The sequence below is a fragment of the Hemiscyllium ocellatum genome, chromosome 1, assembly GCF_020745735.1.
Source record: "Hemiscyllium ocellatum isolate sHemOce1 chromosome 1, sHemOce1.pat.X.cur, whole genome shotgun sequence".
NCBI lineage: Eukaryota > Metazoa > Chordata > Chondrichthyes > Orectolobiformes > Hemiscylliidae > Hemiscyllium > Hemiscyllium ocellatum.
Window position 1 is genome coordinate 59,718,903 of NC_083401.1, and position 144,179 is coordinate 59,863,081.

The 144,179-nt window shown below is 42.2% G+C and overlaps 3 protein-coding genes across 3 annotated transcripts; 1 reads left to right on the top strand and 2 right to left on the bottom strand.

The window, feature by feature from the left end:
* Positions 1–7,189: 7,189 nt before the first annotated feature.
* Positions 7,190–40,902, bottom strand: LOC132818601 (uncharacterized). Its single transcript, XM_060829638.1, has 3 exons — positions 40,145–40,902; positions 21,908–22,001; positions 7,190–7,350 (listed from the first exon to the last, which is right to left on the bottom strand). Exons 1-3 carry the CDS (start codon positions 40,843–40,845, stop codon positions 7,204–7,206), a joined length of 942 nt encoding a protein of 313 aa, XP_060685621.1. The 5' UTR covers positions 40,846–40,902; the 3' UTR covers positions 7,190–7,203.
* A 272-nt stretch (positions 40,903–41,174) lies between these two features.
* LOC132823298 (kinesin-like protein KIF24) lies at positions 41,175–112,601 on the bottom strand. Its single transcript, XM_060837401.1, has 11 exons — positions 112,033–112,601; positions 101,844–102,033; positions 82,085–82,182; positions 70,597–70,812; positions 69,058–69,145; positions 59,624–59,745; positions 58,940–59,045; positions 57,034–57,105; positions 54,806–54,915; positions 41,334–42,682; positions 41,175–41,236 (listed from the first exon to the last, which is right to left on the bottom strand). The coding sequence occupies exons 1-11, from the start codon at positions 112,599–112,601 to the stop codon at positions 41,175–41,177; spliced, it is 2,982 nt and encodes a 993-aa protein (XP_060693384.1).
* A 21,624-nt stretch (positions 112,602–134,225) lies between these two features.
* On the top strand, positions 134,226–137,687 carry nudt2 (nudix (nucleoside diphosphate linked moiety X)-type motif 2). Its single transcript, XM_060829639.1, has 2 exons — positions 134,226–134,413; positions 137,102–137,687. The coding sequence occupies exons 1-2, from the start codon at positions 134,284–134,286 to the stop codon at positions 137,413–137,415; spliced, it is 444 nt and encodes a 147-aa protein (XP_060685622.1). The 5' UTR covers positions 134,226–134,283; the 3' UTR covers positions 137,416–137,687.
* Positions 137,688–144,179: the final 6,492 nt, after the last annotated feature.

Genomic DNA, 144,179 nt, shown 5'->3' on the forward strand with positions numbered 1-144,179 from the left:
TTGTTCTAATAGCTCTAGCTTTGTGTTGGTAGCAACATGAAGTGAGGTACTTTATTTGCGATCTGAGGCAATAAGGCTTCTGTAGATTACAAATTTCATAAAATATCATAATTTAATCATGCATTTCTTGAGCTGACCAAATTTAAGTGGGTTAGAAATGTTTGTTAAGCTGAGGATGTTGCCAAAGGGACCCTATAATTGGCATTACTTGAATAAAATATTGAAACAGTAAGTAAGAGTAGGCCATTCAGCCCTTTAAGTCTTCTCTGCCATTCAATATGATTGTCTAACTTCATACGCTTTTCCTCTTTTCTCCACTTTGATTCCTTTACCCCTAAGAACTATATCTATCACCTCTTGAAAACATTCTATTCCTGTGGCAGAATTCCATATGCTCACCACACTTTGGGTGAAGAATGTTTTTCTCATCTGAATCCTAAATGGCTGACCCCATATCCTATGACTCTGAGTGCTGTAGTCCCCTGTCATTGGGAGCATCCATTCTCTGCTTACCACATCTGGTCTTGTTATAGAAATCTATAAAATTCAAACGGTCCTCTTCATTCATCTAAATTCCAGTGAACGCAGACTTAAATGATTCAGTCTGTCTTCACACTTCAGTCCTGCCATCCCAGTCTAGTAAATCTTTGTTTTACTCGTTCTGTTTCCAGAACATCCTTCCTCAGGCAAAGAGGCCGAAAGTTTACCACTTATAGCAACACATCCCTGCTCCTGTACAAATCATCTTGCCATGAAGGCCAACGTATTATTTGCCTTTCTCAGCACCACCATGCTTATTCATCTACAATAACATCCAGGCTTGCTTTCCTCTCTTTTTCCTTATCTCGTGCCTGTCAGACAATACATTTGCCTTTCTGTTTATATTACCAAAGTGGATAAACTCAATTTATCCACATTACATTTCATCTGCCATATATTTACCCACTCACTAAACCTGTCCAAATCACAGTGAAGCATCTCTGCATCCTCTTCTTAGCTTACCTCCCACTAAGCTTTGTGTCATGTGCAAACCTGGAGATGTTGTATTTAAATTCCTTCATCCAAGTATATATATTGAGAGAAGCTGCGGTTCAAACATTGATCCCTGCAGTACACCATTTGTTACTGCCTGCCACTTGGGAAAAAGATCTGTTTATGCTTTTTGTTTCCTATCAGTCAACCTCTATCCAGATAAGTATACTACTCTAAATCCCATGTGCTTTAATTTTATATTCCATTTCTTCAAGTAAGACAGTATAAAAATTCTTCTGAAAATCCAAGTAAACTACATCTGCCTCATCAAACCTACAAGTTACATCCTTGAAAACTTCAAGCAGATTTGTCAGGCCTGATTACTTTTGTAAATCCATGGAATCTCTGTCTGGTCCTGTCACTGTTTTCCAGGTACCCTACTATTATAATGGACTGTTGCATTCTCCCCACTACTGATATCAGGTTAATCATTCTATAATTTCTCTCAACTTCTTTTTAAAAAAAAGTTTAATTAGCTACCCTCCAATGTTAGAAGATGACGACCAATGCATCCATTATTTCTAGGGCCACTTCTTTAAGTACCCTGGGATGTAATTATTGGGCTCTGGGGATTTAATCAGCCTCTAATCTCGTCAGTTTCCCCAACATCATTTCTCTACTAATACTGATTTCCTTCAGTTCCTCCCTATCGTTGAACCCTAATTTTAACCAACATTTTTAGGATGTTATTGTGCCCTCCTTTTTTGTATTTAATTGGTTTGCCATCTTATTGTTTCCCCGTTATAAAATGCCCTCTTTCTGATTGTGTCATGAAGAAAAGTGTCAGAAACAATGAGTTTGCATATTCCCCACAAGCTTACCCTGTTTTCCCCCTCTTAAATCAATTCCTTTGACCTTCTTTGTGGACATCTAAATTGCTCCCAGTCCTCAGCTCTGCTGCTCTTCTTAACCAATTTGTATGCCTTTTTCTTGGATCTAATTTCCCTTGCTGGCTGTGGTTGGGTCACCTTTTCCATTTCCTGTTTGTGTCTGACTGGAATTAAAGGAACAATTACTGCAGTTCCTCCATGCACTGTTGATATTTGCCATTGCCTAATCACCTTCATCCCTTTAAATAAAATTCTCCAACTTATCATAGCAGGTTCATGCCTCATACCATTGTAGTCCCTTATTTACTTTCAGGAACATGGTCTCAGCATCAAGTACATTACTCTCCATCTTAATAAAGAATTCTATCATATTATGGTCGCTTTTCCCAAGGGCTCTCGCACAGCTAGATTGCCAATTATTTCCTTTTTCATACACAAATCCTAGTCTAGGATGGTCTGATGTCTCGTTGGCTCCTCAAATTATTGATCCAGAAAACTACCTTGTATACATCCAGAAATTTCTCTGTGGTATTGTTGTTGATTTGCCTAATCTATATACATATTAAAGTTGCCTATAATAACAGCTATACCTTTGTTACTTTCAACTCAATTTCTTGTTTAATGTCTTCCCCAATATTGCCACTACTGGTGGGCGATATGTAAAATCCCATTACCATTTTCTGTTCCTTGTTTCCAAGCTGTACCAATGGAGATTCCACTTCACTGAAACCAAACTCCTTCCTCACTATTGCGTTAATTTCATCTTTAACCAGCAATGCTACCTCACATAATTTTTTTTTGTCTGTCCTTCCTAATAACTTAATACCCCTGGTTATTCAGTTCCCATCCCTAGTCACATGCTACCACATTGCCACAACTCCATATCATATCAATTTATATCTATTTGTGCAATTAATTCATCCACTCTATTGTCAGCATTGAAACACAAGGCCTTAACAATTGTCTTTTTAACATTTTTAGTCCCTATTTTCATTATTTTACACTTGTTTTATTCTTGCCCTTGAATTCTCAATCACTTTTCTTATTCCCATTGTCTTACGTTTTTGCCCTTGTACCCTACTCATTTATCTCCCTGTATAGGTTCCCATAGCCCCCTGCCATTTTAATTTAAACCCTCCCCTGGTATGTGAGTTCCAGATGAAACTTCCAGCTTGTAACAGTCTAACCTCCATAGAACCAGTCTAAATTTCCCACTAACCTGAAATGTTTCTCCTCCAGCCCTGCACCCCGCCCCCCCCCCCACCCCCATTTACAAGCACCAGTATAGCATTTGCCAGATCAGTACAAATCATTCCAGCCGTACCACTTTGCTAAATGTAGCAATTTATAAACCTATTATCAGGAACTAGCAATTCAACTCTTTGACCCTCCTCACATTGTTAGTTTATGGTTGATCAATACCTCACATCATTCACTCATCATAGCACCATATCTCCACCTTGAAAACTTCAATTGAGGGAAATAATGCAAGTATTCATGTGGGATTAAAGAGGGAAACGTCTCAGCCCCAGTTTCCATCTTGTCACCCATCTTCCCCTATTCCCTAAGCTGTCTCTCCCACCAATGCCCAACATTTTCAAGTCTCCTTATTGCCTCAGAGGTCTTATCCAGAACACACACTGGCAGAAAAATCGCCCTATTCCTGAGATTGAGCCACACATGTTCATTTCAGAATGTCAATTTCTTTCCCGCCAAGTTTGTTGGTTAGAGATCCTTATTATACAAAAGCCAATTTGAGGTGTGGTGCAGTACAAAAACACTGCCTGATCAAATTTCTAGTCAACTATAGCATAACTTTATTCACTTTGTAATCCAGCTCCCTTGAGATACAGATCACCATTCTATTAATTAATTTAATTGGCTTTTGTACCTGTTGACTAAACTTAAATCTTGTATGGATTTAAGACTCCCAAATCATTTTTATTCCTTTACAATACCTGGTTTTTATGCCACTTCAGAAAATACTTATCTTTCATGTCCAAAAACAGTGCACTCTAGTTTTTATTTAGTAATGTTATGACGGTGGGAGCCCTTTACAATTTTTCTTGTGGCTGTGCAGCTTAGAGGAACATTATCAGCTGTGGTTTCAGCTGGTAGTACCAAGTCACCAGGTTCGAGGTTCAAGTCTTCCTTCAGGACTCGAGTAGAAAAATCAAACTAGTATTTGAGAGAGTACTACAACATCTGACGTCTATTAGGTGAGGTGCTAAACTAAGACCCCACTTGTCTGCTTGGATGGATGTAAAAGATTCCATGCCACTATTTGGAAGGGCAGTGAAAATCTAGAGTCGTGGCCAAAACCTAACTGAATTTGCATCACACAAACAGGTATTTATCACATTTCTGTCTCAGAGTGTTTTGATGAGCAGAAAACAGAGGTTGCATTTCCTATATTACAACAGTGAGTGCACTTAGGGGGAAAAAGAAAACTATGTAGGCTCTTAATTGCTTTTGAAATGCCCAGTGGTCATGGAAAATACTGTATAAACCAAGTCTTTTTGTGAACAATTTCACATTTGGCCACATTGTTCTACCCATTCACTTAACCAGTTTATCTTCCTTTTCAAATTCGTACTGTCCCTCCTAATCAGTTCAAGCTGAACTTGTTATTCAACATTTGAAATTTTGTAATTTATAATAATTTGTTTGATTTATTGCTGTAAAAAAACTTCTATCAAGATTCAATAATTTCACATTTATTTGATTTTGATCAGGCTACTGTTAATGGAAGCAGCAATATTGGCTTAGTTAACTTATGAGACATTGTTTTTGTTTTGGGAGTCACAGCTCTGTTAGTAGAGTATTAAAATAAACTTTAGTTATGACTGCTTTTTGAAAAATCAATACGAAAGAATGACAGTTTGATACTTGTGCTTCAGTGTTTCTGATAGAATTTCTTTTTCCAAAAATGGTAATTTTTCTGGTGTAATTGAGGAACTGTGTTGACCATCTGAGGGAGCTAGCTATCAATACAAAGCACTGAAATTATGCAAGGTAGTTCAGTTTCCTTCCTGCCAAATTTAATAATTCACCCAAGTTGAAATACCTTTTGAGGTTATTTGTATTCTTTAAACATACTCTTAAAAACAAAAATACCAATGCAAATGTTTTTCTAACTTTTGGAAGTGGTACTGAATTTTCACATTATTTATCTGCAGACAATGTTTAAATAAGGCAAACTTATTAAGTGAGTTAGCTTTTCTCTACAGTCTTTATTTGAAATACAATTGATTAAATAATTTAGATTTCAACATTAATATGAGAATGTCCAATAAGTTTTCAAACTGAAAAATATTACGTATGAAAAATCAAACTTTATAGTTTCAAATACTTGCAATAAAAATATTGTGAAATAAATGGTACTTACTTCAAATACTTCATACATCCAGTGTATGCCCATTTGTAATCTGTAATAAAGTATTCAATTCTTGAAATATCAAGAACTGGTTTAATCCATTATTACCTTTAATCTATTCTTATTTTTAGGAATAACTACCTATGAACATGAGTTGAAAATCTTGCCTGAAAGCCAGAGCCTGCAGGAAATACTAAATATCAAAAACTGTTTTCTATTATTAACAGAATCAAGTATACACAATTTTTCTTTTGTTGAGATCACTAAAAAATTTTTTGGTTTTCCCACCGTTTACATTTATTAAATATTTTCATTTCCTCCTTTGGACTCCACTTGTAAAATTTTTGGTTACATAGGAATCATCACCGTAACACTGCATCAGTTTTATTAATGAATGTATGTTAAAATGAAAATTACATGGATGAAATTGAGAAAATTGCAATAACTTCCCCCATGTGACTCAGCAGCATTATCTGGTGTATAGCTGAGTCACACAAACTGCATATGTTTGTTGAGGGACAACAAGATCAAGTTTTGATTAATTTAGCCCACCAACCCAATGACACTTATCGCAAAGGCTTTTTTGTGTCTACTAGATTTCTCCAATTCGTGGAATCACAGCTGCCCAACGTTCAATAGTTTTCAAGCCATTGAAAAATCCACATAAGTTGTCGTTTTCCTGATATACCGGGTATGCTCTGTTTAGTGACATGTACTTCGCAGAACTATGCCTATAGAATCATAGCCACAGGTCAGCAAAAGCCAAGTATAGAGACAGTAACATTTTGAAAAGTATCACAATTGATTTTTTTTTATTCTATACAACAAAGCACTGGTAAGCTTACTGCTGTAGTATAGTTAGGTCCAGTGTGTCTTTGGGGTACATCCTTGCGGTGTTCCTGGAGTCAAATTGGAAGGATCAGAAGTTGCTGTTACAGATTAACCATCTCCAGGTCAGATAATCAGAATATTGTTCATAGTTGAATTCTCTAAACTAATGGATATTTACATAAGTTGCTGTGTCTGGTATACAACTGATTTGGTACCAGCTTTCACAAGATAATTAAAAGAATAGGGAGGCCATCTTAAATATCAAGTTCTGCTACATCAGCATCCAATTACTTATGCAATGATTTTTGAATTTTTCCTATTCTAGTTTGAAGTTGATTCCATATATTTGGCCAAGGAAAAAGTCCCAAAATTAATTCTACACCAATGTTATATTAGTTGAAGATTGTATTTTTAATGGAGTTTCCATATTCACTTTTTCACACGGTCAACTGTCTTGTAAATTTAATATCATGTTTAAGACATTATTCTTTCAAGACTGACAAGCCAAATTTCATTCAACTTATTACTTAATTCTCTAACAAAGAAGTAGTCTTATAGCTCTTCACAATTTTTCAATGGATCCCTCGAGTCTCTGACCAGAAATACATATTATACAAAACAGTAATCTGACTCGAATACTAAATATTTTAATTGTGTTACCTTATGACTTGTGTAACAACCATTTGGCTACATAGTTAAACATCCATCATTCAGTGAAATCGGGGGTAAACTGGCTTTTGAGGCAGAATGCTCAGCTTTTGTTCCAATATGTCTATTCTGTTGGCTTTGTTTATTACCATTTTAAGTTATTTGGATTTTTGAGTGTTGTGTTTACCACGCCTTTTGTGTCCAAAGCGATGCTGTTTCTCTTATTCATCCACCAATAAGGATTGATACTAGTTGGTCAAGTCATGTGTGAACAATAGGAACATTTTCAGAAATTGCAGGCCAGTAAAGCTGAGGCATAGAGAATGGGAGAGGAAAGCAAAGTTGTAAGATTGGAACCCAAAATTGAGAAGATATATAATTTATTTTGTAACACTCATTCAAACATGAACAATCAATTTAAAATTGTGACAGCAGATCAAAAGTAAGCATTGATTCTCAGATTTTGCTCCATAACTTACACTAAAGCTAAGATACAGATGACTTGGTGTTTGAGTTGTTACAAACTGTGCTAGTATGAATTAGGTACTTTTGGATTTGTCCTTGCATGCGCTCAATGCATTTGTTTTTTTGCATCAGGATCTCTTCCAGTTGTGTCATATAATCTTTGAAATCCTGCCAAGAAATTCAAATGATTTGGTCAGGCAATTTGAAATGTTCAAAGTACTTATATGTGCAGTACTTACCTCAATAAGGACTGTCGTGAGGTGAGATGTAGTTTTGACAATCCGAATTTCCCACAGATAATACTTAAGAGTTTTGTGGAGCTCATATGATAATATTGATTGTCCCCATGTAAAAGGATGGATCATTGCTATTTAGCAACTCATTGCCAGTTATCCAAAGATTTTCTTTCTTGCAGAATTTGGTATATCAGACAATTATTCTGTTTACCATAGTTGAGATCATTCACTTATTATTCATTTTCAGTATTTTTATTTGTCCATTAAACACAGTATCTTGGATTGTATCCCATAACAAAACATAATGTATCACACTGGAAACAATGATATTCACTGGAACTTAAAAATATAAAGGCTTTAAGCGAATAAAAATGATCATTGAGATCAGAAATTCCTTGATAGGTTGCAAATCTTTGGAATTTTCTACCACAGAATGTGAAAATTTTGAATATATTCAAGGCTGAGTTAAGAGATTTTTGATCTCTTAGGAAATCAAATATGTGGGAGTCTGCAGAAAGTGAAGTTGAAGCTCAAGAACTGTAATCACTGAAAGCTGGAACCAGTGCTTCAAAGTCTTGTTTTCTTATGAACAAAGAAGCAGAAGTAGGCCATTCAGTACTTTAAGCCTGCTCAGCCATTTCATAAAATCACGGCTGATTTGTTGAGTTCCAAATAACACATTACCATCTATTCCTGATAAGCTTAGATTCTTGATAGGCATGGGAATCAATCTGCTTTCTCCTTTAGTGAATGACTCTGCCTTCTGAGGCAGGCAGTTCCAAAGTTGCGCAACCAACTTTTTGGTTTGGTGGTGGTGAGGGTTGAGGGAAAGTGAGGGAGGAGACAAAAAGTTCCATCATCTCTGTCCAAAAGAGCAGCCCCTCATTTTGGTATTGTGTTCCCTCGTCTGCACTTATCCACAAAGTAAACATTTTCCATCTTCACCATGTCAATACCATGCAGGATCTTAAACTTGAGTCAAATCATTCTTTGTTCTTCTCAGCTTCCATGAACAGGCCTGGACTGTCCAATCTTTCCTTATAAAACCAAACCATTCATGCCCCCAGGTATCAATCTTGTAAAACTCCTGCCTCCAACACTTTTCATACTTTCATAAGGAGACGCATAGTATGAGATGTGGTCTCACAATGTCCTGTATAACTTAAGCATATGTTCACATCCTTTCATATGGAAGGACAGCATTCCATTAGCCGCCTTAATCATTTGCTGTAACTGCATACTAACATTTTGTGAATCATGCACTAGAAAACATAGAACCCTCTCTTTCAATTCTCAGTTGTTCCAATTTAAAATAATACTGTTTTTATTTTCTTCCTGCCAAATTGAGCAACTTCACATTGTGACATTTCCTCTAGCTGCCAGCTCTTTACCCACTCATCCTACTGTGGTCTGCATCCTTATTATTTCATCCTCACAACATATTTTACTACCTATCTTTGTTACCATGTTACAATTCAGCTGTCATGTCTTCAATCCTCTCACCATTTGAGGTCTAAGTAAAGACCTCTGCAGGATGCCATTTGTCACATCCTGCCAATCTGAGAAATACCCATTTATGCATATTGTTTTCTGCCAGCTAGCCTTCTATCTATAGAGATAGAAAATTGGATCCAGAGTAGGCCATTTGAGTATGCTCCACCATTCAATGTGATCATGGCTGACTATCCAGCTCAATACCCTCCACCCTATTTCTCCCAAACTCTTAAGAACGATACCCATCTCCTGCTTGAAAAAATTCAATGTTTTGGCCTCGACTCCTGTGTCAGAATTCCACAGACTTACCACTCTGAAGAAATTTCTTTTCATTTCAGTCCGAAATGGCCTATCCCATATCCTGAAACTGTGATCCCTGGTTCTGGACTCTTCAGTCATCTACCCTGCCTAGTCCTGTTAGAATTTTACAGGTTTCTATAAGGTCTCCTTCATGGTCAAAGTTTCTGAGAAGATTTGTAGCTCGAATGTTCGTTGTGGTTCTGTTTGCCGAGCTAGGAATTTGTGTTGCAGACGTTTGTCCCCTGTCTCGGTGACATCCTCAGTGCTTGGAGCCTCCTGTGAAGCGCTTCTGTGATCTTTCCTCCAGCATTTGAAGTGGTTTGAATCTGCCGCTTCCAGTTGTCAGTTCCAGCTGTCCGCTGCAGTGGTCAGTATATTGGGTCCAGGTCAATGTGCTGGACAAGCCAAACAGAGAACAGCCAGGGAATTCCTAGAGGCATGGCACTCGTCCACAGATTCAATCAATAAGCACATCGACCTGGACCCAATATACCGATCACTGCAGCAGACAGCTGGAACTGACAACCGGAAGCGGCAGATTCAAACCACTACAAATGCCGGAGGAAAGCTCACAGAAGCGCTTCACAGGAGGCTCCCAAGCACTGAGGATGTCACCTAGACAGGGGACGAAACGTCTACAACACAAATTCTCCTTCATGATTCTAAACTCCAGTGAATACAGTCCTAATCAATCCAGTCTCTTTATATACGTTTATCCTGCCATCCAAGGAATCATTCTAGTAAACATTCATCCTGAGAAGCATGGATAGAGTGAATGCAGTCAGCCTTTTTCCCAGGGTTGAGGATGTGAGAGCATCAGTTTAAGATTAGATGGGAAAGAATAGAAAGGTACCTGAGAGGCAACTTGTTTTACACAAAGCGTGGTATGCATATGGAATGAGCTGCCAGTGAGCATGGCTAGGGCAGGTACATTAATAATATTTTAAAAGGCATTTGGACAAATCCATTGATAAGAAAGGATATGGGCCAAGTGCAGGGAAATGGGGTTAGCACGGAAGGACATTTTGGTCAGCATGGACCAGTTTGGGCCAAAGGGCTGTCGTTATGCTGACTCACTCTCTCACTATGCTCCGCACAATTTCAAGTATGGAACAAATTCAACAAAACAACATTATTCTTGCAATGCCTCTGCCACTCCATTGCCTTGATTTGCTCCTACTTCCCATGGATTTTCCAACTGAATGTCTCTTTCTCAAATTATACTCTCACTCCTCTTACATCTTCACCTCTACTTCCAAAATGGAAGCAGGAGTCAGCCATACAGCCTGTCAAGATTGCTCCTACTCAATGGCTGTATTATTACATCAACTCTACTATTCTGCTGTTCCCATATACACAATCCTTCAGTGGTCAGAGATTTATCCATCTCTCAGTCTTGAATGTACTCAATGACTCAATTAAGATACTAATTTACACAATAACAAAAGTCCCTCCTTGATTGTCATCACATCAACAAACATTCAGTTCCTTCTCGCCTAATAAAGACCATTACACATAGGAGCAAGTGAGGATTGCAGATGCTGGAGATCAGACCCGAAAAGTGTGGCGCTGGACAAGCACCGCAAGTCAAGCAGCATCCAAGGAGCAGGAGAGTCAACATTTCAGGCATAAGCCCTTCATCAGTCCTTCCTAATGAAAAGCTTATGCCCGAAACGTTGACTGTCCTCCTTAGATGCTGCCTTACCTGCTTTGCTTTTCTATCATTACACTTTTTGACATAAGACACAAGACAGAATTAAGCCATTCGTCCCATCAAATCTGCTCTACCATTTGATTGTGCCTGATTGGGGGCTGAGAAACCTAGCTCCTGTTTTCTTCTGTAACTGTTGATCCTCATACCAAATAAGAATCTATCTTTGTTTAAAGATACTCAATGACAAATGTTCCACAGATTAACTACACTCTGGCTGAAGAAGTTCCTTCTCATTCTGGTTCTAACTGATCAGCCTTCATTCTGAGGCTATGCCTTCAGGTCCTAATCTCTCCTACTAGTGGAAGCATCTTCTCCACCTCCATTCTATTCTGTAAGTTTCAACCAGATTTTCGTCTCATCCTTCTAAATTCCATCCAGTACAGACCAAGAGTCCTCAACCACTCCTCATGACAAGTCCTTCATTCTCAGGATCATTCTTGTAAACCTCGTCTGGACCCCTTCCAAGGCCAGCTCATCCTTCCTTAGATGTGGGGCCCAAATTGCTCATAGTATTCCAAATGTTCCCTGATCAAAGCCTTGTACAACCTAAGTAGAACATTCCTGCTCTTGTATTCTCGCCCTTTTGAAATGAATGCAAACATTGTATTTGTCTTCCTAACTGCCAATTGAACCAGCATGTTTACCTTAAAAGAATCCTGAACTAGGACTCCCTTATCCATCTCTGCTTCAGATCTTTGAAACCCTTCCCCTTGTAGAAAATAGTCTAGGCCTCTATTCCTCCTACCAAAGTTCATAATCGAATTTTTTCCCACATTGTATTCATTGTATTCCATTTGCCACTTCTTTGCCCACTATCCTAAACTGTCCAAGTCTTCTACATACTCCCTGCTTCCTCAACACTACTTGTACCTCCACCTATCTTTAAGTCAGCTTCAAAAATGCTCTTTCTTCCTTCATCCTAATCATTAATGTATAATGTGAATAATTGTGGTCCTAACACAGACCCTTGTGGGATTCCACTAGTCACTGGCTGCCATCTTGAAAATACTCCTTTATCCCTTTCTTCTGCCAGTCAGCCAATCCATGACAGTATCTTGCCCCTAACATGATGGCCTCTTAATTAGCAGCTTTCTGCACATTGTCAAATATCTTCTAGAAATCCAAATAGAGCACTTCAACTGGCCCAGTAGAAGCGGTTTGTACTATCTACAAGATGCACTGCTGAAATTCATCAAGTGTCCTGAGATAGCACCTTCCAAACCCATAGCACTTCCAACTAGAAGGACCAGGGGAGCAGATACGTGGGAATACTATCATCTGCAAGTTTCCCCCCCAAGTCACTCACCATCCTAACTTGGAAATATAGAGCACTGTCCCTTCACCGTTGCTGAGTGAAACTTCTAAAACTTCTCTCAAAGATACTGTGGGTTGACCTGCAACAAGGCGGTAGATCACCACTACCTTAGCCACAGCAACTGAGTATGAGCAAAAAATGCATGCCCACTTTCTACAAATTAATTTTAAAAAGTGGAATGCAGTGAAATACTTCCTAGAAATCTTAGTACAGTATATCAATGGGTTCTCCTATATCCACAGCATATATAATGTCTCTACAACACTGCTACCATGTTTCAGGAGTTGTGTATGCCAAGTAATAAGGTAGTGTATCAAAATTGGGACTGGCAGCATATGTGGAGAATGACACAGATTTAACTGTATGTCTAATATGATTCTACTTTTGAAAAGGTTTCTCTGTCCACAAATGCTGCCAGATCTGCTGAGAGTCTCTAGCTTCTGGAGCCATCTGTTTTTATTTCAGATCTCCAGTAGCCACAGTATTTTACTTTTTTTCCCCTCAATACTGAATTGTTTATTGTCCCTGATTAAGTAAGGTATAATGTCATTTTGCTATACTTTCACATGCGTTTCTTCAGGAAGCAGAATACAATATTACAATCTGAAATTTTAGGTCATTTACTTTTAAATTTAACTATTTTTGTTCCCAAACATTTCTTTCGTAACTTTATTAGGCATATACATGCAAAAAATATTCCTGATGAAGGACTTTTGCCCGAAACGTCGATTTTCCTGCTCCTCGGATACTGCCTGAACTGCTGTGCTTTTCCAGCACCACTTTAATCTTTTACCTATATACATGCAAACAATGACCCACAACACCTATCCTAGTTTGGAATGGACATGCTCATTATCATTTCTGATGTTGAGAGCTAAGTTATGGTTACAAACAGCACAATATCTTGAAGGTAAAGAAAACTCAATGCAACAATTCTCCAATTTATCAGGTACCTTGTAGTATTTTAGTTTTATTTGGGTGAGGGGGCGTGGGTAGTACATGGATGAGGATTATGAGTAAGGTGTTAGATGAGTGATAGAGAAGAAAGGGGTGAGATCCCAAATACGTCTGTGAATGAGGGCAAGGTTCTGGGGCTTCATTTCAATAGTTACCAAGGAACTAGAGCAGGTTTTTAATCCTCTAATTTTTCCTGGGTAATGACAAAGCTTTCCCAGAAATCACCACCTTTGAGAGATAATTTTGGAGGGTTCCAGATGAAAAGAAATTGCTAATTGGAAATTTCAATTTCCTTGATAATTCCCTCTGAGTCAGCTGCATCAGAAATTTACCTGACCTGGTGCACAACTCCATCGTACACTGTACAAACGACAATCCAGCTCGTGAAATTTATAATCCACTATATAATAAATATCTACCTTTTGCGTTGAGGTATTGGGGGAGCGGTGGTTGGCGGGGTGCACAATTAACTTGATTATTGGTTTGTGATGCAGTGACACCAAGAACGGGTTCAATTCCCACACCAGAGAATACCGTGAAGGTGCCAATCTCAATTTCTCCCCTCACCTGATGTAGTAACTCTCAGATTAAACCACTGCCAGCCATCTCTCTCCAGACAGCGCTCCTATTATCAAGTAGGATGATGGTGACTATACCTTTATATTATCTTGGTGCTATTTCTGTGACTTTGTAAGCAAATATAATGTCTGAACTTCTGTGACTAGAAGTGACTCTGCTAATAAGCCTGCTGCAGAATCCAGGTAGGCTGCAGCTATAGACAGACAGTATGTAATTGACCCAGCAGCTGCAGACAATACAATATATACTCGAATTTGGAATTGAATAGAATCAATCTGAATGCCACCCCCAGGACAATCAAAACCCTGATTTGTTTGCCAGACATAGGGGTGCCTCATACCTTATTTGGAGAGGGCTACCTGACCTATGTGCACCTAATACCTCCAGGAATGGATTCCCTATGACCACCTTGCCACCAACAGGTCAATGCCTGGTTGGGTCCAATGATCGGGATGATCGATCCCTGAACAATCTATTAGACCCTCACAAAAGGGCTGGAACAATTACGAAGTATAAGAATTGCTGCAACATGCTCCTCAGGAGCAATAACTCGAAATCAACCACTGTGGAGAGAAGATACCTCTGGGACCATTGAAAGAAGACAACCAGATGATCATCGCCACCTGGATCAAGTCCAAGGTCTACTGTGGTAGTATATGATCATCCAGAGTTATGTTAAAAGCACAAGACAGTTGATTAGATTTATCGTGTAAGTTGTTAGTTTATAATGTCTTTTGTTATAGTATGAATTGTTAAGTAAATATTATTATTATTATTAATAAGAGTCGACTCTCAGTTTCTTTGTGGGCAGCATGGTGGCACAGTGGTTAGCACTGCTGCCTCACAGCGCCAGAGACCCGGATTCGATTCCCGCCTCTAGGCGACTGACTGTGTGGAGTTCGCACATTCTCCCCGTGTCTGCGTGGGTTTCCTCCGGGTGCTCCAGTTTCCTCCCACAGTCCAAAGATGTGCAGGTCAGGTGAATTGGCCATGCTAAATTGCCTGTAGTGTTAGGTGTAGGGGTATGGGTGGGTTGCGCTTCGGCGGGTCGGTGCGGCTGAATCTAATCTAATGTTTTGTTGTAAATGTTTTGGCCTCTCTCCCATTTGCAAAAGGCACTGGATAAGTAAACGTGAAGGTAAAGTCTTCATAGTCCCAGAGAACCCTACGACTGCTCTAAGATAGCGATGACTGATGGGTGGCTTCAATATCAGGTGAGAGGAAAGGCTAAGAGGGCAGGATCTCCATGGAATGGCATAGTGGCTCAGTGATTATCATTGCTGCATAACAGCTCCAGGGACCCAGGTTCAATTCCAGCCTTGGGCGACTATCTGTGTTGAGTTTGCATATTTCCCTCGTGTCTGCGTCTCCGTTTCCTCCCACAGTCCAAAGATGTGTAGGCTACGTGAATTGGTCATAGGAATGCAGGGTTATGGGGATGAGTTTAGGTGGGATGCACTTCGGAGGGTCGGTGTGGACTCAACAGGCCAAATGACATTCTTCCACAGTGTAAGGTTTCCAGGATTCTATGAACCTTAGCCAATGTGGGAATTGAACTCATAGTTTTGGCATCACTCTACATTGCAAAAACTAATTTGGTGAAAAATGTTCCCTGCAGGCAGCTCACTTATCGAGCAGAAGGTAACATGGTTGCATTACTCATTTGATTGGCTGAACTGATCGTCTCACTCAATTTTTCCTTCAAATCCTCCCACTTCCTTCAGGCCTAAGGGATAGCCATGGGCACAGCCATGGGCCCCAGCTGCCACTTCGTCAGGTACGTGGAACAGTCCATCTTCCACAGTTACACCGGCACCATTTCCGCCTTTTCTTCCGCTACATCGATAACTGAATTGGCGCCATCTCGGCCTCCCATGAGGAGGTTGAACAGTTCATCAACTTCACGAACACCTTCCACGCTGACCTCACCCGGACCATCTCGGACACCTCCCTCCCCTTCCTCCAGCGACTGACTCAACATGGACATCTACTTCAAACCACTGACTCCCACAGCTACCTGGACTACACCTTCTCCCAACCCCCCACCCCTGTAAAAACAATATCCCTTACTCCCAATTCTTCCGCTACATCTGTTTCCAGGAGGACCAATTCCACTCCAGAACATCCCAGATGGCCTCCTACTTCAAGGACTGTAATTTACCATCCCACGTGGTTAACAATACACTCCAGCACATATCTTCCACTTCTCATACCTCCGCCTTTGAACCCCAACCCTTCAACTGCAACAAGGACAGAATACCCCAGCTCTCCAACCTCTAGATAAAATAAGGCAAAAATGAGGACTGCATTTGCTGGACCGCATTTGCTGGAAACTACAGCCTAAAATTAGAGTGGTGTTGGAAAAGCACAGCAGGTCAGGCAGCATCCGAGGAGCAGGAAAATCCTGCTCCTCGGATGCTGCCTGACCTGCTGTGCTTTTGCAGCACCACTCTAATCCAGATAAAATAAATCATTCTCTGCCACCTACAGTCAGACCCCAACACCAAAGATCTATTTCCCTCCCCACTCCTTTCAGCATTCCGCAGAAAGCATTCCCTTCGCGACTCCCTCTTTAGGTCCACGCCCCCCCCACCAACCCACCCTCCACTCCCGACACCTTCCCTTGCTACCGCAAGAGGTATAAAACTAGTGCCCACACCTCCCCCCTCACCTCCATCCAAGGCCCAAAAGGATCCTTCCATATCCTGCAGAGAATTTTCTGCACCTCCAAACACCTCATCTACTGTGTCCAATGCTCTTGAAATGGTCTGCTCTATATTTGGGAGATAGGATGCCAACTAATGGAATGTTTCAGAGAACATCTCTAAGACACATGCACTAAACAACCCCACCACCCTATGGCCCATCACTTCAACACCCCCTCCCACTCCACTAAGGACATGTGAGTCCTGGGCCTCCTTCACCTCCAAATCCTAGCCACCCAATGACGAGAGGAAGAATACCTCATCTTCTGCCTTGGGACTCTCCAATCACACAGAATCATTGTCGAATTCACCAGTTTCCTCATCTCCCCTCTCCCTACCTTATCCCAGATCCAACCCTCCAACTTAGGACCGCTGTTTTGAACGGTCCTACCTGTCCATCTTCCTTCCCACTTATCCCCTCCACACTGACCATTCACTATCATCCCCCCCATCTTCATCCACCTATCACATTCTGAGTTACCTTCCACCCAGACCCACCCCACCTCCCACTTATCTCTCAACCCCCTTGGGCTCACCCCTACATTCCTGATGAAGAGCTTATGGGTGAAACGTCAACTCTCCTCCTCCTCGGATACTGCCTAACCAGCAGTGCTTTTCAAGCGCCACACATTTTGACTAATTTTAATGGCTTGTTGCACCATCCTCTGAGGAAAGGAAGAGAGTGCAAGGATTGAGAGGAAGTTTTAGTTGAGGATTTTTCAAGTATCTAAGGAAGCGGCACGGTTGCACAGTGGTTAGCACTACTGCCTCACAGCGCCAGAGACCTGGGTTCAATTCCCACCTCAACTCCACTTCTGTGTGGAGTTTGCACATTCTCCTCGTGTCTGCGTAGGTTTCCTCCAGGTGCTCCGGTTTCCTCCCACAGTCCAAAAATGTGCAGGTTGGGTGAATTAGCCATGCTAAAGTGCCAGTAGTGTCAGGTGAAGGTAAATATGTAGGGGAATGGGTCTGGATGGGTTGTTCTTCGGAGGATCGGTGTGGACTTGTTGGGCCGAAGGGCCTGTTTCAACACTATAAGTAATCTAATCTAAGAAGCACGGTCACTTAAAGTGGAGCCTTTTTGGTCTTACAAGCACGAATAATTTGCAGTATAATTACACAACATACAGCAGGACACGCCCTTCGGCCCTCTATGTTGCGCCTACCTGTGGAACCAATCTGAAGCCTATCTATCCTACACTATTTCATTTTAATCCATATGTTTATCCAATGACCATTTAAATGCCCTTAAAGTTGGCAAGTCTACAACTGTTGCAGGTAGGGCATTTCACGCTCCTTCCTACTCTGAGTAAAGAAACTACCTGACATCTGTCCTATATCCGTCACTCCTCAATTTAAAGCTATGTCCCCTCGTGCTAGCCATCACCACCCAAGAAAAGAGGCTCTCACTGTCCACCCCATCTAACCCTATGATTATCTTACATGTCTCAATTAAGTCACCTCTCAACTTTCTTCTCTCTAATGAAAATAGCCTCCAGTCCCTCAACCTTTCCTCACAAGACCTTCCCTCCATATCAAGCAACATCCTAGTAAATCGTCTCTGAACTCTTTCCAAAACTTCCACATCCTTCCTATAATGCGGTGACCAGAAAGTACGCAATACTCCAAGTGTGGCCGCACCAGAGTTTTGTACAGCTGCAACATGACCTCGTGGCTCCAGAACTTAGTCTCTCTACCGATAAAAGCTAACATGCTGTATGCTTTCCTAAAAACCCAATCAACGGGGTGGCACAGTGGTTAGCACTGCTGCCTCAGAGCGCCAGAGATCCGGGTTCAATTCCCGCCTCAGGCAACTGTCTGTGTGAATTTTGCACATTCTCCTCGTGTCTGCGTGGGTGTCCTCCAGGTGCTCTGGTTACCTCCCATAGTCCAAAGATGTGCAGGTTAGGTGAATTGGCCATACTAAATTGCCCGTAGTGTTAGGTGAAGGGGTAAATGTAGGGGAATGGGTCTCGGTGGGTTACTCTTTGGAGGGACGATGTGGGCCAAAGGGCCTGTTTCTACACTATAAGTAATCTAATTAACCTGGGTGGCAACTTTGAGGAATCTATGTACACGAACACAAATCATCTCTCTGCTCACCTACACTGCCAAGGATCGTACCATTAGCCCAGTACTCTTTATTTCTGTTGCTCCTTCCAAAGTGAATCACCTCACTTTTCTGCATTAAACTCCATTTGCCACCTCTCAGCCCAGCTCTGTGACCTGTAACATCCTTTGGCACTGTCCACGACTCCACCAACCTTAGTGTCATCCGCAAATTTACTAACTCGTCCTTCGACAACCTCATCCAGGTCATTTATAAAAATGACAAACAGCAGTGAAGTCAAAACAGACCCTTGCGGTACACCACTAGTAAGTGAACTACAAGATGACATTTCCCATCAACCACCAGCCTCTGTCTTTTAGCTAGCCAATTTTTGATCTAAAACCATTAAATCACCCTCAATTCATGCCTCCGTATGTTGTGCTACAGCTTACTGTGAGGAACCTTATCAAATGCCTTACTGAAATTCATATACACCACTTCACCACTTTACCCTCATCCACCTGCTTGGTCACCTTCTCAAAGATCTCAAGAAGGTTTGTGAGGCATGACCTACCCTTCACAAAACCGCGATTATAAATCCTATCTCTTATAACCTTTTCCAACACTTTATCAACAACCAAAGTAAGGTCTATAATTACCAGGATTGTCCCTACTCCCCTTCTTGAACAAGGGTAGAACATTTGCTATCCTCCAGTCTTCTGACACTATTCCTGTAGACAATGATGACACAAAAATCAAAGCCAGTATCTTCAATCTCCTCTCTGGCTTCACAGAGAATTCTAAGATAAATCACATTTGGCACAGGGGACTTAACTATTTTCACATTTCCCAGAATTGCTAACACCCTCTTCTTGTGAACCTCAATCCTGTCTAGTCTAGTCAACTGTGTCTCAGTATTCGCAACAACATTGTTTTTTCCCAGTATGAATACCGACAAAAAAAAATTCATTTAGCACTTCTCCTATCTCCTCAGACTCCACGCACAACTTCCCACTACTATCCTTGATTGGCCCGAATCTTACTCCAGTCATTCTTTTATTCCTGATATACCTATAGAAAGCTTTCCTTGATTCTATCTGCCAATGACTTCTCATGTTCCCTCCTGGCTCTTCCTAGTTCTCTCTTTAGCTCTTTTCTGGCTAGCTTGATAACTCTCAAGTGCCCTAACTGAGCCTTCACGTCTCATTCTAACATAAGCCACCTTCTTCCTCTTGACAAAAGAACTTGCTTAGTAAACCATGGCTCCCTCACTAGACCACTTCCTCCCTGCCTGACAGATGCATACTTATCAAGGACATGCAGTAGCTGTTCCTTTAAAAGCTCCACATTTCAATGGTGCCCAACCCCTGCAGTTTTCCTTACCCCATTCTATGCATCCTAAGTCTTGCCTAATTGCATCATAATTGCACTTTCCCCCGCTATAACTCTTGCACTGCGGTATATACCTTTCCATCGCTAAAGTAAACATAACCATATTGTGGTCATTATCACCAAAGTGCTCAACTACCTCCAAATCTAAAACCAGGCCAAGTTCATTACCCGGTACCAAATCCAATGTGGCTTCACCTCTTGTTGGCCTATCTACATACTGTGTCAGGAAACCCTCCTGCACACACTGGACAAAAGCTGACCCATCTAGGGGTGGCACGGTGGCTCAGTGGTTAGCACTCACATCACTATTCTCAAACTCCTGGACACTAAAACTACAATTTAGGTTCTCATCCCCCTGCTGAATTAGTTTAAACCCTACCGAAGAGCATTAGTGAATCTCCCTCCCAGGATATTGGTACCCCTCTGGTTCAGATGTAGACCATCCTGTTAGTAGAGGTCCCATCTACCCCAGAATGAGCCCAATTATCCAGGTATCCTAAATCCTCCCTCCTGCACCATCCCTGTAGCCACGTGTTCAACTCCTCTGTCTCCCTCTTCCTTGCCTTGCTAGCACGTTGCATGGCAACAAACCAAAGATAATAACTCTGTTTGTTCGAGCTCCAAGATTCCACTCTAGCTCCATGAATTTCTGCCTGAAATTCCCATCCCTTTTCCAACCTATGTCAGTGCCTGTGTGGAACTCGACTTGGGGCTGCTCCCCCTCCCCCTCAAGGATCCCGAAAATGTGATCCGAGACATCACGAACCCTGGCACCTAGGAGGCAATATGCCAACCTTGAATCTCTCTCATTCCCACTGAACCTCCTATCTGTCCCCCTAACTATGCCACCCCCGATGACTAATGCTCTGCTACTCTCCTCTTCCCTTGTGAGCAACAGGGATAGACTCTGTGCCAGAGACCTGTACCCCATGGCTTAGCCCTGATAAGTCATCCCCTGCCCCCCACCAAACAATATCCAAAATGGTATACTTGTAATTGAGGGGAATGGCCACAGGTGACCTCTGCACTGTCTGCCGGTTCCTCCTCTGTCCCCTGGCTGTAACCCATCTGCCATTTTCTTGTACCTGAGGTATGACTGCCTCCCTGTAACTCCCTCAATAACCTCCTCCACCTCCTGAATGATTCAAAAGTTCATCAGTTCCAGTTCCATAACATGGTTTTTGAGGAGCTGGAGTTGGATGCATTTCCTGCAGATGAAGTCAGCAGGGACACGAGTGGTGATCCTTCCTTCCACGTTCTGCAGGAGGAACATTCAACTGCCCTAACTGCCATTCCCACTACTCTAAATTCCCAAAGAGACTATTGAAAGATAAAAAATTTTTTAAAATCTAGTTACCTTACCAATCTGGTGCACAGAACCTTTTTTGTTGGTAAGAGGTGGAGAACGGATGGGAGACACTACCTAAATAGTGTTTTGGGTAATGCAACCGCTCAAATATATTACTTCACTTACTCAGTCATCCTGAGCACTTCTGCCCAGCGTGCGCTCTGCTTATTCACAACCGAAGTTTTTAAAGCAATGATTTACCTTCTCATCAGCTCCTTGCTGCGCCCGATAAATTGATTGCAACAAACTTACATCTGCTTTCTCTGCAGATAAACATCTCATTATTTAATGAGTGTTAAAAATAGTACCTTTCTACTTCTAACGTTTATCTTTACACCTGGATGGCAATCCTTCAGGCAGAGACAAAGGCATTGAGAGATACACCATGTTTATGGGGAACAGGATGGTAGGAATTTGAAAGTCACCCTACACGTCTGTTTCAGAATGACCACTTGAAAAGCTCACTTCATCACCAGCTGAGATTTTTAAACATGCGATCAAAACCCTAACTTTAGTGGTTTAAAATTGTTGCTCACAGTATGTGATTGCAGATTTTTTTCTCTTATTGAATGTTTCAGTTATCTATAAATATTCTTTCACTTTGTCCAAGTTTGGGATTGTAAATATTGCCTTACCAGCATACTTAGTTTGTTCAGCAGACATTCTTCCTTTTCAAAAAGACCCAGCATGTCTTCTAGATGTTCACAATGGGCTTGGACAATAAGTTTCCTGGCAAAGAACAAAGCAGTTTGAAAGTAATGCTTCTTGAAGTTAAATCAATACATAGAGAGTTTAATTGGAATCTACTGCATACATAGACAAAAAACACATACTAATAAATGGCAAAAGAAACATTAAAACCAAGAACAAAATGGACCAAAGCCTCTCCCCAGTGAACAAAATGATAACACGTTGCAGATTCACAAAAATATCAATTTTTTATTACTTCAATTAGATTTACACAGACTTTAAAACAATGCCAGGAACCTTTTTGAAACCTCGAATACTGTCATTTCTACTGTGTGCATATACATTTCATCTTCAAATTAGCACTGCAGAAAACAGTTATTTGGACCTATATTTGTTTTTTGCATCTTTGAATAGTAGGGCATCTGATATCATTATGCTTCCTTCAGTTATTATCAACAATTTTTCTTGCTCAGAGACCTGTAGGCTGCTGACTATACACTAACTGCATGTACAGAGGGAAAAAAGAATCATCTTCATGAGTTTCTGCATCCTTATTTGCCTGGAACAAAAAAATTGTGGATACATAACAGAGGAGATATAGTTTGTGTTTCCCAACTAAAAGTGAAGAAAATCTCAACAGTGAAACAGAACATATGAATGTTTTGAGATTCTGGCCATAATGGATCAGTTAATTAAATGGCTCTTTGGAGGGTCAGAAATTAGATTATCCTATTTGCACAGTTCTTCACCACATTTTGGATTTTACTTGGAGAAGGGGTTTGAGCTTCATTGGTCATTTCAGGGAAAGAGATGTAATTGGTGGGATGGTGTTATGTATTCTATTAAAGAAAGGCAACATAAACAGAACAACATTAGAAAATGTCAAATGAACTTCAGAATACAGAAATGTAAAGTTACGTACTTTGATTAGGAAAACAAATATCACCCAGAGAATGACAGAATGTTTACAGGTCAGAATGTCGTAATTTAGCCCATTGTCTCCATGTTTGCTGTCTGCAGGTGCAACTTACCAAGACCCACTTCTGTGCCTATTCCCTAACAGCCCTGCAAATTTTGTCTCTTCAGATAACAGTTCACTTTTGAATGCTTCAATTAAACCTGGGAACACTGCAGTGTCAGATAGCAAAGTCCAGATCCTAATTTCCATGATGTTGTAGCTGTGATGGGAGTCTTGGCTTATGGAAGGGAAAGACTGGATTTTAAATATTCCTGGATAAAAGTTGTTCAGGAAAGATAGAAAAGGAAGGAAAGGAGGGGTAGCAAGGAGGTGGGGTTGTAATATTGGTTGAGGAGGGCATTGCACTGCTGGATAAAGAGGACATCTCAGATAGGGTTCAAGGTCAGAGTCAGTTTGGCTCGGACTAAGAAAGAGAAAGGGCACAATTTCATTGCTTGGTGTAGTTGAGACCAACTAGTGGAAAAGAAGTAGAGGAACAAATCTGCAGGGAAATTAAATGTGGAGTAGTTTTAACTGGGGACTTCAATTACATTAATATAAACTGGGATACTTTCAGCTTAAGGGGCAGCAAGGAGCAAGTGTTCAAGCATTCCTGGATTGTGTTGAGAATTTCCAACAGCAGTATGTGTCCAGTCCAACAGAAAGACATGGTTTGACTTGGTCCTTGGAAATAAGTAGGCCAAGTGTCAATGAGGAACAATTTACGAGACAATGATCATTGTATCATAAGATTCAGTATGTGCTGAAGATGACAAAACAAACTAGAGTAATAAATAATCAATTGGAAGAGTGCTTACTTCACGTGGCAAGAACAGGACTAGGCAGGATTGACTAGAACAACAGTTTTGCAGGACAAAACAGTAAGTGAATAATGGACTACCTTCAAAGAGCAGGTGGTTGAAGTACAATCGTGAAGGTACATTCCCTCAAATTGGAAAGATTGGACAAACAAATCCAGTGTTCCCTGTATGATAAAGGGTGGTAGGAATTAATATTAAAAAGAAAAAAAAAGTGCTGATGACAGGTGAAAGACAGAAAATACAACTTAGAATCAGAGAAGAATACTGAAGATTTAGAGGCAAGGTGAAAAAAACAAGAGAAGCAAAGAGGAATTATAAGAAAACACTATCAGCTAACAAAAGGGAATCCCAAAATCTTCTCGGCATATAAATAATGAGTGAGTGGTCAGAGGAGGAGTAGGGCCAGTTAGAAACCAAAAAGGGAATTTTATACATTGCTGCAGGGAGCATGGCAGAGGCAATAAATATATAAGAGAAAGTGAGGACTGCAGATTCCTGAAGAAGGGCTCATGTCCGAAACGTCGACTCTCCTGCTCCTTGGATGCTGCCTGACCTGCTGTGCTTTTCCAGCAACACATTTTCAACAATAAATATATAGTTTGCATCTGTCTTTACAAAAGGATATTGCTTAGGACAAGGTGACAGAGGAGGAAAGACCATCACCAAAAGAGTTTAAAATCAATAAGGAACAAGTCTTTGATAGACTATTGTTAAAGTTGACAAGGTACCGGAACAAGATGAGATGCATCCAAGGATTTTGAAGGAAGTGAGGCACTGGTCATAATCTTTCATTCTTGTCAGTAACTTGGGAAGGTACAAGACCACTGGAGAACTGCACTCATAACAGCTTACTGAAGAAAGGTTGTAAGGATAAATCCAGCAATTATAGAACAATCAGTTTAACTTCAGTGGTAGGGAACTCCCTACAAACAATTATTCAGAAAGGAATTAGTACTCCACGAGACAATAAAAAATAGGAGCATACATCGTCCATGCAGGCCACTGAATCTGCTCTGTCAGTCAGTTAGATCATGACTAATCTGAGAATCCTCAACCCCATTATCCCGCCTTTTCCCTAAAACCCTTAGACCCTTACAAATTAAAGTTTCCTATCACAGCCTTGAATATACCTAACAATCAAACCCAGTTTTGCAAGAAAAATCTAGATTCACCAACCTCAGAAATTTCTCTTCATCTGTCTTGTCCAAGACTTTCACACAGGGAAAGTAATTTTTCTGCATCAAGTTCCCTAAAAATCTTGTATGTTTCAATAAAGTTTCCTCTGAATCCCGGACAGTACATGTTTAACTTACTCAACCTCTCCTTTTAAAACCTCCAAATAAGGTATCAGCCCAGTGATTCCTTCTCTACACTGCAATGCAAGTATATCTTTCTTTAGATAAGTGTCCTGAAACTATTCACAGTATTCCAGCTGTGATGTGACTAGCACCTTGTCCCTACCTTTATGTTCCATTCCCTTTTAAATAAAGTCCTTCCCTCTTAGTTCTTGAACTTAAAAATGAGCTTTTTGTGATTAATGAATGGGGACTCCTAAATCCCTGTTCTGTAGCTTTCTGCAGTCTTTCTCAATTTGAATAATATTCAGATCCTCCATTCTTCAAGTCATCAATACCTATAAAATTCTACAAGACTAAACAGGGTAAATGTAAGAAGAATGTTCCTGATGAGTGGGGAGTTCAGAACCAAGGGTCAAGGCTCCAACAAAGGCCATTAAGAACTGAGTTGAGGAGAAATTTCTTCATCGAAGAGTGGTGAGCCTGTGGAATTCTCTTATACAGAAAGCAGGTGAGGCCAAAGCATTGAATGTTTTCAAGGAGATAGATATATTTCTTAGGGCTGAAGTAACCAAATGGCATGGGTCAAAAGCAGAAACAGAATATCACATTTACAACGAGATGATCAGACATGATCACACCAAATGATGGAGCTTACTCAAAGAACGGAATGGCTTATTCCTATTCTATTTTGTATTTATATATTTATTTATATTGCATTATCTGTGCTCCTTTAATATCCTAGATTGCACTCCTTCAAGTCCAGGGACTTATCCATCTTCAGCCATATTAGTTTCTCTAGCACACTTTTTCTTGTGATAAATGTGGTATTTATTTCCTTTCCTGTTGCCAGGGTTGGAGGATTTGAGCTATCGGGGCTATTTTCCCTGGAGTGTCAGAGGCTGAGTGGGGAACTTAGAGGTTATAAAATCATGAGAAGCATGGATAGGGTAAAATAGACAAGTTCTTTTCCTCAGGGTAGGGGGTTCAAAACTACAAGGCATTGGTTTAAGGTGAGAGGGGAAAGATTTAGAACGGACCTAAGAGGCAACCTTTTCATGTAGTGTGTGTGTGTGTGTGTGTGTGTGTGTGTGTGTGTGTGTGTGTGTGTGTGTGTGTGTGTGTGTGTGTGTGTAATGAACTACCAGAGGAAGCGGAGGCTGGTACAATTACATCATTTAAAAGGCACCTAGATGGGTATATGAATAGGAAGGGTTGAGAGGGATATGGGCCAAATGCTGGCAAATGGGACTGAATTAATTTAGGATATCTGGTCGGCATGGATGAGTTGAACTAAAGTGTGTGTTTCTGTGCTGTACATCTCTATGATTCCTCTTTTTGTTCTTTGATTATTTTGTAATTTGGGAATGTTATCAACATCTTCTCATGGGAAGACTAACACACTATTTATTTAACTCTGCTGTCATTTCCTGGCTCCCCATGATTATTTCCCCAGTCTCATTCTCGAAAGGGACCAATGTTAATCGTGGCCTTGTTCTCTTCCTTTTTATATATTTAAAAAAGCTCTTGCAGTCTTTCTTGATATTACTGCAATTTTACCCTCCGTTTATTTCTCCTTTATTATTCTTTTTTGGTTGCCTTTCGTTAATTTTTAAAACTTTCTCAATCCTCTGCCTTAACATTAACATTGCCACATAGTATCAAATTGAAAGACAAGACATCCAATCATTATTTCCCTGGTTAACCACAGTTGACTTATTCACTTCCTAGAATCCTTCTCCTTCACTGCAATATATCTTTGCAGTGAGCCATGACTATTTTCTTAAAATGCCTGCTATTGTTCGACCGTCTTTGCTGCTAAACTTCTTTCCCAGTTCACTGCAATACTTCCTAATTTATTCTCTATTCTACCATACAGCTATATGTTAAGGGGCCTACAGACTACTAGTGTCCTCCTTCACTTTTTCAAATGGATTCTACATCTTCTGATCCAAGCTTATTTTTTGCTATCATATTAATTCCATTCTGTACCAACGAAGCTACCCAACCACTCTTTCTTTCTTATCTACTTTTTCAAAAGGTGGAGGAGCCAGTGTTGGACTGGGGTGAACAAAGTTAAAAATTACACAATACCAGGTTATAGTCTAACAGGTTTATTTGGAAGCACTAGCTTTTGGAGCACTAGGTATCTCTGGAGCAGGAGCAAAAGACAATTTATAGCAAAACGTTACAGTGTCATGCAACTGAAATGATATATTGAACAAACCTAGATTGCGGTTAAGTTTTTCATCTTTTAGAATGGATTGCAGGTTTCAGTTCATTAATATTTACATACCAGAACTTCTTTTAAGTCACATTCTCGAGATAACTTAAGGTTTCTAGGATTACATACTAATGAACTAAAACCTGCAATCCCTTCTAAAAGATGAAAGACTTAACAGCAATCTAGGTTTGTTCAACACAGAGGAACCTTGATTATGTGAAGGACATATTTATATAATGGGGTGGGGAGTATTTTGTTCAGTTAATTGAATTCCAGGTAATCGAATGCTGCATAACATACTTTAGCCAAGCATTGGGACCTTGCAATCTTGCTTAATAATCCAATATTCAAAAAATTTGAATGCCGGATTTTTGAGGTTCCACTGTACGTCATTTCAGTTGCAGGACACTAACCTTTTCTCATAAATTCTGTGTCTTATGGTCCTGCTCCACAGCTACCTGATGAAGAAGCAATGCTTAAAAAGCTAGTGCTTCCAAATAAACCTGTTGGACTATAATCTGGTGTTGTGAGATTGTTAACTTTCAAAAAGTCACATAGCCCTGAATATTTAGTTCCATCTTTGATTTCCTTGTAATCATGTCTCTGTAAGTTTATCCAAAAAAAAGGTTCTGTGCACCAGATTGGTAAGGAAACTTTTTTTAAGTTATTTAATTTTCAATAGTCTCTTTGGGGATTTAGAATAGTGGAAATGGCAGTTAGGGCAGTTGAATGTTCCTCCTGCAGAAGGTGGGAGGTAAGGATCACCTCAAATGTCCCTGCTGACTTCACCTGCAGGAAATGCACCCAATTCCAGCTCCTCGAAAACCGTGTTAGGGGACTGGAGCTGGAGTTGATGAACTTCGGATCATTCAGGAGGCAGAGGGGGTTATTGAGGGGAATTACAGGGAAGCAGTCACATCTCAGGTACAAGAAAAAGGCAGATGGGTTATAGCCAATGGACGGAAAGGGAATCGACAGACAGTGCAGGGATCCCCTGTGGTTGTTCCCTCAATTATAAGTATACAATTTTCGATATTGTTGGGGGAGGGAGGTGACTTACCAGGGCTAAGCCATTGGGTACAGGTCTCTGGCACAGAGTCTGTCCCTGTTGCTCAGAAGAGAAGGGGAGAGAGGAACAGAGCATTAGTCATTAGGGACTCCATACTGGGGGGGACAGTTAGGAGGTTCACGGTTGGTGTATTGCTTCCCAAATGCCAGGATTTGTGATGTCTCAGATCACGTATGCGGGATCCTTGAAGGGGAGGGGGAGCAGCCCCAAGTCGTGGTCCACACAGGCACTAATGACATAGGTCAGAAAAGAGATGGGGATTTAAGGCAGAGTGGAATCTTGGAGCTAGAACAAACAGAGTTGTTATCTCTGGTTTGTTACCCATGCCATGTGCTAGCGAGATGAGGAAGAAGGAGACAGAGGAGTTGAACAAGTGGCTACAGGGATGGTGCAGGAGGGAGGGTTTTGGATTCCTGGATATTGGGGCTCATTCTGGGGTAGGTAGGACCTCTACAAACAGGATGGTCTACACCTGAACCAGAGGGATACCAATATCCTGGGGTGGAGGGATTTGCTATTGCTCTTCAGGAGGGTTTCAACTAATTCAGCAGGGGAATGGGAACCTAAATTGTAGCTCCATTGCCCAGGAGTTTGAGAGTAGTGAGGTCTGAAATATGGTTTCAAGGTTGCAAGGGTGCACCGGCAAATAGGAAGGTGGTTTGAACGCCAGGAGCATCTGGAATAAGGTGGGTGAACTTGCAGCATGGGTTGGGACCTGGGACTTCGATGTTATGGCCATTTTGGAAACCTGGATAGAGCAGGGACAGGAACGGTTGTTGCAGGTTCTGAGATTTGGATATTTCAGTGAGAACAGAGAAGATGGTAAAAGAGAGGGAGGTGTGGTATTGTAAGACAAGGATAATATTACAGTGGCAGAAAGGACATTTGAGGACTCATCTATTGAGGTTAGAAAGAAAGGAGAGGTCACTTTATTGAGTTTTCTGTCGGCCTCCAAATAGTTCCAGAGATGTAGAGGAAAGGATTGCAAAGATGATTCTGGATAGGAGCGAGTGTAACAGGGTAGTTGTTATGGAAGACTTTCCAATCATTGTCTGGAATACTATAGTTTGAGTACTTTAGATGGGTCAGTTTTTGTCCAATGTGTGCAGGAGGATTTCTTGACACAGTATGTAGATAGGCCAAAAACAGGTGAAGCCACATTGGATTTGATATCGGGTAATAAATCCGGCCAGGTGTGAGATTTGGAGGTAGGTGAACACTTTGGTGATAGTGACCACAATTTGGTTATGTTTACTTTAGCGATGGAAAGGGATATGTATATACTGCAGTGCAAGAGTTCTAACTGGGGAAAATGCAATAATGATGCGATTAGGCAAGATTTAGGATGCATAAGATAGAGTATGGAAACTGCAGAGAATGGACATAATTGAAATCTGGAGCTTTTGAAGGAATAGCTACTGCATGTCCTTGATAAGTATGCATCTTATAAGTATGAGGGAGCCGTGGTTTATTAAGCAAATTGAATCTTTTGTCAAGAGGAACAAGGCAACTTATGTTAGAATGAGACATGAAGGCTAAGTAGGGCGCTTGAGAGTTAGAAGCTAGCCAGGAAAGACCTAAAGAGAGAACAAAGAAGAGCCAGGAGGGGACATGAGAAGTCACTGGCAGAAAGAATCAAGGAAAACCCTAAAGCTTTCTATAGGTATATCAGGATAAAAGGAATGATTAAGACCAATCAAGGACAGTAGTGGGAAGTTGTGTGGGCAGTCCGAGGCAACAGGAGATAGACTAGACAGGATTGAGGTTCACAAGGAGAGGGCGTTAGTAATTCTGGGAAGTGTGAAAATAGTTAAGTCCCCTGGGCCAAATGGGATTTATCCTAGGATCCTCTGCGAAGCTAGGGAGGAGATTGAAGAGCTTTCAGCTTTGGCCTTTGTGTCATAATTGTCTGCAGGAATAGTGTCAGAAGACTGGAGGATAGCAAATGTTGTCCCCTTGTTCAAGAAGGGAGTAGGGACAATCCATGTAATTATACACCAGTGAGCCCTACTTCAATTGTGGGCAAAGTGTTGAAAAAGGTTATAAGAGATAGGATTTATAATCATCTAGAAAGGAATAAGTTGATTAGGCAAAGTCAACACGGTTTTGTGAAGGGTAGGTCATGCCTCACAAACCTTATTGAGTTCTTTGAGAAGGTGACCAAACACGTGGATGATGGTAAAGCAGTTGATATGGTGTGTATGGATCTCAGTAAAGCGTTTGATGAGGTCACCCACGGTAGGCTACTGCACAAAATATGGATTGAGGGTGATTTAATGGTTTGGATCAGAAATTGGCAAGCTGAAAGAAAACAGAGGGTGGTGGTGGATGGGAAATTTTCATCCTGAAGTTGAGTTACTAGTGGTGTACTGCAAGGATCTACTTTGAGTTCACTGCTGTTTGTCATTTTCACAAATTACCTGGATGAGGGTGTAGAGGGTGGGTTAGTAAATTTGCGGATGACACTAAGGTTGGTGGAGTCGCGGACAGTGCCGAAGGATGTTACAGGTTACTGAGGGATGTAGCTAAGTTGGCAGAGCAGGACTGAGAAGTGGCAAATGGAGTTTAATGCAGAAAAGTGTGAGGTGATTCAATTTGGAAGGAACAACAGGAATAAAGAGTACTGGGCTAATGGAAAGATTCTTGGCAGTGTAGATGAGCAGAGAGATCTGTGTTCATGTAAATAGATCCCTCAAAGTTGCCACCCAGGTTGATTGGTAGTTGGGAAGGCATACAGCGTGTTAGTTTTTATTGGTAGAGGGATTGAGTTCCAGAGCCATGAGTTCATGTTGCAGCTGTACAAAACTCTGGTGTGGCTATACGTGGAGTACTGTGTACAGTTCTAGTCACCGCATTATAGGAAGGATGTAGAAGCTTTGGAAAGGGTTCAGAGACAATTTACTAGGATGTTGCTTGGTATGGAGGGAAGGTCTTACGAGGAAGGTCTGAGGGACTGGAGGCTTTTGTCATTAGAGAGAATGTTGAAAGGTGACTTAATTGAGACATGCAAGATAATCATAGGGTTAGACAGGGTGGACGGTGAGAGCCTTTTTCCTCAGATGGTGATGGCTAGCATGAAGTACATAGCTTTAAATTGAGGAGTGATAAGATATAGGACAGATGTCAGGTAGTTTCTTTACTCAGAGTAGCAGGGGCGTGCAACACTCTGCCTGCAACAGTGGTATACTCGCCAACTTTAAGGGCATTTAAATGGTCATTGGATAAACATATGGATGAAAATGAAATCGTGTAGGAAAGATGGACTTCAGGTTGCTTCCACAGGCAGGCGCAACATTGAGAGCTGAAGGGCATGTACTGTGCTGTAATGTTCTATCAGATTGTACTGATTAACCTGTATTTGTGTTGTTAATTTATTGAGTTGGTTCTAAATACTTGGTGCATTAACCAAAATTTACAAAAATCTCAAATTTAAAATTTACAATGTGTAGTATCAACTGCATTTGTGGAAGGAAGTTTAAAAGCTTGTGTGTAGAAGTGCTTCCTAATGTCTCTACTGAATGATCTGGCCCTAATTTTCAGTCTATTCACCCCCTGTAGTTCTAGAAGCTCCAATCAATGTAAACAGTTTATCTTTATCTTTCTGACTTTTCATGCTGATTTCTTGAATACTTCAGTCAGATCAGCACTTAATCTTTTGAATTCTAGAGAAAATAGGCTGAGTCTGTACAAGCTCTCCTCATAACTTCAACCCTAAGTTCAGGTATTATTCTTGTTAACTTGCATTGTACTCCCTCCAAGGCCAACATAGCCTTCCTAACATGTGGTGTCCAGATCTGCTCACAATACTCCAAGTGGGGTCTAAGCAGAGTTTTATATAGCAGCAGTATAACTTCTGCATCCTTGTAATCCAGTCCTCTAGATTTATTGGCCAGCAACCCATTAGCCTTCTAGAATATTTTTTGCAAATATTTGTAGCACCTGAACCCCCAAGATTCTTTGGACATTCACTGTATTTAACTTCATTCCATGTGGAAAATATCCTGATCTATCCTTTTGTGCTCCAAACAGATAACCTCACGGTTGCTTCTATTGAGATCCATCTGTCATAATTTGTCCCATTCACCTAGTCTATCTATATTTTACCTTCCCCAGCAACTGCAGATGGTGTAATACCTGCCCATTCACTTCTTCCCTCCTCAGTGTCCAAGGGCCCAAACACACCTTCCAGGTAAATCAGCACTTAACCTGCACTTCACTCATTCAATCTAGTCTACTGCATTTACTGGTCACAATGTGGTCTCCTCTACATTGAGGAAATAAAGCATATCCTGGGCGACTGCTTCGCAGAACACCTAGGTTCTGTTCATAAAAGAGACCCTGAGCTTCCAGTTACCTACCATTTCAACACACCACCAGGTTCGGTGGCCAATATTTCCGCCCCAGGCCTACTGCAGTGCTCCAATGCAGCTCAGCACAAGCTGGGAGAACAGTACCTCATTTTGTACTTGGGAACTCCATTGCCTTCTGGACTCAATATCTAACTTAACATTGTTAGGGTTTGAGGCACTTTCTCCTATGTCCTTACCCCAGTTCCCACACACCACATGGTCTCCTATTACACACCATCCATTCTTTGCCAATAATAAGATATTCATTCTCTTTTCCATGCCTTTGTCTGTCCAACTGTTCTTCTCTCTTTGGGCTCTATTTCCACATCATTTACTCCTTATTCCTCCTGATCTTCTGCATAAAAAACAAATTTTTGCAAGCTACTATCAGTTCTGAGGAAAGGTCACTGAACCCAAAACATTAACACTAATTTCTCTCTACAGATGCTGCCAGACCTTGCCAGCAATTTATGTTTTTGCTGCTATCGATATTTTACTTTTATTCTATCATTTACACCACCGACATGCTACCTAACTTTGTGCTATCGGCAAATTTGGATATAATGACTTTCTATTCCAATTTCCAAGTTGTTAATAATGAATGTGAATGATTGAGTCCCTAACACACTTGTGAGACACCAATAGTCACACCCTGACAATTTAGTACCTACTGTCCCCTGCCATTCAACCAATTTCCCAGCCACGTCGGTAATATGTCCTCAGTTTGTTGGACCTATCGCATTTCCAATGCCCCTCCCCCAAGTCCCTCCTCCCTACCTTTTATCTTAGTCTGCTGGACACACTTTCCTCATTCCTGAAGAAGGGCTCATGCCCAAAACGTCAATTCTCCTGCTCTTTGGATGCTGCCTGACCTACTGCGCTTTTCCAGCAACACATTTTCAGCTTGTTGGACACATACCTTAGTTAGCAGTTTCTTACACGAGACTTTATCAAATGGCTTCTGAAAATCCATATAAATAGCATCCATAGACATTCCCTATTCCACTAGCTTAGTCACCTCTTCAAAAAATTCAGTAAGGTTTCTCGTGTATGACCTACTTGTCATTAATCCATGCTGACTCTTCTTGATCGATTGAAATTTTTAAAGGTGTTCAGTTACTCTATTCTTGATTATAGACTCCAACAATTTCCCCACCATAGATATTAGGCTACCTAGTTTGTCATTCCCTGATTTTCCTCATTCGCCATCCTTAAAACGTGGACTGACATGTAATTTTCTAATCCAGAGCAACAACTTGTATCTAAGGAACTCAAAGTTTATAGTTAGGGCAGTGACAAAGTGCTCCCCTACTTCCTTTAACACTCTCTCATAGAAACCATCGGGTCCTGGAGACTTGTCACTCTTTAGTTCAGTTCATTCCCTTATTATTGTTTTACTTAGATTAATTTTATTTAGTTCCTGTCCACAGTCCACTATTAATTTCCGTGGGATTTCCAGAAAACTTTTCTCCCTTTCTGCTGTAAGCACTGAGGCAAAATATATCAATGTGACCTTTGTTTCTCCTCAGTCATTGATAATATCCCCAACATTACAACTGACCACACAATCGCCTTTTATATTGCTATACAATTTCTTATTATTGACTTTGATACCCCTTTCATTTATTGTCTTTTATAATTCCTTCTAATAGCTTGAATTGCTTTGCTGGGCTTTGTACCTTTCCAATTCAGTGGCATTAGTGCTTTTGTTTTGCATTTTTGTCAACCTTTTCTTTTAGTTTTTTTGTTGTCCCCATCTCTTTAGTTATCTGTGGCTTTTTTTCCCCCTGTGAAGCATTTCCCTCTCAGGGTATAAACTGGTTGTAAATTGCATTAAATATTTCTTTGAACATCCTCCACTGTTCTTCAGTTGATTTACCCATGAGCAGATTTTTTCCAGTTTACCGTGGACAGTCTCTGTCTCATTTCATCCTTCCTTTGCGACATACTTGCCTCATTTCTGTATTAATACAACCCAGCACTTCAAAGTTGCTACCAAGAGATCTATAAAAAAACACTTATTAAACTTCTGGATCCTTGACTTTTCTTCAGTTCTACCCATAACATCCCCACTGGATGGTTTCCCCTTGTTATAACCTCCCTCACCGTTGAAGTGATTTGATCTTTAATCAGTAAGGCTACTCCACTGCTGCTGCACCATTTTTCCTCTCTGTCTGTAAATCTTATATTCTGGCATATTTAGGTCCAAATCCTAACCATCCTACAGCCATATCTCATTATTGGCTACTATAATCACAATCTTCAATTTGAATTTGTGCTTGCGCCTCATTTAATTTATTCCTTACACTCCTACTTGTCCCTCCTCACTGATGCTTTATTCACCCGTTTATTGGTTTAATCACTATACTTATACTTTTGCCATTGCTTGCTGTATCTGAAGTAGGATTCCTAACTGTTTCTTACTTCAAGCGCTCACTCCTGTGACATACTTACTGTATTAACTTATTTCAAGCCCTCACTCCTGTGGCCGGTAAGTACATTGGAAATCACCTTTTAACTCAAGTTTACTTTGAAGGGATTTGTTTTCAACAGTGCTTTGTTTTTAACATGCATAGTTGAACTGGTTCACTGGTGCTGAACAAAAAAGGTACAAATGACAACTTATATGTGATTGATGTTACAATCTCCTACCTGGAAAGATCCACTAACATAGAATGTGAGGGAAACTCTCTGGAAGGGTCACCCTAGTCCTGCTTCAAGGTTCCAGTTGGGTTTCAAGTAAATGACAAAACTACATAATGAAGCGTAGTCTGCTCAGGCACTGATCCCAACTCAGACCCAAATGGAACTGGTGTTCTCAGCATGTGCTTAATGGTCATTGCCAAAACCTCTTTTCAATGTCTTCTCCTTCCACATGTTTTTCAGGTTGAAGACCTCATGAAGCTGCAATAACTGTCCGCATATCTATGTCAGGCTTTCTTCTCTTACTGTGTTCAGTGATTACATCCAAATTGCTCCTGCAGCTCAAAATAATGCATCCAGAAACCAAGCCTTTGCAAAATCAGGTCAAAAAATCCTCATCTGCAACTTTTTGAGAGGCCCTTTGAATAGTCTCAGAGCACTGCTCATCTCATTTCACATTGTTTATTATTTCAGATGTGGTTAATAAAGTTGACCATACGCCTACTTTAACTAAATTTCATATTTGTGCCTTTCATCAACGAGTCAGAGATGTACAGCATGGAAACAGACCCTTTGGTCCAATGCGTCCATGCCGACCAGATATCCCAACCCAATCTAGTCCCACCTGCCAGCACCCGGCCCATATCCCTCCAAACCCTTCCTATTCATAAACCCATCCAAATGCCTGTTAAATGTTGCAACTGTACCAGCCTCCACCAAATCCTCTGGCAGCTCATTCCATACATGTACCACCCTCTGTGGGAAAAGGTTGCCCCTTAAGTCTCATTTATATCTTTCCCCTCTCACCTTAAACCTATGCCCTCTGGTTCTGGACTCCCCGGCCCCAGGTAAAATACTTTGCCTATTTATCTTATCCATGTCCCTCATAATTTTGTAAACCTCTATAAGGTCACCCCTTAGCCTCCGATGCTCCAGGGAAAAAAAGCCCCACCTGTTCAGCCTCCCCCTGTAGCTCAAATCCTCCAACCCTGGCAACATCCTTGTAAATCTTTTCTGAACCCTTTCAAGTTTCACAACATCTTTCTGATAGAACAGGGACCAAAATTGCACACAATATTTCAACAGTGGCCTAACCAATGTCCTGTAAGCCGCAACATGACCTCCCAACTCCTGTACTCAGTACTCTGACCAATGAAGGAAAACATACCAAACGCCTTCTTCACTATCCTATCTACCTGCGACTCCACTTTCAAGGAGCTATGAACCTGCACTCCAAGGTCTCTTTGTTCAGCAACACTCCCTAGGACCTTACCATTAAGTGTATCAGTCCTGCTAAGATTTGCTTTCCCAAAATGCAGCACCTCGCATTTATCTGAATTAAACTCCATCTGCCACTTCTCAGCCCATTGGCCCATCTGGTCAAGATCCTGTTGTAATCTGAGGTAACCCTCTTTGCTGTCCACTACACCTCCAATTTTGGTGTCATCTGCAAACTTACTAACTGTACCTCTTATGCTCACATCCAAATCATTTACGTAAATGACAAAAAGTAGAGGGCCCAGCACCGATCCTTGTGGCACTCCACTGGTCACAGGCCTCCAGTCTGAAAAACAACCCTCCACCATCACCCTCTGTCTTCCACTTTGAGCCAGTTCTGTATCCAAATGGCTAGTTCTCCCTGTATTCCACGAGATCTAACCTTGCTTATCAGTCTCCCATGGGGAACCTTGTCGAACGTCTTACTGAAATCCATATAGATCACATCTACTGCTCTGCACTTCATCAAAAAACTCAATCAAGTTTGTGAGACATGATTTCCCACACACAAAGCCATGTTGACTATCCTGAATCAGTCCTTGCCTTTCCAAATTCATGTACATCCTTTCCCTCAGGATTCCCTCAAACAACTTGCCCACCACCGAGGTCAGGCTCACTGGTCTATAGTTCCCTAACTTGTCCTTACCACCTTTCTTAAACAGTGGCACCACGTTTGCCAACCTACAGTCTTCCGGCACCTCACCTGTGACTATCGATGATACAAATATCTCAGCAAGAGGCCCAGCAATCACTTCTCTAGCTTCCCACAGAGTTCTCGGGTACACCTGATCAGGTCCTGGGTATTTATCCACCTTTAACCGTTTCAAGACAGCCAGCACTTCCTCCTCTGTAATCTGGATATTTTGCAAGATGTCACCATCTATTTCCCCACAGTCTATACCTTCCATATCCTTTTCCACAGTAAATACTGATGTAAAATATTCATTTAGTATCTCCCCCATTTTCTGTGGCTCCACACAAAGATCGCCTTGCTGATCTTTGAGGGGCCCTATTCTCTCCCAAGTTACCCTTTTGTCCTTAATATATTTGCAAAACCCCTTTGGATTCTCCTTAATTCTATTTGCCAAAGCTATCTCATGTCCCCATTTTGCCCTTCTGATTTCCCTCTTAAGTATACTCGTACTTTCTTTATACTCTTCTAAGGATTCACTCGATCTATCCTGTCTGCACCTGACATATGCTTCCTTCTTTTTCTTAACCAAACCCTCAATTTCTTTAGTGATCCAGCATTCCCTATAGTTACCAGCCTTCCCTTTCACCCTGACAGGAATATACTTTATCTGGATTCTTGTTATCTCATTTCTGAAGGCTTCCCATTTTCCAGCCGTCCCTTTACCTGCCAACATCCCTCCAATCAGCTTTTGAAAGTTCTTGCCTAATATCGTCAAAATTGGCCTTTCTCCAATTTAGAACTTCAACTTTTAGATCTGGTCTATCCTTTTTCCATCACTATTTAAAAACGAATAGAATTATGGTCACTGGCCCCAAAGTGCTCCCCCACTGACACCTCAGTCACCTGCCTTGCCTTATTTCCTAAGAGTAGGTCAAGTTTTGCACCTTCTCTAGTAGGTACATCTACATACTGAATCAGAAAATTGTCTTGTACACACTTAAGAAATTCCTCTCCATCTAAACCTTTAACACTACGGCAGTCCCTGTCTACGTTTGGAAAGTTAAAATCCCCTACCATAACCAACCTATCATTCTTACAGGTAGCTGAGATCTCCTTACAAGTTTGTTTCTCAATTTCCCTCTGACTATTGGGGTGGTCTATAATACAATCCCAATATGATCATCATTCCTTTCTTATTTCTCAGTTCCACCCAAATAACTTCCCTAGATGTATTTCAGGGAATATCCTCCCTTAGCACAGCTGTAATGCTATCCCTTATCAAAAATGCCACTCCCCCTCCTCTTTTGCCCCCCTTTCTATCCTTCCTGTAGCATTTGTATCCTGGAACATTCAGCTGTCAGTCCTGCCCATCCCTGAGCCATGTTTCCGTAATTGCTATGATATCCCAGTCCCATGTTCCTAACCATGCCCTGAGTTCATCTGTCTTTCTTGTTAGGCCCCTTGCATTGAAATAAATGCAGTTTAATTTCTAGTCCTACCTTGTCCCTGCCTGCCCTGACTGTTTGACTCCCTTCTGTTCTCAGCCGTCTCAGATCGATCTCTTTCCTCACCATCTCCCTGGGTTCCCCCCCCAACTCCCCCCACCCCATGTTCCCCTGAGAATCCATCATCCCCTACATTTTCCAAAACAGCATACCTGTTTGAAATGGGTATATCCACAAAAGATTCCTGCTTTAGCTGCCTACCTCTCTTACCCTTCCTGGAGTTAACCCATCTATATGACTGTATCTGAGACTTTCCCCCCTTTCTATAACTGCCATCCATCACATACTGTAGCTGTTGCAAATTCCTCATCGCTTCTATTTGTCTCTCCAACCGATCCATTTGCATCCAACAGCATTTATGGCAGATATAATCTGCAGTAACCCTTAAACTCTCTTTAAACTCCCACATCTGACAAGAAGTACGTATCACTGCAAAGGCCATTTTTGCTCTTTCACAATCTACAGACCCAGAAAATAACACCGTCTTATTCCTCTACAAACACTGCCCCTGGTTAAATTAATACTTATGGCTTATATTTTAAGTTTAATCAAGAGACTTATCTCCAAAAACTTATAATCAAGAAAGAATCCACTGTACCCATTATTGCAGCCTTTCTATTGGACAGACTTAAAACAACAATTAATTTATCTGATTCTGTGCTGTGAACTTCGCCCAACAGTTCCTCCAAGATTAGTTGTGAATTTCTCTCTCTCTCTCTCTCTCCCCTTCACTGTCTTCACCATGTGCTTTCTTTGTCTTCCCTTCTTCCTTTTAAACTGCTGTTCAGCTGATTTAAATCACGATAGCCTCCATTCAAGGTCTCCAAGCATGCACAGATGCATAATCCACAAAGCAAGTGGTCAGCTTTACATCACACACATGGAAACCTGTAGTCAGACTCCTCAATATTAATAGAACCAGCATTATGCTATTCATTTTTTTACCCAAGAAGGATTAATAAAATTTTCATAGAATCCCTACAGTGTGGAAGCAGGCCATTCAGCCCATTGAATCCACACCGACCATCCAAACAGCATCCCAAATTGTCCTTGTAACCCAGCATTTCCCATGGCCAAACCACTAATCTACACATCTTTAGACTGTGGGAGGAAACTGGAGCACTGGAGGAAACCAACACATACAGTGAGACTGTGCAAACTCTACACAGACAGTCACCCATGGAATGAAGGGCAGCAGTGCTAACCACTGAACTATTGTGCCGCCTCATTTTGCTGAGATTAGTTATCTGTGTGTATGCCACCAGTAACAAGATTTATAATATTGCTTTAGCTAAAAGTTATCAAGATTTATATTAACTATTTGCAACTAATATTACAGGCTAAGTTATGATATTTAAGTAAGAAAGAAATCTGATTTAAAGAAGTTTAAATAGTTTAATACTTACTGCACTTTTTCCACTGCCTGCAGGTGTTGAGAATTTAAATCTGTACATTGGTTATCATCTGCATAGCCAGTTGCTCCATTATTGATTATATCTTGGTTGATAGACTCTTGGAAAGTAGGAACAGAATTGTGCTCTACTGAAATATTGCTGGACTGAACAGAGGTACTCTGAAGTAATTTTTCTTTTAATGTATCTGTCAAGTCCTTATGATTCGACTTCCCCTGAAATTGAAATTCAGGGAAATTGAGGGTCTCTCCAGTGTTGCTTTCAGTTTCCAAATCTTTTGCTTGTTGCTGTGATCCTTTCAGATCAAGACTTTTAATCTGTTCTGTTGTTTCATTATTGGGACTTGGGTTTGAAATGATATCTGGAAGAGTCATTTGGTTGAGAAACAAACCTGTAGTGTTCTGCACACCAGCATCTGAAAAACACTGATATGCCATAGTTTCATCCACAGCAGAGGAAGATATGCCACAATTCAAGTGTAAAATGGAAGAACTAATTTCACTCCCTTCAGTATCAGCAGAGAATTCACTTAACTTAAAGCATTTAACCCCTTGTTTGTCGCAATTACATTCACTTGTGCGGTTAGTGCCACTGGAAAGCAGATTATCACATGCTGAGGCATCAACTGATGCTTCTTGATTTTGAGGCTTTTGACAGTCTTTCCTGTTGTTCATTGACAAAGTTGGTGAATGCATTGTTGAAATTTTGAGGTCTTTACAATAAGGATCATTAATATTTGAACACTGGTCATTTTTACCTTGAACAGACATTAGCACTTCAATTTCATTATTCGAAATAATATTTTGATTGCAACAAATTTGTTTCTTGTGAAAGATAGGATCTGGTGGAGATTTATTACTCTTATCAAGATGGTCATGTGATTCAGCCATCCATTTTCCAAAAGAACTGGATGGTGGTGATGAAACTTCAGCATTGTTACATGGATGCACCAGTGAAACATCCATCTCAGCAGAAAGCTGATTACATGATATTATCAATTCTTCATCAAGAGGAATTGTAGCCTTTAATGCTGGCTTCTCTGTAGAATGTTGACAATCTGAAACAAACAATAAATCTTCTGAAATGCTGTCAGTGGACAAAATTATATTGTTTGTATTACACGTCTGCACATCTTTTGTTCCCCTTTTTAATGGAGATTGCAATGTCAAATGGGAATCAATACCTCTACTCGACTGAAATGAAGTGATATCTCTAGCTTTGATAGCTTTTAAATCAAGAGACAAATTACTATTCATTTGTGCATGTTGTGAAGTAGCAGCTCTGCCATCTTGTTGACAATTTGAAAGATGTTGATTTTTATTCTGTGGAGTATTTTTGGAGTCAGTTGATAAACGACTTAAGTGCTCTTGACCAATACTGTTTTGTGAATATGCTGTTTGTTTGGAGTTAGCTCCTGATGAATGGGCATTTGTGCCATCTTCACTTGTATTCCACAGTGATGCAATTTTATTGTTGTCTTCTGCCCTGAGACTCATATGTTGATTCTGAGAAAACAAAAATTCTTGAACTTTATTTCTTCCACTTAGTTCTCCTTTTGATACTTCACAGAAGGTCGGTTGATTACTACGATCAGTCTGATTTTCTCTATCATTCAGCCATTGATAATCATAAGAAGAATCACAATTACTACTATATTCATTTTGATCATCTGACCTTTGGACCGCACACTGCAGTGACGAAATATATTTAATTTCCTCATCATCCATTCTAATTTTAGGTTGATAGAATTGCCTGAGAAGTTCCTTTAACGGTTGATAATCAAGCTTCTTTTGTGTCAATGGTGATTGTTGAAGTTGGAGTTGTTGATGATAAAGATGCAAATGTCTTTCCCGTTCCTTTTGCAGAAGGTGCATATTGACAGTTGACTCTGGAGTCTTGTGAGACACATGTTCAAAATTCTCAGAACTATTTCTTTTATTGGACGAACAGTTATTTATTACCTGTTCAGTACAGTGAAATCTAGTTTTTGAAATGATTTCTTTCTGAATGGGATAAACAGCTTGAACTTTCACATTTTTAGTTACACTAGATTGGTTTTCTGAAATTAAATCTTTCCTTTGTCCATGTTGAATTATCTTGGATGTTCCAGGTTTGGGGTTAGTCAGAAAACGCTCTTTAGTCCTACAGCTCTTATCGGTTGAACCCTTATCCTTTGAACATTTGTTGATACTTAATGAACCTTTCTTAAGGATTTCCTTATTGGGTGTAATGTGACTTAGCCACATGTCTTTTGAGGGGGTCTGCAAAAGCGCATTTTTATTTGCTATTTTTGATGTGGAACTCAGAACATTAGGTGAATGAAAAACTGATGATGTTGATTTTGGCTGTATTGTATTTTTAGTCTCACAAGAAGACTGTTCAATTTTCGATTTCACATTTTTCTGTATTGATTTTTTTCTCCATGTTGTACAAGGTGTTTCCTTAATACGTTTCGGAGATGGGCTTCTAGCTCCTTGACATCTATTATGTATTGTGCTGGATGTTTTGGTTCCTCTCTTTAGTTCTTTTACCCTGGAAATATTAATAGTCAGGTTAGCTAAAAACATAGAATTTAATTTTTATAAAATTAAATTAAAACATTTTCCATGAAACTTCAATTTATTTTTCTCATTTAGGATGTTGTATTTATTTTCTAAAAGGCAAGCTTTTCTTCCTAACTGAGGTACACCAAGAATTCTGCATAAACATCCCTGCTGACAACTATGCAAGAAGGTAATGTGCAGATCAAGCTCAAGTAGCTCCCTTTAAGATATCACAGACTAGATTTTGTGGGGCAAATGAGCACCTCACCCACTGATTACAGAACCAGCAGTGAACCCAAGTCAGTTATGTTCGGAGGTCCAATTAAAACCAGTGTCCCTTAGGAGTTGGGCTTCACCCATGATTAAGGTCCCTTGATGGAGATATTGTTTTTTTTCTCCCAGAGGTATTAAGGCTGTGGAAATCTTTTCCTTAGAGGACAATGGAGAATGGTTCATTGAATATTTCTGAGGCAGAGTTAGACAGTTTTTTGATTGACAATGAAGTCAAAAGATATGAGGGTAGTCAGGAAAACAGAGCTAAGGCTACAATCAAATCAGCCATGGTCTCGTCAAATTATAGAGCAGAGGCCTACTTCTGCTCCTGACTTGTACATTAATTATTGAGCGAACTGACACCTTGGTCCACCAGCCATGAGTCTCATACCATTCATAGCTACCCTGCATCTTAATCAAGGGAAATTCTCCTGCCGCTAGGACACTGCAACACAGCCTCCCATGATTAAATGGCATGATTGCCATGGTTCTCAGCATGATGGATTGGAGTAAATCCAGCCCCACAGGTGTGACAGTGCAAAAATAAAAATTAAACTGTCCTCTGCGTAGAAATGTTCATGCACAACAAAAAAAAATTAAAGATGTCATTGCTAAACATGGTTAGCTGAGAACTTAACAAACTTGCAATCCAAATGGCCATGTTTCCTTCTGTTGGTACCCAATGCACAACTAGTTAGAATATTTCGGCAGGTGGTTAGTTTTGATTTTGTAGAATCTCCTTGGGTTGGAAGGTCATAAACATAATCCGATTACTCAAAGAGAGAAAGAGGAAACAAGGGCCTTTATGGCAGTCAGCATAAAATTAGTAGTTGGGAAAATGGCATTTATTTTTAGGGAAATGGTAACACCTTATCATACGAACATGCAATTATGGAGTTAGGAGTAGAAGGAGGCCATTCAGTCCTTGCAGCTAGCTCTGCATTCAATGAGATCATAGCTGATCGGTTGGTCCAAATTCCACATTCCCATCTATCTCAATAGGCAGACTTCCAAAGTTGCCAAATCCTCAGAAAAAAATTCCCCTCATCTTTGGACTGAAAGGATTACCTAAATTTTAATATCGTGTCCTCTCATTCTGGAATCATTCACAAGGGCAAACATCCCTTTTACATTCAATGGTCAAGGCCATTCAATATCTTATACACTTTAGTCAAGTCGCCACTCATTCTTCGAAACTCCAGTGGAAACAAGAATAGCTTACCCAACCTATTTTACAGAACAACTCATTCATCCCAGAAATTGTATCAAATACATTTACATCCTTTCTCAAATAAGATGATAAAAACTTCACACAATATGTAATGTGTCAAGGTTTGCGGATAACACTAATATGAGTTGTAGAGCAAAGGGTGCAGAGGACTGTGAGTCTTAGATCGTTTAAGTGAGTGGGCAAAGGTCTGGCAGATGGAGTACCATGTTAAAAATTTGGAGTCATCTATTTTGATAGCAATAACAGTAAAAAGGACTATTACTTGAATGGTAAAATGTTGCAGCATGCTGCTATGCAGAGGGACATGTGTGTCCACGCGCATGAATCACAGAAAGTCGGTCTGCATGTACACAAGTAATTAGGAAGGCAACTGGAATTTTGTCCGTCACTGCCAAAGGGATTGACTTTATGTTGCAGCTGTACAAGGTGCTGGTGAGGCCACACCTGGAGTACTATATGCAGTTTTAGTCTCCTTACTCGAGAAAGGATGTACTGGCACTAAACTAGGTTGATTCCAGAGTTGAGGGGGTTGGCTTATGAGGAGAGACCGAGTACACTGGGATTATATTCATTAGAATTTAGAAGAATGAGGAGGAATTGTATAGAAAATATAAAATTATTAAGGGGATAGAAGTAGAGAGGATGTTTCCACTTGCAGGTGCAACAAGGCAAGAGGGCATAGCCTCAAAATTTGGGTGAGCAGATTTAGGACTGAATTGAGAAGAAACGTCTTCACCCAGAGGGTTGTGAATCTATGGAATTCCCTGCCCAGTGAAGTAGTTGAGGTTTCCTCAGTAAATGCTTTTAAAGACCAGAATAGATCATTCTTTGAACAGTAAAGGAATTAAGGCTTATTGTGAGAGGGCAGGTAAGTGGAGCTGAGGCCATGAAAAGATCAACCATGATCATACTGAATGGCGGAGCAGACTCAAAAGGCCAGATGACCTACTCCTGCTTCTCGTTCTTATGTTCTTAAGATGTGGTTTCACTATTGCACTGTACAGTTGAAGCTTAACTTCCTCACCTTTATGTTCAATTACCCGAGTAATAAAGGATTATATTCAATAGTTTTCTTAATCAGACACAAAAACAAAAAATGGCTAGAAAAGCTCTGGCAGTATCTGTGGAGAGAAAGTTGAGCTGATGCTTTGGGTCCGGTGACCATCTTCAGAACAAAAGAATAGATACTGCCAGACCTGCTGAGTTTTCCCAGCAATTTCTGTTTTTGTTTCTGATTTTCAGATTCGTAGTTCTTTGGTTTTATTGTTTAACCTTCTTATTCAAAATCTGTGCCTGCATACCAACCTTTGGTGGTTCATGCACTAGATCAAACTAGATCCTTTGGCACCTCTAAATTCTGCAATTGTCATAGAGTCCTACAGTATGGAGACAGCCCTTTGGCCCAACCTGGTCCATGCCAATCAAAATGCCTGTCCACGCTAACCTTGCACTTGGCCCATATCATTCTAAGCTGAAAATGTGTTGCTGGAAAAGCGCAGCAGATCAGGCAGCATCCAAGGAACAGGAGATTCGACGTTTTGGGCATAAGCCCTTCTTCAGGAATGAGGAAAGTGTGTCCAGCAGGCTAAGATAAAAGTTAGGGAGGAGGGACTTGGGGGACGGGCTTTGGAGATGCGACAGGTAGAAGGAGGTCAAGTTGAGGGTGATAGGCCGGAGTGGGGTGGGGGCGGAGAGATCAGGAAGATGATTGCAGGTTGGGAAGGCAGTGCTGAGTTCGGGGGATTTGACTGAGACAAGGTGGGGGAGGGGAAATGAAACTGGAGAAATCTGACTTCATCCCTTGTGGTTGGAGGGTTCCTAGGCGGAAGATGAGGCCTTCTTCCTCCAACCGTCGTGTTGTTATGGTCTGGCGATGGAGGAGTCCAAGGACCTGCATGTCCTTGGTGGAGTGGGAGAGGGAGTTAAAGTGTTGAGCCACGGGGTGGTTGGGTTGGTTGGTCCGGGTGTCCCAGAGGTGTTCTCTGAAACGTTCCGCAAGTAGGCGGCCTGTCTCCCCAATATAGAGGAGGCCACATCGGGTGCAGCGGATGCAATAGATGATGTGTGTGGAGGTGCAGGTGAATTTGTGGCGGATCTGGAAGGATCCCTTGGGGCCTTGGAGAGAAGTAAGAGAGGAGACGTGAGCGCAAGTTTTGCATTTCTTGCGGTTGCAGGGGAAGGTGCCGGGAGTGAGGTTGGGTTGGTAGGGGGTGTGAACCTGACGAGGGAGTCACTGAGGGAGTGGTCTTTTCGGAACGCTGATAGGGGAGGGGAGGGAAATATATCCCTGGTGGTGGGGTCCGTTTGGAGGTAGCGGAAATGACGGCGGATGATACGATGTATATGGAGGTTGGTGGGGTGGTAGGTGAGAACCAGTGAGGTTCTGTCCTGGTGGCAGTTGGAGGGGCGGGGCTCAAGGGCAAAGGAGCGGGAAGTGGAGGAGATGTGGTGGAGGGCATCTCCCCACAGTTTCCCCCCAGACGTGATCGACGATGCCCTCCACCGCATCTCCTCCACTTCCCACTCCTCTGCCCTTGAGCCCCGCCCCAACTGCCACCAGGACAGAACCCCACTGGTTCTCACCTACCACCCCACCAACCTCCATATACAGCGTATCATCCGCCGTCATTTCCGCCACCTCCAAACAGACCCCATCACCAGGGATATATTTCCCTCCCCTCCCCTATCAGCGTTCCGAAAAGACCACTCCCTCCGTGACTCCCTCATCAGGTCCACACCCCCCACCAACCCAACCTCCACTCCCGGCACCTTCCCCTGCAACCGCAAGAAATGCAAAACTTGCGCCCACACCTCCTCCCTTACTTCTCTCCAAGGCCCCAAGGGATCCTTCCAGATCCACCACAAATTCACCTGCACCTCCACACACATCATCTATTGCATCCGCTGCACCCGATGTGGCCTCCTCTATATTGGGGAGACAGGCCGCCTACTTGTGGAATGTTTCAGAGAACACCTCTGGGACACCCGGACCAACCACCCCGTGGCTCAACACTTTAACTCCCCCTCCCACTCCACCAAGGACATGCAGGTCTTTGGACTCCTCCATCGCCAGACCATAACAACACGACGGTTGGAGGAAGAGCGCTTCATCTTCCGCCTAGGAACCCTCCAACCGCAAGGGATGAACTCAGATTTCTCCAGTTTCCTCATTTCCCCTCCCCCCACCTTGTCTCAGTCAAATCCCTCGAACTCAGCACCGCCTTCCTAACCTGCAATCTTCTTCCTGACCTCTCCGCCCCCACCCCACTCCGGCCTATCTCCCTCACCTTGACCTCCTTCCACCTATCGCATCTCCAACGCCCCTCACCCAAGTCCCTCCTCCCTATCTTTTATCTTAGCCTGATGGACACACTTTCCTCATTCCTGAAGAAGGGCTTATGCCCGAAACGTCGAATCTCCTGTTTCTTGGATGCTGCCTGACCTGCTGCGTTTTTCCAGCAACACATTTTCAGCTGTGATCTTCAGCATCTGCAGACCTCACTTTCTCCTCCCATATCATTCTAATCATTTCTTCTCCATTCAACAGTATTCTACTTTTTTTAAGAATGCCTAAGAAAGCAAACAATTTCACATTTTCCTATATTATATTCTATCTTCCAGATTGTTGCTCATTAACTTAACTGACATGTATCTACAGGACTGAACTGGTCCTCACCCTGAATAACTTCTCTTTTCAATCCTCCCACTTCCTCCAAACTAAAAGAGTTGCCATGGGCACCCGCATGGGCCCCAGCTATGCCTGCCTCTTCGTAGGATATGTGGAACAGTCCATCTTCCGCAACTACACTGGCACCACCCCCACCTTTTCCTCCGCTACATCGATGACTGTATCGGCGCTGCCTCGTGCTCCCACGAGGAGGTTGAACAGTTCATCAACTTTACTAACACCTTCCATCCCGACCTGAAATTCACCTGGACCATCTGAGACTCCTCCCTCCCCTTCCTAGACCTCTCCATTTCTATCTCGGGCGACCGACTCAACACAGACATCTATTATAAACCGACTGACTCCCACAGCTACCTGGACTACACCTCCTCCCACCCTGCCCCCTGTAAAAATGCCATCCCATATTCCCAATTCCTTCGTCTCCGCCGCATCTGCTCCCAGGAGGACCAATTCCAACACCGCACAGCCCAGATGGCCTCCTTCTTCAAGGACCGCAGACTCCCCCCAGACGTGATCGACGATGCCCTCCACCGCATCTCCTCCACTTCCCGCTCCTCCGCCCTTGAGCCCCGCTCCTCCAACCGCCACCAAGACAGAACCCCACTGGTTCTCACCTACCACCCCACCAACCTCCGCATACAACGTATCATCCGCCGCCATTTCCGCCACCTCCAAACGGACCCCACCACCAAGGATATATTTCCCTCCCCTCCCCTATCAGCGTTCCGCAAGGACCACTCCCTTCGTGACTCCCTCGTCAGATCCACACCCCCCACCAACCCAACCTCCACCCCCGGCACCTTCCCCTGCAACCGCAGGAAATGTAAAACTTGCGCCCACACCTCCACACTCACTTCCCTCCAAGGCCCCAAGGGATCCTTCCATATCCGCCACAAGTTCACCTGTACCTCCACACACATCATCTATTGCATCCGCTGCACCCGATGTGGCCTCCTCTATATTGGGGAGACAGGCCGCTTACTTGCGGAACGCTTCAGAGAACACCTCTGGGCCGCCCGAACCAACCAACCCAATCACCCCGTGGCTCAACACTTTAACTCCCCCTCCCACTCCACCGAGGACATGCAGGTCCTTGGACTCCTCCACCGGCAGAACACAACAACACGACGGCTGGAGGAGGAGCGCCTCATCTTCCGCCTGGGAACCCTCCAACCACAAGGTATGAATTCAGATTTCTCCAGTTTCCTCATTTCCCCTCCCCCCACCTTGTCTCAGTCGGTTCCCTCAACTCAGCACCGCCCTCCTAACCTGCAATCCTCTTCCTGACCTCTCCGCCCCCACCCCACTCCGGCCTATCACCCTCACCTTGACCTCCTTCCACCTATCCCACCTCCATCGCCCCTCCCCCTAGTCCCTCCTCCCTACCCTTTATCTTAGCCTGCTTGGCTCTCTCTCTCTCTTATTCCTGATGAAGGGCTTATGCTCGAAACGTCGAATTCTCTATTCCTGAGATGCTGCCTGGCCTGCTGTGCTTTGACCAGCAACACATTTGCAGCTGACATGTATCTACATCCTTGTTAAGTTTTCTTCAACATACTTTCCTAACTTTGTGTCATCAGCAACCTTCATTCTCCAATTCAATTCATTGATATAAACATTAAAATGTTGAAGGCCCAGTATAAACCCTTGCTAGAACCCACTTGTCACATCCTGTTAATTTTTAAAAAAGCCCCATTTATATTTTTTTTGTGTCTATCAGCAAATTATAGAGTCATAGAGATGTACAGCACAGAAACAGAACATTCAGTTCAACTCATCCATGCTGACCAGATATCCTAAATTAGTCTAGTCACATCTGCCAGCATTTGGCCCATATCTCTCTAAACCCTTCCTATTCATATTCCCATCCAGATGCTTTTTAAATTTTGTAATTGTACCAGCCTCCACCACTTCCTCTGGCAGCTCATTCCATATATACACCACTCTGTTGTCTCTGAGAGTCTTAGGCCTTTTCGGCCTTTTAGGCCTTTCCCCTTTCATCTTAAACCTATGCCCTCTAGTTTTGGGCTCTCCTACCCTGTGAAAGAGACCTTGACTATTCACCTTACTCAAATTGAAGGAATCCAAGTATGACTTTCACAGAGCCATTAAGACAGCTAAGTACCAATCCTGATCCCAACTAGAGACTCAGACAGACACCCGGCGACTATGGCAAGGACTGAATGACATCACAGATTCTAAAAAGAGATAGTGCAAGATAGCAGACGATGACCTATCCCTCCGAGGTCATCTCAATGACGTCTATACTCGCTTTGAGCAGAATTTTGACGGAGAGGTAACACTGATTCCAACAATTCCTGATTAACCTATCCCAACAGTCACTGCATTAGAGGTCAGATCAGTTTTCCTTTGTGTGAATCCAAGGAAAGCGATGGATTAGATTAGATTAGATTACTTATAGTGTGGAAACAGGCCCTTCGGCCCAACAAGTCAACACCGACCCGCCAAAGCGAAACCCACCCATACCCCTACATTTGCCCCTTACCTAACACTACGGGCAATTTAGCATGGCCAATTCACCTGACCCGCACATCTTTGGACTGTGGGAGGAAACCAGAGCACCCAGAGGAAACCCACGCAGACACGGGGAGAATGTGCAAACTCCACACAGTGGTTGGGACCAGACAGAGTACCAGGCTGTGCACTCAGAGCTGCGCAGATCAACTGGCAGAGGTCTTTGTGGATATCTTCAACCTCTGCCTGCAGCAGGTCACTGTCCCTGCCTGTTTCAAGAGGGCCAACATCATCCCTGTGCCCAAAAAGATTCATGAAGCATGTCTCAATGACTATTTCCCAGTGGCCCGAACTTCGGTGGTCATGAAGTGCTTTGAAAGGCTGGTCATGGCATTAATCAACTCCAGCCTCCCCACTACTTTTGACCCACTCCAATTTGCCTATCAGACCAACAGATCCACGTCAGATGCCATATCACTTGTCCTTCACTCCTCGCTAGAACATCTAGACATCAAGAAAAGCTATGTAAGAATCCTACTCATTGATTACAGTTCAGCCTTCAACACTATTATCCCCTCGAGACTGATTACTAAACTTACTGATCTCGGACTAAGCTCCACTCTCTGCAACTGGATCTTCAGTTTCCTGACCCACAGGCCACAATCAGTGAAGATTGGGGACAATATTTCATCCTCACTAACATTCAACACTGGAGCTCCCCCAGGGGTGCGTATTCAGCCCCCGTTCTGTACTCACTATATACCCATGACTGTGTCGCCAAATACCAGACTAATGCCATTTACAAGTTTGCTGATGATACCACGATTCTCAGATGGCGACGAACCAGACTACAGATGGGAGATGGAAGACCTGGAAAATGGTGCAACGAGAACAAAATAGCTCTCAATGCCAGCAAAACCAAGGAACTCATTACTGACTTTCGGCTGGGTGTTACTCATGCCCGCTACACATTAACAGCACAGAGGTGGAATGAATGGAGAGTGTCAAGTTTCTGACAGTGGTCATTCACAACAAGTTGTCTTGGACTCTTCATGTGGATGCTCTTCCTCAGGCAGCTGAGGAAAGTTAGCATGACAGCAAATACCCTTGCCAACTTTAATAGGTGCGCCATTGAGAGCAGTCTGTCTGAATGTATCACTACCTCGTATGGCAACAGTACCATTCAAGATCATAGATGGTTATACAGAGTGGTGAATTCAGCCCGGACAATCACAAAGGGCAACTTCCCATCTATACAATCCATCTACCAGCCCGCTGTCAAGGAAAGGCCGTCAGCATTCTTAAAGATCCATCCCACCCTAGCAATGTTTTTCTACAACCTCTACCATCCAGGAGAAGGTACAGGTGCCTGAACACACGCACCAGCTGGTTTTGCAACAGTTTCTACCCGATTATTGTTAGAATATGGAATGGACTCAAACTTTTAACATTCACCTGTAACTGTGTTTTTGTTTTTGCCGCTGTTTACCTATTATTTAGTATTTATGCTACTTAACTATGTGATCTGCCTGTATTGCTCGCAAGACAAAGATTTTCACTGTGCCTCAGTACATGTGACAATACATTCAATTCAATTCAATCCATGCCCCTCATGATTTTATAAATCTCTGTAAGTCACCCCTCGGCCTCTGACGCTCCAGAGAAACAGACCCAGCCTATTCAGCCTCTCCTTGTAGTTCAAACCCTCCAATCCTGGCAACATCCTTGTAAATCTTTTCTGAACCCTTTCAAGTTTAACAAAATCCTTTCTGTGGCAAGGATATCAGAACTGAAAGCAGTATGCCAAAAGTGGCCTTACCCAATGTCCTGTACAGTCACAATATGACCTCCCAACTCCTTTATTCGATGTACTGATGTTAGTATGTCACTTCAAATTGTCAGCATCTATTTTACACAATAGTCTTTTATGCATAACCTTGTCAAATGCCTTCTGGAAATCCAAGTGCAGTAAATTTATGTCTCCCATTTATCCACAGCACATGGCATTTCTTCAAAGAATGCCAATAAATTGGATTTCCCTTTCATAAACCCATGCCGACTCTACCCAATTATCTCAACTTTTTTCCAAGTGTTATTTCAAGTTATAATCTTTATGATCAATTCAAATATCTTCTCCATAACATAAATCATTTTAGCTGGCCTATAAATTTCCTGTTTATTGCCTCCAGTCTTTTTTGAACAGAAGAGTTATATTTGCTGCTTTCCAGTCTAATCTTTTCAGAACCTATCAAATTGAATTTTGGAAAATCAACACTCAGGCATCTCCTACTTCTTAGCAAAAACCCTTAAGACCCTAGAATGAAGTCCATCTGGACTCAAAGATTTATCAACCTACAGCTCCATCAGTTTGGTCAGTATCACTTTCCTAATGATTAAATTTTACCAAGTTAATCTCTTCCAACAACCTTCTGATTTATAAGCATCTTAATATTTTTTGTATTCTCTGTCATCAAGACAGACATAAAATATTTATTTATTACATACACCATTCTTTTATTATCTACTATTAACTCCCCAATCTCACCTGCTTGAGAGTCAACAGTACTGAACTTACTCTTTTCCACAAACCTATAGAATCACTTGCGACGTTTTTTTCCCATTTCTAGCTAGCTTCCTCTCATGCTCAAAATTCTTTCTCCTAATTCATCTTTTAATCATGCTCTGCCTCTCTTTATATTCTGACCAGTCATCTGACCTGCCACTGACATTCACCCAGTTGTATGCTTTTTCCTTAAGTTTGATGCTTTCTTTCGTTAACCACATGTAGCGGGAACACCATTTGGAACTTTACTTTATAGCAGGAATGTAGTTAATCTGATTATTCTGACAAATCTTTTTTAAATGTCTGCAAGTGCTTCTCTATTGATATTCCAATTCACTTCATAATGGGCAAAATCAACATGGATTTCTGGAAGGAAAATTATGTTCAGCAAAATTGTTAGAGCTTTTACAGGCTATAACCAGCATCTGATTAAGAACCATCAGTGGATTCTGTGTAAATGGATTTTCAAAAAACATTCACACGTAACTGTAAGAGAATACTGTATGAAATGCAATAGGATTTGGATTAGGATAATACATTACAATGGATGAGGATTGGTTTATGGACAGAAACTAATGGGTATGAACAAATTAGTCATTTTTAGGATGAGGAAGTGTAACTTTCAAATCCCACAAGAATCAGTGCTTAAGCCTTAGCTGTTTAAAATAAATATCTATTACCGATACAGAAACTGAGAGGTTTACTGGAAATATAAAGTCAAGTGGGAAAGTAAAATTGTGAGAACACACAGAGACTACAAAGTGAGAGACCAAGGTTAAACAACTGGTCAATAATAATGTAGAATTATTTTGTGAAGAAGTATGAAAATCCACTTTAGTAGGTAAGATAAAAATCTTAGATGATAAAATTTTAAATGTTAAAAGACTGGAAAATATCAATAAGTAAAAATGTTCTGAGGGAACTATGTGGCCACAGAGCAACCCAGCAGCCTGCTCAGGTCACCCATAAGTCAGCCCCTTTAAATTACACTTGCCTAATTACACAAAATAAAAGGCGCACATACGTAAACAATTTGCACAAGCACTAAAATCAATTTAGGGGTTAGGTTAGGTGTGAGTGTCCTTGTCTACAAAGTACTTAAAGTTAGTGCAGAAGTATAACAAACATTAAGGCAAAAAATTGTATGTTAGCTTAAGGAAGTTTTGCTGGTGATACTCTTTATGGTTTACTCTACTCTGTACAGTGTTGAACTTACCTAAAAAGAGTATAATTGTCTCAGAAGGAATACAACATAGGTTTCTGAGATGGCTAGACTGTGTCCATTTTCCCAAGTTTAGAACAATGAATGGTGGCAGTCTTACTGAGGCATATAAAATCCATAAGGGGCTTAACAAGGTTATTGCTCGGAGGTTGGAGAGTTTAGAACTGTAGATTGAAGATTCAGAATGGAGGATCAGCTATTTAGGACTGGGAGATGGGGGATTTATTCAAAGAGTTGCAAACCTTTTGAATTCTTTCATATTTCAAAGTGAATCATGTTATATGGGTTATGTCTGGTTAAGCGGAGTTGAGATAAAACATCAGCTATGATTTCAATGAGAGGCAGAGATGGCTCCAAAAGCCAAATAGCCTACTCCTCCCTCCTAATTCATATGATCTTACAAGAGCAACAAAAATCCTAGAATACTCAGTACATCTTAACTTTACATGCATACAGCATTGAAATATTTGTTACTTTTTTCCACTCACACATTGCCTGAATAATAATGCTATGTATATATCAGTCTGTGTGTGAAGAAGAATGACATCAATCCAAGTCTATCAAAAAGTTTATTTTAAGCCATTATTCTACAGATACCATCATGCATTTTTCCTGTCATCTTAATAGAACATTTGTAGTAAATTTGAAATTGCTACTTACCTATCTGCATAGCGTAAAGTGTTCAGTGTGTGTTCTGTGGCTACATGGCTAGGTGAAATATTAGCGATCATACAGGTTTTAGAATTCCCAATAAATGAGTCTTTCAATACCTTAAAAAAGAACGTAAATATTTAGAAGTTAAAATTTTGTATTTACCATCAGAAAAAAAATGAACAAATATAAATGCTAACTAAAATCATCAAGTAATTTACCGTCTTCTGCCTTCCTCCCATCTTAAGCAGGAATAGTATATTAGTCTTCCCCAACAAACCCCCACCCCTGACTCTAGTAATTCCTGAAAAATCACCATCACCACCTCCAAAATCTCCTCAGCTACCTCCATCAGAACCTTGGGGTGTAAGTTATCCAATCCAGATGATTTATCTACCTTCAGCTTCCCCAACAACTTCTCCTTAGTGATGGCCACTACATTTTCCTCTGCCCCGAATCCCTTGATGGTTTGAGATGTAACAGCAGTCTTCCACTGTGAAGACTAATGCAGAGTACCTATTTATTTCCACTGTCATTTCTTTGTTCCCCATTAAAACTTTGCCAGCCTCATTTTCCAGCGGTCAAATGCCCACTCTTGCCTGTCTCTTAGCTTCTAGATATCTAAAGAAAGACCCTTCAATACTCTTTTATGCTACTAGTTATTTCATATTTCATCTTCTCCTGTCTTACTGCTTTTCTCAATCGTACTCTGCTGGTTTTTAAAGGCTTTCCAATCCTATGGCTTTCCACTAAACTTTATCACATTGTATGCTTTCTCCTTGGCTTTTATCATGTCCCTGACTTGCCTTGTCATCCATGGTTGCCTCATCCTCTCCTCAGTATGTTTCTTCTTCCTTGGGATGAATTTCTTTGTTGCCTCACGAATTACCCCCAGAAATCCTTGCCATTGCTGTTCCACTGTCTTCTCTGCTCGGCTCCCCTTCCAAACAACTCTGACTAGTTCCTCCCTCACGTCTCTGCATTTACCTTTACTCAATTGGAATACCATTACATCGATTCCAGCTTCTCCCTCTCAAACCGCAGGCTGAATTCTATTATATATGGTCATTGGCCCACAAGGGTTCCTTTAGCTTAAGCTTCCTAATCATGTCTGCCTCAACACACATCACCAAATTCAGAATTGTCTGTTCCCTAGTGGGTTCTCCCAGCAATTGCTCCAAAAAAAATCATCTCAAACATTCCTTTTCTTGGAATCCACTATCAACCTGATTTTCCCAGTCCATCTGTATACTGAAATGCTGCATGATTATTGTAATAATACCTTCCTTACATGCCTTTTCTATCTCCTGATTTGTCACATCTTGACTATGAAGAGGCCCTGTACATAACTCCTGTCTTTTGTTTTACTTTGCAGTTCCTTAACACTATGCACATAGATTCTAAGCCTTCCAAATCTCCTAAATATTAGAATAGATCATATAATGACAACAAAGTGTCCTATATTATCTTCAAGAAGGGAATTACTCATTTTAAAATAAGCTCTTTTTTGCTCCATAATGTTTGATCTATGTAGGATGAGAACATTGTAGCACCATATTCCTATTTTCATGTAGATGGACTCTCGTTGCTATTACCACAGTGTGGAGGGATATAGAAGATACATTGATCTCCTTGATTACCTACAAGGGCTGGACTGAATTCATTAAGTTACTTAATGTAAGCAAATTCTTTTGGCTGCACATTTAAATGCAACTAAGTTGGCACCAGTTACTCTTGTAAGTCATTCTACCAAGTTAACTTAATGTTAGAAGTACTATTTCATTTTCCAACATAATTTGATAAGATAATCCAACTGGGAATACAAAGTCTGCTCTCAGTGCTATGAAGCATACATGACTTTTGGCTTAAGAAGTCAACATTTCATCACACTTATCATTAATTATGCTTAAAACACTGGTTTCTTCACTTGAATTCTTGAAGTGAATTTCAAATGCACAAAGTTTCACTCCTCGATCTATTGTTTGCTGCTTAACTTACTGCCTCAAAATAGTCTTCAGAAGATATCTCCAGCACTTCTTTACCTCAAGCTGGCAAAATGATAGCCAGGATTATGAAAGTATCAAAGTACTGCAGATATAAATAGGCTGTGAAAGGCTTCCAAAAAAATTGGGATTAAGTCATTGGTGACAGTTTTTGCTCTTTTTGCATAAGGTTAATTGGTGTGCAATGCTAAGTTTAATAGCTGTATAAATTCTATAAGGAAACAAACAATTTACCAGTGTAAGCTTGCTTTGCCTAAAGGGTGTGTGAGGATGTTCCTGGTCCAAAGCTCGAATACACTCTTTTAGCTAAAGAAAGGGAAACAAACATCTTATTGAACAATGTGGAGAACTTTGATACAAATAAAATATCACAACTATTCCATGCTCTGATCATCTTCCTTGCAAGTGAGTTTCACAGTTTATCAATATAAATTATATATAAACGACAACTTCATCTTGCTCCATTGTTTTCACTGAGGAATGACAGTTACCCTATTTTAGTCAGGACATAAGTTTGACAAATCTCATGTCTCAACATCTGCGTGTATGCATTTATAAATATACATAGAGAATGGCTTCCTAGAATCCTCCCAAATGTCCCGCCATCATTATGTCTTTGGTTTGTATTCTTCCTGCAGAAATCACAGGATTATAGCACTGCTGAGCATAAAACCTGCCAGCCTCTGATTAGCAAGCACCTTTCCGGAGCTCATAGAGCTGAATTAGCTTCATTGTCACATCTACTCAGATGAGTATACTGAAAAGTTCACAAGTGGCCTCTTATAGTGCGATCTTAAGTACAAAGGTATCTAAGTATAGTTATTCAGTGCAAGTTCTTAGGAATATATAAAAGTAGAAAATAAAGAAATACAATCTGCAATGCTGGAATTTTTAAGAATAAATTAGAAAAGAGAAAAAAAAAGTTCAGAACAATGGTCCTTCCAATCCAGTCCACACTGGTAGTTAGCCTCCAGTGCACAGCAGGCCATGACTCCAGACTGTGCTGGGTTTCGTCTTGACGTTCTTGAGGCTTAGAGACCAGTCTGGAATCACCTCAAGAAGGGATGTCCATTCTGATGCCACACTAGCCTGAGAGACCATCACAATGGACTTGCGCTGAGGCTGGGAGTCTGAGCCCAAACTAAGGCATGGACTCCAAAGCTGAGAAGAAAGAAGAGAATCAAAAAACACAAAAGAGAAAATAAAAGGGGAAAAAAGAGAAAGCGACTGAGCGGACGAGCTCCTGTGGAAGCGCTCTTCTCCACTGCCATCGTGAATAATAAGCGGTAGAGCATGGAAACAGACCCTTTAATCCAATTTATCCATGCAACCAGAGATCCTGAATTAATCCAGTCTCATCTGCCAGGGTGCCAAAGATCAAGATGCTTTTTATATGCTGTAATTGTACTTACCTCCACCACTTCCTCTGGCAGCTCATTCCATGTACGCAACATCCTCTGCATGAAAAAGTTACTCTCTGTGTCCTTTTATATTTTTCCTGCATCCAAAACCGCAACCTGAGCTACAAATCTTCTCAAAACTCGCTTTCCCCTCTCATCTTCATCTTAACCTCTGCCCTCTAGTTTAAGACTATGTTGGCTATTTTATTCCATGGTTTTGACTTCAGAGCAAGGCCTTCCAGTGGCCTCGCCATTGCTTCATTGGCTTGTTTTTCAGCTCGTCTTCTATAAAGAGACAGCACAAATAGTTGTCTTTTCGGACCAGTTGACAAGACCCTCTTCAAAGGTTCAATACAATTTCATTCACAATTTCCAATCTCTGCTGCCCAAATATCGTTTTGATTCTCATCCTCAATAGGGCCCTTAGTTCTGCCTACTCCAGAACCTACTTTGAACTTGACGGGAGATTTCCAGACTCTACAATCACGAGCTGCCTAAAAATGGGCATTTAGTAGGGTGCAATAGAGTGGACAGCTAAAAATCAGAAAGATCTCACACTAAGGCTCTTAGGTGAAAACCAATTTTTTCTCGATGTTTCTTTTTAGTAGTTAAAATAGTTTCCTTCATTCCATTATCTTACAGTTCAACATTAACAGAATCCATCTCCTGCTTAATGGTACCTTTTCTAACATGAAGATAACTGCATTCGAGTGTAATGCTCATCTGTACAAACAACTTACGGCCAAGAGACTCTGATTTATTTCAGCTCCTTCTATTTTAGTTTGTTTGTCGGAATCCCTGGCATCAGCAGCTCTCTCACTCCCAGCTAGGTCAACGAAAGAAATCCTGGGCAGAGAATCAATATTAGACCATAAGTTATATTTAGTTGTGAACATGAATAGACAAAGACTATTGGTTCACAGTGATGACAAATGTTTTCTTGATTTTTTAAAAAATGCTTTTTCTTGGATTTAATCCTCGATCAATGCCCTTTTCCTGTTACCCTAACAACCAGATACTTACAAGGCCATTTCCAATGGTAATAAGAATGAAATACAGTATGTGTAACTGTAATTTCATGTAGCTATGGATCGGAGTAGCAAGTTCCTTTTCCTAGAGGACATCAAGATTTATTGATTGTCTCAGAACCCAATCTTGAATTTTCAAGTCAACTTTTTAAGAAATTAAGAAAACTAGACCATAAATTATCAGTTCAATTGAATACAATTTTACAAATGTAGAACTTAAAGAAGTCTAAACCTCTGGTTACAAATCTAGTATCACAGTAGTACTAAATCAATAGCATGAGATTGTATTTTTTCATTTTTATGGTCTTTTGATAGCTTACTCCATCATTACAATGTCTAGTGAATCCAACTCTTCAGATTGTTAAATTATTTCAAATGCAAATAAGAACATTTTACCTTCCAACAATTGTATCATTTAGGTTTTTAAGCTGGACTTGAATAATAGCATGTGAACGTGAGGAATCTGTATTTATCCCAGAAGCACCAGTACTCCGTGCTTTACTGCCCCAAGAAATCACCTGAAATGAGATTCAAAGCAAACGAAAGAAATCAAAGAATTTATGTGTTATTTACATGTTGTTAAAATGCAGATCAAAATACATGCAGATGAAATTTACAGGAATTTTTGGCAGTTAGTTAAATTAAAGTATTTAGTTTACAAGAATCATAGAATAGAATGTTAGAATCCCTACAGTGTGGAAGCAAGCCATTTGACCCAGCAAAGCCACATCACACTGACCTTCCGAACAGCATCCCACCCAGATCCAACTCCCTACCCTATCTCTATAAACCTGCATGGCCAATCCATCGAGCCTGCACATAACTTGACACAATTGTCAATTCAGCATGGCCAATCCACCTAACCTGTACATCTTTGGACTGTGGGAGGAAACTGGAGTACCCAGAGGAAACAAACACAGACATGGGAAGAATGTGCCAACTGTACACAGATTGTCGCTCGAGGGTGGAATCAAACCTGGGTCCACTGTTACACTGTGAGGCAGCAGTGTTAACCGCTGAGTCACTGTCCCCTTTACTGGTTAGTTTTTTGTATTGGTTACAGTTTTTGATGAAACTATAATCTGTTTGTATTTTTATGGCATTTTTGTTTTTATGATGTGCTGAGTAACTATAGACCGGTCAAATGTTATCCGCAGCACATATGCAGACATTTAGGGGAAGTTGAGCCAGATATCATATTTGTGAAGTCCTTAGCATGTGTGCAGTGAATGCTCACTGGAAGTACTTAGAACAGGTGATCATGCCATCAACCAGCACGTAAAGCTAATTTCATACCACCAGTGCCATTTGTAATATTATGAGCTCAATATTCCAGCTCACATCCTCTCTTAACCATGCACAGCTCAACTCATACTCAAGAGAACGAAAGGATGCCTTACCAATGATACTTAGATAGGATAATTAATTATTTGCAGGTCAGATGTGGTTGATATAATGTGCTTGTTGCATCTATTGTGTAAGTGTTTGGTACTCCATTATTATTTAAAGTTGCAAACATTTGCAGTGAGTATTGTGGCACATGTTCAAGAATTATATGCTGATTTCAAGGTCCTGAACCAACAAATTCTTCTCAACCATGGTTGCAGTTTTGGAAATCCCCTTGACTTAGAGAATAAACAGAGGCTACATGGAGTAAGACAAACTGTTGAACGAGAGCGAAGAATGATTCTCAAAAAGAGGACACATCCAACCAGACTGTTCAGAGAACATTCTTTTAACCTGAGCCTCATGGAGGGACAGTGTGTCAGCACAAGGATCATTGTCCTTGGAGGTAAAGGTGACTGCAGTGATAAGTTATTGTATATCTGACTGATTCCAAGCAGGAACTAGAGACACTTAAGACATTTCACAGTTTAATATAAAGAAGGTCAGTGAGACACAGTACTCAGTGACATCCATGCAGCAACGCATTGCCCCCATTAGCACCTCCAATAAAAGAACATCTGTCATGTACATCTCAGACATAAGACAAGTGAATAGGCCACATCCACCTCCTCAGAGGTCACAAATACAAGTTGATGAAAACAGAAATTTGAGCAGTGGTGACTCCATCACTAGCAAAAGCCCAGGTATATGTCTTTTAGAGCATGATGTAAATATTGACCAGGAGGTCTGATATATAAGCATCTTTTCACTTTTAGTAAAAAGTGAGGTCTGCAGATGCTGGAGATCAGAGCTGAAAATGTGTTGCTGGTTAAAGCGCAGCAGGTCAGGCAGCATCCAAGGAACAGGAAATTCGACGTTTCGGGCAAAAGCCTTTCCTGATGAAGGGCTTTTGCCCGAAACATCAAATTTCCTGTTCCTTGGATGCTGCTTGACCTGCTGCGCTTTAACCAGCAACACATTTTCAGCTCTTTTCACTTTTGGCAAGATAGTTTTTTGAACATTTGCTGAACGTATGGCCTCCATTGTGTTCCTACCCATTATCCTTCAGTTCTGTTCTAGCACCTAGGGCATTACCCTTCCTTAAGGGTGTTTCTTATCATAACTAAACCAAAATCCGAGAAGCATGCTCCCTTCATCAAACACAGCATTCTTTGTGCTCAGATAATCCCCAGCTGCACTCAAATCTCCTGCAGAGCCAGAGCACTGCTTGACCGCTCTCCCTGAAATTTGCAATAACCTAATGGCACCCAATTCCCTTCTGTGTTTTCACTTTCTCATGGGGGCCCATGAATTCCCTGGGGTGGCTATGATTGGCTTCTTATTCTATTACACATGCTTGTACCTTGTCTGCCTTTGCATGTGCACACCCATCAACTCCATAATGCCCCACAACAGGCTCTGAACAGGCTCACGAATAACCTTAATTGCAGTGGATAACTGGTCACTTGGAGCAGTGGGGTCACACACCCTCATCACCATAGTGCAAATCACTTGCACTGAAAACAGCGTCAGAAAATAGGCACACAGACATTTTCATCCTCACTGAACATTGTTTTGTTGTGGAGGATGAAAATTCATCCCATTAACTCTACCTCTCTGTCCATTGATGCTATCCAATCATTTTTCAACATTTTATGAAATAATCTGAGATGCTCCTAAATAACTTCCACTTGCTGTAAGATATCCTCAAAGTTGCATCAACACACCCTCAAGTAAAAACAGTGGATGGCACCAATAAAAAGTAAGAAATTACCTGAAAATGAGGCACTGAACTAATAATCCACAGACCCAGGCTAATGCTCTACAAAAATGGGTTCAAATCCCACTATGGCAGATGGTGACATTTGAATCTAAATCTGGAATTTAGAAAAAAAACTCTTCTAATGTTAACCATGAAACCATGGTCAATTGCTGTAAAAACTATCTGGTTCATTAATGTTCCTCAGGGAAAACCTAGCCTCCATTCAGCTCCAGATAGCTGCCTGTGGCCTGCCCTAATCCATTGCTCTACCAACCTTACCCCCGACCATAGTTCTTGAGTCACGTCCATGATCTCCACACTATTGCAGTCTGAGCAGCAGCCACCTGGTGGTACTCAGAAGTGGCATTCCCATCATTTAAGGGGTAAAAGCTCCACATGATTGAGAGACACAAAATTATATCAGGCTCCCAGAAATAGCCAAGATGGCAATGCTCTCTGGTGTCTGCACTAAGTTAATTGCATCCAATTCTGGCATTGCTAGTTAGGAATGGATTTAGGGAGGATTTAGAGTTGCTGCTGAAGAGCCTTTTGATGTAGGAAGATTCATTCATGGATTGTGGGCATTGCTGGCTGTGCCAGTATTTATTGCCATCCCTAATCCCAGGGGGCAGTTAAGATTCAACCACATTGAATCTGGGGTCTGGAGTCACATGTATACAAGACCAGATAGGGGCAGTAGATTTCCTCCCCTGGAGAACATTACTGATGGGTTTTAACAACAATCAATTGTGGTTACATGGTTAATTATTAGGTCAGCTTTTAATTCTAGATTGGAAAAATTTCTGCCTGTAACAACTCCTTTTTTGAGGTATTTTAGGTGCTGGAGGTGATTTCCTCGAATTCCACGAGCAGCAAATACTGTTTTGTATGCTGTTGCATTTTTTTTCTCCAAAGTTCCAAAACAAAGTCAAAACAACAGCACTTTTAAAAGGGAGAGGAACAGACAGTATAGAGCAGATGAATGCATGGCTGAGGAGCTGGTGTATGAGAGGTGGGACCCGAGGAGCTGGTGTATGTAGGTGGGACCCAAGGAGATAGTGAGGAAAGAGATCGATCTGAGACTGGTACAGTTAAGAAGCAAGTCAAACAGTCAGGGCAGGCAGTGATAAAGCAGAGAACAAGGTAGGACAAATTAATTAAAGTGCATTTGTTTCAATGCAAGGAACATGGTTAGGAACATAGGACTGGCATATCAAAGTAATTACAGAAATATTGCTCAGGGATGGACAGGACTGACAGCTTAATGTTCCAGGATACAAATGCTACAGGAAGGAATAGAAAGGGAGGCAAGAGAGGAAACGGAGTGGCATTTTTGATAAGGGATAGCATTACAGCTGTACTGAGGGAGGATATTCCCAGAAATACATCCAGGGAAGTTATTTGGGTGGAACTGAGAAATAAGAAAGAGATGATCACTTTATAGGGATTGTATTATCGACCCCCTAATAATCAGAGGGAAATTGAAAAACAAATTTGTAAGGAGATCTCAGTTATCTGGAAGAATAACAGGGTGGTTACGGTAGGGGACTTTAACTTTCCAAACATATACTGGGACTGCCATAGTGTTAAGGGTTTAGATGGAGAAGAATTTGTTAAGTGTATACAAGAAAATTTTCTGATTAAGTATGTTGATGTTGAGAAGATGCAAAACTTAATCTACTCTTGGGAAATAAGGCAGGACAAGTGTCTGAACTGTGAGTGGGGGAGTACTTTTGGGCCAGCGACCATTATTTTAAAATTAATAGAATTGTGATTGGAAAAAGATAGACCAGATCTAAAAGTTGAAGTTCTAAATTGGACAAAGACCAATTTTGACAGTATTAGGCAAGAACTTTCAAAAGCTGATTGGGGGCAAATGTTCGCTAATAAAGAGACGGCTGGAAAATGGGAAGCTTTCAGAAATGAGATAACGAGAGTCCAGAGAAAGTATATTCTTGTTAAGGAGAAAGGGAAGGTTGGTAGGTATAGGGAATGCTGGATGACGAAAGAAATTGAGGGTTTGGTTAAGAAAAAGAAGGAAGCATATGTCAGGTATAGACAAAATAGATCAAATGGATGCTTAGAAGAGTATAAAGGTAGTAGGAGTATTCTTAAAAGGGAAATCAGGAGGGCAAAATGGGGACATGAGATAGCTTTGGCAAATAGAATTAAGGAGAATCCAAAAGGGTTTTTACAAATACATAAAGGACAAAAGGGTAACTAGGGAGAGAAGAGGGCCCCTCAAAGATCAGCAAGGTGGCCTTTGTGTGGAGCCGCAGAAAAAGGGGGAAATAATAAACGAGTAATTAGCATCAGTGTTTACTGTGGAAAAGGACATAGAAGGTATAGAATGTAGGGAAATAGATGGTAACATCTTGGAAAAAGGCCATTTTACAGAAGAGGAAGCGCTGGATATGTTGAAACACATAAAAGTGGATAAATCCCCAGGAATGATCAGGTGTACCCTAGAACTCTGTGGGAAGCTCGAGAAGTGACTGCTGGGCCTCTTGCTGAGATATTTGTATCATCAATAGTCACAGGTGAGGTGTGTGAAGACTGGAGGGTGGCTAGTGTGGTGCCACTGTTTAAGAAAGGTGGTAAGGACAAACCAGGGAACGATAGACCAGTCAGCCTGACATCAGTGTTGGACAAGTTGTTGGAGGGAGTCCTGAGGGACAGGATGTGCATGTATTTTGGAAAGGCAAGGTCTGATTAGGGAGAATCAACATGGCTTTGTGCGTGGGAAATCATGTCTCACAAACTTGATTGAGCTTTTTGAAAAAGTAACAAAGAGGATTGATGAGGGCAGAGCGGTAGATGTGATCTATATGGACTTCAGTAAGGCGTTCGACAAGGTTCCCCATGAGAGACTGGTTAGCAAGGTTAGATCTCATGGAATATAGGTAGAACTATGGTGGCTCAGTGGTTAGCACTGCTGCCTCACAGCACCAGGGTCCCAGGTTCAATTCCAGCCTCAGGTGACTGTCTGTGTGGAGTTTGCACATTCTCCCCGTGTCTGCGTAGGTTTTCTCCAGGTGCTCCAGTTTGCTCCCACAGTCCAAAGATATGCAGGTCAGGTGAACTGGCCATGTTAAATGACCCAAATCATTAGGTGCAATAGTCAGAGGGAAATGGGTCTGGGTGGATTACTCTTCGGAGGGTCGGTGTGGACTCATTGGGCCGAAGAGCCTGTTTCCACACGGTAGGGAATCTAAAAAACTAGCCATTTGGCTCAAAGGTAAAAGGCAGAGGGTAGTGGTGGAGGGTTGTTTATCAGCCTCGAGGCCTGTGACCAGTGGAGTGCCACAAGGATTGGTGCTGGCTCCACTTGTTTTTGTCATTTACATACATTATTTGGATGTGAGCATAAGAGGTATAGTCAGTAAATTTGTAGATGACACCAAAATTGGAGGTGTCGTGGGCAGCAAAGAGGGTTACCTCAGATTACAACAGGATCTGGACCAGATGGGCCAATGGGATGAGAAGTGGCAGATGGAGTTTAATTCAGATAAATGCGAGGTGCTATGTTTTGGGAAAGCAAAGCTTAGTGGGATTTATACACTTATAGACTTAATGGTAATGTCCTAGGGAATGTTGCTGAACAAAGAGATCTTGGAGTGCAGGTTCATAGTTCCTTGAAAGTGGAGTCACAGGTAGAAAGGATAGTGAAGAAGGCATTTGAATGCTTTCCTATATTGGTCAGAGCATTGAGTACAGGAGTTGGGATGTCATGTTGTGGCTGTACAGGACATTAGTTAGGCCACTGTTGGAATATTGCATGCAATTCTGGTCTCCTTCCTATCGGAAAGATATTGTGAAACTTGAACGGGTTCAGAAAAGATTTACAAGGATGTTGTTGTGGTTGGAGGATTTGAGCTATAGGGAGAGGCTGAACAGGTTGAGACTGTTTTCCCTGGTTCGTCGAAGGCCGAGGGGTGACCTTATAGAGGACAATCAAATGGGACATGGGTAGGATAAATAGATAAAAGTATTTTGCCTGGGGTGGAGGAGTACAGAACTAGAGGTTTAAGGTGAGAGGGGAAAGATATAAAAGAGACCTAAGGAGCAACATTTTCACACAGAGGATGGTATGTGTATGGAATGAGCTGCCAGAGGAAGTGGTGGAGGCTAGTACAATTGCATCATTTAAAAGGCATTTAGATGGGTATATGAATAGGAAGAGTTTGGAGAAATTCAGGTCGGGTGCTGTCAGGTGGGACTAAATTGGGTTGGGGTATCTGGTTGGCATGGACGGGTTGGACCAAAGTGTCTGTTTCCATGCTGTACATCTCTATGACTTAAATTGAATTCAAATTTCTTCATCTCTCATGACGTAAGTCAAACCCATGTCCCCATAACATTTGCCTAGTTTCTGGATTATTAGTCCATTCAAATAGTCCCAGGGATGAGGTTCTTCCATTGTATGCATGGATTGGAGAAGTAGGGGATGTTCTTATTAGAGTAGTGAGTGTTATTTGATGAGATCGTGATAAGATTTAATAAGTGTTCAAAATCATGAGATCTCTAGATGGAGGAGATCTAGAGGAACTGGGTCAAAATCCTGAAATCACTTCCTCTGGCCACTGTGGGTCATCCTTCAGCACATGGACTACAGAAATTCAAGAAGGCAGCTCATACCACCTTCTCAAGAGCAACTAGGGACAGGCGAAGGCCAAGCCAGCAATACCCAGATCTCACGACTGAATAATAAAACAAAGTTCTCATTGGTGGAAGTTTAGAACCAGAGGGCAGAATTTAAAGGTGATTAGCAATGAAGAAAAGCTTTATTACCCAACGAGTGGTCATGATGTGAAATTCATTACCTCAAAAGGACAATGGATCTAAGTTCAATCATGATTCTGACAAGACAATCAGATAAATACGTAAAGTGAAATATTTTGCAGAGCAACTGTGAAAGGATTGGGAATGGGATTGCTTTCGCAAGAACTCAGCATATGCTGAATGGGTGCACTCAGTGCTGTTATAAATCTATGAATTTGATATTTTAACAATAAAGTATGTTTCATATCACTTAACTTGACCAGCTTTCCAAAACTACTTTCGATTCTCTTTCCCACATTGCAACGTTAACTATTGTTGTGGTTCTGTTCGCTGAGCTGGGAATTTGTGTTGCAGACGTTTTGTTCCCTGTCTAGGTGACATCCTCAGTGCTTGGGAGCCTCCTGTGAAGCGCTTCTGTGACATTTCCTCTGGCATTTATAGTGATTTGGATCTGGTTGTCAGTTCCAGCTGTCCACTGCAGGGGTCGGTATATTGGGTCCAGGCCGATGTGCTTGTTGATTGAATCTGTGGATGACTGCCATGCCTCTAGGAATTCCCTGGCTGTTCTCTGTTCGGCTTGTCCTATAATAGCAGCGTTGTCCTAGTCGAAATCATATTGCTTGTCATCTGAGTGTGTGGCTACTAAGGATAGCTGGTCATGTCGTTTCGTGGCTAGTTGGTGTTCATGGATGCGGATCGTTAGCTGTCTTCCTGTTTGTCCTATGTAGTGTTTTGCGCAGTCCTTGCATGGGATTTTGTACACTACATTGGTTTTGCTCATGCTGGGTATCAGGTCCTTCGTCCTTATGAGTTGTTGTCTGAGAGTAGCTGTTGGTTTGTGTGCTGTTATGAGTCCTAGTGGTCGCAGTGGTCTGGTTGTCAGTTCAGAAATGTTTTTGATGTATGGTAGTCTGGTTAGTCCTTTGGGTTGTGGCATGTTGACGGAATGAGGATGTTTGGTAGTGTGGCTAGTCCTTACATACATCAAAAACATTTCTGAACTGACAGCCAGACTACTCGAACTCATAACAGCACACAAACCAACAGCCACTCTCAGACAACAACTCACCAGGACGAGGGACCCAATACCCAGCATGAGCAAAATCAATGTAGTGTACAAAATCCCATTCAAGGACTGCACAAAACACTACATAGGACAAACAGGAAGACAGCTAATGATCCGCATCCATGAACACCAACTAGCCACGAAACGACATGACCAGTTATCCTTCGTAGCCACACACTCAGATGACAAGCAACATTAGTTCGACTGGGACAACGCTACTATTATAGGACAAGCCGAACAGAGAACAGCCAGGGAATTCCTAGAGGCATGGCACTCATCCACTGATTCAATCAACAAGCACATCAACCTGGACCCAATATACCGACCCCTGCAGCGGACAGCTGGAACTGACAACCAGAAGCGGCAGATACAAATCACTATAAATGCTAGAGGAAACATCACAGAAGCGCTTCACAGGAGGCTCCCAAGCACTGACGATGTCACCTAGACAGGGGACGAAACGTCTGCAACACAAATTCCCAGCTCAGCGAACAGAACCACAGCAATGAGCACCCGAGCTACAAATCTTCTCCCAAACTTTGAACAACATAACTATATTTCACAAGTACTTCTTCAGCAACAAAGTCCAATGGGACATCCTGAAGTTGCACAACAAAGTTGCCACATAAAATACAAGTCACTCTTTTGTTTTCACTTCACCCTCGGCTGACCAGTCTCACTGTGTAACACTGTATTAAACAGCGTTTAGAAGTTGATATGAAATATCATATAGTTGATACTTGATCAATGCTCGTTAAGTCAAAAATCCCACTGCTCAGGTTTATGGAAAGAGCACTGTTACATTCAATACTTAACATTTTCTTTTTCAAGTACCTCTAACAAGGTTTGCACTGCATCCACTTGAATTTCACGCAATCCCACAATTTGTACTGTATGGTTGCCATCTTCCCTGGCAAACAATCTAGAAATGAGAGTATGTAAAACTCATAAGTCAATAAATACAATAACATGATTGCTGACTTCCGAAACAAACAACATTCATCAAATGCCTCTGCAAATCCTTCATAATATATCACAGTGCTCCTGCACACTGTGCAAAGTGAAAACCTCCTTTCTGAAACATCTACTGACTAATCCTTTGGACAAATTAGTACACACTTATGTCTGATACAGCAGGGTTTTGAGCTGAAAATGTGTTGCTGGTTAAAGCACAGCAGGTTAGGCAGCACCCAAGGAACAGGAAATTCAACGTTTCGGGCCAGAGCCCTTCATCAGGAAAAGGATTTCCTGATGAAGGGCTCTGGCCCGAAACGTTGAATTTCCTGTTCCTTGGATGCTGCCTAACCTGCTGTGCTTTAACCAGCAACACATTTTCAGCTCTGATCTCCAGCATCTGCAGACCTCACTTTTTACTAACAGCAGGGTTTTGACCAATGCTGATGAGATTATAAGCATGAGTCATGATACAATGTGTAAAAACAGGAGTCCCATGTTGTCCAAAAAACAAGTGCAAAATTGTTCTTGCACAAGTAGTTTAGCAACAGATAGTTAAGTTTTCTTTTAAGTCAAAGCTATCACACATCAAAGCTTACAGTACAAGAGATCAGTCACTGAATTATTAAGAGGTCTCCTATTTACCATTTAACATTCCACTACATCAAATCTCATCTGTTATTTATCCACCCACCCTGTAAGATGTGTTTGCAACTTCAATTACTTTTGCATAGACCTCCACATTATTGTAGCAGAGCAAAATTGTTTTAACGGGCAACTTATGAACTCATACTCTCAATAAACTGGCAAAAATCATACACCTGAAACACTGGAAGTTGAATGTATTATCGCAATCTCTGCCATGTCCAAATAGTCAGTTGAGGGTGCGGGTAAGAAGGCTCACTGCCGATAAGTTTTATTTCAGGCAAAATTGCATAATTACTGAAGTGTTTTATGGTGTATGTAAAGTAATTGTGGTTTTGGTTGCAATAGGTTTCTATTTCTGGTGTGTGTTTTTACATTGAATATATGGATCTTTTGAACAACCAGAATATTTGATCAACCAGTTCGCTTCCCTGGTCCCATAGGGTGCTGGTTAACAAAAGGTTTGCTGTACTTCCAATTTATTTTCATCCACACATTTCAACAGGATTCCTCCCAATTTTCAGCTAAACAATTTATATACGTATTTATTCATTTGTTAAATGCTGGCCTTTCTAGAAATGCTCAAATCCCTCGAAGGAATAAAAAGGTCACTTTCAACTTGATGTGACATGCTAAAATATGATTTTGTACCACATAACATCAAAAAGGCCAAATGTCAATTTTTCTAAAATAATAGTTTTACTACTAAATCCCAACAATATTACAATATATAAATAATCCAATTGTGCCTAAAATATAGTCACATTACCATACCTTTTTCGCCTATTCAGCAAGTCATATAGTTGGCCACAGTATATCTCATAGAAGCTTATCCAGATGAAAAGAGGTCTGTCTCGCTCAGATGTCTGCAATTGTGTGAAGATGTCCTCAGCAGCAAGTGCATATAGCCCTGGATTTTGATCAGTCCCCATCATAGTATAAGTTTTTCCAGCTCCAGTCTGTCCATATGCAAAGCACGTTGCCATTCCACTAAAGGAGATAAAATTTGTATAAACCAATAAGAAAAAGAAGAAGACAAATTCACACTGTTTGAGTTTTTGTTTACCAAGTGTGAACTGCACACTCTCATCCTATAGAGACACACTTCAATCTCACACTTAGCACCAGTTTGATAAATCATGCATGACTTACAACAGCATTCCTCATCAGTGCTGTTGAAGGCAAAGGCCCATATCAAGGACACAAGAGATAACAAGTAGAGTTGACCATATAGTCTTAGGCTGTAACTCTGCTTTATGCCTTGTGACTATACTGCTCTTTTAACAAGGTTATGTTGTCCTTGTTTTTTATCAGCGAGGTTATAAAAGACACAGACTCTGAAAAGTCTAAGTTGAAGGATTTTAGGGCCAATTTGATTATAGTTAACTGACACTGCCTCAGTAAAAAAGGCTTTCAAGTTTAAAAAAAACACTTCTACAATGAAAGGGGAGTTTAGAGTGTGTTGCTGGAAAAGCACAATAGGTCAGGCAGCATCTGAGGAGCAGGAAAATCAACGTTTCAGGCCGGAGCCCTTCATCAGGAATCTCCTGATTGTGAGGGAGAAGGTGACAGGTCACACGGGGGAAATGATGAACAGGTTTGGAGATGGTACTGAGTTGGAGGCTTGGGATTGGGATAATGTGGCGGTGGTGGTGGTGGCGATGAGGAAGCTGTTGAAATCCACATTTATCCCATGTGGATGCAGAGGTCAAAGCGGAAAATGAGGTGTTTTTCTCCAGGCAAGATCCGCAAGAAGGCGTCCTGTCTCACCGATGTCGAGGAGACCACACCAATGCAGTAGCTGACATTGGTAGAGGACCGGTTTTGGGACCACTGCTATTTGTCATTTTTATAAATGACTTAGACGCAGGCATAGGTGGATGGATTAGTAAATTTGCAGACGACACTAAAGTCGGTGGAGTGGTGGACAATTTGGAAGAATGTTACAGGTTTCAGGGGGACGTGGATAAACTGCAGAATTGGGCTGAGAGGTGGCAAATGGAGTTCAATGCAGCGAAATGTGAGGTGATGCACTTTGGGAAGAATAACAGGAAGGCAGAGTACTGGGTCAATGGAAAGATCCTTGGTAGTGTGGATGTGCAGAGGGATCTTGGAGTCCATGTACATAGATCCCTGAAAGTTGCCATCCAGTTGGATAGTGCTGTTAAGAAGGCATACGGTGTGTTAGGTTTCATTCATAGAGGGGTCGAGTTCTGGAGCTGCAATATCATGCTGCAACTATACAAAACACTGGTGCAGTCACACTTGGAATATTGTGTACAGTTCTGGTCCCCATATTTCGGGAAGAATGTGGAAGCATTGGAAAAAGTGCAGAGGAGATTTACCAAGATGTTGCCTTCCCTGGAGGGAAGGTCTTATGAGGAAAGGCTGAGAGACTTGGGTCAGTTCTCATTGGAAAGAAGAAGACTAAGAAGGGATTTGATAGATGATCAGAAGATAAGATAGGGTAGACAGTGAAAGTCTTTTTCCTTGGATGATGATGCCAGCTTGTACAAGGGGGCACAACTACAAGTTGAGGGGTGATAGACTTAAGACAGATGTCAGAGGCAGGTTCTTTAGGCAGAGAGTGGTAAGGGCATGGAATGCCCTACTTGCTAATGTAGTCAATTCAGCCACATTACGGAGATTTAAATAATCCTTAGATAAACACATGGATGATTTTGGGATAGTGTAGGGGGAGGAGCTGAGAATGGTTCACAGGTCGCGCAACATCGAGGGCCTGTTCTGCGCTGTATTGTTCTATGTCCTAGGTACAGATAAATTTCTGACTGATGTGGAAGGATCCTTTGGGGCCTTGGATGGAGGTGAGGGGAGTGGTGTGGACGCAGGTTTTGCATTTCCTGGGGTGGCAGGGAAAAGTGCCAGTAGTGTGGTGTGGGCTGGTGGGGGACGTGGACCTGACAAGGGAGTAGGGGAGGGAATGTTCTCTCCGGAATGCTGATAGGGGTGGGGAGGGAGGTATACCTTTGATTGTGGGGTCTGTTTGAAGGTGGCAGAGGATGATGCAATGTACGCATAGGTTGATGGAGTGGAAGGTGAGGACCAGGATGGTTCTGTCCTTGTTGAATTGGGAGGAGTGGGGTTCAAGGGCATTAGTGCGTGAAGAGGCAGTGATGAGCTGGAGGGCATCATCCACCATGTGGTAAGGGAAGTTGCGATGATGGAAGGAGGAGGCCATCTAGGACTTTGAGGTGGAATTGGTCATCCTGGGAACAGATGCACCAGAAGTGGAGGAATTGGGAATAAGGAATGACTTTTTTTTAGGGTGGGAAGAGGTGTAGTCTAGTAGCTGTGGGAGTCAGTGGGCTTGTAGTAGATATCTGTGGTTAGTCAGTTGCCGAAGACGATGATGGAGAGGTCCAGGATGAGGAGGAAGGTGTCTGAGATGGTCCAGCTGAATTTGAGGTCGGGGTGGAAGGTGTTGGTAAAGTTGATGAACTGTTCAACCTCTTCGTGGGAGCAGAAGGCGGCACTGAAAACAGTCATCGATGTAGCAGCGGAAGGGGTGGGGGATGGTGTCAGTGTAACTGTAGAAGATGGATTGTTCCACGTTTCTGACAAACAGGCAGGTACAGCTGGGTAGCCATGGCTACCTTTTTGGTGGGAGAATTGGAAGGAGAAGTTGTTGAGGGTGAGGACTAGTTCAGCCAGGCGGATGATGGCATCGGTGCAAGGGTCGAAGTTGGGACAGTGTGAGAGGAAGAAATGGAGGACTTGGAGACTTTTGTCATGGCGGATCAATGTGTACAGGCATTGAATGTCTATGGTGAAGATGAGGCAGTCATGGCCAGGGAACAAAAATCTTGGAGGAAATGAAGGGTGGGAGTGGTGTCACGAGTGTAGGTGGGGAGCTACTGGACAAACGGAGAACAGGGCGATGTCGTGGTGGAAGAGATGAGTTCAGTGGGTCAGGTTGAGACATTGGCAGTCAAGTTTGTGGATCTTTGGTGGGAGATAGAATCAGGCTGTGCGGGGTTCACGAGACAATGAGGTTGGAGGCTGTGGGTGGAAGACCCCCTGAGGTGATGAGGTTGTGGATGGTCTGGGAGATAATGGTTTGGTGATGGGAGATGAGGTCATAATCAAGTGACAGTAGGAGGTGTCTGCGAGTTGGCACCTGGCTTCAGCGGTGTAGAGGTCAGTGCACCACACTACTACTGCACCCCCCCCCCCCCACTTGCCTGCAGATTTAATGGTGAGGTTGGGGTTCAAGGGAGTCGAGGGCTGTGCATTGTAAGGGCGGTGGGTGAGGAGGGGTGGACAGGTTGAGGCAGTGGATGTCACAGCGACAGTTGAAATGAAGAGGTCAAGGGGGGTAACAGGCTGGCACGTCATCCAGGTGGATGGGGTGTATTGGAGGCGGGAGAAGGGGTCCTCAATGGGTGGAACGGTGTCCTGGTTGATAAAGTGGGCCTAGAGGCGGAGGCGGTGGAAGAAAAGCTCAAAGTCACAGCATTATGTCAAGCTCATTAATCTGGGAACGTTGAGGGATAAAGATTAGGCCTTTGCTGAGGACTAAACGTTGAGGGAGAAGTCTGGGGGAATGGTGAACACACGGCAGGGATGGGAGCTAGGACCTGAAGTAGGGCTGGAGCTGGGGGCGGATACAATTGCTTGAGTGGGTATGATTATAGGGTCAGGAGTGACGTCACCAATAGAAGTGATGTTCACAAAGGGGGCAGAAATGGGGTTTATAGTTGTGTCCACAGGGATGGAAGTGACGTCACGAGCAACACGGCCGATGTTTCGGTTTGATTCTCTTTCCGACTTCTCTCCTGTAAGACCCTGTGTTTAATTTTACCTTTTGAGCCAAGGGGTGCTTTTGGGAATTGTTACAAGTATTTGGGACAGCATTGTTAAATTAGGATAGTCTGCTGTGTTTTCAGATAGGTTAACTTATTTGGTATTCTGTTCTCTTTTGTTTGTGTTTCATTCCATAATCTTATAAATAAATTCTGTTTTGTTTAAAACTAAGTGATTTGACCAGCAGCATCTCTCCTGGAATATCCACTCTATTCCTGCTTAAAACAACTAGCAAAGTTGGGTCTTGGCTACTTTCTTGAAATGTTTTTAGGGGGTCAGGCCTGATCCATAACAGCCCACTTCCTAAATCTCTCAACAACTGATACACCAAATATCTATCTATCCCATTCTTAAATATACTCATACACAGAGCATCGACAGCCTTCTGAGGTAGAAAATTCCAAAAATTTATAGCCTCTGAGCCAAGGCCTAAAATGTTTTCCAATTTTCAAGGAACTGTCCTATTTGGAGTCATACAGCACGGAAACAGACTCTTCAGTCCAACCAGTCCGTGGTAACCATGTTCCCAAACTAAACTAGTCCCGCTTGCCAGCATTTGGCTCATATCCCTCCAAACATTTCCTATTCATGTACTTATCCAAATATCTTTTAAATGTTCTAACTGTACTCGCATCCACTACTTCCTCTGCATTTAACTCCATACATGAACCGCTCCCTGTTTAAAAGTTTGCCCCAATGTTCTTTTTAAAAAACTTTCTCCTTATCTCTGCCCTTCATGATTTTATAAACTTTTATAAGATCACCCCTCAACCATGGTAGTTCAATGGTTAGGACTGCTGCCTCAGCGCCAGAGACCCTGGTTCAATTCCAACCTCAGACGACTGTCTATATAGAGTCTGCACATTCTCCCAGTGTCTGCATGAGTTTCTCTGGGTGCTCCGGTTTCCTCCCACAGTCCAAAGATGTGCAGATTAGGTGGATTGGCCATGCTAAATTGGCTTCAATGTGTAGGTGAGGTGGATTTGCCAAGGGAAAGACAAAGTTACAGGGATAGAGTAGGGGGTGTGGGGTTGTGTAAGATGTTCTTTGGAAAGTAAGTGTGGACTCGATGGGCTGAATGGCCTGCTTCCACACTGTAGGGATTCTATGATACTCTTGCACTCCAGTGAAAAAAACTCCCAGCTTATCCACCTATTGCATTCCTAGCTACCTTCCCCCTAACCCCACCCGCCTGCCATTTATCTCTCAGCCCCCTTGGGCATCTCTCATTCCTGATGAAGAGCTTATGCTTGAAACATCAACTTTCCTGCTCCTCGAATGCTGCCTGACCACGTGTGCTTTTCCAGCACCACACTTTTTGACCCCTAGACGATCTAGTCCATTTTTATGACTCAAACTCTCCATTCCCAGCAACATCCTGACAAATCTTTTCCAAACCCACTCCAATTTACTAACATCCTTCTGTAGCAGGGCGACCAGAACTGCACACAGTACTTCAGAAGAGGCCTCACAAATGTCCTTTATAAGACCAACATGATATTTCAACTCCTATACTTAAACGCCTAAGCAATGAGGGCAAGGATGCTACATGCTTTCTTAACTATCCTACCTGTGAGGCAAATGTACCTGAACTCCTAGGTCTCTGTTCAACAACCTTACCCAAGGCCCTACCTTTAATTGTTCAAGTCTTGTCCTTGTTTATTTTACAAAAATGCAATATCTCACATTTTTAAAAATTAAACTCTAACTGCCACTCCTCTACTCATTGACCGAATATTAAATCACCTTCTTCACTGTCCATTATATCACCAATTTTGCTGTAATTCACAAACTTAGTTACCATGCTTCCTTTATTCTCATTCAAATCATTTATGTAATTAAAGTAATCTTCTCAATCTGTTCAACTGTGCAATTCCCTAAAAACACAATAATAGCATATTCTACTTTCTAGCCACTTACTAAACAAATCCATAAGCGAAAACAGAGGAAGAAAATGTTGCCAGGGTTGGAGGATTTGAGTTATAGGAAGAGGCTGAATAGGCTGGGGCTGTTTTCCCTGGAGCATCAGAGGGTGACCTTATAGAGGTTTATAAAATCATAAGGGACATGGATGGGGTAAATAGACAAAGTCTTTTCCCTGGGATGGGGGACTCCAGAACTAGAGGGTATAGGTTTAGGGTGAGAGGGGAAAGATATAAAAAGGGAACTAATGGGCAACTTTTTCACACAGAGGGTGGTACGTGTATGAAATCAGCTGCCAGAGGAAGTGGTGGAGGCTAGTCCAACTGCAACATTTAAAAGGCATCTGGATGGGTATATGAATAGGAAGGATTTGGAGGGATATGGGCCGGGTTCTGGCAAATGGGACTTGATAAGGTTGGGATATCTGGTTGACATGGACAAGTTGGACAGGATGATCTGTTTCCATGCTGTACATCTCTATGATTTTAAAATGGAAAGCAATACTGAAAAATAAGTCATTAATTTGTGTTTGAGTTTAAAACTATCTTTGAGATTGAAAATTTAATAGGCTTGACTTGCACCATCATGTCTATGATGGAGATTCATCCTCAAAAGAATCAAATTTGAATAAATAGATGTTCCAAAATAAAGTGAGCCATTATGAAGAATGGCGACATGATGTTTTGCCTTCAGCATCACAGAGGTAGAACATAATCTATATTGATGCGGTGGGGCAATATGATAATCTGCTGAAATTTGCAACGGGACAATATTTGCTTATTTAAATTTCTGTGCACATCTTGTAGGCACAATAAAGAGAAACTGACTACTCAGCAAGAAGTTGAGGATGTGTCTTCATAGATGACTACTGAAATTGTAATTTAAAATAAAAAAACCTAGAGCCTTGTGCCAATGATGATAATACTTTGGAAACATTTTACTTAGTGTTAACAGGGTAATGTACAATGTTAGCAAGATAAAACAGCAAAGAGTAGGAGTCAACATCAACAATTAATTATCCCATTATTGTGAAATTTAGAGAGGAAATCCTAATTACTTTTATTGATTACTGCCATACTAACTCTGTTCGATTTTATTATGCATTTCTAAATGTTCAGCTATGACATTCTTTTGATCAAACTCATTTACCAAATGACAGATGTTAAACTAACTACACCTACCTACATTTTGTCTATCTCCTTTTTCACTAAGGTTGCATTGGTTATATTTTCCTGAAACTAAGGATTCTTTCTTTTCATTAATTGACCGGATGTGGGTATCACTGGTTAGGCTTGCATTAATTGCCCAACTTTATTTGCCCTTGAGAAGGTGGCAGTCCACTGCAGTCCCTGTGCTACAGGTGTTGTAGCTCAATGCTGTAAAGAGGGATTTCCAGGACTTGTGCCCAACAGAACTGAAGAAATCACAATATATTTCCAAGTTAGGATGGTGAATGGCTTGGAAGGGAACTTATAGGTGCTGGTGTTCCCATCGACCTGTGCCATTGTCTTCCTAGATTGTGGGTTTGGAACACACGGTCTAAGGAAACTTGATGGATTGCTGCAGTTCATCTTGTAGATGGTACACACTGCTGCTACTCAGCAAGTGTGGAGGGAGTGTTGGGGATGTGATGTCAGTCACACTGGCTGTTTTGTACTAGATGGTGTCAAGCTTCTTGAATGTCAGTGGAGCTACACTCATCTAGGCAAGTGGAGAGATTTTCATCACACTCCTGAATTGTGCCTTGTGGACAGGCTTTGAGGAGTCAAGAAATGGGTTACTAGTCTTTGACCTGCTCCTGTAGCCACAGTGTTTATATGACAAATCCAATTCAGGTTCTGGTTAATGGTAATGCCCAAGATATTGACAATGCGGGAATTCAGTAATAATAATGCCATAGAATGTCAAGGGACAATAATTGGAGATGGTCATTGCCTGCAATTGTGTGGTGTGAATGTTGTTACATTTGGACATGGCCTACTTGAGTATCTGAGGAGTTTTGAATGGTGCTGAATATTATTCATTGATGACAGCACATCGCTACAAATGATAAAGGGAAGGTCATTGACGAGCCTGATGACACTGAAGATGGATGCACTGGTAATAATCCTCCAAGCCACTTCTTTTAAAACCCTAATTTGTAACCCATAAAGTCCAAGGAACCTATTGATCTTTAGCTTCATTTGTTTTCCTAGTTATTGTATTTATTTCCTCTCCCCTTCAGCTCCTTGATTATTTAGTACTTTTGGAATGCTACTAATGACCTCTACTGTAAAGATTGATACAAAGTATTTATTCAACTCAACCTCTCTGGTTAACCCTGGTGGACTTACGGCCCTTGAGCCATCTTTTTCACTGGGATATATTTTTGTTGTGAGTCATGAACCATTTTCTTCAATGTCTGCCATTATTCCTCAACAGTGTTTTCTGATGAGCTCTTTTCCCAGTTCACTCTAGCCAGCTCAGCCCTCATCCTTATCGAATTACCCTTATTTAAATATAGAACATTTGTTTCTGACCCAAGTTTGTTATACTCAAAACTAAATTCTAAATTGTACCACGTTATGGTCAATGTTCCCGATAGGATCTCTCACTCATTTACTTAATCTGCTTGCCTGCACATTACCAGACCCAAAATAGTCTAACTATTGTTGGATCACAATATCGTGGCACGGTGGCACAGTGGTTAGCACTGCTGCACTCAGAGTGCCAGAGACCCGGGTTCAATTCCCGCCTCAGGTGACTGTGTGTGTGGAGTTTGCACATTCTCCCTGTGTCTGCGTGGGTTTCCTCTGGGTGCTCCAGTTTCCTCCCACAGTCCAAAAAAAATGTGCAAGTTAGGTGAATTGGCCATGTTAAATTGCCCATAGTATTAGGTGAAGGTATAAATGTAGTGGAATGGGTTTGAGTGGGTTGCTCTTCGGACGGTCGGTGTGGACTTGTTAGGCCGAAGGGCCTGTTTCCACACTGTAAGTAATTGAATCTATTCAAACATTTTATTCTAGAAAATGTACTGAATACATTCTATGAATTCTTCCTCATGACTATCTTAGCCCGTTTGATATTTCCAATGTACTTCAAGATTAAAATCACCTGTGATTAGTATACCACCTTTTTCATGCGCCCTCATTATCTCATAATTTATTCTCAGTCTGACAGAACAGCTGTTGTGAGGGGTCCTCTTGACTACTCCCACCAGTGTCCTCTTCCCCTTGTTATTTCTTATCTCCACCCTTATGGGTTCGATATCATCCAATCAAAGATCATTTCTTGCTACCTTACTAATTCCATCCTGTACCAACAACGCTACACCACCACGCTCTCTTTCCTTTCAAGAAGTCACATCCTCGGACCATTTAATTCACAACTATTGTAACTATATCTCCCTCATGGTTATAAATCATATTCATTAACTTCTATTTTTGCCATTGATTAATTTTCTTCTAAATATCATACATATTTAAGTAAAATATTATTAATTTTGTGTTTTACCATATTTTCCCCTTTGCTGCTGTTTACTTATGCTTGCACACTTGTAGGATTATTTAAGAACCTCACAGTAAAAGATCCTTTAGGCAAAAAAGATAATAACATGATAAAATTTCCATTCAGTTTATTATGGGAAATTTTAGTGCATAGTCTTAAGGTTAAATAAAGGTAATGACAAGTGAATGAAGACAGGGTTAGCTTAAATGGGGTGGAAAAATCAGCAAAAAAGGATGCGAGTGGAGATGCAGTGGCAGACATTTAAGAACATATCTCATAACTCTCAAAAATAAAATGTTCCATTGAAGATGACTCTATGACTCTGAGAGGTTGTCAAAAGAGTGCATCAAGAGGTTCCCTCACCTTCCTATAAATTGAACCATTTTGCTCACATTACCTCACTTCATTCATTCCAAAATGCTAGACTTCACAGTTCTCTGCATAAATTTCATCAACCATGTGTTTGCCCATTTCAAAAATATACATGTCCTTCAAAATTGATTACTTTCATTTTCAATGTTTACCAGTTTTTCAAGTTTAATATTGTCGGGTTACTGGACTCGATGGAAATCATTCTATACTTCTCGACCTAGGGATGCCGGGATATATAAATTACATAAGCAAATATGAGGTTAGGCGATAAGAAGAGGTGGGCAGCTTGAAGTATGGGCAGCGCTGCATAATCAAGAGGGTGGACATATCATCAATCAGCACCATGATATTTCAATGTCACATCTACACCATGCGTTTATGTGGCAAACATGCTGCATGTTCTTTAGCAAACGATCATGTCTGAAAGTCAAAGGAGAGCAGTTTTTATTGAGATCAAGTTAATACAGGAACAAGATAGGTGGTGAACTGTCCCATGATCTTGTAGACAACACAGAGGGCAGGAAGAGTTTGCAGTTTTGAAGGATGAGCTGAGTGAGAGGACTTGAATAGACATGATGCATCCAATAGTGAGAGTTGTAGCCTAATCAGTCTTGGTAAAAGGCATATATCGTTAGCAGAGTTTAGAGTGAATGACGGCTGTGTGAGTGTGAGGTAGCAGAGTCCTTTATGGAGCACAAAAGAAGATCAGTAACTTTGGCCTGCACTGCTGTGCATTCCATTTCACTAGGGACATAGTACCAACCTGGGTCTCAACTTGGGGCAAAGCTAGCAGGATAGGTTTGATGACAAAGCCTTATTTGCTGGTCTGCAGGAAAAAGGACAGCCCCTAGATCCAATCCACCAACACTTCCACGTCCACGAACCAAGGGGTTAATTTGTCCTTCTGCACATGTCCTCAATGATGAATGATGAACAGCAAACAGAGGTATTTCCTGGCAAGCAGTACCTAAAGTACTGTGGAGATGGAGTTTAAACATGGTGCCAGTGACAAACATTTCTACCTCTTGCCATATCATTCCACGAGACCACTACGAGTAGCATAATTAATAAGATTAAAAAAGTAAGATTTTGTGAGAAAAGTCAACATGGGGTTAGCATATCAAGTGCCATTAACTCTCACTTGAAATAACACTTTTCCTGAAAATGGAAAAATTGAGCCCACTATTCTACAGCTCCATACCTTCAGAACCACTTTGAGCTCCACATCCCAAATACTCACCCCAACCTGCTTTTTAAGTCTCCCAATATTTCCATATCTTAAACACTCTCCAAGCTCTATCACCACTCCAATCCAGCACTTCACATTCCTACTGACATACATGTCATACTTTGCTTTCAATAGATTAGAAAGGTAATCATAAGGTATGTAATGAGTTCTAACACACGTAATTAATAGTCACAGCCTCAAATTCACAATTTCAAAGAAATACAGAAGATCACTTCTTCTTAGTTCTAATTATGTGCTCAGATCTTCAGAATACTTCAATGAAGGTATTGTAATTATTCAAGCACCAAAAATTCATTAACCTGTTCATACATTATGCCCTGCACAGTTTCATAACATAGAACAGCACAAGGCCAAATTAAATCCAATAACATACGTAGGAAAGCAAATGATGAAATAAAAGTGACATACCCACTGAAAACATGTTGGATCAGGGGGTAAGCAGTCTTCAAGTACACATCATTATTGGTACAAGTCTCCTCAAATGCTTCATCAAAATAAAAAACATGCTGAAAATGAATGACAGACTGGTTTTAATTTAAAAAAATAAAATTGTGAAATGTGAAATGGTTAGCTAAAGGATTTCCATCTGAAAATGACAGTATTCATAAATATGAGTTCCTACAGCTGACAATTAGTGACAGCCAGATGCCATTTGAAGATCTAGTTAAAACAATTTTTGTGAAAGGACCTCTTCATTCCAGAAAGCTGTTGAATTAAATAAACATTACAACTATGCAATTCGACGATTATTAACGTATGGCTACAAAAGCAAATACTCCATGTTTACAATAGCACCAGAGATAGAGTGTTGCTATTGAGAAACTGTGTGAAGATTTGTGTACAATTTGAACTGGTTAACTCATGCATACAGAGGCTCCATTGTGTACTCTGAGCACCCCTACAGTTTTCTTGAAAACAGGCTGTTTTAATTTTCTTACCAATCCTGTGCAGAATCAGGTATATCACCTAACTTCTGGAACAACTCCTAAGACCTATCTAAAATGACCACAAACCTATGAAAGGGAGATTTCATTTTCTGCTTGCATTATTCAATGAACAATTCTAACACATTTTGGCCACCACTCTGGCTTTCCTGAGGCATCCATTAAGATCCTAGTGGATAAAGGGAGGAGGGCTGTAGAGGGTCAGTGCTCACCAGTATGACACTGAGCACCTAGCTTGAATTGGAAGTGATTTAATGTTTGGAAGAACTCCATGTGAGAGTTGAGTTCATCACTTCTCAAAACTTATTTCAGCTTTCCCTTGCCATTCTCAATTTCTTAGCTTCCACCATAACCTTCATCATTAGCTAGATCTCTTTCTCATTCCAACCGCATTTAAACTCTTCCTATCTTCTCTTCACACCATTATTTTCGAACATCCTAAGATATTTAATACTACTGATACACCTCCTCCCTCACTTCACAATTTCCTTGGCATTCATCAACAACCTTCATCTGTATTCCATTTTGATTCTCCTTCTTCTTTACCTCAAACCCAAGCTCAACAAATCTTCACACAGTTTCTCAACACTCCCTTATCCTATCTTTCCATACAAGCAGAGCACACAGTATATTTTCATGCCCTGACATATGTGGGAATAGAGTAACAAAACCTGAAATCTTCAAGCTTTGACTTGCTGAAAAGAATTATCATTCCTTTCCTGACCCTTTGTACATTTAGCATTTTCAATGGTCTTGTGTCAATTTCCATGCCTGTTAATATCATGGTTGCTATTATAAAAGGTGCAGAAAATTTATCTTCCCTCCACCCCCTCATTGTACGCTATTTTCATCTGCACCAGCATATTTTGTGAACAAGTTAAAAAACATTTTTCATCAAGTCATGACCACTTCTGCTAGGTTAAGAATGATGTTGAATTATTGTGGAGCGTCATTGTTGTACCTTGTACTTCAACTTTTACTTCAACTTTTAAAATTCAAACAATTGCCTGCTAGCCAAGGGATTAAATATTAATGAGAGGTAAAAACAGATGTTCAAAATTAATTTATTAACTTTACCATGCTCCAATTTCATGCACAAATCCCCTTTTTAGACCTGACCAGCCACACTTCCTCTAGCATCTCCTTTCCTATTTATTTTTATGCAAGTTGTCAGAGTAGACCACAAGAAATTGAAAAGGGGTAAGCCAATCAGCCCCTCAAACCAGCTCCACACTCAAAAGCATCATGGCTGATCCAACATTTTTCATGTCCACTTTCCTGCCTTTACCCTATAACCCTCAATTCCCTACTGATCAAGAATCTACATATTTCAGCTTTAAACATAAATAAAGACTCTGCCCCACAGTTCTGTGCCAAAGACTCACAACCCTAAGAGAAGAAATCCCTCTATACCTCAGTCTTAAATTGGTACCCATTTATTCGGAGACTATGCCCCCCATGAGGGGCAACATTCTCTCAACATTTACCCTGTCAACCTCCTTAAGAATTCTGTATGTGTCAATGACATCACCTCTCATTCTTCTAAATTGCATACGACAATCCCTCTATACTGTGGATTATCCTAGTGAACCTGAACTGCCTCCAATGAAACAATATCTTTCCCTAAATATGGGGACTGAAACTGCTCACACTACTCCAGATATGGTCTCATCAGCACCTTCTACAATTGCAGTAAGACATCCCTAGTCTTATATTCTAATCCCTTTGAATTAAGGGCCAACATTCCATCAGTCTTCCTGATTACCTGCTGCAACTGTGTGCTAGCTTTCTGTGTTTTGTGCACAACTACTGCCAAGTCCATTTTGTTGCAGCTTTCTGAAATTTTTCTCCATTTAAAATATATCCTGTCCTTTTATTCTCCCTTCCAAAAATGAACAACTTCACATTTTCCAAAGTACAAAGGGATTTGGGAGCACTAGTCAAGGATTCTCTAAAGGTGAACATGCAGGTTGAGTCCGTGATTAAGAAAGCAAATGCAATGTTGTCATTTATCTCAAGAGGGTTGGAATATAAAAGCACCGTTGTGCTACTGAGACTTTATAAAGCTCTGGTTAGGCCCCATTTGGAGTACTGTGTCCAGTTTTGGTCCCCACACCTCAGGAAGGACATACTGGCACTGGAGTGTGTCCAGCGGAAATTCACACGGATGATCCCTGGAATGGTAGGTCTCACATAAGAGGCTGAGGATCCTGGGATTGTATTCATTGGAGTTAGAAGATTAAGGGGAGACTTAATAGAGACGTACAAGATAATACATGGCTTGGAAAGGTTGGACGCTAGGAAATTGTTTCCATTAGGCGAGGAGACGAGGACCCATGGACACAGCCTTAAAATTAGAGGGGGTCAATTCAGAACAGAAATGCCGAGACACTTCTTCAGCCAGAGAGTGGTGGGCCTGTGGAATTCATTGCCGCAGAGTGCAGTGGAGGCTGGGACGCTAAGTGTCTTCAAGGCAGAGATTGATAAATTCTTGATGTCTCGAGGAATTAAGGGCTACGGGGAGAATGCTGGTAAGTGGAGTTGAAATGCCCATCAGCCATGGACTCGATGGGCCGAATGGCCTTACTTCCACTCCTATGTCTTATGGTCTTATTTGACAACTATTTGCCCACTTTTCAATATCTCTCTGTTTTCATCTCTTTCACAGCTTACCTTTCCATTTATTTTCATGTTATCTGCAAACTTGGCTGTAGTGCATTTGCTTCCTTCTCTAAGTTATTAATATACATTGTAAACTGTTAAGGTCCCAGCACTGATCTCTGTGGAACCCCACTGGTTACAAGTTGTCAACCTAAAAAGAATCCCCAATTCCCACTTGCTATTTCCTGCCCATTAGCCAATCCTCTAAACATGCCAATATACCACCTTCAAGATCATGAGATCTTATCTTCAGCTTTTGTGAGGTACCCTATCAAATGCTTTTTGGAAGTCCAAATATACATATTTACTGATTCCCTTCTATCTACTCTAGTTGAGACTTTATTTTTTTTAAAAATCTAATAAATTATTCAGACACAAATTCCCTTTCATGGAGCCATTCTGACTCCGCTTGATTAGATTATGATTTTCCGAATGTGCTGCTATTAATTAATCCTTCATAATTGATTCCAATATTTTTCCAACAACAGATTTTAGGTTAATCAGCCTATAGTTACCTGCTTTTTGCCTCCCTTTTTCAGTCAGGGTGTCACATTAGCAGTTTTCCAATCCTCCAGTACTTCTCCAAAATCCAAAGATTTATGGAAAATTTGAACCAATGCATCCACTATTTCTGTAGCTAATTCTTTTCGGATTAGCGGATGGATGCCATCAGGGCCGGAGGATTCCTCTCACACTTTCTCTGCTTTTCAAATTTGCGTCTTCACTTCCCTTCTGACACTTTCATAGGCAGTCTAGTTTTCAATTATATTATCTACCTCCCATCTATCATGAACATTTTTTTTTGTTTCACCTGAATTTCCATCACTTTCAGTATCCATTCAGCTCAGGATTTGTACACCTCAGCTTGTCCTCTAATCAACATATGCCTCAATTATACTTGACCTATTTCTTCTTCCAATTGCAGCTACATTAAATAGTTCAGTTATGGTTTGCTTGCTAATCTTTGACTTCAGTATGCCTGGACCAGATCTATTCTTATCCCGTTAAAATGAACATTCCCTCAATTAATTATTCTTACTCTGCATTGATCCTTGGACTTTGCTGTAGCCAATCCAAATGTTATGAAACAATGATGTGTCCTGTAAATATTTCAATGATATTTGATACTGGGAACCCAGTCTAGCAAAACTTCTTTAGTTTTTGGACTGGGCAAAAACTGCTTTAGAAATTTCTCCTGAAGGCACTCGAAAGTGCTGTCTTTAGAGCCCTTGGTGCATTTCTGCATTGTACCTTGAATTTGGTTCCCAATGCTGCTACTGAGCATCAGTGATGGAGGCCGTAGATATGGTGCCAATCAAGCAGGCTGCTTTGGCCTGGATGGTATCAAGCTTCTTGAGCATTGTTGGAGCTACACGCAACCAGGCAAGTGGGGAATATTCCATCACACTCATGACTTTTAACTTTGTAGGCGTCAGGAGTCAGGAGAAAAATTACTCACTACAGACGTCATGAAGATTGATAAGATGGTAAATAGTGAAGAAGGAAGCCATAAATTACAGGATGCTCCAGTTGGGCTGGTTGGGTGGGCAGGACAGTAGCAAACAGATTTTAGTCCTGAAAAATATGACGTCTGACCTGCACTATATTTGCAAGTTCAGTTCAGTTTCTAGTCACTGATAACCCTTAGGATGTTAATGTTAAATCAGTGATGGTAACACCATTGAATGCCAAGGTAATGTGGTTCAATTGTCTCTCATCAGAGATGGTCATTGCCTGGCATTTGCATTGTGCGAATGTAACTCGCCACTTATCAGCTCAAGTCTGGATATTGTCCTGGTTAAGCATCTGAGGAGTATCGAATGGTGCTGAACACAGTACAGTCATCAGTAAACATTCCCACTTCTGACCTAATGATGGAAGGAAGGTCATTGATGGAGCAGCTGAAGATGGTTGTGCCTAGGATAGATTTAGGTTTATTGTCACGTGTATAAAAATACAGTGAAAAGTGTTTTTTTCGCATGTTACATGCAAAGTGTCACCACACCCTGTTGCCATCTTGAAACAGTGAATATAATACAAGATTTTACTGCAATAGAGTTTATCTTTCTCTCTTCTTGTTGTTCCTCCTCCACTGCTCCTCCAGTTACTGCTTAACATCAGCTGCAGTTTCTGAAATAGGCTCCAAGTTGTCTGTAATGGGGTCTGGGATCTTGGTTACAGCCCTCTCCCACCACCACTCTGTGACCACTGTGATGAGCTAGAGCCATGGACCTGGCTTCCGTACCTTCGATTCCCCATCTGACATTCCTTCGGACACACCCGCTGGTCTGTCTTGCGGTCCTTTCGCTGACACTTCTGCTCATTCAGGCACCTAATGCTAGCTATGGACCTGGTACTTCAGCTCAACCTGAGAGTCCAGACCGGGCTTAGTCAAATGCAGGCTTGTTGTCGAGGACAGTAACTTACATCTCACCTCTGGAATTCAGCTCTTTTGCCCATGTTTGAACCAAGGTTGTAATGAGTTCAGGAGCTAAGTGATCCTGGAGGAACCCAAACTAAGCATCAGTAAGCAGGCTTTGCTGATGTATGCTTTATACTTCAAATGTTCGTCTTAATATTTCCTAAATATTGTCTGGTTCCTGACTCTACCACCCTTTCAGACAGCAAGTTCCAGGTCACCACCACTCCATGGATTCCATGGACTCTTATCTTCTAGTCCATTGTTACATGTCAGACCTTATCAAAAGCCTTTTTGACGTCTATGCAGATTATATCCACTGCACTACCTTCATCCACACATCTAGTCAGCTCTTCAGAAAGCTCAAACTTATCAGACATAATCTTCTCCATACAAATCCATGCTATCCTTGATTAATCTTTGCCCCTCCAATGTGGATCAATTTTGTCAACCATTTCTTTCAAAAATTTCCCTACCTCTGATATCAGGCTCACTGGCCTACAGTTCCCTGGTTCATTCCTACCACACTTAAGTAACTGTACCAGATTACCTGTCCTCCAATCCTCTGGCACCTCTCCTGAGTCCAGACAGGATTAGAAAATTGATATCAGGGCCATGTAATCTCCTCCCTTGCTTCTTTGAACAGCCTCAGATGCATCTCATCTGGGCCTGGGAACTTACTCAATTTTTAACCTGCTAAAATTGCTAACACCTCCCCATTCTCAATTATTATTTCACCATTCAAGTATATCACAGTTTTCCTTCCTGATTTCTACACCTGCAATATGGTTCTCAGTCATGAATACACATACAAAGTACTCATTTTAATTCTCACCTAAGTCATCCAGTTCTACAGATTTATTTTCCGCTTTGGTCCTTCATTTCCCCAGTTATCCTCTTGCCTCTACTAACAAAATGCCTTTGGATTTTTCATTATTTTACCCACTAGTGCTTTGTTATGCCCCCTCTTTGGTTTCTTAATTGTTTTTAATTAACCACCCCCCAAACTTCCTTGACATGTCTAGGGCTTCTGATGCCTTTGGTATCTACTATGAGGGTCACTTTATTCCATATCCAATTCCTTATATTCCTTAACTTCTAGGGTTGTCTGTTGTTATTGGTCCCACCCTTCATCTTTATGGGAACACATTAGCCCTGCATTTACAATATTTTCTTTTGAAGGACTCCCAATTCTCCAAACTCCCACTTTTTCACCAAGTTATTGCTCCCAGTCCACTTTGGACAGTGGCCCCTTTGGATTAAAATTGGCCACAATACTTACATCTGGTCCATTTTTGTCTTTTCTGTGACTTTCTTAAATCTTAGTGAATTATGATCACTATCATCTGAATACTCTCCCAAGAAACTTCTACCACTTGCCCAGCTTTGTTCCCTAAAATTAATCACCCCATCCTACTCCTTGTAGGACTAACTACATGGTTGCTTACAAGGTTTACCTGGATATCTTTTAGAAATTTTTGCCCTTCCAAACCTTCACAATGTACTATCCCAGTTACTACTGGGGACATTAAAATCCTTTATTAGAATTCTCCCCAACAATGTGATTGCCCCTTCTTTGTTTTTAAGTTCTACCCACATGGCCACAAGTGAGGAGCCATCTAAGAAATCACTCCTTCTTATTGCAGTAATTGATTCCTTGATCAATACTGCAACACCACCTCTTCATTTACACCCTAACATGTTTTGCCCTTGAAGATTCTATACACTGGAATATTGAGCTGCCTTTGGAAAGTCCATGCAGATTCAATGGGCCCAAATGATCTTTTTCTGCATTGTAGGGATTCTATGATTCGATGACTGATGTGTATTCACCCTCAGGGCTCTCTACAGTAGCATCCATGATCCTTGTATCAAGAAGACAACTTACCATCCTGATTTATATTTGTGACCACAGAAATGCCTGTTTACTCCCCTAACTATTGGATCTCCAATCACTATTGTTCTTCCGGTTTTCTTTGTGTCCCCTCCACTGTACAGCTGTCATTGACTTGGTTCTGGGTGCATTTCTTAAGCGAACTGCCAATTTAGTCAGTATTCAGCACCAACTACTCTGGCTGAAGATTGAGATGCACATCTGCCTATATTTTTTACTTCATGCCTTGAATCACCCATTCTTTCTTTCCCTGTGTACTCATAAGCTGCAGAGTGACTACAGCTATAAACTTGCTATCCACGAAGTTCTCAACCTTATGGATGCTTATTGCAACTGATGACACTTCCTGTACATCTGCTTATTTAAGTCATAAAAGATGTCCAGGAGTTACCCCATGGTATAAGATGTACATTCCAAAGAATACAGATTCTACACAATTTCTGTATATTAGATATGTAAGACCCATCAGCGACCCACTCTTATTCTCCTGTTGTCACTGAAATATAGGGAGGTAAATTGAAATATTTTACTTAACCCTTAGAATCATACAATCCTACAATACAGAAAAAGTCTGTGCTTCCAAAAATATACTACTACCTACATTAGTCCCACTTTCTCTTACTAAGCCCTTAGCTTTGAATGTTAAAGATATAGCACAGGAATAGGGCCTTCAGCCCTCCAAGGCTGGGCTGACACATTTTGCTCGTCGATATTAAAACTGAGTTCACTTACAGGATCTGTAGCCCTATATTCCCTTCCTATTCATGTATTCGTCCAGGTACTTCTCGAATGCTGTTGTGTCTGCTTCCACCACCACCTCTTGTTCCAGGCATTCACCACCTTTTGTGTGAAAAACCTGCCTTGCACATCTCTTTCAAACCTCCATCTCTCGTAACTCTGCTGCCTAGCAATTGAGCCCTCCACGGAGGCAAAAAGCCTCATACTTCCCAAACCATCCACAATCTTACAAACCTCTATAGGGATGCCCCTCAGCCTCCTGCATTACAGTGAAAACAAACCCAGTCTATCAAACCTTCCTTCATTGTTAAAATTACCAAACAATGTCCTGGTAAATGTTTTCTGTACCCTCTCCAAAACATCCTTATCCTTCTGGGAGTGTGGTGACCAGAACTATATATAACATTCCAAGTATGGCCCAACTAAAGTTCTATAAAACTATAGCCTATTCTTATACTCAATGTCCCTTCCAATGAAGGCAATCATACCATAGGCCTTTTTTACTATCTTGTCTACCTGTGCTGCCACCTTTAGTGATCTGTGCACCTGCACACCCCCATCCTTCTCCATATCAATACTAAGGATTCTGCCATTTACAGTATAATTCCCACTTGTTCTTGATTTTTCAAAATGTACCACCTCACATTTGTCTGGATTAAACTCCATCTGCATTTTCCTGCTCATGCCTCCAACTGATCTATATCCTTCAACATCCTCTGACAATCCTCCTCACTATCTGCAACACCTCCAATCTTTGTATCATCCGCAGGTTTACTAATTAGTTCAACCACGTTTTCCTCCAAATCATTTAGGTAAACCACAAGCACCAGAAGTCCCAGCATTGATCGCTGTGGAACATGACTGGTCACAAATCTCCATTGCAAAAATTATCTTTCCATCATTACCATCTGTCTCCTATGACAAAGTCAGTTCTATATCCATCTTGCCAGCTAGCTCCGATACCACATGAGTTCACCTTTTGTACTGTCTGCCCTGAGAGACCTTAAGTGTTCGTCCAAGTACTTTTTAAAGTTGTGAGGTTTTCCACCTCAATTAACCTCCCATGCAGTACATTCCAGACACCATTACCCCACCCCTCTAGGTGAAAATAACTTATCCTCAGATCCCTCTTAACCTCCTGCTTTTCTTTTTAAAATTATGGCCCCTTGTTAATGACTTTTGGCTAAGCTTACATAGAACATAGAACATTACAGCGCAGTACAGGCCCTTCGGCTCTCGATGTTGCGCCAATCTGTCAGACCAATCTGAAGCCCATCTAACCTACACTATTCCATGTATGTCCATATGCTTGTCCAATGATGACTTAAATGTATTTAAATTCAGCGAATCTACTACCGTTGCAGGCAAAGCATTTCATACTCTTACTACTCTCTGAGAAAAGAAACTACCTCTGACATCTGTCCTATATCTATCGCCCCTCAATTTAAAGCTATGCCCCCTCGTGCTCACCGTCACCATACTTGGAAAAAGGCTCTCCCTGTCTACTCTATCTAACCCTCTGATTATCTTCTATGTCTCTATTAAGTCACCTCTCAACCTTCTCTCTAATGAAAACAGCCTCAAGTCCCTCAGCCTTTCCTCGTAAGACCTTCCCTCCATACCACGCAATATCCCTGCACCCTTTCCAAAGCTTTCACATCCTTCTTATAATAAGGTGACCAGAAATGTACACAATACTCCAAGTGCGTTTTGTACAACGGTAGCATAACCTTATGGTTCCGGAACTCGATCCCTCTATTAGTAAAAGCTAAAATACTGTATGCCTTCTTAACACCCCGGTCAACCTGGGTGGCAACATTCAAGGATCTGTGTACATGGACACCGAGATTTCTCTGCTCATCTATACTACCAAGAATCTTACCATTAGCCCAGTACTTTACATTCCGGTTACTCATTCCAAAGTGAATCACCTCACACTTGTCCGCATTAAAATCCATTTGCCACCTCTCAGCCCAGCTCTGCAGCTTATCTATGTCTCTCTGTAACCTACAACATCCTTCATCACTATCCACAACTCATCGACCTTAGTGTCGTCTGCAAATTTACTAACCCACCCTTCTACGCCCTCATCCAGGTCGTTTATAAAAATGATGAACAGCAGTGGACCCAACACAGACCCTTGTGGTACACCACTGGTAACTGGACTCCAGGATGAACATTTCCCATCAACCACAACCCTGTCTTCTTTCAGCTAGCCAAACTGCTATATCTCCCACAATCCCATTCCTCCACATTTTGTACAACAGCCTACTGTGGGAAACCTTATCTTATGCCTTGCTGAAATCCATACACACCACATCAACCGGTTTACTCCTATCTACCTGTTTGGTCACCTTCTCAAAGAAATCAATAAGGTTTGTGAGGCACGACCTACCCTTCACAAAATCATGCTGACTATCACTAATCAAATTATCCTTTTCTAGATGATTATGAATCCTATCTCTTATAACTTTTTCCAACACTTTACCAACAGCTGAAGTGAGGCTCACTGGTCTATAATTACCTCAGTTGTCTCTACTCCCCTTCTTGAACAGGGGAACCACCTTTGCTATCCTCCAGTCTTCTGGCACTATTCCTGTAGACAATGACGATTTAAAGATCAATGCCAAAGGCTTGGCAATCTCTTTCCTGGCTTCCCAGAGGATCCTAGGATAAATCCCATCCAGCCCAGGGACTTAGAAATTCTGCGGAGTGTGAAAATAGATAATACCTCTTCCTTGTGATCCTCAATCACACCTAGTCTAGTAGCCTGTATCTCAGTATTCTCCGCAACAACATTGTCATTTGAGGGGCCCTATTTTCTCCCTAGTTACCCTTTTGTCCTTAACGTATTTGTAAAAACCCTTTGGATTCTCCTTAATTCTATTTGCCAAAGCTGTCTCACATCCCCTTTTTGCCCTCCTGATTTCCCTCTTAAGTATGCTCCTACTGCCTTTATAGTCTTCTAAGGATTCACTCAATCTATCATGTCTATACCTTACATATGCTTTCCTTCTTTTTCTTAACCAAACCCCTCAATTTCTTTAGACATCCAGCATTCCCTATACCTACCAGCCTTTCCTTCAACCCTAACAGGAATATACTTTGTCTGGATTCTCGTTATCACATTTCTGAAGGCTTTCCATTTTCCAGCCATACTTTTACCTGCGAACATCTGCTCCCAATCAACTTTCGAAAGTTCTTACCTAATACCGTCAAAATTGGCCTTTCTCCAATTTAGAACTTCAACTTTTAGATCTGGTCGATCCTTTTTCCATCACTATTTTAAATCTAATAGAATTATGGTCACTGGCCCCAAAGTGCACCCCTACTGACACCTCAGTCACCTGCCCTGCCTTATTTCCCAACACAAGGCCAAGTTTTGTACCTTCTCTCATAGGTACATCCACATACTGAATCAGAAGATTTTCTTATACACACTTAACAAATTCCTCTCCATCTAAACCCTTAACACTATGGCAGTCCCAGTCTGTTAAAAAGTTAAAGTTAAAGAAAGTTAAAATCCCCTACCATAATCACCCTTTTATTCTTACAGATAGCTGAGATCTCCTTACAAGTTTGTTTCTCAATTTCCCTCTGACTATTAGAAGGTCTATAATACAACCCCAATAAGGTGATCACCCCTTTCTTAATTCTCAGTTCCACCCAAATAACTTACCTGGATGTACTTCCAGAAATATCCTCCCTCAGCACAGCTGTAATGCTATCCCTTATCAAAAACACCACTCCTCCTCTCTTGCATCCCTTTCTATCCTTCCTGTAACATTTGTATCCTGGAACATTAAACAGCAAGTCCTGCCCATCCCTGAGCCATGTTTCTGTCATTGCTATGATATCCCAGTCCCATGTTCCTAACCATGTCCTGAGTTCATCTGCCTTCCCTGTTAGGCCCCTTGCATTGAAATAAATGCAGTTTAATTTATTAGTCCTACCTTGTCCCTGCCTGCCCTGATTGTTTGACTCACTTCTGTTCTCAACTGTATCAGTCTCAGATTGACCTCTATCCAACATGATCTTCCTACTCTTATAATTTTACTTATCATCCCCCAATATTCTCAACTATATCATTTACAAACATCACAAACCATCAGGGACCCACCATTGCTCCCTTTGGTGTGCCATTGCACACTGGACTCCAGTCACAGAAACCGCCTTCTATCACTACACACTATCTCCTGTTACTAAGCCAACTTTGGATCCAACTTGCCAAGTAACCCTGGATCCCATGATCACTTTATCAGTGTCCCATGTGGGGAAGTATGTACAGGAGAACATTGTATGTCAACGTGTGGATGGAATTACAAAGGATGACACACTGCTGACCTAATTCTAAGGAAAGCTCTTGTCAAAAGGCATTGCTAAAATGCATAAATCTACATCACCTGCACTCCCCTCATTCAAACAACTCCTCAAAAGTTTCCAAAGGATTTGTTAGGCATGACATCCCTTTGACAAAATCATACTGACTAACCAGATCAAATCTTACTTCTCTAAATGGAGATTCATTTTTCCTTCATTAATTTTCTCTTATAGCTTCCCTAACACTGATGTTAGACTTACTGGTCCATCTCCACCACCATTCATGTAAAGTGGAATCACATTAGCTGTCCTCTGATACCTTGCCTGCAACGACATACAATTTCAAAATTTGGTCAGAGCTGCCTGTAACTTCCTCCCTCTACTAGCACAGCAATCTGGGATACAATTCATCCCCACCTGGGGACTGGTCCTTTTTTTCATATCTGCCAAAATCTCCAATATCTCCTCACCTCATATCAATCTGCTCAAGAACTTCTCATTACATCTCCATAAGTTCAGAACTTGCTCTTATGTTTCACCCTAAAGGGAACATGTTGGGACTATACTCCCCCCAGTACCTTTTTGAACAGCTTCCACTGCACTTCTGTAGATTTACCCTCAAGCAGCTGTTCCCAGTCTATTTTGAGTGAATGAGTGAATTAATTCTTGGCAGTAAAGATTTTATACTCATTGAAATAGCTCCACAAAGGCCGGTATCACATCATCAATTGATCCTTCACTTACACATATAGAGTCATTGACACTGATCCAAGACCCTCAGAGTCAGTTTTCAGAATGAACAGGATGTTTGATACTCCTGTTGTTATCTGAAGCCAAAGCTCCCTGATTGGACCTCATATTCTACTTTTCCTTCTGCTTTGTTATCTGCAAATTGAGAGAGAAAGACAGAGAGAGAGCGAGCGAACGAGAGAGAATGTGCACGCAGGGACTCAGTGAAAACACCATCGTACAAATAATTTTAATAATATTTCCACCACCGGGAAAAAGGTGCATGTGGCCAAGGAACCAGTAACAAGCAAAGCCTGATATCGGCAATCCTTAAGTGAAAAGAAAAGTGAAGGGGGACGGTAGAGATTAAACCAAAATACAATCTGAGGTGTAAAGAAAGCATTCCACCCCTCACGTGCCAACCTCTCCCTAAAGGGAGACTGTCTCTCATGCTCAGTGGAGTCTTATGTCTGGCATTGGTGTTCCTGATGCCGTTTCACCCTATTCCACCAGGTGCAGAGTCTTCTCCCATTAGCAAATCTGCTGGAGCTATTCTGCAGTTGCAAGAGTGGTGGTCCTATAATCAAGTAGGAACTGGAACAGTTTGGTGAAACTGTAGGCTATTTCTTTAAGCCTGCCTTCAAAGTTGAGGCTCTAAAATCTGGATTTAGGCTGTTGTCAGGAGCAACCATTTAATGCATACTTTTACTAACTACAAAATGGCTTCTTAATGCAACTATCATAAAATAACATAACAAAATGGCTTCTACGAGCAATGGCATCTAACTCTGCTGAAAACTGCATTCGTGAAAGAGATTAGCAATCAATGCCCTGATCATTAGTATGAATTAACTAAGTAAGATATGACATTATTAAAGTATACGAACTGACCTTGGAAACCAGGTGTCCTGAAGATAAAGAAGCGCAAAACAAGTCAGTTCCCAGGAAATATCACTGGCTTAATTTTCTGTCTATTTTTCATATCATTTCATTTTATTGGATTAATTTTGCAATTAAAGCTGTTCTGTTTATTAAGAGAGCTATAAAAGTTGCTTGTGTTTTAGGATTGTGTGCAGCTTTTCCAAAGTACACAGAGGTACTTAACTCCTGTGTTGCTGGATAACCCATGCCCGGCATCGTAATAAATTGTTAAAACTTGCTAAAAGAGACGGAGCTGTTAGTGTTTATTTGACAGATCGCAGAACCAAGGGGGTCCAGATCTTCAAAGTCTGGACTGCTTTTTCTTTGCACTGCCAGACCATAGGATAAGCAATGGAGCTGTCCTCGCATGACCATTCAAATCAGGAAATACTCAAATTCCCTGCTGGTAAATGATAATTTTGCAGAAATTCTTGTCTTGTTGGCACTCTGGGCATTGTCCAGCAACAGGTCTATGTCTGCATCCACTCCTGGCCACAGATATAACTCCATTTTGGAAACCACTGGATGACCATGATGGAGTTTAGCCAGTATCGGGTAATGACATTTGCTCAACACAATCATAGAGTCAGAGATGTACAGCACGGAAACAGACCCTTCGGTCCAACTCGTCCATGCTGACCAGATATCCCAACCTAATCTAGACCCATTTGCCAGCACTTGGCTCATATCCCTCTAAACTTTTCCTATTCATATACCCATCCAGATGTCTTTTAAATAATGCAATTGTACAAGCCTCCACCATATCCTCTGCCAGCTCATTCCATACACGCACCACCCTCTGCATGAAAATGTTGCCTCTTAGGTCTCTTTTCTATCTTTTCCCACTCCCCCACCCCAGGGAAAAGACTTTGTCTATTTATCCTATCCATGCCTCTCATGATTTTATAAACATCTGTGAGGTCACCCCTCAGCCTTCGACGCTCCAAGGAAAATAGCCCCTGCCTATTCAGCCTCTCCCAATAGCTCAAACCCTCCAATCCTGGCAACATTCTTGTAAATCTTTTCTGAACCCTTTGGGAGAAACATCTATGTCCAAATTCTCTAAGTGCTCCTTATTGGTCTTCCCTGTTATTAGTACATCATTGAGATAAATGACAACCCGTGTACAATGTTCTCCGTCGTCACTTTAAAAATTGCACAGGCTGACGATATCCCAAACAGCAGCCTCACATACCAGTACAAACCCTTATGGATATTAATTGTAGCATACTTGTAGGAATCCTCACCTAAATGAAATCATATGCTGCTTTCTGAAGGACAGCCTCGTTACCAGCTTTATGTATAAATCCTCAATATGAGGGACTGAATATTTATCTAGCTTCAAAAAGCTGTTTGTTTAAAATCTCCATAAAGGTGAACTGACTTGTTGGGATTCTCAATACATACTACCAATGGAGTAGTTTGATGATTCCTTTGCTTTCCAGCCTTCCGATTTCTGCCTCTACTCTTTCTACATACTGGACCTAGTCTTCTATGGCAGGATTGAACAAGTCAAGTTTCCCAAATAAGGGCATGATGCCAGAAATGGTTACCCTAACTCAAAGATGACTTGCGAGCAAATTTCTTCCAGAGAGTGCTTTTCTTATTGTCATTGAAATAACTCCAGAGTCCGGTATCCTGTCACCTAGTCACCCTCTATTAACACAGAGAGTCCTTGTCACTGATCAAGCTCCCTCAGAGCCAGCTCTCAAAGTTCTTTTGTTTTGGTTTCATACAATCCTCATTCCGGATACATACAAAATAGTACATTTTCTCAAAGGACTCAGTGATTGTCCTATTTGATATGATTGAGGAATTTATTGCAAAAATGGATACACTCAGAACTATAACAATTGGCACCTTACTAACATGCAGATATTTTTAATCAATCTGTTCAGATAGTTTATGGTATACAACTGGAGCAGGTGTACTTGAAGTAAAGCCTTCTGTCCCAGAGGTAGGGACACTACCACTGGTTGACAAATCCTCATATATACCTAGATTTACGATTGAACAAAATGTCCATTCTTTGGCTTTTTACATTTCATATTTGTATTTTGAAAATATATTCAGATAGGTACGAATTAGGTAAAATATTAAAATAAATTCCCTGATTTCACACTCCATTAAGGGCCTGTGATCAATGAAAATATATTGATTTTACTGATGTGAAGCGTAACATTTTACCTCTTCTGCAGATAAAGATTTTTATGTTTGTAGTGTAACAGTAATCTAAGGCATTATTGGATCAAACCTGAAATAACTGACTATGATATTACAAACTTAGTTAAAGGCTGTTTGAAGAAAATTAATTGGAATACATATTATTTGAATAAAAATATTTAACTAAGAATGAATTTGCTAACTTATTGAAATAACTCCACAGAGGCAAGTATCCTACCATCAAGTCACTCGTCATTAACACAGAGTCCTGGAGACTGACCCAGCTCCCTCAGAACCAGCTTTCAAAGTTCTTTTTTTTTTAACTTACGTTCCACCACCAGAAAGAAAGAAACACCAGAGTGGCCAGTGACAAGCAGTACCCTTCTCAACAAAACGCAATGCTGCGTGATCAAAAAAGTGAAGGGGAGAGCAGGAATTAAATCAAATTGGAATCAAGGGGGAAATAAAATGATCCACACCCTGCAGTTCCCACCTCTCCTTGAACAGTTCAAGGGTGTTGGTAGACACCACGTTCCCCTTCTCCAGGGACATCTGGGCTCGAACGTAACCACGGAAGAAGGGCAGGCAATCGGTCCTAACGACCGCTTCCACGGCCCGCTGCCTGGACCGGTTTATGGCAAATTTGGCCAGGACCTCCTTTGACCTACCCTCTCCCCTCTGCACTGGGCGCCCAAAGATCAGGAACATAGGGCTGAAGTGCACACAAAAACAGAGAAGGTTTTTAAGAAAATCCCAAGCCCACACCCATATATACATAATTCACTGACTCCACAGCACCACAGAACAAGCGGTTGGGCTGGCAGTCCTTGAACCATTGCAATTTGCAGTTGCAGGAGACCGCTGCGTGCAGCACTCTCCACCCCAGGTCCCAGTCAGAAAGGGGAAGGACTCCCGCGTAGGGAGTCCAGTGACACGCCAAGGCGTGTCCAGGAGGTGGATGAGGGAAAAGAGGTGGATGGTGTGCAGCAGCAGTCTGTACAGGGCCTGCCATTTTATGTCCCTAAAGGGGGCAAAACTATAACTCTGGAGATGGCTCAGGTTCCCGCAGGAAGTAAGGGACTTTGGGGCCAATGTGAAATCCCATCCTGGCAGGGGTACATGCAAATGGGATTCCACCGGACAACTTAGCATCCTCCAACTGGTGCAATATGTTGGGCCCAAGCACCACCGTTTTAAAGGTGTTGAATCGCAGTGGCCACGAACCAGATGTCTACCGCTGCCCTGCTTGCTATATCCTGCGGCAGCATCCAGCCCAGGCCCTCACCACCCAGCACGTCCCCAACCCTGGACACCCTCGCAGCCGCAGCTGTCCCCTCCGACAACCACTCAAACCTGCGAGTACAGAGGTGTGAATTCCTGAGCAAAGGCTCCCTGACAACAGCTGCTACTCCTGCCAGAGGGTAGGCGCGATGCAATTCCACCATATTCCAGACAGTGATCAGGTCCTGGTAAAAGGCAGCATCCTGAGAGCGACTCTGCACCTCTCCCACAGGCTTGACTTCCAAGTTTTTTACATAACACAGTTCCTCAAACTAACTTTGAAGTAAAGGAAACAAAGCTGGAATATTCTCAGCCAATCAACCCACATTCTTCCTATGATGGCACAGTTTGATTTTTTTTCTCTCTCTATTCAGTGATTCCCAAACTGCTTGACAGTGATTCCAGTTTGCTTAGAGATCCTAACTTGCTTGATGTTAGCATCGTTGGCAAGATCACATTTATTTCTCATCCCCAACTGCCCTTGAACCAAATGGCTTGCCCACTTCAGAATATAAATAAGGAATCAACCATATTGGTGTAGATCTGGAGTCACATACAGACTCATCCAGATAGGATAGCTAATTTCCTTCCCTGAAGGACATTAGTGAATCAATTGGATATTTTGAACAACAGATTGTAGTTTCATGGTGACTGTTAAAGAATAATAGCTTTATATTCTGGATTTATTAATTGAATTAAAACCTAGCCAATTGTCAATGTAGAATTTGAACTAATATCCCCAGAGCATTACATGAGTCCTCTTCATTACTAATCTCACAACATTACCGTTGCTCTGCCATCTCCCCATAAAAGCTTCACACTTTTCCCAGTCTACTTCATAGTGATGCTGGTCGGCTCTACACTGATCCTGACCTGACTCACGGTAATTCTCCACCTTCTTTTTAAAACAAGGAAGATATGTCATCTGCCTGTCAAATGCTTTTTGACGCTGCTTATTATTGGCGACTATTCAAACTTTTTGTGCTGCCTTCTGGGATCCTATTAGCAGTAATTACACACTGCTTTTAAAACATGAATACGAGAAGAATAGCACAAATTGTAAAATTCACAGCATCACAGAATCCCTATGGTGCAGAAAGACACCATTTGGCCCACTGAGTCTACGTCAACCCTCTGGACAACACCCCATTCAGACCCATCCCACCCCTGTAATCCTTCAGATCTTTTTAAAATCATGGTTAAGATACCTAACCTGCTCATCCTTGGGCCTACAGGACAATTTGTTTTAAGCTTGGCTAATTCACCTAACCCGTACATCTTTGAACATAATGGCACAGTTTCAATAGATTTCCAATGTAAAACAAAACCCTCAGCAACCTGTTTCCATGGGGATAAAAAATACACAATGCATATAAAGGTAAAATACTGTAGATGCTGGAAATTTGAAATAAAAATAGAATATGCTGAAAAAACTCGGTAGGTCTGGTGGCAGCTATGGAGAGAGAAACAAAGATGACAGTTCCAGTCCAAATGACATTCTTCTGAACTGAAGAAGAGCCATATCTGACTGAAAATATTAATTCTGTTTCTCCCTCCACAGTTGTTGCTGAATCAAATACAGAGCAATTTCCGTATCCTCGGGTCCAGTTTCCACAGTTTCAGTTATCCATGGTTGACCGCAGCCTGAACATATTATAGAGAACCTTCCAGAACCAGGGACCAGGAGGCTGCCAGAAAGGGAAATTTCCCATTTTAATGAATGGGTTCGCTGCTATCTATAGTTTCGGGCTTCCACAATAGGTCTTGGAATGTATCCTCTGCAGGTACGGGGAGAATACTGTATGCATTACACAGATAGATGAGAAACAGTACTGCAGAAATACACAAGTATTTAAAGTGGTGTGCAACTGTTCATATTCCAAAGTATACCTGTGAGGATCATGGCAGAACACATGTTGCAATTCAGATAGCTTATCATTCAAACCTAACTCATATAGCCTACATATTATCATTCTTTTTATAATCAGGATATTTATCTTTTTTCCTAGCAAACTGATACAATTTCATTACGAATGAATATTCATCAGTCAACATTTAAAATTGAAGGAATTAATAAACAAAAATAAGAATTCCTACTTGTTGGACATACTGCTTCAAGTCAACCGCTTCCTTTTTCTCATGAATAAGGACAGATCTATTTTCTTCCACTTTTGCAACATCAATTTCTCCACGTCGTACTTCTCGTACACCCAGAGGTCGCTTTCGAACACAAACGTGGATTTTTTCAACCTCAATCCATGCCTGCTCTTTCCCAGGGTTCACAGGCCTAGGAATAAAAATGTATAGAATAAATAATAATTCTAGAAACAACTAATCCACAGCTCCATTATAATTGTGATTATGTCATCCCATTTGAGAGCAATCGCCCATGTACACAAAGACGCGAGTTCTTAGTCTTCTCTCGAACAGCAGATTCTTAAGGAGTTATACAGTCACATACAGGGAGCAGCATTCAAATAAGGCAACATCTACATTGTAATGGTCACCCAGTCAATCAGCAGCATCAACAGTAAAGATGAAGCCATCTGAATTTATATATGTTCTTCAGCTCATTAACTGGCATTACACAACAGATGTTCTCCATGTCATTAAACCACTACCCTGGCCTCCAGCACCTCATTGTTTACTGCAAGTTCTTATCTGGTCAAAGTCATGCTTGCTGAGCCTTTGTCAAGCAACCCTAAACTTAACTCTTTCCCTACCTGCTCACACCTAATACGCTTTCTCAACTAGACTTCAAAAAGCAACCTGTAATAAACTTTAGGCATAGAAAGGGTAAATAGAAAGAAACCTTTCCCCTTGATAGAGAGATCAGTGATCCAGTCGGGGCAGGGGCATAGATTTAAAGGTAAGATGCAAAGGTTTAGAGGAGATGTGAGGAAAAACATTTTCACAGAGGGTAGTGGGAATGTAGAATTCACTGGCTGTAAAGGTGGTGCAGGCAGAAATCCTCATAACATTTAAGAAGCATTTAGATGTAGTCTTGTGATGCCCAGCCATACAAAGATATGGGCCAAGTGATGGAACATGGGATGAGAATAGCGGTTTTTGACTGGCATGCCTTTTTCTATGCTATGGATCTCAATGACACTTAAGGACATGGCTGAGACAGTAAATGTATACTTTTTCTCTGTCTGCATTAAAGACAGGGATAAATCCCAGAACTTCTGACCAATCAGCTAATATCAACAGTGGGGATCTTTGAGCAACAATATTCAAAGTCTTGCAGACTATCCACATTCAAGAAAATAGACAGTTGGACTTTAATCAGAAGCTTCACCCACAGTTCTTCATCCCTTCATTTTATCATCATCCTCCTACCTTGTATATCACGTCCTCCTACTCCCTACCTGAGAAGACTTATCTGGATTTACTGCATGCAAGGTTTCTCTTCCACACAGGCCTCCTGCAATACTAGCAGTGGCGTGGCACAGAATCACTGGCCTCCAATTAGAGCTATGGCTATGTGTCTGGGTGTCTTCTGGAGATGGACCAAAACCAGTTTTATACAAATTAAAGGGCATTGCCCAATATATACCCAAGATCTCAGTGGAGCAGCAGGAATGCAGGTGGTCTCCTGAGCCTGGAGCTCGTCTGCTCTAGTCTTTTTTTCTCCTTTGCACTTATATTTTTGTTTTCTTTCTTTTCTTTATTCATTTTCTTTTCTTTAAAGCCTTTTGTGATGGGTTAATTGGCAGCATCAGCAGAGAGAGAGAGCTGGCCATGTACAGAATGGCAGCAGCATCCCAGCAGTCTGAGGTGGCGGTGGGAGATGGCAACAGATGCAATTTCTCCCAGTGATCGGATGCAGCAGCAGACACAGTTCTTCCAAGGCTCCTCTTGGCAATGCAAGACAGTGGCAGTGTGGCAGAGAGCATGGGGCATGGTTGGATTGGCAGCAGCCTCTTAGCATTCGGAAGTGGCGAATGTGACTCCTCCCTGCGATTGGAGATGGCAGCAGCATCATTGGCAAAAAGAACACAGCTCCATCTGGCGATTGATGGTCGCAGGTTGATCGAGATTTCAGGCATGCTTAGGCCTGGGTGCCTGCATCAGTGATTCCAAACACTTTTATGGAGACAATACTTAGACGAAGATCTGGATGTTTTTCTTCACTTTTATTTCTAATGTTTTTTATTTAATTCTGATTTTGTCACCAAGATGGTGCCAGAGAACGGCCACTTAGTACACTTTTCACTGTATTTATGCAGTCCTATAAATAAAATCTAATTCTAATTCCATTACAACAGAGCATGCTGGCTAAACAGACGTGTACTTGCTCCCAACATTAACGCTCAAGTACAGGTAGCCTGGATTTAGATAATCAGGTTTCATTATAAACTAGACAAAATGAATTGTAATTTGGAAAAACATTTAATGAATGAGAGCTAGCAACATTTGTGAAAGGTAAACCATGTTTGACTGGTTCGACTGAGACTTTTTATTGAAGTAAGTGAGGTGAAGAATTGATGTAGACAGTGCATTCAATATACATATGCAGTTCCAAAAGCATTTAACAAAAGTACCAGATAACACATATTAGCAAAATGGATGCAAACTGAATAAGAGTTGCATTGGCAGTACAGTCACAGAGATGTACACCATGCAATCAAACCCTTCGGTCCAACTCGGACATGCCGACCAGATATCCCAACCCAATCTAGTTCCACCTGCAAGCACCCAGCCCATATCCTCCAAACCTTTCCAGTTCATGTACCATCCAGATGCATTTTAAATATTGCAATTGTACTAGCCTCCACCACTTCCTCTGGCAGCCCATTCCATACACACACCACCCTCTGAATGAAAGAGTTGCCCCTTAGGTTTCTTTTATATCATTTCCCCCTCACCCTAAACCTAAGCCCTCTAGTTCTGGACTCTACCAACCCAAGGAAAAGACCTTGTCTATTTACCCTATCTATGCCCCTCATGATTTTATAAACCTCTATAAGGTCACCCCTCACCCTCCGATGCTCCAGGGAAAACAGACTATTCATCCTTTCCTCTCGAGCAGCGAAATCGACGTTTCGGGCAAAAGCCAAACGTCGATTTCGCTGCTCGTTGGATGCTGCCTGAACTGCTGTGCTCTTCCAGCACCACTGATCCAGAATCTGGTTTCCAGCATCTGCAGTCATTGTTTTTACGTTATTCATCTTTTCCCTATAGCTCAAATCCTTCAACCCTGACAACATCCATGTAAATCTTTTCTGAACACTATCAAATTTCACAACATCTTTCCGATAGGAAGGAGACCAGAATTGCATGCAATATTCCAACAGTGGCCTAGCCAATGTCCTGTATAGCTGCAACTTTAACTCCCAATGCCTGTACTCAATACTCTGGCCAATAAAGGAAAGCATACCAAATGCCTTCTTTACTATCCTACCTACCTGCATCTCTACTTTCAAGGAGCTATGAACCTGCACTCCAAGGTCCCTTTGTTCAGCATTACTCCGCAGGACCTTACCATTAAGTGTTGCTAAGATTTGCTTTCCCAAAATGCAGCACTTCGCATTTATCTAAATTAAATCCCATTGGCTTATCTGATCAAGATCCCGTTTCTACACTGTCCACGACACCTCCAATTTTGGTGTCATCTGCAAACTTACTAACTATACCTCTTATGCTGACATTCAAATCATTTATGTAAATGGCGAAAAGTAGTGGACACAGCACTGATCCTTGTGGCACTCCACTGGTCACAGGTATCCACTCTGAAGAACAACCCCCCACCACTACCCTCTGTCTTCTACCTTTGACCAGTTCTGTATTCATGAGTTCACTGCACAAATAAAAATAATTGAATATCACTTGATAGATATTTCAGAGATGTAGTTACAGGGTGAGCAAGACTGAGAAGTTAACATTCAAGGGTCTTCAATGTTCCAGAAAAATAGAACAAAAGAAAAGGAGGTGGGATAGCATCGTTAATACATGATGGTATTATTGTCATGATGAGTAGTGATAAACTTACAATATGGAATCAGTTTAGGTAAAAAATAAGCAATGGCAAGGGGGAAAAATCATGAGTGAGAATAATCAATGGGCCTCTGACGAGTTTATATAAATGACGAAAAGTAGTGGACCTGAGGATCTAAAATCTGGAATTAGGTTGTTGTCAGGAGCAACCAATTTATGCATGCTTTTAGTAATCACAAAATGGCTTCTTAATACAAAGTAACATAACAAAATGGTTTCATGCTGCAAATTAACACTGTTTAAAATGGTTTTTCACCCTGCTAAAAGCTGCATTTCTGTCTTGCTGAGCTAATTGGATCCAAAGATAAAGCAGACAATGGGGCCTTCACAGTATGGAATTAACTAAGCTAGATAGGACATTACTAACCATCCCAGTTAACCTTTAAATGCAGGTGGGAAGAGATAAATATGGAGTAAACAACTTTGTTTTCCAAAAAAAATCATCATAACCTGCTGTCCATTATGCCATTTTATTGCATTTTACACGATTTCTTAAAAAAACAAATAAAAATTGCCTTTGTTCTAAGTGGAATTGCGCATTTTCTCCAAGGAACACAGAAGCTTTTAACCTCTGTGTTGCTGGACAAACGTGCCAGGTGTCACGATAAACTGAAATCTTGCTGAAGCAGACCGCATTCCTGTTGATTATTTGACCGATCGCGGAACCGAGAGACCCCCACCCGAGGGTCGAGATCTTCAGAAACAGCACCAATCCTTGTGACACTCCACTAGTCATAGGCTTCCAGTCTGAATAACAACCATTCACACCAACCCCTGTCTTCTACCTTTGAGCCAGTTCTATATCCAAATGGCTAGTTCTCCCTGTATTCCATGATATCTAACCTTTCTAACCAGTCTCCCATGGGGAACCTGATTGAACGCCTTACTGAAGTCCATATAGATCACATCTACCGCTCTGCCCTCATCAATCCTCTTTGTTACTTCTTCAAAAAACTCAAACAAGTTCGTGAGACATGATTTCCCATGCACAAAGCCATGTTGACTAACTCTAATCAGTCTTTGCCTTTCCATATACTTGTACATCCTGTCCCTCAGGATTCCCTCCAACAACTTACCCACCATCAACATTAGACTGACTGGTCTATAGTTCCCTGGTTTTTCCTTGCCATATTTCTTAAATAGTGCCACCACGTTAGCGAACCTCCAGTCTTCTGGCACCTCATCTGTGACCATCATTGATACAAATATCTCAGCAAGAGGACCAGCGATCACTTCCCTAGCTTCCCACAGAATTCTAGGGTACACCGATCAGGTCCTGGGGATTTAACCATTTTTATGCGTTAAGACATCCAGCACTTCCTCCTCTGTAATATAGGCATTTTTCAAGATGTCACCATCTATTTCCCTACATTCTATATCTTCCATGTCCTTTTCCACAGTAAACACTGATCGTTTAGTATCTCTCACATTCCCTGCGTGTCCACACGAAGGCCACCTTGCTGATCTCTGAGGGGCCCTATTCTCTCCCTAGTTACCCTTTTGTCCTTAAATGTATTTGTAAAAACTCTTTGGATTGTCCTTAATTCTATTTGCCAAAGCTACATCATGTCCCCTTTTTGCCCTCCTGATTTTCCTCTTAAGCATACTCCTACTGTCTTTATAGTCTAAAGATTCACTTGATCTATCCTGTCGCTACCTGACATATGTTTCCTTCTTTTTCTTAACCAAACCACATCCCTCCCAATGCAAGAAGGATAGAACCCCCTTGGTCCTCACCTTCCATACCACCAACCTTCGCATACATCACATCATCCTCCGCCACTTCCGCAGTCTTCAAATGGACCCCACCAAAGATATATTTCCCTCCCTACTCTATCAGCATTCTAGAGAGACCATTCCCTCCAAGACTCCCTCATCAGGTCCATGCCTCAGTCCACATCCCACTCTTGGCACCTTTCCCCACAATTGCAGCAAGCGCAAAATCTGCGCCCACACCACTTCCCTCACCTCCATCCAAGGGAGCTTCGGGATCCTTCCACATCCTCAATCAATGTCATTGACTGCATTCGTTGCATCCGGTGCGGTCTCCTCTGCATCAGGGAGACAGGATGCCTTATTGCGGATCATTTCAGAGAACATCTCTTGAACACCTGCACGGACCAACCCCACCGCCCCGTGGCTGAACACTTCAACTCACCCTCCCACTCTGTCAAGGACATGTAGGCCTGGGCCTTCTCCACTGCGTAACTGGAGGAAGAACGCCTCATATTCTGCCTTGGGCCCCGACAACCACACAGGATAAATGTGGATTTCAACAGCTTCCTCAATTCCTCTCCCCCAACATTATCTCCGGTCCCAAGCCTCCAACTCGGCACGACCTCCAGACCTGTCCATTACTCCCCACTCTGACCCAACACCTTCTCCCTCACCTTCATCCACCTATCGCCTTCTTAGCTACCTTCCCCACACCCCACTCCCCTCCCATTTATCTCTTAGCCCCAGCCCACAGGCCTCATTCCTGATGAAGGGGTTATGCCCGAAACGTCAATTCTCCTGCTCCTCGGATGCTGCCTGACGTGCTGTGCTTTCCCAGCAACACACTCTTGACCCTCAATTTCTCTAGTCATCCAGCATTCTGTATATCTACCAACCTTTCCTTTCACCCTAATAGGAATATACTGTCACTGCATGCTTGTTATCTCACTTCTGAAGGCTTCCCATTGTCCAGCCATCCCTTTACTTGAGAACATCTGCCCCAATCAGCTTTTGAAAGTTCTTACCTAATACCGTCAAAATTGGCTTTTCTCCAATTTAGAACTTCAACTTTTAGATCTGGTCGATCTATTTTAAACCTAATAAATTATGGTTGCTGGCCCCAAAGTGCTCCCCCACTGACACCTTAGTCACCTGCGTTGCCTTATTTCCCAAGAGTAGGTCAAGTTTTGCACGTTCTGTAGTAGGTCCATCCACATACTGAAGCAGAAAATTTTCTTGTACATACTTAACAAATTCCTCTCCATCTAAACCCTTAACACTATAGCAGTCCCAGTCTGTCTTTGGAAAGTTAAAATCCCCTACCATAACCACCCTATTATTCTTCCAGATAACGGACATCTCCTTACAAATTTGTTTCACAATTTCCCTGTGACTATTAGGAGGTCTATAATACAATCCCAATAAGGTGATCATCCCTTTCTTATTTCTCAGTTCCACCCAAATAACCTCCCTGGATGGATTTCTGGGAATATCCTCCCTCAGTACATCTGTAATGCTATCCCTGATGAAAAATGCCACTCTCCCTCCTCTCTTGCATCCCTTTCAGTCCTTCCTGTAGCATTTTTATCCTGGAACCTTAAGCTGTCAGTCCTGTCCATCCCTGAACCATGTTTCTGCAATTGCTATGATATCACAGTCTCATGTTCCTACCCATGCCCAGAGTTCATCTGCCTTCCTGTTAGGCTCCTTGCATTGAAATAAGTGCACTTTAATTTATCAGTCCTACCTTGTTCTCTGCTTGGTCCCTGCCCACCCTGACTGTTTGACTCAGTTCTTTTCTCAACTGTACCAGTCTCAGATTGATCTCTTTCCTCACTATATCCCTGGGTCCCACCCCTCACACCTTACTAGTTTAAATAATCCCGAGCAACTTTAGCAAATCTCCCTGCCAGTATACTAGTCCTCTTCCAATTCAGGTGTAATCTGTCCTTCTTGTACAGGTCACTTCTACCCCAAAAGAGATTCCAATGATCCAAAAATGTGAATCCTTCTCCCATACAGCAGTTCCTCAGCCATGCATTCATCTGCTATATCCTCCTGATGCTACCTGCACTAGCTTGTAGCACCAGGAGTAATCCAGATATTACTACTCTTGAGGACCTCCTTTTTAATTTCCTGTCTAACTCTCTGCATTCTCCCTTCAGAATCTCAATCTTTGCCCTTCCTATGTCGTTAGTTCCAATGTGTACAATGTCCTCCTGTTGGCCCCTCTCTCCCTTAAGAACATTCTGCACCCTCTCTGAGACATCCTTGATCCTGGCACCAGGAAAGTAACGCACATTCTAATTTTTCATTGTTGGCCACAGAAACTTCTGTCTGTGCCTCGGATTACAGAGTTCCCCAACACAATTGATCTCTTGGAACCCGACATACCCCTCATTGCATTAGAGCCAGTCTCAATCCCAGAAACTTGGCTGTTCGTGCTACATTCCCCTGATAATCCGTAACCCCCTACATTTTCCAAAACAGCATACTTGTTTGAAATTAGTAGAGCCACAGAAGACTCCTGCACTACCTGCCTAACCATTCCTAGAATTAACCCATCTATGTGACTGTATCTGCGACTTTTTTCCCTTCCTATAACTGCCATCCATCACACCCCCTTGCTCTTGCAAATTCTTTATTGCCTCTAAATGTCACTCAAACCATTCCATTTAATCGGATTCGCAACCAATGGCATTTATTGCAGATATAATCCTGAGTAACATGTAAACTTTCCGTAAACTCCCACATCCAACAAAAGCATATCACACTACTGAGGATACAAAATTAGCAAACAGAAAAACTGTAGTATTCACTTATTTTTCTGATTGCAAGGAAGGATACAGTACTCCCCCTAAGGTTGATATTCAAAATGATTACACTTTGTGATATACATATTAGTGCACGCAAGGCATCATTTCAAAATTTGCAGAAGGCAGACCAAATGAGCAATAGTTATTGAATATTTTTAAGATTGAGTTAGATTCTTGATTGACAAGATAATCCCAAAATTGTAGAGATTAGACAAGAATGTGGAATTGAGACCACAATCAAATCAGCCAGGATCTCAACAACCAAATGGCATACTGACGGCTCCTAATTTGTAAGCTTCCATGAACAAAACTCATAAATGCAATAAACAGCAAGGAGAGCAGCATTTGACTTATGAAGTATCTGAAATATGTAGATACGCATCAGATAGAAAAATGGTTATGATGGAAAATATAAAATAAATGCTATAATTCTAAGGGGTTACAGCAAACGAGATGCAAATATAAATAAGCAATTTGAAAAAGGAGGTATACCATTGAGGAGGCCGTTCAAAAAGCATCTTTGGTTTTATTAATAGAAGGATAGGACCTAAAATAAGTTATTCTAAACTTTTACAAAATAGTAGTTAAGCCCCTACTAAACTAATTGTGGCCAATTCAGAGTACATTTTTTTATAAAGGATATAAAGACACTTAAGAGGGTGTTTATAAAACTTACAAAATTGTACATAACTGAAGTTCCAGGACCAAAGACTAGAGAAGCTGGGACTGTCCATATTAAAGCAGAGAAAGTTAAGGGGAGATTTAAAACCGGTGTGTAATATTACAAAGGCTTCTGAGAGTAAGTAACGCAATAGGCAAAACAAGAAGAAAAAAAACATTTTTCTTTGGCAGATAGGACTAGATTGGGTTGAGATATCTGGTCAGCCTGGACAGGTTGGACTGAAGGGTCTGTTTCCATGCTGTACATCTCTATAACTTTATGACTTCTGATGAGCTGGAATACACAACCTGAAGAGTGGTAGAACCAGATTCAACGATGACGTTTAGAAGGAAATTGGAGAAATATTTGAAGGAGAAAGTTTCACTGGGCTATGCAACAAATACAGCGAATCTTTTAAGATGACAATACAGGTGTGAAGGGCTGACTACCCAACCCTGCACTATGAACTCAAGGCTTTGTGTCCCAAGCCTTTTGGAAACAGGCAATTTCATGAAAATATTGACACATTTGAAGGTCCTATTGTCATATCCTGCGATGGACCAAATCAACTATCCAAAATAATAAGTATTCTAACAACATAAAATGGCTTTAGCCACTGTACAGCAACAGAAATATTGCAGCAGATCAACAGATGAGAAATCTGGTAACTGCATTGGCCCTGTGGTCCAATAGAATCCAGAAACCTTCTGCTTCCCCAGAGAAACTCAATAATATGTTTTCTGACATCGATGGAAATATAGTTAACACATAAGGAATAGTCTACAAAAATTCTATGAACAAAAATATTTATCTCATCTCACTGGATATCAAGACACTAGGAGATCATTAATATTCAAGAACTGTGAGATTATTTTTGATATATAAACTAGTCTTATACAATATCAACAGCCGATGTCAATTACATCCACTCCTAAATTCACCAATTTCCCACAAAATAAAAATCATGCATTGACCCACTGTCTCTTCATATTGTGATCACATTAATACTCAGAGTTTTGCAAAAATTCTAAAACTACAAACTAATGCACGGTCAATCTTGAAACTGTCATTACAATACCTGTCATTACAATACCTCAAGACAGCATGTGGTAGTCCATAATTATATCCTGAAACATGCAAAATCATTTTTGTATTTTGGATTGTTGAGCAATCAGCTTCCTTCTCAGGAAGAGAGTGCATATCCTTTAGACATAACTTGATAGGTAGCTGATCAACTGGTGAAGGAGGTTTCGACAATCCTGAAGGAGTATCCTGAAGATGATTTTCAGATGATAGCTGAAGATAGCTACTGGTTTCAGAAACCTGACTGATATTGTCCGTTTTATGATTAGATATGTACTCAAAGTTCAACTGACGCCGAGGGCCAGGTTTAGTTCTCTCCACAAAGACATTAAGTGAGTCTGGCTGGGGACAGTCAGTACTTGCACTGGCATCGTGGTCCTCATTTTGTACATCTTTTATAATTTGAATGAGTTGGAATAAACGCTTTTGATCACGCATGCTATGCATTCCCAGCACAGAGTAATCATTCATGGTCAGCTGAACTAGATCTTGCGATTTCAGAAAACCCATTGCTTTGAAGTGAGTGTAATACTGCTCCAGTCCAGCTTCACGCAGACATTTGTAGAGACATGAGGACATTCTACCACTTACATTGCCACTAAAAAAGAAAAATGCAGATTAGATTTTCAAGTTCTACATTATTTTGGGAAAATTTCGCGAAACATTATTTTCAAGGTCTTGGTCTCAATAAACTGGAGTCTCCCAGAAAACAAATTGAATAGAATTACTTAATTCTACTTTATATAATATTTTTGCCTTTTCTAAATAAGTGTTCCCATTAATAGGAGGAATTTTTAAATTACAATTAAATGAAATTTGGTGGTTCCAAAATTAAACACTCTTATTTGGTACGAGTCAGATTAAAATCTCTGCTCCAACGTTATCCCAAATTCAGTCTTTTATTGAAGCCATGCGAATTTTCTCATTTTCATAGCACTGAGAAGGAGTGCCTCCAACTCATGCCAACTTTTTGGCAGTTTGTACTTTGAACCAACAGCTATTAGGAACTAAGCAACACAAGGTTAATTGATTTCAACCATGAACTTTTCAGTTAACAGAAAGAGGAGACTTCTCTTCTGAATATTGAAAAAATGAAAAAACACTGTATAAGCTTACCTAATCATAAATTAAATAGCAAATCTGCTTTCCAAGTAAATAAACCCTACCAGAGACAGTAGATTCTGAATACTAATATTGTATTGATAGGAACTATCTTAAAAATGATTAACCATACCTGCTCAGTAAAATTATAGATATTAAAGAACAAAAGAATTAACAATTATAGAATGCTTTCACAGTCTCAGCATCACCCAAAGTACCTTTAAGTCCCAGTTAAGTACCTTTGAAGCATAGAAACCTGTGTAATAGGAATCCTGAAGAAGGACTTATGCCCGAAATGTCAACTCTCCTGTTCCTTGGATTCTGCCTGACCTGCTGCGCTTTTCCAGCAACACATTTTCAGCTTTGATCTCCAGCATCTGCAGACCTCACTTTCTCCACAAACAGTAATGAGCCAAACATAAACTGTTTACAATGAGTGTGTCTTCAGATATCTTTCAACAATCCATAAAATATTCAATTGTGACAAACAGCAGAAGAGCTGGCCCAGTTTTAGGTGTGATCCAACCCAGATCCCCCTCTTGGCTTTTGACTTACCAAACTAGAATATATTTGGAGCAATCCCACCACAAAACTGCTCCCACTTAGTTTAGTTGCTGTGCCAATTCCATCATGCTGACTGATACTTTCCAATGGGAATCATCAGCATATTTGAATTGTTTAATTGCACTGTAAAATCCTTCACTTTCCTCTTGTGGGTAGTGATGCCACTGAAGTTCTGGGACTTGGGAATTTCCCACAGGACATCAGTGAAACCTCCAATATATCCCTCTTCTCAATTTGTCTTGGTACCTATATTCTTTTGGTAGCATAACAGAAGCTTCTACTGATGGGGTTACATGAGTAGGACGCATGGAGGATTGTGGAGTACATACACCATCAAAGACTAGCAGGGCTGCATGAGAAGCTTCTATGCTCTCCATTATACATATTCCTATTGGTTGACAGATAGATCTGTGGATCTGGACAGCAGGAAGAACTTCTATACTCCTTGACTTCCTCAAGTCCACAAGTCCTGCAGCTACAACTTCTGACAATGAGGCAAAAGCTTTATTACTGAATCAAGAATAGATAAATAATATGAATTGCCCGAGCTGTAACCATTCCCTGATTCTAAATATAAAAAAACTTCATAAGATTGATTTTCTGTGGTTGTTGTTATTGTAGTCAGTCCAGGGAGTAGATTTGTTTTTAAATCTAATTTCATCTTACATTTAGTCTTAAATATTTGAAACTGAAAATAAATAATTTTCAATAATACGTCTTTAATTTAGGATAAACTCATGTTACTTGTTCTGAGGTCTCCCTGACACTGCCTGGATGATCTAGCTGTTAAAAAGAAAACACCCAAGTTGTTTTTTTTTCTGGCAAAAAGGAACATTGCAATTGAAGCAGAAGTAAGCCATTGCCCTTTCACTCTGGTTCACCACTCTATATTGTGACTGATCATCTACTTCAATATTCCCACACTATCCTCACATCCCTGATGTAACTCAAAATCTATCAATCTGTCTTGAACTTGCTTAATGAATGAACTTCCAACAGCTTCTGAGGTCGAGAATTCCATAGATTTACCACCTAACAGAAGAACTTCCTTTCAGTTAAATGAATTGCTTTTTTATTCAGGGATATTACCTCCTGTCATAGATGCCATAGCCAGCGGTAACATCCTTTCTGCATTCCATTCAGACATCAATAACAGAACATATACTCACTGGAGCAGGAGGCTCCACAAACATCCCCATCCTCAATGATGGAAAACCATATCAGTGCAAAAAATAAGGTTGAAGCATTCACAACCATCTTCAGCAAGAGGTGCTGAGTGGATGCGCCATCTCTGCACCCTCTAGTGGTCCCTAGCATTACAGTAACCACCTTTCAGCCAATTTGATTCACTCCACATATATCAAGAAATGCTTGGAGGCATTGGATAATGCAAAGGCTTTGGGCCCTGACAACATTTCGACAATAACACTGAGGATTTGTGATTCCGAATCTGTTTCTGTGCAGCTACAGTGTTGGCATCTACCCTACCATGAGAAACATTTCCCAGGTATATCCTGTACATAAAAAGCAAAACAAATCCAGCACAGTCAATTACTGCCCCTCTCTATTGTCAATCATCAGTAAAGTGAGGGAACGTGACATTAACAATGATATTAAGCAGCATTTACTTTGCAATAATCTGCTCACTGACGCACATTTTGGGTTCTGCAAAGGCCACTTAGCTCCTAGTTTCATGTTTGAGCCAAGACATACATGGACAGAACAGCTGAATTCCCCAGGTGAAGAGAGAATGACAGACCTTGACATCAAGGTCACATTTGATTGAGTGTGACAACAGAGTCCTAGCAAAACTCAACTCAGTGAGAATTAATGGGAAAACTCTCCAGTGTGTGGAGTCAGAACTGGCACATTGGAAGATGGGTGATGGTTGCTGGAGCTGAAAATGTGTTGCTGGAGAAGCACAGCAGGTCAGGCAGCATCCAAGGAGCAGGAGAATCGACGTTTCGGGCATGAGCCCTTCTTCAGGAATGAAGAAGGGCTCATGCCCGAAACGTCGATTCTCCTGCTCCTTGGATGCTGCCTGACCTGCTGTGCTTTTCCAGCAACACATTTTCAGCTCTGATCTCCAGCATCTGCAGTCCTCACTTTCTCCTAGAAGATTTTAACCTACTGCAAATCCTCTTACAAGGATGCCTTCCTTGAAGAAGCTCTCTTCCTCCCTCTACAAGGATTTCAGTGAGTCCCTCTCTCACTGCACACCCCAGGTCATCTCCTCTGCCCAGAAGCTCTTCAGCCACATTCTCAAACAGACTCGCTAACACAGCCACATCTCCTTCCTCAGCACCTGCCTACAGAACCGACTGACCCCACACGGACTCCGGACTACGTTCAGACCAACAAAATTTGGATCCAACCAGGACAACCAGTACCTACAACAAATCCGAAGCCTCCAGCAACAGACTTCCCTCTGGATCCTCCGCTCCACGCTTGCAGCCATGCGCCGCTACCTTCATTCCCTGCAATTAGCCCTACCCCAGCTCAGGACAACACTCTCACAGACTTGCAAAGGACCTGTACTGTTCTTCATCCACAGAAGAATCCATACACTAAACAAACATTCCTGCAGAAGGGCTCATGCCCGAAACGTCGATTCTCCTGCTCCTTGGATGCTGCCTGATCTGCTGCGCTTTTCTAGCAACACATTTTCAGCTCTGATCTCCAGCATCTGCAGTCCTCACTTTCTCCTAGATGGTTGCTGGAGGTCAGTCTTCTGAGTTCCAAGACATCTCTGCAGGAATTCCTCAGGATAGTGTCCTCAACCCAACCATCTTCAGCAATTTCTGCAATGACCTTCCCTCCATAACAAGATCAAAAATGGGGATGTTTGCGATTGGTTGCACAATGTTTTGTACCATTCACAACTCCTCAGATTCTGAACCAATCCATGTCCAAATCCAATAAGAACTGTACAAAACCTAGGCTTGGGCCAATAAGTGACAAGTCGAAGTAACATTTGCACCACAGAGGCTAGGAATACTGCAGCGTAGGACTCACCTTCTGACTCCCCAAAGCCTGTCCAGCATCTTCAAGGTACACATCAGGCATGTGATGGAACATTCCTGATGAAGGGCTTATGCCCGAAACGTCGAATTTCCTGTTCCTTGGATGCTGCCTGACCTGCTGCACTTTAACCAGCAACACATTTTCAGCTCTGATCTCCAGCATCTGCAGACCTCACTTTTTACTGGTACTACAGAAAGTCAGACTGAAGAAATATTATTGGAAAATAGGGAAATGTTGATAATTTGAGTGGGTATTTTGCAATAGTCTTCATTACAGAGGTTAAAAGTAACATCCCAGGAGTAACAAATCATTAATGGAAGGGAAAGAGCAATTCAGGAAAAGCAAATCAGAAGGGAAGCGGTGCTAAGTAGTTGGAGATACAGGCTGACATTGGCCCAGGTACTGATGGACTTCATCATGATGCATTTTAAAAGATGCAGCTCATGAGATAATTGATGCATTGGTTCTAATTTCCCAAAGCACTGATTCAAGAATTGTCCCAACAGATTGGAAGATAGAAGCTGTAACTCCTTTATTCAAAAAAGAGAGACAGGAAGCAGGAAAGCAAAAGGCCAGTTAGCTTTGGATAGAACAATTGTTGACGCCAAAATAGCACTTCATACCAGTTTTACATAATGTGACTCTTGTACTTCATATCTCTATTACTAAATCCAAGGATACTGTGTACTTTACCAATAGTTGAGAATTTTTCCTGTCTTTTTTGCCATCCACAAATGTTGCGATTGTGCCATGTAGACCAAGATCTATGTCATTAGCATATCATGAAGTTTAAGGGTCCAAACATACCCATAGGGAACTCTAGTACAAATCTTATTTCAGTTCAAAAATGACCCATTAACTACTTTTTCCTCAGTTCGGGAACTCCGCACCGCCCGATTCTACGTCCTACTCAAGATCCACAAGTCTGACTACCCCGGCCGACCCATCGTGCCAGCCTGCTCCCGCCCCACCGAACACATCTCCACCTACCGCGATACTGTCCTATCCCCCCCGTTCAGGAACTCAACACATATGTTCAGGACACCACCCACGCCCTCCACCTCCTCCAAGATTTCCGTTTCCCTGGACCCCAATGCCTCATCTTCACTATGGACATTCAGTACCTCTACACCTTCATGCGCCATGACCAGGGCCTCCAAGCCTTCAGTTTCGTCCTCCCCCAAAGTCCCCAACAATATCTTTCCACTGACACTCTTATTCATTTGGTTGAACTGGTCCTCACTCTCAACAATTTCTCCTTCCAATCTTCCTGCTTCCTCCAGACGACTTCGCAACTTCCTGGTCAGGTCCATGCCCCCGAACAAGCCACCCTCCCTCGTGGCACCTTCCTCTGCCACTGCAGGAATTGCAAAACCTGCACCCACACCTCCCACTTACCTCCATCCAAGGCCCCAAAGGTGCTTTCCACATCCAAAGTTTCACCTGCACTTCCACACGTCATTTATTGTATCTGTTGCTCCCAATGCAGTTTCGTCTACATTGGGGAGTCTGGACGCCTTCTTGCACAGCATTTTAGAGAACACCTCCAGAGTCACCTGCACCAATCAACCCCACCAACTCATGGCCGAATATTTCAACTCCCCCTCCCACTCTGCCAAGGACATGCAGGTCCTGGGCCTCCTCCATCACCACTTCCTCACCACCTGACACCTGGAGGAAGATCGCCTCATCTTCTACCTCGGGACCCTTCAACCCCAGGGCATCAATGTGGTCTTCACCAGTTTCCTCATTTCCCCATACCACCACCTTACCCCAGTTCCAACCTTCCAGCTCAGCACCGCTCTCCTGACCTGTCCTACCTACCTATCTTCCTTCCCACCTATCCACTCCACCCTCCTGTCTGGACTATCACCTTTGCCTCCACCTTCATCCACCTATTGCACTATCACCTTCCTTCTCCCCAGCCCCATCCGCCCTCCCATTTATCTCTCTCCCCCACCGCATTCCTCTTGAAGAGCTCCGGCCCGAAACATTGATTTTCCTGCTCCTGAGATACTGCCTGACCTGTTGTACTTTTCCAGCAACACTCTCAACCCGGTACTTTCTCCCCATCCCCATCCTCCTCTCAATTATCTCTCCATCCTTCAGGCTCTCTGCCTGTATTCCTGATGAAGGGCTTTTGCCCAAACCATCGATTTTACTGCTCCTTGGATGCTGCCTGAACTGCTGTGCTCTTCCAGCACCACTAATCCAGAACACTCTCAACCCTACTACTCTTCTGGTCAATCTGCCAGATTTATGTCTATGTTGTTACTGCCTATTTCTTTCCATGAGCTACAAGTTTTCTCTAATCTGATATGTAGCACTAAGTCTATCTGTAATATTAAAAGATTAAGTGGGTCTATCTCCCTGGACATGAATATTATATTAAAGGGTTAAATTGCACTCTCTTTGGGTGGGGACGAAAGCCATGAAAAAATGCAGATGACTATCCATTGTAATTTTCACTTCATTTAGACATTACTGCCCTGCTATTGTCAATCTAAACTATCAATTCAATCGGAATGCTTTCTGGCCAGAGATACGTCACACCTGCATTGTCTTAGGAAAGCACGGTGTAAGGAAATTGCCTGCAGAACGCTTCCCCAGGATTAGGACATTAGCATTTGCAATATCTCCAAGGATGATCTCATCCTGCCATTGTGCTTGGGGTAATAAGTGGCTATGAGTAATTGGGGGTTGTCTTGAGTGGCATGTGACTGTGGGGGAGTGGGCAGAGTATCTGTCAGAATTGCAGCTGACCTATATAAAGGGTGTCCTTTCTATATTCAGAGTCTCGCTTTGACCTGACTTTGCATGCCTACACTCTTGGTCAGATCCACCGACGTCAAGCCAGTGTTCTTCTCTGACCACTGCTCCTGCTGGCCGACTGTCACCTACAGTACGAGCAGCGGGCTGGTAAGGGAACGTGAAAGCTGAACACAAAGCTGTTAACCCCGGGAAACATTGAGGAGCTCAAGAGGGACTACGCAGGTTGGAGAACCGTGAAGCCCCTCTTTGAATTTCCAGCAGAGTGGTGGGAAACAGTAAAAGGGAACATCAAGAGGTTCTTCATCCTCAAAGGTGTTCAGAAGGCGAGAGAGAGAGAGAGAGGTGGGGAAAACTGTCCCAGCACCAGGAAAGTATGCAGAACCTGCTCCTGCTGCAGACGATGGGGGTTGAGGTCACAGTGGACCTCAAGGAGGTGAAGGGCCAGCAAGCCTCGCTCTTTGTCTCGGAGGCCTCCAAGATAATCTTCCAGTCCAGGGTCCACTCAGTGGAGCAGGATGAGACGTGCTCACGTTTCTTCTTCCAGAAGATGCACAAAGAGAGCTCCGTGCTCAGCAGCTTGAAGGAAGAAGATGGCTCGATAATGTCATCTCAGGCTGACGTCATGAGGATCAGCAAATTCTTTTATGCCAATCTGTATGACACGAAGCCAACCAACAGTGCGGCCTCCCAGTCATTCCTGTCCTCTATCACGATGTCTTAAGACGACAGAACATGGGAGAGATTGGACCTGCTGCTATCTCTGGATGAGCTGACCAAGGTCCTCGAGTCCTTCGAAAAGAATAAAACTCCCGGAACCGACGGCTCACTAGTTGAGTTCTATTCTGCTCTGTGGGACTTGATTGGCCAGGACCTGCTGGAGGTGTATGTCAGTATGCTTCTGGCAGGTACCATGAGTGAATCCATGAGGAAAGGCACCATCGCCCTCATCTACGAGCGGAAGGGGGAGAGGGAGGAAATCATAAATTGGAGACCAATCTCACTATTGAATGTGGATAACAAAATTTTGTCAAAGGTTATCGCCAACCGGGTCAGGTCTGCTCCGGGGTCGGTGATTCACCCTGACTAAACCTGTGCTGTACCGGGCAGGAAGATCGCCGAGAGTCTTGCAATCCTCAGGGATACGATCGCCTATGTGCAGGACAGAGGGTACGACACCTGCCTCATCAGCCTGGATCAGGAGAAAGCCTTTGACAAGATATCACACACGTACATGAGAGATGTTCTCTCCAAAATGCAATTGGATCAGACTGCTCTACACCAACATTGTCAGTGCAGTCTCAATCAATGGGTGGGAATCAGATAGCTTCCCAGTCAGATCTGGAGTCAGGCATGGCTGCCCTCTCTCTCCTGCCTTGTTTGTGCCCTGCATACAGACATTTGCCGAGTCCACCAGGAAGGATGCGAGTCTGAGAGGGGTGACTATTCCTGGCAGCGGGGGCCTACAAGTTAAGGCTTCCCTGTACATGGATGACGTCGCCGTTTTCTGTTCGGATCCGCTGTCCATGCGCAGACTCATGTGCATATGCGACCAGTTCGAACGGGCCTCAGGGGCCAAGGTAAACCGAGGCAAGAACGAGGCCATGTTCTTCGGGAATTGGGCCGACCAATCCTCGATCCCCATCACCGTCAGGACCGACCACCTGAAGGTGCTGGGTATTTGGTACGGGGGGGGGGGGGGCTGGGGCATGCGCCAAGTCTTGGGAAGAGCGTATCAGCAATGTGAGGCAGAAACTGGGCAGATGGAAGCTACGGTCGCTCTCCATCGCAGGAAAAAAACCTGCTCATCAGGTGTGAGGCACTGTCATTGCTGTTATACGTGGCACAAGTCTGGCCTATTCCCAGAATCTGTACCGCTGCAGTCATCCCGGCCATCTTCCATATTATATGGAGATCAAAGATGGACCGGGTCCGAAGGGACTCGGTGTATAAAGATCTGGGCAACGGGGAAAAAATACACCCAATGCCACCCTCACCCTGATGGCCACCTTTGTGTGTGGCTGCATCAAGCTGTGTGTGGATCCCCGGTACACAAACACCAAGTGTCACTACGTACTGAGGTTCTATTTGTCCCCGATGTTGCGAAGGATGGGCCTGGCCTCGCTGCCGCAGAACGCTCCGAGTTCCGTATCACCTGTCCTTCGTGGAGAAGTTTATGAAGAAAAACACCTTTGACCAAAAGTCCATCAGGAAGTGGTCAGCACATAGTGTCCTTGAGACCCTGCGGGAAAAGGAGAGGGCGGATACTATTGAGCGGTTCCTTGAGCAGACTGTCAAAGCCATTTGGCAGAATGCCTCATCGCCAGAACTTTCCAACAAGCACCAAGACATGGCTTGGCTGGTGGTGAGAAGGGCTCTGCCTGTGAGATCCTTTGTGCACGCCCGGACTCTTTCCCGCACCGCATGCTGCCCTCAAAGCGGCTGCGGGGGGGACAAGACTGTCACACACCTCCTTCTGGAATGTGCCTATGCAGGAGAAATCTAGAGAGGAATGCAGTGGTGTTTGTCGAGGTTTGTCCCGAGCAGCACCGTGACGTGGGACTCCGTGCTCTACAGTCTGTTCTCCGGGACACACACCGAGATGAATATCGATTGTGCCTGGAGGATCATCAACTCGGTGAAGGATGCTCTCTGGGCGGTCCGAAACTTGTTGATCTTCCAGTTGAAGGAGTTGATCCCGACTGCGTGTTGCAGACTGGCATATTCCAAGATCCTGGACTACGTGTTGAGAGACCCGCTGAAGCTATCGCCAAAGTGCGGTGGGGAAAGATCACCATGTAACATCTGCCTCCCTAAGAAGAACAGGGGGCCCACCCAGTCATCTGTGCTCCACTAATGCCTCAGCAGAGGAGCTAGATAGTAAATGTGCAGACTTGCATATAGGAAAAATAAATTTCGATGTCTGTATGTAAAGCAAAGAAATGTGTGCACAAGAATGGCATGACCAATTGTATAGAGTTCCAAATAATTTTATGAATAAAGTTTATTTTTGAAATAAAAAAAAGAGGGTCAAAGGGAGTCAACTAGCTTGTATTGTACTGTACGTAATAAATTTGGTTGCTCGTTCATAGAAGTTGGTGTGTTGCAGTTGCATCAAGTTTGTAAGAACCTCAGGAGTAAAAGAACTTAACATGTCAACTCTACATTGGTCAAAAACCAGCACTTAACTACTCGAACTTAGCCCACAGCCTTGTATGTTTTGCATCGCAAGTACATGTCTGAATAATTTTTAAATGTTAAGGATTTTGCCTGAACCACCTGTACAAATGAGACCCACATCCCCTTAAATTTCCTGCCTTATATCTACATCCCGTTGTCAGTGATCCCTCCACCAAGGGGAAATGTTTCTTCTTACCTACCCTATCTATGCCTCCATAATTTTATAAATCTGATTCTCCTTTGTCAACACCTCAGTTTCCTCAGTTCTAAAGAAAATAAGGTAAAAAGTGAAGACTGCAGATACTGGAGATTAGAGCCAAGAGTGTGGTGCTGGAAAGGCACAGCACGTCAGGCAGCATCCGAGGAGCAGGAAAATAGAAGTTTTGGGCAAAAGTCCTTCATTAGGCATTCCAAAACGTTGATTTTCCTGCTCCTTGGTTGTTGCCTAACCTGCTGTGCTTTTCCAGCATGACACTCTTGGCTCCAAAGAAAATAACCTAGTCTATCCAGTCTCTCTTCATAACTAAAACACTCCAGCTCAGGCAAAATTTTAGTAAATCTCCTCCGTACTCTCTCCAGCACTATCACATATAATGTAGACTCCAGAACTACACACAACACTCTAGCTTTGGCCTAACCGACATTTTATACATTTCCAGCATAACTTCCTTAAACTCCATGTCTCGGCTCATAAAGGAAAGTATCCAATAAGCCTTCTTAAACACTCAATCTATTTGGTCTGCTATTTTAAGCAACCAGTGGATATGTACACCAAGGTCCTATATCTTCAGGGTTCCCCAAGGTCCAAGCAGTCATCATGTACCTCCTTGAAGAAAGTGAGGATTGCAGAGGCTGGAGATCACAGTCAAAGAATGTGATGCTAGAAAAACACAGCTGGTCAGGCAGCATCCGAGGAGCAAGAGAATCAACATTTCAGGCATAAGCTCTTCATCAGGAATGAGGTTTATGGGCCAAGGGGGCTAAAATATCAATGGAAGGGGGGTGGTTATCTATCGCATTCCCAGCTATCTTCCTCCCAGCTTCACCCCTCTGTCATTAAGCTCTCAGCTCCCGAAGCCCACAAGCCTCATTGCTGACGAAAGGCTTATGTCTGAAACATCAAATCTCCTGCTCCTCTGTGACCGGCTCTGCTTTTCCAGCACCACACTCTTTGATCATGTATTTCCTTACCTCGTTTGGTCTGCCCAAATGTATCACCTCACACTTAACCACATTTCATGTCATTTGCCTGATTGGCCCATCTAACCAGCAGATTTATATCCTCTTGACATTTAAGGTTATCCTCCTCATAATTTATCATAACATCTCCAAAATTACTGATTAACCTTCCCACATTAAAGCTAAGTCACATATATAAAACAGCAAGGGCCCCAACACGGATCCCTGTGGGACCTCACTCAACACAGACTTCCAATCAAGAAACATCCTTTGACCACCACCCTCTTCTTTCTGCCACTCAGCCAATTGTGGATGCCAACTTTCCCTGGATACAAAGGACTCTTACCTGCGCTATCAGTGTCTCCCATGTTGAGCTTTTTCAAAAGCCTAGCTGAAGTCCAATTAGACTGGCATTACTCTCATCGATACACCTGGTCACCTCTTCAAGAACGAACAATCAAGTTGGACAGAGATGACCTGCCCTTACTAACAATAGACTGACCATAATTAATTAATCCCTCAGTCTCCATTCTGTCCTTCAGAATTGCTTCCAATTTTCCCAATCAGAGGTTGGAATGACTGAGCTTTGGTTTCCTGGTTTATCGATCCCCTAGCCTCCTTGAATAATTGGCTGTCCTCCAGTCCTCTAACACCTTTCTTGTGGCCAGAGAGGAAGTGAACATAATTGCTAGCACCCATGCTATTTCCTTCCTCACTCAACAATTGCAATTTATTTCTTGCAGCCCCAGTGATTTATATACTTTAAGCCTGTCAGGACACTTAAAACCTCCTCTCTATCTATGCTTTTTTTCCAGGTTGTATCAGAGCCCTTCTCCCTGATTTCTATCCACAGGTAGTTCCACTTAACAATAAACACCAACATAAAGTATTTATATAGAACCCTACCCACATCTTCCATCTCCACTCTCGAAATTACCACTATGATCATTAATGGACCATACTCTTTCCCTAGTTATCCTTTCACCCTTAAGGTACTTGAAAATAACTTGGGATTTTCCTTCATTTGATCTGCTATTATCCTTTCATACCTCTTTGTTTTTTTTTTATTTCCTTTTTCAAATTTCACCTTGCAAATTTATATTCCTCGAGGGCTTCTTCTGTTTTGAGCACTGAGTACCTGCAATAAGCCTCCCTTTTTCTCTTTATCCCATCCTGTATATCTCTCAACATACAGGGTTCTCTGGATGTGTTGATTCCATCCTCTGTCTTTATTGGAATACACTTGTCCTGCACTGTTCCTGTTTCCTTCTTGAACATGCCCTGCTGTTCTTTGATTTATCTCTGGCAAAAAACATCTGATCTTATGAAAATCTGCCTTTTCCAGTTTAGAACTTTGATTTCAGGCCCATCCTTGTCTTTTTCCAGAAGAATTTTGAATCTATCAAAGTTACGATCACTATCTGAAAAATGCATCTGCAACCACTTCCCCCGCCCGTACTTCACCCTTTTGCTTGGTTACATTACCAAAAATTACATCCAGCACCACCCTGACTCTCGTAGGTAGACCGATGTAGGATAGGTTAGGTAAGAACAGTAGATTTCCTTTCCTAAAGAATATTATCGTATCATGTACGTAGGACCGAAAGAGGTAAAAACAATGACTGCAGATGCTGGAAACCAGATTCTGGATTAATGGTGCTGGAAGAGCACAGCAGTTCAGGCAGCATCCAAAGTGCAGCAAAATCGACGTTTCGGGCAAAAGTCCTTCATCAGGAATAACAGAAAGAGGCTATTCTACTGGACCAATCAAGGCGTTGCTATATGCCACTTGAATCTGCTTCCATGATCACACAGCATTGCCCTTTGATGTGAAGGGCACTGCTTGTCACAGGGCACTCGGGTGTTTCCTTCCTGGTGGTGAAAATTGAATAAAGATTCATACACCTTGTGTCTCTCACTGTGTCTCGCACTTGCACACACACCATGGGTGCTGGGGAAAAAATAAGCACTACCGCAGTTAGGCAGTAGTGCGGGAGTAAAGAGAAAAGAAAAAAAATGGTCAGCAAAAAAAAAGACAGGAGTGTGATCACACAGCATTGCCCTTTGATGTGAAAGGCACTGCTTGTCACAGGCCATTTGGGTGTTTCCTTTCTTCCTGGTGGTGGGAAAAAAAGAAAAAATAAACAGAAGGGCACTACTTGTCACTAGACCACTCAGGTGTTTTCCCTTACTTGAGCTGGATCAGTGTGAGTGTGTGCACGGACTCTTCCCCCTTGAAGGTGTCAGAGGGGAAGGGGACTATCCCAAAAAAAAAAGAATCTGCTTCCATTTTCCTCATCTACGACTACAGCAACTTTATATTCCCTTCTCCTTTAAAAGCTTAGCTAGCTTCCCTTTAAATGCAGCTACACCGTTTACTTCAAACAGTACCCATGGCACTGAGTTCCACACTCACCAACTATTTGGTAAAATAAGTTACTTCGGAATTTCTTCCTGGACTTTATTTGCCATCTTGTAATGATTGCTTCTCGAAAAATCACGGAAGGGACAAAAATCAGTTTCAAAAGGAGCAAAATCTTCTATAAATTGAATAAATCTCTACTGAGTCACTTCTCAGGCATCTTTTCACAAAATACAGACCCAATCTGTCTATTCTTGCAGAGTTTATGGAATCATCCTTGTACATACCCTTAACACCATCTCCAGGGACGACGCCATCACCCCCTTCATTTTATAATAATATTATTACTCTTATAGGACACAAATACAGACAGTTGCTGATGTTGAACTAGTTGCTTTTATTCGGAGAATCCACTTACCAACTTTGCAGCATTCCCTCATTCTGCCTTTCTCCCTTCTACCATAACAAGAACGCCGCTCGGATCCATGGCAACGCCGCCAGCCGTTTGAAAGGCGCACAACACAATACGCGCGCGCGCTGCGACCCCGCGCATGGCCTGGGCAATCAGTGCCCGCGGTTGGTAAACCGGTGTGTGCACGCATTAACCAATCACCAGCCAGATATCTGGCTGTGACCAGTCGGGTCCACGGCATGTGGACAAAAGGGTAACCAATCATCAGCCACATCCGGCCGACCAATCAGGGAACGCAGAAGCGTTGACCTATCACAAGATCCGTCACTTTACTGTTTGCCATCAGATGTTGGCACAGATTCAACAATGTTAAAATCACACAACACCAGGGTATAATCCAACAGATTTCTTTGGAAGATACTCCACAACCGCCTGATGAAGATGTCAGTGTTGGACTGGGGTGTACAAAGTTAAAAATCAGGCAGGGCAAAAGTGAGGGCTGCAGATGCTGGAAATCAGCGTCTAGATTAGAGTGATGCTGGAAAAGCACAGCAGGTCAGGCAGCATCCGAGGAGCAGCAAAATCGACATTTCAAGCAAAAACCCTTCATCAGGACTAAAAGTTAAAAATCACACAACACCAGGTTATAGTTCAACAGGTCTAATTGGAAGCACGAGCTTTCAGAACGCTGCTCCTTCACCAGGTGGTTGTGGAGTACACAATTGTAAGACAATGAATTTATAGCAAAACTTTACAGTGTAGTGTAACTGAAATTATAAATTGAAAAATACCTTGATTTTTTTTGTTAAGTTTCTCATATGTTAGAATGACCATGTTAGTTTCACTTCTTTCATGTAAATCGCAAAACTTTCTTAAAAATTTACATTCTCAAGTGAACTTTAACAACTGGTGTCAGACCAGATAATGTGTTGAAGGTGTTAGCCCCGTGTGCTGCTGTCTGTGCCATAATGTTTAGAAACATTATGTTTAGAAACACCGCTGAAGCCAAACGACAACTCGAGCACACCTCTTCCTACTGCCCCGTTGACCATGACCCCACCCCCACCACCAAACCATCATCTCCCAGACCATACAGAACCTCATCACCTCAGGAGATCTCCCACCCACAGCTTCCAACCTCATAGTCCGGGAACCCTGCACTGCCCGGTTCTACCTCCTTCCCAAGATCCACAAGCCTGACCACTCTGGCCGACCCATTGTCTCAGCATGCTCCTGCCCCACTGAACTCATCTCTACCTACCTCGGCACTGTCCTATCCCCCCTAGTCCAGGAACTACCCACATTCTTTCAAGACACCACCCATGCCCTCCACCTCCTCCAAGACTTCCGTTTCCCCGACCCAATGCCTCATCTTCACCATGGATATCAATCCCTCTACACTTCCATCCGCCATGACCAGGGCCTCCAAGCCCTCTGCTTTTTCCTCTCCTGACGTCCCCAACAGTACCCTTCCCCGACACTTCATTCGTTTGGCCGAACTGGTCCTCACCCTTAACAATTTCTCCTTCAAATCCTCCCACTTCCTCCAGACCAAAGGGGTAGCCATGGGCACACGTATGGGCCCCAGCTATGCCTGTCTCTTTGTTGGCTACATAGAACAGTCGATCTTCCATAATTACACCAGCACCACTCCCCACTTCTTCCTCCGCTACATTGATGACTACATTGGCGCCACCTCATGCTCCCACAAGGAGGTTGAGCAATTCATCAACTTCACCAACACATTCCACACTGACCTTAAATTTACCTGGACCATCTCTGACGCCTCCCTCCCCTTCCTGGACCTCTCCATCTCCATTAATGACGACCAACTTGACACTGACATTTTTCATAAACCCGCCGACTCCCACAGCTACCTGGATTACACCTCTTCCCACCCTACCTCTTGCAAAAATGCCATCCCGTATTCCCAATTCCTCCGCCTCCGCTGTATCTGCTCCCAGGAGGACCAGTTCCACCACAGAACACACCAGATGGCCTCCTTCTTTAGAGACCCCGCAATTTCCCTTCTCATGTGGTTAAAGATGCCCTCCAACGCATCTCGTCCACATCCTGCACCTCCGCCCTCAGATCTCACCCCTCCAACTGTAACAAGGACAGAACGCCCCTGGTGCTCACCTTGCACCCTACCAACCTTCACATAAACCAAATCATCCACTGACTATTTTCGCCACCTCTAAAAAGACCCCACCACCAGGGATATATTTCCCTCTGCACCCCTTTCCACCTTCTGCAAAGACCGTTCCCTCCGTGACTACTAGGTCAGGTCCACGCCCCCCTTCAACCTACCCTCCTATCCTGGCACCTTCCCCTGCCACCACAGGAACTGCAAAACCTGCGCCCAGACCTCCTCCCTCACCTCCATCCAAGCCCTAAAGGAGCCTTCCACATCCATCAAAATTTTACCTGCACATCCACTAATATCATTTATTGCATCCGTTGCTCCTGATGTGATCTCCTCTACACTGGGGAGACTGGACGCCTCCTAGCAGAGCGCTTTAGGGAACATCTTCGGGACACCTGCACCAATCAACCACACCACCCTGTGGCCCAACATTTCAACTCCTCCTCCCACTCTGCCGAGGACATGGAGGTCCTGGGCCTCCTTCACCACCGCTTCCTCACCACCAGACGCCTGGAGGAAGAACGCCTCATCTTCTGCCTCGGAACACTTCAATGCCAGGGCATCAATGTGGACTTCAACAGTTTCCTCATTTCCCCTTCCCCCACCTCACCCTAGTTCCAAGCTTCCAGCTCAGCACTGTCACCATGATTTGTCCTACCTGCCTATTTTCTTTTCCACCTATCCAATCCACCTATCCAATCCTATCACCTTCATCCCCTCCCCCACTCACCTATTGTACTCCATGCTACTTTCTCCCCACCCCCACCCTCCTCTAGCTTATCTCTCCATGCTTCAGGCTCTCTGCCTTTATTCCTGATGAATGGCTTTTGCCCGAAATGTCGATTTTGCTGCTCCTCGGATGCTGCCTGAACTGCTGTGCTCTTCCAGCACCACTAATCCAAAAAATAATGTTTAGCAATACTAATCTAAAAATTAAATTAACAGAATCTTACAAGGATTCATCCAATTTTTGAGCAAAGTTCAATGTAACTCTGCAAGTACAAATTCACCCCACAAACGTATATGTGTATGTGTGCATGTGAGTTTCTGTGTGTATCTGTGGGGGGAGGCAGGGTAGTGGGGGGTTTTGAGTGTCTGTGAGAGAGATTGTATATCTGTGTGTGTGAGTGTAAAAGGGTCTAAGTCTGTGAGAGGGTGCATATGGGAGTGTGTGTGTGTGTGTTTGTGTATGTATAGTGCAGTGGGGTAATCTGTAGCGTGACATGAACCCAAGGTCCCTTTTTTCAAAGGTTATCACCAACCGTGTCAGGTCTGCTCTGGGGTCGGTGATTCACCCTGACCAAACCTGTGCTGTGCCGGGCAGGAGGATCGCTGAGAGTCTCGCACTCTTCAGGGATACGATCGTTTACATGCAGGACAGAGGGTTGGATACCTGCCTGATCAGCCTGGACCAGGAGAAAGCCTTTGACAGGATATCACACAGGTATATGAGAGATGTTCTCTCCAAAATGGGCTTTGGGGAGGGAATCTGCAATTGGATCAGACTGCTCTACACCAACATTGTCAATGCAGTCTCAATCAATGGGTGGGAATCAGATAGCTTTCCAGTCAGATCTGGAGTCAGGCAGGGCTGCCCTCTCTCTCCTGCCTTGTTTGTGCGCTGCATAGAGACATTTGCCGAGTCCATCAGGAAGGATGCGAGTCTGAGAGGGGTGACTATTCCTGGCAGCAGGGGCCTGCAGGTCAAGGCCTCCCTATATATGGATGACGTCGCCATTTTCTGCTCGGATTCGCTGGCCGTGCGCAGACTCATGTGCATATGTGACCAGTTCGAATGGGTCTCGGGGGCCAAGGTAAACCGAGGCAAGAGTGAGGCCATGCTCTTCGGGAACTGGGCCGACCAATTCTCGATCCCCTTCACTGTCAGGACCAACCACCTGAAGGTGCTGGGTATTTGGTTCGGGGGTGCTGGGGCATGTGTCAAGTCTTGGGAGGAGCATATCAGCAAAGTGAGGCAGAAACTGGGCAGATGGAAGCTACGGTCACTCTCCAACGCAGGAAAAAACCTGGTCATCAGGTGTGAGGCACTGTCATTGCTATTATACGTGGCAAGGGTCTGGCCTATTCCCAGAACCTGTGCCGCTGCAGTCACCCGGGCCATCTTCCATATTATATGGAGGTCAAAGATGGACCAGATCTGAAGGGACTCACTGTACAAAGATCTGGGCAACGGGGGAAAAAACACACCCAATGCCACCCTCACCTTGATTGGCCACCTTTGTGTGTGGCTGCATCAAGCTGAGTATGGATCCCCGGTATGCAAACACCAAGTGTCACTACGTACTGAGGTTCTACCTGTCCCCGGTGTTGCGAAGGATGGGCCTGGCCTTGCTGCCGCGGAACGCTCCGAGTAGTTGGACCGTTCTGTATCACCTGTCCTTCGTGGAGAAGTTTATGAAGAAAAACACCTTTGACCACAAGTCCATCAGGAAGTGGTCAGCACGTAGTATCCTTGAGACCCTTCGGGAAAAGGGGAGGGCGGATCCTATCAAGCGGTTCCCTGAGCAGACTGTCAAAGCCATTTGGCAGAATGCCTCATCGCCAGAACTTTCCAACAAGCACCAAGACATGGCTTGGCTGGTGGTAAGAAGGGCTCTGCCTGTGAGATCCTTTATGCACGCCTGGACTCTCAGCCGCACCGCACGCTGCCCTCGAAGTGGCTGCGGGGGGGGGGAAACAAGACTGTCACAAACCTCCTTCTGGAATGTGCCTACGCAGAAGAAGTCTGGAGAGGAATGCAGTGGTGTTTGTCGAAGTTCGACCTGAGCAGCGTCATGACGCGCGGCTCCGTGGTCTACGGTCTGTTCCCCGGGACACACACCGAGACGAACATCATCTGTGCCTGGAGGATCATCAACTCGGTGAAGGACGCCCTCTGGGCGGTCCGAAACCTGTTGATCTTCCAGCTGAAGGAGTTGACCCCCGACTGAGTGTTGCAGACTGGCATATTCCAAGGTCCAGGACTACGTGTTGAGGGATGCGCTGAAGCTTGGGGCAGCTGCCGCCAAAGCGCGGTGGGGAAAGACCACCATGTAACATCTGCCTGCCTAAGAAGAACAGGGGGCCCACGCAGCCATTTGGGCTCTGCTGACGCCTCAGCTAAATATATGGACATATGATGGATCAATATTCAGACCTGTGTATAAAAATGATAAATTCTGATCTCTATATGTAAATGTTTACGTATGTATGGCATGACCAATTTCACAGACCATCAAATTATTTTATGAATAAAGTATATTTTTGAAATAAAAAAAATGAACCCAAGGTTCCATAGGTATTGGGATGGCCTATACCAGGACTGTGGGTTCATGCCGCACTACAGGTGATCCCATTGCAGTACACACACACACTCCCACATGCACCCTCTCACAGACATAGACCCCTTTACACTCACACACACATATACACTCTCTCTCATAGATGCTCACAACCCCCCACATCTCACACACACAAACCCGCATGAACACATATACATTTGTGGGGTGAATTTGTACTTGCAGAATTACATTTTACTTTGCTCAAAAAATATATGAATCCATGTAAGATTCTGTTAATTTAGCTTTTAGATTAGAATCAGTCTTAACATTAAGGTACTTACAGCAGCACACAGAGGGCTAACATCTTCAACAGATTATCTGGGCTGACACCACTTGTTAAAGTTCACCTAAGAATGTAGCTTTTAAAAAAGGTTTTGCGATTTACATGTGAAAGAAGTAAAACATGGTCATTCTAACAGATGAAAGACTTAACAAGCAATCAAGGTGTTTTTCAATGTATAATTTCAGTAACATTTCACTGTAAACTTTTGCTATAAATTCTGTATCTTACAGCTGTGTACTCCACAACCACCTGATGAAGGAGCAGTGCTCCGAAAGCTAGTACTTTCAAAGAAACCCAAATCCGGACTACAACCTGATGTTGTGTGATTTTTAACTTTGTCCACCCCCAATCCAACACCGGCTTTGCCACATCATGGCTCCCAAAAACGCTTGAGCCGATGATTGAATAATGAGCATGAACCATAAAAATGCTAATTGCAGCGTCCACCTGCAAAGTCGACAAAGACTCTTAGATGCGAATGTCTGGATTGAATGATTCCACGTCAGCTGAATTAATTAGTGAATTGATAAAATATGGAGTTGCAAAGACACAGCAGGTCAGTCAACATTGGAGAAACAGGAAAATCAACGTTTTGGCCCTCCAATGCTGCCTGAGCTGCTGCACCTTCCAGCATCTGCAGTCTGTGAATTGTTTTTTTTTAAACTTTCAACCCCCACACTATCACCTAACTGTGGTAGTGCTTATTTTTTCCCCAGCACCCATGTTGTGTGTGTGCAGGTGTGAGACAGAGTGAAAGACAAGGTGCACCAATCTTTATTTAAATTTCCACCACCAGGAAGAATGGAAACACCCTAGAGTGGCTAGTGAAAAGCAGCGCCCTTCACAAAAGGCAATGCTGTGTGATCAAAGAGTGAAGGGGAGGGCAGGGATTATATCAAAATAGAGTTGGAGGGGAAAATAATGCACTCCCACCTCTCCCTGAATAACTCCAGGGTTTTGGTGGATACCGTGTGCTCCTTCTCCAAGGGCACCCGGGCTCTAATGTAACCGCGGAAAGTCCAAGAGACAGCAATTTTACAAGGGAGAGAAGCAGCAAAGCTAGGCCCCAAACCCTACTGTTCAACCATGTTACAGGGAGATGAGGACAAAGCTCAAATCCCAGTTCCACATATGACAAGACAGTGACAATGACATTTGTACATTAAACAATACTGTTACATACAAAAGTGCAGACAATACGGACCCAGCAAGGCCCCGTCCCTCCCACCTTCTGACCACTCTAAGGCAGCCCGCCCCTATCCACCTTCCGGTTCTCGGTCCACCCCATGCCCCTTCCAGTTCTCGGTCCGCCCTGACACCTTTTGACCACCTCCGGGGCAGCCCACCCCGGTACCTGCCCAGGGTGACAGCGCTGAGGACGGCTACCCGCCTTCTGGCTCTCGGTCTGCCCCTACGTACCACTGGGCTCTCACCCACCCTGATGCGCCAGTGGGCTATCCTGGCACACCTTTCGACCACCTCCAGGGCAGCCCGTCCCCTTCCCTGGGACGACAGCATGCAGGGTAGCCCACAAGCCTTCCGGATCCAGCCCGCCCCTGTACACCTTCTGGCTGGCAGTTGCTCTGACACCTTTTGACCACCTCTAGGGCAGCCTGTCCCGATTACCCCCTTTCTCAGGACAACAGCGCTCAGAACAGCCTACCCACCATCTGGCTCTCAGGGTGGCTGGCAGTCCGTGAATTGTTTTTTTTTACGAGGAAATAATGCACTCCTGTTTATCTTTTTTGTAAATTAACCTCCTGCCTAACTGCGGCCGGGTTTATTTTTCCGTGAATTGTTTGCGTCAGACTCTCGCCGCTGATTGGTCGCCGCGGATGAGCTTCCGGTGTTGGCGTGGCCGGTGTTGCCGTGGTGCCTCCCTGTCTCCCTGTCTCCGGCAATGGCTCTCAGGGCCTGTGGGCTGATTGTTTTCAGGAGGTTAAACGCGGGATTAGCTGCCCAACCTCAGGACATCGAGTTCCTACTTTTGCAGACTTCCTATGGCCAGCATCACTGGACGCCGCCTAAAGGTGCTTCATTCAAGCAGCCTGTTCTCTGATGGCAAGGGATGGGCTCGCGCGTGTCGCCAGTATCGAGGGGGCTATTAACCCGCTATTTCTGTGTGGGACTAACTGCAGTTTCTGATGTCTTACGTACACAGTTCATCACGTAAATTTGAAAGTTGCTGTCATTGATTTTTTTTTCCCCCCCCACTGCTGATTTCAAAGGATAGAATCTGCAGTAGTTGTAATAGTGTAAATTTAGGCGAATCGTCCACTGTTCTCACGCGAACGATAAATTGAAAGATATACTTTCTCCAACCAGCAATGAGTTATTAATGGTATAGTAAATGTAATAACTGCTGGCCAGTGTCTTCCTTTTGAAACAATATTTTTCTAAATCTGAAGCCTCATTCTGTAAAGAAAATTAGTGTTGCAGAGCTTTAAAGTAAACTTTTTTAAAATAAACTATTGTTTTATACTTCTGTATTATTTCTAATAATTCATTTTGAACATCCCAGTTTTATTTTTCTGTTTGTGCATTGATTCAAAAATATATTTTGTTTCCAGTTTTTGTAGTCAGTAACTCAATTTGGATTATTTTAATCTGGTTGAAGAGCCATCCTGCTGCTTGTTTTACTGACATGCCACTGATACCCTGTAAGGGGTGAGATCGGTTAACTGAACACCCCTATGATAGGATGTCTTTGCTAACAAACATGTCTTTGATTTATGGTGAAAGCTGTCCCTCTGGTGCTGATTAGAAAATCTGGAACATAGTCTTGGCTGCAACCCCTAATCCTGCAAGCAAATTCCACAACTCGACAATTCCTGAGTGTAAAGAGACTTTCATATTTATCATCAACTTATTTGATAGTCATAGCTCACTTAAATGTATATGTTTATTTAATTTGTTCCTTTGGGTGCCACTAGCTAGGCCAGCCCTTATTGTCCATCACAAGTTGTACAGAGGGCACTTAAGGGTTACATGTGGTTCTGTTCCTGGAGTCATATTCCTTCCCTGAAGAGCATTAATAAACCAAATGGGTCTTCATGACAATTGGCAATAGTTACATGGTTGCCTTTGTGCTAGCTTTTTATTTCATTATTTTATTGAATTCAATTTTGCGATTTACTGGATTACATGTCTCGTGACATTACCACTATGCTCCCATCTCCTGTGAAGTCACTTGCAATATGACTGAAAAGACTGCTTTGAAAATAGTTCCTGAAACACACACACATGCAATATTCCATTGTGAAATGGTAGTGGATTTATTGGTAAATATACTGCTCATTTTAACATTCAATGTAAGTTGAAGAGTGTGGTGCTTCTTATGCCTGAAATGTTCACTCTCCTGCTCCTGACCAGCTGCGCTTTTCCAGCACCACACTCTTCGACTCTGATCTCCAGTATCTGCAGTCCTTACTTTCACCTAGATGATTCAATGTAATATTTTTAATAACTTCAGATTGGCTACATGAATGATTTCAAACTTTATAGACAGATATGCATTTATATAGCACCTTGCATGACCACTAGACACCCCAAAGTGTTTCGAAGCATATAACTTGTAAATTAAGTAAACAGAGATTTGGAGAAACTATACTTTAGAGAAAGAAAAACCTGGAGATTTGAGGCAGGTGAAATTTAGTGCTTTAAAGGGAGTGTTTTGATTGGAAAAAAGAGAAGCATTATAAAGTAATTTTTAAAAAATGGATACAGGACCAAAGACTGGAGGCTGAATTTTAGTTGCATTGCTGACAAGTTTGATGGTAGAATATGTGACAGTTTGTATCTGATGGTGGTTTGCCTGCTATCTACTCACCTGCCCATACCTTCACTCCAAACTGTACCAGTGATACAGTTGATGTTGAGCACTTCATCTGGGCTAATTCAGGTTCTTGATGGAAATTAGTTGTTATTAGGATCTTATTTTGCTGTCACCAGGATTTCTCTGGCAACTGGAGAGGCATATCCCTGGGAAGTCCAGTAAGTTTTGTTATGTGGGCTGTTGGGGTGGCAGCCCCTTCTTCTCATTGGTTTTTGGAGTGGTCTCTGAGAGATTTACACCTACCTGGGTTTCTTTTCCCATTCCAATTGGCTCAAACTCCTGAGCCATCAGTGCATTCTCGAGGTTCTTCAAGGTTGATAGCATGTGCAATACCTGAAGACTTTACCCCAAATTCCAACGTGCACAGCTCCACCTTTGTTTTCAAAGTTCTAGAGAGTTTCCGGCTGATAACTGTGGAACAGAAATCTCACCTCCTGTTTTTGAATTGAATTTCCCACTCTCCCAACCTTTTAACTGACATGTCATATAATTAAGCACCTGGGGTCTGGTGGCAGGTCAGATTGAGATTGTTAGGGTTCACAAGACACTATACTTTTTAAAGTTGTGACATAGAGTACAAAAGCAGGGAGGTAATGCTGACCTATTATAAAATACTGGTTAGACCTGGTTTGGAATATTGTTCTGGGCACTGCATTTTAAGAATGCAGGGGAGATTTATCCTGAATATGAAACTTCAGTTACCTGGACAGGTAGAGCCCAAGATAAATGTCACCCTTTAAGTTTGTGTTTGGTACCTGTTATTAAAAAGAAAGAAATCTGTCGGTCAGAGTTCTTTGTGGATGTAAACATAAAGTGAAACTTTATTGATTGTGTGGCACAGTTGCTCACTTCCTGCTTGCTTAAGATCTAATCTTTTTTTAAGGGCATGTTGATCCAGGTGAAGATGACCTTCAGACTGCACTTCGTGAAACTGAGGAAGAAGCAGGGCTAAGAAGCAATGATTTTAATCTGCTTGATGGATACAAAAAGGAAATTATATACAAAGTGAATAATATACCCAAAAGTGTTATCTATTGGCTGGCAGAACTAAAGGATTATAATACAGAAGTAAAACTCTCTGATGAGCACCAAACATTTCGCTGGTTAAATATGGATGAGGCCTGTAAACTTGCAAAATATCAAGAAATGCAGGAAGCACTGAGAGAAGCTCACCAGTTCATCTCAACAAACAAATGACACAAGGTTCTTTGGAAAGGGGCTGGATTCCTAAAAATTTTTGAATATGTCTATTCTACTTTGATCTTGAAATGTCATTACTCAATACAATTGTACAGATATTATTACCGGCTCTTCATGTAAGAGCCTGGACCTTAAACATTGGTAAGCAATAAAACAGAAGCGTGTCTGGCCTTTGTCACACACCCTAGTTTGGTGATGGAACAATGAAATAATTTGTATTTATGTACTATTCATTAAACTCAGGATGTTCTCAAGTGCTTCCCAAACAACTAATTGCCTTTGAAGTGTTTTGAACGTTATTACATAAGAAAATACAGCAGGCAGATTTCATACAGAAAGACTCCATAAATGACAGTGAGATAACTCAGATACTCAGTTTTGGTGACACTGGTGGACAGCACAGAGCACTACCTTGCTCTTCCTTGAATCATGTCATAGAGTTTGACACATTGACCTGAAATGACAGATAAACACTCTGTTTAGCATCTTTGTCTGAAAGATAGCATTTCTAACAGAGCAGCATTCCCTGAACACCACCAGGAACAGATTAACTCTTAATCATTTTATTTCTGTTTTTAGGATCTTGCTGGTATAACTTTACTCATAAAGCAACATAACTTCTTTGGCTGTAAAACACAATATTATTCAGAGGGCATGCGATTAAAAACAAACTGCTGGAAATATTCAGTAGGTCTGACAGCATCTGTGGAGAGAAAATCGTACAAACATATGATCAGGAGTAAGCCATTCAGCAGTTCAATAAAATCATCTAATCATATTCTTAGATCCACGTTCTTGCTGAACCTGATAAACTTTCAACCTTTTACTTAACAAGAATCTATCTACCTTTGCTGTAAAAGTATTCAAAAAGTCTGTTTACACTCCGCTTTCTAGCAAGAGAATTCCAAGACTTGCGACTCTGAGAGATAAACGCTTTACGTCATTCTTTTAAATGGATGACTCCCTAAGTTTTGTTTAAACACTGTATATCTGTTCCCATCCACCTCCCATTCAAAGTTTTCCCATAAGCAGAAGCATCCTCTCCAAATCTATCAATACATGTAAGTTTTTAATCATTTCAACTAAGTCACCTGTTACTCCTCTAAACTCCAGCAGATACAGGCCTAGCCTGTTCAACCTTTCCTCATAAGACAATTCATCTGTTCCAGATATTGGTCCCGAAAACTGCCTTTGAAATGCCTCCAATGCATTTATATCATTGAATAGGTTACTGTGCACAGTACTCTAGATTTTCGCTTTGTTATTTCAATATCACTGTTTTCATATTCAGAACTCACCATAAATGATAACATTCTATTAACTTTCCTAAATGCTTGCTATGTCTGTAATTCATGCAGGGGGGTACCCCAACCCTTCCTGTATTGTAGAGCTCTGCAATCTCTCACCATTTATCTACAATTCTTCCTGACAAAATGGGCAACTTCACATTTTTCTACTCCATTTGCCATATCTTTGCCCACTCACACCATAGCAGTATCTTTTTGTAACCTCCTTACGTCTTCTTCACAACTTACTTTCCTACCTATCCCTGTGTCAGAATTGACAATCATATCTTCTGTCTCTTCATTCCAAGCCATTCATATAAATTGTAAACAGTTGAGGTCCCAGTACCAATCTCCGTGTTACGCCACTCATTATATTTTGCCAGCCTGAAAAAGAACACTTGTGTGTACTCTCTGCTTCCATTTCCAAGCCAATTTTATTTGCAAATGAATATGCTACCTTCTATACCATGAGATTTTATTTTCTGTGATAATCTTTGATGTGGAGCCTTTATCAAATGCCTTCTGGAAATCGAAGTGTACGACACCCACCAGTTCTCCTTTATCCGCAGCAAATGTTACCTCTTCAAAGATCTCCAATAGATATAATTTCCCTTTCATAAAATTCTGCCTGATTGCCTTAAATTGTCTAACTACTCTGCCATGACATCTTTAATAATTACTTCTAACAACTTCCATTTGACAGCTGTTAAGCTGCTTTGGTTTCCTGCTTTCAGTCTCCCTTTTTAAATCTAGGAGTTACATTTTCTATCTTCCAATCTATCGGGACAATCCTTGATTCAAGGGAGCTTTGGAAAGTTAGAATCAATGCATCAATCTTTTAAAACATTATGACAAATTCCATTAGGACCCAGGCAATTGTTAGTCTGTTGGTCCAACTATTTAACACCACTTATTTTGTGATTTTCCTGAGTTGCCTCTATTTCATGCTTAATCACTGCTTCTAGGATGTTACTTGTAAGCTCTGTAGTGAAGACTGATGCAAAATGCCCACTCAAGTTATCAGTCTTATTTTCTAGTAATATTTCTTGAATCCGACTATCCATACAACCATAAGATATAGGAGCAGAATTAGGCCATTTGGCCCATCAAGGCTATTGGATTATGGCTGATAGCTTTCTCAACCCCATTCTCCTTTCTTCCATCCAAAACCTTTGATTGTCTTACTAATCAAGAATCCATCTACCTCTGTCTTAAGTACTCTCAATGGCTCAGCCTTCACTGCCTTCTGCAGTAATGAGTTCCACAGATTCACCACACTGTAGCTGAAGAAATTTCTCCTCATCTCACTTCTAACGGGTTTTTCCTTCGCTCTGCAGCCAAACTCTCGAGTCATCGTTTCTCCTGCCTGTGGAAACATCTTCATGTCCATTCTAATTAGGCCTCTCAGCATTCTGTAAATTTCAATCAGATCCATGCTCATCTTTCTAACCTCCAGAGTTTCAGCTGCACCTCCTATGGCAAGTCCTTCATGCCCTGCATCATTCTTGTAAACCTTCTCTCCACCCTCCTAAGGCCAGCACATCCTTCTTCAGATTGCTCAGACAGCTCACAATATTCCAAATCTGGTCTGATAGGAGCCTTATACAGTCTTGGCAGTGTACATCCCTGCTCTTGTATTCTTGCCTTCAAAATAAATGCTATCATTGCAGTTGCCCTACTAATTAAAACTGCATGTAAACCTTAAGAGAATCCTTTGTACTTCAGATTTCCAAAGCCCTTCTCTATTTAGAAAATAATCTACGCCTCTATTCTTCCCACCATAGTGCATGACTTCACATTTTCCCCTATTGTATTCGATTTGCTAGTTCTTTGCCAACTCTCCGAAATACACTAAATAGACTGACAGAAGGCTGGAAGATCACAGCAAGCCAGGAAGCATCAGGAGGTGGAGAAGTCAACATTTTAGGTCTAACCCTTCTTCAGGACTTGGGGTGAGTGTTGGGAGAGCTGTAGATAAAGATGGTGGCAGGGTAGGGTGGTGAAGTGGGATCCATGAAGACGGGCAGCGGGTACAACCTGGTTGGTCAATAGAAGGAATTAATCTGGTTGGTGGCAGGGAGCAAGGGATGGGAAGGGAGGTTATTTGAATTAGTCCCAGCCCTTCCCCTTTCCTTCCACTGCGTCCTGCCACCAACTGAATTCTTTCCTCCCATTGACCAACCAGGTCGGACCTTCTACCTGTCTTCATCTATTCCCACTCCACCACCCTGTCCCCGCCACCCCCTTTATCTGCAGCTACCCCCACACCCACCCCCAATTCTGAAGAAGGGTTACACTTAAACTGTTGACTTCTCCACCTCCTGATGCTGCCTGGCTTGCTGTGTTTTTCCAGCCTCCTTGTCTATTTTGGATTCCAGCATCTGCCGTAGTTTTGTCTCTGACTCTACTAGCCTGCCCAGGTCCCACTGCAGCTTCCCCACCTCCTACAGTACCTGTCTCTCCACTTATCTTTATGTCATCTAAACATTTAACATTTTGTTTACTCTTGTCTTTAAATATTTATAGAAACTCTTACTGTCTGCTTTTTTTTATTTCTGGCTAGCCTCTCTTACTCTAACTTGTTCCCTCTTTTAATTGTTTTAATCATCTTTATTTTTATATTCTCTCCATTTTCTGTCTTGCCACCTGAGTTTGTAAAACTATCTGCTGCTTCTTTATTACAGTCTTGAATATTTCTCGTAAATTGCAGGTGTGGGTTTGTCCTTTCCTTTGGAATTTTTATAATTTCTGGATTGTACCTATTCTGTACATTCTGAATTATCCATTTAATTGTCTTCCACTGCATGTTTGCTGACTGATCCTTTAATCTCATTTAGGCAAAAGTGAGGACTGCAGATGCTGGAAACCAGAGTTTAGATCAGAGTGGTTCTGGAAAAGGACAGCAGGTCAAGCAGCATTTGAGGAGCAGGAAAATCGACGTTTCTGGCAAAAGCCCTTCATCAGGAATAGAGACAGGAAGCCTCCAGTGTGGAGAGATAAAAGGGGCCTTCCACATCCATCAAAGTTTCACCTGCACATCCACCAATATCATTTATTGTATCTGTTGCTCCCAATGCGGTCTCCTCTACATTGGGGAGACTGGATGCTGCCTCACAGAGCGCTTCAGGGAACATCTCCGAGACACCTGCACCAATCAACCCCACCACCCCGTGGCCCAGCATTTTCACTCTCCCTCCCACTCTGCCGAGGACATGCAGGTCCTGGGCCTCCTCCACCACCGCTCCCTCACCACCTGACGTCTGGAGGGAGAAAGCCTCGGAACACTTCAACCCCAGGGCATCAATGTGGACTTCACCAGTTTCCTCATTTCCCCTCCCCCCAACTTACCCCAGTTCCAACCTTCTAACTCAGCACTGTCCTCATGACCTGTCCTAATGCCAATCTCCCTTCCCACCTATCCACTCCACCCTCCCCCTGACCTATCACCTCCATCCCCACCCCCATTCACCTATTGTACTGTTTGCTACCTTCCCCCACCCTCCTCTCTGATCTATCACCTCCGTCCCCACCCCCATTCACCTATTGTACTCTTTGCTACCTTCTCCCCAGCAGCATCCCAGGAGCAGGAGTATCAGGCATAAGCCCTTCATCAGGAATGAGGCTTGTGGGTCAGGGCTGAGAGATAAATGGCAGAGGGTGGGGTTTGGGGAAAGGTAGCTGAAAAAGCGATAGATGGATGAAGGTGAGGGTCAAGGTGACAAGTCAGAGAGGGGAGTGATGGACAGGTATGGAGGGCTGTGCCAACTTGGAGGCTTGGGACTGGGATAATGTGGGGGAGGGAAAATAAGAAGCTGTTGAAATCCACATTTAACTTGTGTGGTTGCAAGGTCCCAAGGTGGAATATGAGGCATTCCTCCTCTAGGTGTCGGGTGGTAATGGTTTGACAGTGAAGAGGCCCTGAACCTGCATGTGCTTGACGGAGTGGGAGGAGGAGTTGAAGTGTTCAGCCATGGGGCGGTAGGGTTGGTGGGTGCAGGTGTCCCAGAAATGTTCTCTGAAATGATCTGCAAGAAAGCGTCCTGTCTCCCCGCTGTAGAGGAGACCGCACCAGGTGCAATGGAAGCAGGAGATGACATTGGTAGAGGTGCAGGTAAATTTCTGACGGATGTGGAAGGATCCCTCGGGGCCTTGGATGGAGGTGAGGGTAGTAGTGTGGGCAAGGTTTTGCAATTCCTGTGCTGGCAGGGAAAGGTGCCATGAATGGGGTGTGGGCCTCCAAGCTGGCACCACCCTCTGGACCTGTCCCTCACTCCACCCTTTGACCTATCACCTTCTCCCTCGCCTTCATCTACCTTTTGCTTTCTTAGCTACCTTTCCCCAAACCCTACCCTCTGCTGTTTATAGCTCAGCCCCGACCCATAAGCTTCATTCCTGATAAAGAGCTTATGCTCGAAACATCCATTCTCCTGCTCCTCGGATGCTGCCTGACCTGCTGTGCTTTTCCATCGCTACACTCTTGACTCTGATCTCCAGCATCTACAGTCCTCACTTTCTCCATGTAAGCTGATAATGGGAGGATAACCAGAGGGCATTCAAATCTTCTTTCTGTAGCTTTGGTACACATTGTAGCATCTGACAAAAAGTCACAGTTCAAATCCAATTAAGTTTTGTTTTCTCTTTTTGTTTTTTATTCATATTCTCCTTATTAGATTGGTTGACGTGAATCTCCCCATGAGGCCCTAGTTAATATCCAAACATCTACTCTCTGTTTGAGCATATGACACCAAAATTGGAGGTGCAGTGGACAGCGAAGAAGGTTACCTCAGATTACAACAGGATCTAGATCAGATGGGCCAATGGTCTGAGGGGTGGCAGATGTTGTTTAATTTAGATAACTACAAGGTGCTGCATTTTGGGAAAGGACTTATTCACTTAAGTAAGGTCTAGGGAGTGTTGCTGAACAAAGAGACCTTGGAGTGTAGGTTCATATCTCCTTGAAAGTACAGTCGCAGGTGGATAGGATAGTGAAGAAGACATTTGGTATGCTTTCGTTTATTGGTCAGGGTGTTGAGTACAGGGGTTGGGAGGTAATGTTGTGGCTGTACAGGACATTAGAATATTGCATGCAATTCTGGTCTCCTTCTTATTGGAAGGGTGTTTTGAAACTTGAAAGGATTCAGAAAAGATATACAATGATGTTGCCAGAGTTGGACGATTTGAGCTCTTGGGCTGGGAATATTTTCCCTGGAGCATCAGAGGCTGAGGGTTGACCTTATAGAGGTTTATAGAATCATGAGGAGCATGGATAGGATAAATAGACAAGGTCTTTTCTCTGGGGTGTGGAGTCCAGAACTAGAGGGCATAGGTTTCGGGTGAGAGAGGAAAGATATAAAAGGGACCCAAGGGGCAACCTTTTCACACAGAGGGTGGTATGTGTATGAAATGAGCTGCCAGAGGAAGTGGTAGAGGCTGGTACAATTGCAACATTTAAAAGGCATCTGGATGGGTATATGA

What these genes read in the sequence shown, in the direction of transcription:
- LOC132818601 (XM_060829638.1), bottom strand. Translation starts at nt 40,845, where the DNA reads ATGCATTCACCAACTTTGTCAATGAACAACAGGAAAGACTGTCAAAAG. An exon ending in CAGGCAGTGGAAAAAGTGCA is followed by an intron (nt 22,002 to 40,144) that starts GTAAGTATTAAA and finishes GTTCTTTGCCAG; the next exon opens with GAAACTTATTGTCCAAGCCC. An exon ending in TGAACAAACTAAGTATGCTG is followed by an intron (nt 7,351 to 21,907) that starts GTAAGGCAATAT and finishes ATTTCTTGGCAG; the next exon opens with GATTTCAAAGATTATATGAC.
- LOC132823298 (XM_060837401.1), bottom strand. Translation starts at nt 112,601, where the DNA reads ATGTCCTCATGTCTCTACAAATGTCTGCGTGAAGCTGGACTGGAGCAG. An exon ending in TGAAGCAGTATGTCCAACAA is followed by an intron (nt 82,183 to 101,843) that starts GTAGGAATTCTT and finishes ATTCATTTTCAG; the next exon opens with CATGTTTTTTATTTTGATGA. An exon ending in ACTTTACGCTATGCAGATAG is followed by an intron (nt 42,683 to 54,805) that starts GTAAGTAGCAAT and finishes TAATATTTCCAG; the next exon opens with GGTAAAAGAACTAAAGAGAG.
- nudt2 (XM_060829639.1), top strand. Translation starts at nt 134,284, where the DNA reads ATGGCTCTCAGGGCCTGTGGGCTGATTGTTTTCAGGAGGTTAAACGCG. An exon ending in TCACTGGACGCCGCCTAAAG is followed by an intron (nt 134,414 to 137,101) that starts GTGCTTCATTCA and finishes TCTTTTTTTAAG; the next exon opens with GGCATGTTGATCCAGGTGAA.